Source organism: Meriones unguiculatus, chromosome 4 (assembly GCF_030254825.1).
Source record: "Meriones unguiculatus strain TT.TT164.6M chromosome 4, Bangor_MerUng_6.1, whole genome shotgun sequence".
Classification (NCBI taxonomy): Eukaryota; Metazoa; Chordata; class Mammalia; order Rodentia; family Muridae; genus Meriones; species Meriones unguiculatus.
The window spans coordinates 111,256,966-111,398,222 of NC_083352.1; the positions used below are offsets into that span (position 1 = coordinate 111,256,966).

A 141,257-nucleotide genomic window follows, 5' to 3' on the forward strand; every position below is an offset into this window, starting at 1 on the left:
TGAGAAGCAGATGGGAGCAGGTCCAGGATCCAGTACGTTGCGTTTGTTGGGCCTGTGGAGTCCTGTGGGGATGTCCTGGAGGCCCCAGAGTTAGGGCTGGGATGGACAAGTCTTCCTGGGCTCAGCACATGGCTCAGGTGCCCCCAGCCACGGGAGGCCTCAGTGCCCTGCCTCAGGTGCACACAGCCACGGGAGGCCTCAGCGCTGCCATGAGTCCGTATTCTCTTGTTTAGCACTGCACACGTCTGTCAGACATCACCACGTGCTGGCTGAAGCTTGTGCTGTGAACCCCAAACCATCCCCAGAAAAGTACAAGAACAGACCCCACTTTTGCCACAGTCTCTGGTTCCAGTCTCCATAGTCTGTTGCACTCTCTCTAGTGCTGGGGCCTGAACTCTCCTCAGAGCCCCACCATGCTGCTGTCTGTCTGTCTGATCATGGCATTAACAAAATCTTTTAATAAACTTCTTACCCCCAACAAATAGACAGGGAAGGAAGGCAGAAACCATCCAAAGAAACAGTTTCATCGACTCCCGCTCGGAAAACCAGTGAGTTGAGTTTGCTGGGCTCATTTGCCAGGAGCATGGGTGACTTGAAAGCTGAAGAGCCCGTCCCAGCCTGCATGGGGACTCAGGAAATCTGCCTTTCTTGGGCTCCTGACACAGCTTGGAATCAACTTCCCCACAGACAGTTTCCTTTCCCAGCTTGGGTATCTTCAGGGAGGGGCCTCCGTTCCTGTGAGTTTCTCATGAGACTCATGAGCTTTGTGGACCTTCTCGCTGGCAGAAGAGAAGGTCTGGATGCAGGAAATAGCCGTATGGTTCCTGGCCACCCTGAGAGGCATCAGACTGACTTCCTGCCTCCTGCAGCCACTCTTCCCACAGCCAACCCGGAAGCCCAGGACATCGAAACTGGATTTCTTCCATCTCCTTTGTTGCTGTGTCCCCATGCCTAGGGCACACTCTGCAGGGCCTCAGTACGTCCTTAAAGAAAGATGAAAACACTTATGAAAACTTTTCCTCCCGGGGAGAATTTTGATCTCAAAGGGACCTGTGCTCTAAATGGATCAGGAACCACGAGCCTGCCGACACCAGCACTCCAATGGCAAGGATCATGTCCTCTCTCGTCATGGAGAGGGAGCACCCGGTCCCAGGAGACAAGTGCCCCAACTGGAATGGGGGATCAAGAGCATATGACCCCAGCATAGCCACTGTGGGTTTCAATGCTGGGCAGCTCCTTGGAAGAAACCAGTAAGTAGCATGGAATGAACGGACAGTGCTCACAGGGACCAGCCGTAAGCTTCTGAACAAAGTCGTTGTCTCAAAAATGGCTGAGCAAAGGTAGATTTGCAGCTGACGAAGGGCTCAGTCAGCAAAGCGCTTGCCTTGCACGGGAGCCTGAGTTCGATTCCCGGAACGCATGTACAAAAGGCAGGTGTGTGAAAGCACCCGTAATCCCAGAGCTGGGGAGTCAGGGAAGAGACCGGAGGGTGCTGGCTGACAGCTAGCTCCAGGGTTGGTGAGCCACCGGATCTCAGGAGATAAGGCAGGAAGTGATAGAGCAGGACACACAACCTCCTCTGACTTCCACACATAAACGAATGGGTGCGCACCACCTCCCACATGCATGGCAAGCCACACACACACACACACACACACACACATGCAGTTTGGGGTAGATTCACCAGACCCGTGTGCCTATAGCTTGGTAGAAGCCAAGACCTAATGAGTGGATTGGCAGATGTGACTGACAGCCGTGGAACCTGGGTAGGAACGGGCCTTCACTCCTCGAGTGATCTATTGAGCTGGCTGGCTCAAAGCCCGAGTTAAATAAACACAGCCACGAGTGTTTTGAGACGTGACTTGTCTTGATGGATGGGGCTACGGAGAGGGCTCGGCCCTGCCTGGGTGGCATCCTAGCCAGACCTTGGTAACCAGCTGACATTTCCAAACCAAACAGATTGACCTCTCGCAACTGGATGAACAGACTGAGGACCGCAGAAGTCTGCAAATGGGGAAATCACGGCCAAGTGGAGCTGCCTTCCCTCCCCGACTGCTGAGCCCACTAGCCTCTGGGTTAGTTCTTTAACAAGAGATGACGAGGGGTGTTGGGTGGACCTGGGTGACTGTCCCCTGCTGGTTTCCTGAGACCAAGAATGAAGTCAGCTCAGAAAGCATGCCGAAAAGCCACCTCCCCCATTCCCCATGGTTTTTTTTTTTGTTTTTGTTTTTTGTTTTGTTTTTTTTTTTTTTTTTTTTTTTTTTGGTGGGTACTTTCAGTGCAAGCATCTACCCTGAGGCTCCATTGGTTCCTTGTGGTTGGCTGCTGATGCCTGGAGGGATGGACAGATGAAGGCTCCCAGTGGACTCCCGAGTTGTTTTCATTTTCTCTTTCAGGTGAGACGCTTGAGGGAGAAAAGGCGTGAAAACAGAACGGGATCCGGTCCCGGTTCTGACTCTTGGTTGGCGCCGATTCTCTTACGGCTCTATCTCCCCTGGTCCTGTTAGGGAGTGGGGACTTCTAAAGGCCCTCCGCAGCCCCCTCAGGAGCCATGTGTCATCAGACATGTCCCTCTCCCAGCTGACTTGACCTCCCCCCTCCCCCAGTCTCCCTTTCTGTGTCAGAATCCTGCAGTAGAAAAGACCTCTTCCAGGGTAGGGACCAAAGAAAGCCTAGTTAGTGTCCATGCAGAAGCAATTGGACACACATTCTTACCGTCCGTCAGAATGGTCCTGCCATGGCGGCAAAGGGCACAAGCCAACATCATCACCAGCAGGCTGGGCTTGCTGACCTTTCACCTCTGAGCTTTTTAACAAAGCAAGCAGCCTTGTTAACTGCACCTGCTCAGGAGAAGCCTGATCCTCAAGGACACTATAAAATTTATGAAGGAGAGAAGAGAGATGCATGCTTCAGATTTAAGCATGGCTGTTCAGAGAGAGAGATGCTTACAAAGAGGAAAACTACTCACCCAAAGCAAGGGTGGGGCTTCTCAGGACAAAGTTGCCCTAAGTGTCATTTGTTTGTTGGTTTTTTCGATACGAGGTTACCCTGAATAACCCTGACTGTCCTGGAACTCCCTCTGTACGCCAGGCTGGCCTGGAACTCAGAGATCCACCTTCCTCTGCTTCCCAAGACCTAGGACTAAAGGCAAGTACCATTACGCCCAACACTCTGAGTGTCTTAACAGTAGCTATATATTTAGAATTGTGTGTGAAATTACACTACTCAAAGGACATAATTTATAACAAGGTTTAAAGACTAACCAATGTTTTAAAATTAAGTACAAAAATACTAGCGATCTTCCCCCTTTTAACTTACTTTTTTTTTTTATTTTATGTGTGTCAATGTTTTGCCAGTATGCAACACATATATGCAGAGGCCAGAAGAGGACAACAGATCCCTTGGAACTAGAGTTACAGATGGTGTGAACTGTCATGTGTATGTGTGAGCCAAGGCCCTCTGGAAGAGCAAGCAGCCGGCGCTCTTAACCCCTGAGCCATTTTTCCAGCACCCCACCCACACCCCCACCCACATACATATTTTTGGAGACAAGGGCTTGTGTAATCCAGGCTGGCCTTGAACTCACGATATAGCTGAAGATGAACTAAAGCTGCCTCAGCCTCCTGAGCAACCGCAGGTGTGCGTACCACACCCAGGTTATGGATGCCGGGGATAGAGCCCCAGGTTTTGTGTGATGTGGGCAAGCTACATTCAGCCCGTGTTGTTCTTAAGAGGCTTCTTGTAAGAAGTTTGTTTTTTGGGTTCAGGGAAGGCTGTCAATACTCCGGCCCTGAGCAAGCACAGCTCATGGGTCGCCATGAACAGGCTTATGGAAGCCGGCTTTCGGAAAGCATGCGGTACCTCTCCAGGCAGTTTCTGGCTTTCTTGGTAACATGAAATTTTCTTTGCTCTGGGCCAGTAGAAAATGCAAACTAGATGCCAGGGTGAGGACCTTTCCCTTTCCAGGTCTCCTTGTCTTTCCCCATCTTTTTATCCCTCTGCAATGTCCTCTCCACCCCCAGCCGAGGCAGCCAGCACAGACCCCACACAGAAGCCCAGAGACTCATCACCAGGGTGCTCTGACTCCCACCCCCGGCTGGGCTGCCTCTAAGGACAGCAACCTGAAAGCTTTGCTCTCCAAAAGTCTTCAGGGATTGAAGAACACAGATAAGAATCTTCTATTAAGAGCTTCACACTGCCAGGGGGAACCTAGCTGCAAATGGAAAAGGACCCTGTCAGCACTTTGGTATTTAATTCCACGATGATCAAAAAGTATAATGATTTAACAAAAACTGTTTTCAAGTCACCAACAGTAGCTGTGCAATAAATATTTAAACTACCGTTATTATTTTGTGTGTGGGTATGTGCACACTACAGCGGGTCACAGGGCAACTTGCCAGAGCGTGTTTTCTCCCTCTGTTGTGGGTCCTGAGGATTAAACTCAGGTCCATCATTCATCAGGCTTGGCGGCAAGCACCTTTACCCGCTGAGCCATGCTGGCGACCCCAGCAATACATTTTGAATGCGTACATTTATAAACGTTGTCAGACATCAAGGAGCACAATGAATATAAAAACTGTAAAAACAAAAAAATATGTTTACTATGAATTAAGAGTTATAAAAAAATAAAATATTACATGAAAAATTCAAGCTGGGCAGTGGCGGCACATGCTTTTAATCCCAGGACTCGGGAGGCAGAGGCAAGCAGATCTCTGAGTTCGAGGCCAGCCTGGTCTATAGCGTCTTACACAGAGAAACCCTGTCTCCAAGAGGAAGAAGCAGAAGAAGAGAGAAAAAAACTCAAAACTAAATAAACTCTTTTTGAAGGTTTCTACAGTTTTATTACTGAACAAATCAATTAGCAAATCAGACCCCCAATTTAAACACAACCAACTCTCCAGCAGTTGAAAACATTCAGCTCCAATGGGCGGGACCCGAGAGCACAATTTGGCGTAAACTGTGTGGTAGGAGAGCACTGACTCCCCGTTCAGAGGTTGACGATCCTGCTGGGCTGTGGCAGTGCAGGGCTTCAATCCCAGGACTGTTGGCTCTGCTTTTAAACTACTTTATTTGGGGTTCCGTATACCTCTACCTCCCCTCCAACTCCCCAACCCTAGGTAGGAGAGAAAGAAGGTTAGAGGGAAAAGAGGACATAGACCTCCTTAGACTTAGTTCTGGCTGGTTAGGGTCATCGGGTTCTTTGGGGGCAATACCAGTCTCAGTTGTCAGTATATCTAGCAGTCCAGCAACAGCAAACAGGAAACAACAACAGCAAACAGGAAACAACAACAGCAAACAGGAAACAGCACCAGCAGGACAAACAAGCGGCCTTCTTCCTCCTCCATCTGTGCCTCCGAACGGTCCCTCTCCTCAAAGCCCTCAAGCCCTTCGAGCTTTCATATTTATACTTTACCAGGGTCCTCAGAATTCCATGAACTCCAGCTGGCAAGACCACACCCCGCACGAGGCACTTATCAGCTGTGGACAAACTAAAAGCAACTCTATAGCCCACAGTTGGGACTAAACCCAAAGACATATTTACATAACATAATTGAGTTTTTACAGAAAACAAAACTTCCACTACACGGGACTGAGAAGGCAGAGGCAGATGGATCTCTGAGGCCATTGGGATCAACGTAGGGAGTTTCAGGATACCCTGGGCTACATGGAGAGACACTGTCTCAAAAGAGAAAAACAAATACACAAACACACACACACACGTGTGCGCCTACTCTCTCAAAGAGAATCCCAGTTGGGTTCTCAGCGCCCACATCAGGCAGCCCTCGGTTTTTGTCACTTTGTTCCTGGCTTCTCACCAAGATGCCTCTGTCTCAACCTGCCTTAGTCACAGCCCACTCACAGGGAACTTTTACTAGGCTCATGATTGAAACACAAGCTTTGTTTCGGCACATTAGGGTGATGAAGGTGACAAAGGTGTTTCCCAAATAAGTAATCTTTTGTTCAGTTTGAATTTCTATGCAATATGAAACATTCCTGGGGTACCTCAAGATGGAAATGAATCAGTTCTCAGACTTTGGAAGATGCTAAAATAACAGTACTATATTTTTTTTAAAAGGAAAAAAAAAACAGTATTTTGGTACTTAAAAATAGCATAGTATACCAGAATACCAAAAGGAGGAAATTTTACTGCAATCATTAGCCCAGTTGCTAGGAGACCCGTTCACAAGCCTGAAGCTAGGGTGCAGGTAGGGAAGGGGAATTCACTTCAGCAGCCCCGAGTGACAGAGAATGGCAGGCAGTGTCATGACAGTGTCCTTAAGAGCCTGTCTTAGAGCAAGGTCTGGACTCCATCCTTCGTGGGTGTCTAAGTACTAATCACTAGGGCTAGTTATATCCTGAGGCTATGTTTACTCTGCGGCGGTGCCTGGAGATCCTCCTTGACCGTGGTTACAGAAGGACAGAGCTATCCTCCCAACTACCCGGGAAGCTGAGGCAGGAGGATTGAACAAACGCTGAGAGCCTGCCTGGGCAATTCAATGTGATGTACAGTCCTTGCTAGAATGACGGTTCCATCCCTAACACCTGCCTGCACATGCTCTGTTGCTGGGTTTCATTTCTGCCCACGGGCCGGGAGACAGTGATCTAAATTATAAGTTCCACCTCACACATTCTGACCAATAAATACAAGTGAAACAGGGGCGGGTTTTTGAGGAAGAGGGAAAGATCATCCCATGTTTGGGGTGGGGCGTGTGTGACATGTGTGGCTACACATTTGTGTGTGTTTGTGGAGGTCAAAAGTTAGCCAAATCTGCTTCAATTTCCTTCCACCTTTTCTTCCTTCCTTCCTTTTTTCTTTCTCTTTCTTTCTTTCTTTTTCCTCTCTCTCTCTCTCTCTCTCTCTCTCTCTCTCTCTCTCTCTCTCTCTCTCTCTCAATTTATGTCAGGGTCTCACTCTACAACCCTATCTTGCCTGGAACTCAATCTGCAGACCAGGCTGGCTTCCTGAGTAATGTGAATTGAAGTCAGCCCCGCCTACACAGCCAGGCCAGCCAGGGCTACATAGTGAGACCCTACATCAAAAATTAAGTAAGTAAAATCTTTATTTAAAAAAAAAAAAAAAACTACACCAAGATCCCACACACACAGCCCCATCAGCTCGGCAGCAGCGGGGTCTGCTGCCCACCTCTGTCTGCCCTCCTCTCTCTGCCCACCACCTTGGTGAGGTCACGGAGAAACAGACCCTGCAGACATTGCTAGAGAGAGCTAACGGCACGGCGCGGCCCTGCGGAGGGAGTGGGCACAGCTCCCCAGCCGCCTGCAGTCACTCTGACTCAGCAGTCCTGCCATCAGTAGCACAGGCTGTTCCACAAGCAGCAAAAACAAGTGTGTGTGTGCCGCCGTGAAAGCAAAACCCAGAGGCCCATGAGCACCCGGACCCAAGCACACGGGTTCATGTGCGCGAGTCCGTCCGAGGACTCGAGGTCAAGGGTCAGAGCAAGATGCAAACAACTGTATGTGCCCATTGTGAATGTGTGTCTGAGAATCGCACAGGTGCCCGTGAGTGTGCTTGTGCCGGGTGTGCAAACATATGCACCTGTGTTAGTTTAAGTCTATGTGTTATGTGTATGTATGTGTGTCGCTAAAATTCCTTCCCCGGGGGACATGGAAATCACATCTACCCTGCCTACTTCGGTCCCAACGAAAAGACTAAGGTGTGATTCCGCCACGGTTCCCCCGGGGAGCCAGTGGGTTTACCAGGTTCCCTTACAGAGCAGGGGTGACGTCACCACACTGGAGAGTCCGTACCCAGAAGGGATGATGGCTCATGCAGGATTGTGTTAGATGGAGCTCTGTCCCCTAATCCTTCCCATAGATACACTCTAGCCTTCCCTAGAGCTCCTACCATGGACAATTAGAGCAGAATTGCACACAGCTGCTTCAAAGAGCCACACAGGTAAGGGTATCAAGACCCCCCCCTCACACACACACACACACACATACCCTTTCCTTCCAAAACAGTCAATAGGCCCAGCCAAATTCCTGAAGACAGTGGTGATTTGGCTCAGAGGACAGCCTGCTGGACGATATGGGTGTGTGAGTGTATGTGCAAATGTGCCATGTAAGTTAAATAACAGGAGGGAAAAGCAGCCCCCCAAGACTGGGAGTAGAAATGGGTCTGCGCAGCACAGCTGCAAATATGGACTTTACATTCAACAGAATCACTACATGAAAATTAGTTTTTTGAACATGATAATTGTGTGTCTTATGTAAGAATGTTCTTGCTTTTAGAAGCCCCAAGACTGAGGTATTTATAGGTAAAAGGATACAGTGTCTTCGCACTGCTTTCAAACACTTTGGGAAAATGCAAAATGTCAAATGCCAAATGGTGAGCCCAGATGAAGGCACGGGGAGGTCATTAGACTATCTTCTGACCTTTTCAACACACTTGAAAGGTGTCAGAATAAGCGTTGGGGGATAACGGGTTGAGTGTGCAAAGCCAATTGCAGAAAAGGCCCGGAGCCTCCGGAAGTGAGGGGTGAGCTTCTAGAACCCACCGCGTACCCAGTACCGTTCACAGCTCTGCTGTGGAGGCGTGGCTCCTCGCTGCCTCAGAGGAAGCGCGCCATTGGTCTGTCCCATGAAGCCCCAGCCCACACTGGCTCCGGAGAAGCCACTTGGCAGAACTTTTGAAGGTCTCTCTCCATGACCACCCACCCTCGCCTAGGTGCCCAGCTGACACATAGAGACCATCTGTGCCTTTAAGATGCGCTCAGTAACCAAAGCCCAGCAGGAGAGTGTAGCTGCTCGTACACAGAGTGTTTCTCAGTGCACTTGACCGGAGAGGGTTAGAGAAACTGATGCTTTTCCCAGGGAGGAAAATTCATCTCAACCTTGGACTTAGCTTGCATCCTTTTGTTCTATTTTGATTTCTTCCACAGAAATGTGTTAACTATAAAAATGTGTTGTGTAAATAGTGATATGGTAGGTGATGGATGAATCGGTGAGTGGGTAAATGGGTGGACAGTGGGCCGGTGGGTGGATGGATTGGTAAAGAGATGGACAGATGGAGGGGTGGATAGGTAGATGGATATTAAGACAGGTGGGTGAGTAGATGGATAGGTGAGTGGATGGATGGGTAGATGGGTTGATGGGCAGATGGCTGGATGGACTGATGGACAGGTGAATTGGTAAAAGGATAGATAGATAGATAGATAGATAGATAGATAGATAGATAGATAGATAGATAGATAGATAGATAGATAGATGGTGGCTAGGTGGACAAATGAATGGGTGGAAGGAGGGATAGGTACATGGATGGACAGGTAGAAGGATGGCTATTGAGGTGGTTGAATGAGAATGGTCCCCATAAGTTCATATACTCGATGCTTAGTCAGCAGGAGACTGAACTGTTTGAAAGGATTAGGTGTGGCCTTGTTGGAGGAATTGTGTCACTGGGGGTGGGCTTTGAGGCTTCAAAGCTCATTCCAGGCCCAATCTCTCTCTCTCTCTCTCTCTCTCTCTCTCTCTCTCTCTCTCTCTCTCTCCCTGCTTGCAGATCAGTATGTAGTTTCTCCAGAACTATGCCTGCCTGCCATCATGCCCCCTGCCATAATAATGGACTAAGTTTCTGAAACTGTAAGCAAGCCCCCAACTAAACGCTTTCTTTTACAAGAGTTGCCTTGGCCATAATGTCTTTTCATAGCAATAGAACAGTGGCTAATACAGATGTTCAAGTGAATGGATGGACAGGTAGATGGAGGGTGGGTGGACAGATGGATAGATGAATGGATGGATGGGTAAATGGATGAACTGATGGATGGAGAGAGAGAGAGAGAGGGATGGATGGATGGGAGGATGGGAGGATGCATGTTCACATAGATGGGTGGATAGATGGATGGATGGATGGGTGAATGAGTGGGTAAATAGATAGATGTATAGATGGATAGGTGGGTTGGTGGGTAGGTCAGTGGGTGGATGGATAGATGGATAGTTTATAGAAAAACAACTTTACACCTTATTCCCACCCCAGCCATTTGCTCTACAATGCCCCATCCCCACTTCCATTGCCAAGAACCAGCTTCTCCGAGCTGCTCCTGCTGACTTAAGGCAACAGGCTGGCTCTGTGCCCTGCTCCGGTCTTCAGTGTACAATTGGAAGCTTCTCTCTGTCCTCCCCTCCTTGGATTTCAGAAACTTCCTCCCCTGACCCCTGCCCTAAGACACATGCAGCTCACTGTCATTGTTCCCCAAGCCAAAAGGACTTGTGTGCCAACTCTCCTTATCTGCAAAGACAGAACCAGGCTGCAGCAGATCTTGGGGATGGTTGAGATGGTTCAACCTCCAGTAAGACAGGCTTCCGTTCACACCCCTGGGAAGTTTTCTGAGGAGCTTGCCAAGGCCCCACAATTCCCTGGGGCCTGCCGGCTGACAAACCCTCAGCGTCTCTGTGGCAATGTGTGCTTTGTGTGGCAGTTTCTCTCACGTCACAGCCCCGAGGACCTAGTCTCTCTGGATGTGGCAGAGGCAGTGCTCAGAACTGTAACTGCTGCAGAAGGCAGGGAGCAGGGTGCAGAGGACTCGGGCCCCTCGCTTCTGCTGCTTGACCCCCCCCAGAGCTGGGAAACGCGACCCTGGGAAGGCAAGGCTGTTTCTGCCAGGCCAGCCTCCACCAGAGTGTGGGCCACCTCCCCCGAAAGGATGCGGAGAAGCAATAGCAAGGAGGGCTGGAGAGACGGCTTGGCAGATGAAGTGTTTGGGGTGCAAGTGTTAAGGCTAGGGTTCAGATTCCCTAGAGCCCACATGAATGCCAGTTTGACATGGCGGCCCACCTGTAATTCCAGGGCTTGAAGACAGAGACGAGCAAGCTCTGTGGCCAGACCAGTGACCCTGCCATAGTGAAGGGTCAGTCAGGGAGGACTCTGAAGCTAACCTCTGACCTCCACATGAGCTCTCCCACACGTGCACACACAGCCATACCCATACATGCACCCAGACACCCGCATCCACAATGCACACATAACACACATAAACACACACAAAAGAAAGGAAGGACAAATGAACAAAATGGAGAGGTAGGAGAGAGAGAACGCACAGTAAAGGAAGCCGGCTTACTCTCTTGGGATAGGGGAACAGGCGTGGAGGCTATCAGCGCCTACATTAGCTGGCTTTCTTGTCCCTTCGAGCACAGCACCTGACAAAAATCACTTAAGAGAAGAAGGGTTTGTTCAGTTCATGACTGAAGAGATGTCGGCCCACCGTGGCATGGAAGTGTGGCAGCTCATCTGGTGGCTGGCCAACCAGGGGCAGGGGGAAGAACAGAACAGGGGCAGGGGGGAAGCTTAGTTGGCAGAATCCTTGCCTAGCATGAAGCCCTGGGTTCGATCCTCAGCAGAGAGTAAAACCAGACATTGTGGCACTCACCTGTGATCCCCCAGCACCTGTGAAGAGGAGGCAGAAAGTCCAAGGTCATCCTCACCCATATAATGAGTTAGAGGTCAAACCGAAACTGTACAGAGTCTATTTCAAAAGAGAAAGGTAGATAAAAAGAGAGAGAGAGAGAGAGAGAGAGAGAGAGAGAGAGAGAGAGAGAGAAAGAAAGAAAGAAAGAAAGAAAGAAAGAAAGAAAGAAAGAAAGAAAGAAAGAAAGAGAGAGGGAGAAATAAAGAAAACAAAGCAGAAAAAGAAACCCAGGAAAGGATGAGGGTGAGAGCCCGGAGGACAGAGATCAGTGACCACTCCTCTAAGCAGACCCAGCTTTCCTATGGCGAGCCCACCACCTCACAGTGGCTTATTACTTCAGTGTACTGAGTAGCTCAGGCAGCAGGCGCTCACCAGGTGCTCGAGGCCTGGGCTCCATTCCCAACACCACACAAAGCAGGGGTGGTGGCCCACACCTGCAGTAGTGCCAGCACTCAGAAGAAGGTGGAGGCAGAAGGATAGGAGTTCAAGGTCATTCTCAGCTCCATGGCAAGGTCAGAGCAAGCCTGGGATCCCTGAGACCTTGTGATAATAGTAGCAGCAGTGATAACAAGTACTTTAGCGATGTTCTGTCCTCACCCTTCACATCCCATGCAAGCATTAAACGAACAGCACGCCTAATCCGAACCAGCACCTGGCAGCCACCCATGGTTCCTCACTACCGGGTGACGGTGGACAATATAATTGCGTGGACTGCTGTGGTGTGAGGTCTGTCCTCTCAAAAAACTGAGGAAAGCCAGAATTGGTGGTTCACACCCATAATCCCAGCATTCAGGAGGCAGAGGCAGGAGGATCAGAGGTTCAAGATCTACATAGCAAGTCTGAGGCCAGCCTGGGCTACAAGAGACCCTGTCTCTAAATAAATAAATAAATAAATAAATAAATAAATAAATAAATGGGAATGGGAATGGGAATTAACTTTTGGAGCCATGATTACAAAAAAAACCATTGATTAGGTCAGAGCCCTCCTGATCTCTCTTGAGCATCCTCAAGGAGAGACCCAGGGATGCGCCTTACCACCCTCCTAGACACCTGCCAATCCAATCAAGCGACAGGATTAATCAAGGCACCTCATTACCATTGATTAGTATGATTACCATTGTCCTCCTGGGGAAGGAGCAATGCCGTGGAATTTGACTTTCTGAGGAACTTACAACTGGGAGGAAACCCACCTCCTGGGACAGGCAGAATAAACCGGGGTGACCTTGCTAGCGTTAGCACTTGCTCCCTCTCTCCCCCCTCACCATCTCTGCCGGCATCAATACCTTACTAAGTTTGGAGTGCCTCCGTGTGTTAGGGCAGACCTTCTGTGGGGTAGCAAAACCCTTAGAATGGATATATATTATAGAAAGGAATTCTGAGGATTGGCTTCTGACACACAGCTGGGTGACACAGAAATGGCCACTTGCATGCTGGAGAGCCTGACGGCCCAGCAGCTGCTCATTGGAGCTGCTGGACGCCTCAGTGGTTCCAGTCTGACAGTGGAGGCCTGGAGGATCCCTGGAGAGCCGCTGGTCCTCAGTCCACCTTGGAAGCTGAAGAAGGTGGCAGTGGCAACGGCGGCAACAGAGTAGATGCGCTCTCCAGCAAGGCAGGGAGGCAGGCCTTCTCCTCAGATCTCTGTACCCACCAGAAGGTGTCGCCTACTGTGGGGAAGGTCTTCTCTGCTCAGTAAGTCCTTTCCGGAAATCCCCCCAACTGCCCTGACCAGGAGTTCATATCTTAGTTGATTCTAGACACCATCAGGTTGAAAATCAAGAATAACTGTTAACCCCAGTGCCAGTCTCCACAATGACCCAAACCTCACATTTGTGGGGGAGTCACAGGTGATGGGCTCCATTTCATGTGCCAGGAGACCAAGGCTCAGCAAACTTAGTATTCTGCCCCGGCCAGCAGCTAAAAGGCAGAGAATGGAGCTGGCACCAGCGTAGTCTGCATCAGCACTGCCCAGGGCATCAAACTCTGGGTCCTGCTAGGCTGTGACGTTCATCTCCATTGTCTACTGGAAAAGACTTAGAATCAACCGTGTGGGAACACGCCTCTGGGTGTGTCTGTGAGGGAATTTCCAGAGAGAGTAATTGAAGAGGGAAGGCCAATCCTGCACGTGACCGGCAGAATTGAATCGGAAGGACAAAGCCATGTGAGAACCGTCATTCACCTCTCTCTGTGCTTCCTGGCTGTGGCTGCAGGGAGACCAGCTGTCTCACATTGCTGCCACCATAGTTGCCATAGTTCCCACCGTGATGGACCGCACCCTCTAACTGTCCCTTTCTTCCTTAAGTTACTCTGTTTGTTTTGTTTTTTGAGACAAGGTTTCTCTGGGCAGCCTTGGCTTTGTAGACCAGGCTGGCCTCGAACTCATAGTGTTAGGCTGCCTCTGCCTCCCAGAGAGCTTGGATTAAAGGTGCCACTGCCACCACACCTGGCCTTTTGAAATAGGGTTTTTATTTGTTTGTTTGTCACAATAAAGAGAAAAGAAATAGATCTTCTGGCCTTGTCCAGGTCTGGGAGCAGATGGCTTCAAACTCTTTCCCAAGCAGATGCCCCTGGAGGCTGAGAAGGGGAAATAGAGGACAAGGATTCTGTCCACACGAAAATGCGCACCTCTCAGCTCAAGAAGCAGGTGTCCCCCACCGCGCCTGCAGGAACTTAGCAGAGAGCAGGCTCCTTGCAAAGCCATCAGCGGTTTCCATACAAAGAGGTGGAGGCTGGAGAGAGTGAGACTGTTTTCATTTCCTTTTTCTTTTCTCTTTCCTTTCCTTTCCTTTCCTTTTCTTTTCTTTTCCTTTCTTTTCTTTTCTTATTTCTTTTCCAGAAGAGAATGGTGGGTCTTCCTGCCCCTGCTGGAGATTAGACTCAGCGCCTCAATGATCCATCTCCACAGCCCTCACTTGCTGAGGTTTTTGAATTATTATTTTAACGTATTTTATTTATTTATTTTTTTCTTGTGCGTGTTTGGTGCGTATGTGCCCATGTGAACATGCAAGTGCAGGTGCCGTGGAAGCCGGTACCATCAGATGTCCTGGGATTCTCCGGAGTTAAGAGTTACCGGCAGTGGTGAGCTGACTAACATGGGTGCTGAGACTTGAACTCGGGACCTCTGCAGGAGCAGCGTGTGCTCTCAGCTACCGAGCCAGTGCTCCGGCCCCTCTTTGCTGATTTTTAATCACGTCTTGTTGCAGGGAATGCTGGGAGGTCTTTACGCAGTCAGGCTGTGAACTCCTAACAGATAACGGCTTGTAAGTCTCTTCTCTCTTTTGGGCCTGCCTGACCCTCCACACACAGGAGGATCGCCCTGCCACGTGGCTCACACTGACCCCCGCTCTTCTTTGTCTTCAGCTGCTATTCTCCGGACTGAACAGCCACAGCCTGGACGGAAGTCTGCCTCACTGGCGAACCCTCTTCCCTGGACGCTGGCACTGAGGGTGTGGGCGGGCTCCTTTCAACAGCTCTTCCCTCCTACCACAGCTCCAACTGCCGATCACAAAGCCATGCAAAGCTGATATCCTCCAAAAACCTGTGCAATTTGGGCTCAGGTTTATTCCAGGGCACTTCATTATACATGCATTCCCCGGATCGTATGTGTGTTGGACATGGGTGGGAGGGTGATCTTTTTGTCAACGATTTGAAAAGTGTTGGAGTCTTGCTATGCATTTTGCAGGAAACTTCAGCAAAAAGAATGTCTTGAACGGGGGGAGAAAACAGTTCAGGGTTGAGGGGACGGCGCAGTCAGTGAAACACTTACCGTGCAAGCATGGGGGCCCAAGTTCAATCCCCAGAACCTATCTAAGAAGAAGCCCAGGGAACCTGGTGGGATGGCTTGTGCTAGCCCTGGCCGCTCTTGCAGAGGACCTTAGCTTAGTTCCCAGTACCCCCACTGGGTGGGTCACAGCCACCAATAACCCCCACACCTGTGGCACACATGTGTACCCACACACAGAAATAAAAATAGATGCTATTTTTTCTTTTAAGGAGAAAAAAAACCCAGAGTTGTGCTGGAGGGAAACGGGGGACAGAAACAGGCAGAACCCTGGCTCGCTGACCAGCTAATGAGCTACTCTGATGACGTAGTCTAGGACAGTGAGAGACCCTGCCCCCAGACATGAGGTGCATGACGGCGCCCGAAGAATGACAGCTGAGGTTGCCCTCTGTCCCTCAGACATGGAAACACACACAGGAAAAGTGGTTTGGGTCTGTCTCTCTCTCTCATATATATATATATTTAATTTATTCAAGTTAAGTTAGCAGCATTTCTTTTTCAGGAAGTCCATGGCCTACAAAGGTTCAATAAATAAGACTTCACAGTGCAGAGTGAATCAGCGATGAAAGGCGTGATTGGTTCTGAGAGCCACAACAAAGTACCATGGGGATTATGACAGAGTGGTTAATAAAGAGGGGGAAATTGCAGAGCAGAAGCCCACACCACGTTTCAAATGAATTTTCCAGTAAGTGCAATGAGTTGCTGGGGGCTGACTGGGGATAATAACCACATTATTTGTGTCTAATTCCTCTGTTGAGACTCGGCATTTCACTGATGGCTCTGGAGGGTCTTTTAAACATGAAGGCTTCTCAGAACACCATCATTCCAGTTTGTTCCAGTTTGCTACCTGTTACTGTGAGAAATGCCACAGGGGAAAGAAAGAGTTTATTTCATCTTACAGGCCACCACTGAGGGGAAGCCAAAGCAGAACCTGAAGGCAGGAACTGAGACAGAGATGAGAGAGGGACCCTGCTGGCTGGCTTGCTGTGCCTGGCTAGCTCAGCCACCTTTTGTATTCAGCCCAGGCCCACCTGCCTGGGGATGGCACTGCCCACGGTGGGCTGAGCCCTCCTACACCAATTTGTTTTTAACAAAATCTCAGAAAGACTCCAGAACCAGATGCTGGGGTAAAAGCCTGCTAGGTCAGAGAGGCAGAGAAAGCACCCAGCTGACTTTCCTGTCTCAACATCCCGGAAGGAATGCCTCCTCCCCTACACAGCTGTCTCAAAAAAACTTCTCAAACTGATTCTCCCTCTCTTCAACTCCCTGTGTGTCTTTCTATCCATCCTTCTGATTCCCTCTTACTCTCTATGGTTTTTTCCCTTAATAATCCTATGTTCACTTCCTGTCAACTGGTTGCTTGCTCAGCCTCTTGACCTATTGTTGACTTTATTTAATCCTGTTTACAACATTCAAGCGGAGGGCTCTTGGATTAAAGGTGTGTGCTAGAGCTGAGCCACACCACAACTAGAAACCCATTTTCTAAGTAAAGAACACAGTCTCAGGGTTCACAATGTGGTCAAATATTCTGCAACTAACCAGCAACTGAGAAAACGCCTCGCAGAAACCACCACAGGCCTGTGTGACCACAGCAATTCTTCAGTTAAGGTTTCCTCTTCCCCGGTGAGTCAGCTGACAACAAAACTTACAAGGACAACCATGAGTATCTTCAGGGATTGGCTGCAACTTCGGTATTGTGATTTAAACGCGAATGACCCCCGTAGGCTCTGAATGTTTGAATGTTTTGTCCCCAGTTAGTGGAACTTTTTGGAGAATGTGTGCCAGTGGAGGTGGGCTTTGAGGTTTCAAAAGCCCATGCCAAGCCCAGTCTCTCTCTCTCTTCCTGCTGCTCTCATGTAATGTTCTAGCACCATGCCTGTCTGCTTCCGTCATGATGACCATAAACTGACTCTCTGTAAGTAAATCCCCAAGTAAATGCTTTCTTTATAAGAGTTGCCTTGGCCACAGTAATGGAACAATAACTAAGACAAAAATATACAACGACACCAGCAACAGATCAAAACAAAACAACAACCTGTAATCCCAGCACTCAGGGAGGCAGAGACAGGAGGGTTGCTATGAGTTTGAGGCCAGCCTGGTCCACAAAGCAAGCCCAGGACAGCAAGGCTACACAGAGAAACCCTGTCTTAAACAAACCAACCAACCAAAAACAAACAAAAACACTCCACCCACATCTAGCTTGGTAAGTCGGTATGGAAGCTTCTCTCCCAGACTCTGGAAAGGTGTATATCCATTCAGGGCTAGGGACCCTCTTCCTGCCAGGACTCTGCAGAATCTCAGGTATCACTACTTTGGCCACTCATTTTGGACCACGTGTAATGACTTGATATAAAGTGTCCCCCACGGTTTCTCCTCCAGCCATGCATCTCAAGGCTCTGACCAGATCTCTGGCTTCAGTCTTTGGTACAGTTACATTCTGATGGCATGGCTGGGAGGAGGGGCCTCCTGTCAAGGAATCGGGTCGCTGAGGAGGGTGTTCTTGTGAGCTAGCTCCTTTCCAGCGGCCACGAGGTAGTGATATCTTTGCTCGGTCACACCACACCCTGCAAGCTGTGAGAATTTTCCTTTTAGGCCATGAACCTGAAAGCCATGGAGTCAGCCTGTGTGGACTGAAACCCTGAGTCAAAATAAACCTTTCCCCCTCTGAACAGTTCCTCTCAGGTATTTGCCGAAAGCCACAAAAGACTGGCACGCTCTGACCAATTGTTCATTTACCATAATCATTTTGAACGTTTTATTTTATTTATTTTAACAGCCAGGCTATGGGGGCACATGCCTTTAATCCCAGCACTTGGGAGGCAGAGGTAAGCAGATCTCTACATTCAAGGCTAGCCTGGTCTACAGAGCTAGTTCTGGGACAGCCACACTACACAAAGAAACACTGTCTCAAAAAAAAAAAATATGTATATATATAATCTTTTGTTAGGTATAGTGGCACATACTTTAATCCCAATACTCAGGAAGGCAGATCTCCGTGAGTTCAAAGCCAGCCTTGTCTACCTAGCAAGTAGTGAGGCCTTGTCTCAAAAGAAAACAAAACAAAACAAAAAACAAAAAAGGTTTGCTTTTAACTATATGTGTGGGTTTGATGGTCCATACACATGAATGTGGTTGGCCACAGAGGCCAGCAGAGGGCATCATGTCCACTGGCACTGGAGTCGCAGGCAGTTATGAACTGGCTAATACGGGTGCTGGGAACCAAACCCAGGTCCTCTGAAGTGCCACAAGTGCTCCTAGCTGCTGAGCCATCTCTCCGGCCCTGAGGTTTCTTTCTGAAGTTTTTAAGACAAAACAAGCTGGTTTTAAGGAACCTTCAAGTTGCTGCTCAGGCATGGGGATGGATAAATCAGAACAAAGTCAAAATCCAGAAAGCTGAAGTTTGCAAATTGTCCTGAGAGAATTTTGATGGAGCTTAGTAGAAAGCACCTTGGGTATTATTTCCCTTTAATCAAATTCCTCTGAAACCCATTTACATTTCCAGTATCTCATCACCGCAGGCATTAATACGTATTTGCTGGATGATTGAGGAAATAATCAATCAGTAGAAGGCGCTTACTGTAAGACCTGCCAGCTCCTCTCTAATTAATCCAGTTCATAGCAACCAAAAAAAATCTACACCGCGTAACTGAGTATTTGTCATAAGCCACGCCTGTCATGGCCAAGAACATGTTTGATGGTATTGTTGCCGGGGTGGGGGATATTCCAGTGCAGGGGACCTAATTCAGAGAACTAGGTCCTAGGAACTCAGCTGCCACCCAAGTCACTCTGGGCTAGTGTTGCCCAGGTCCATTGCCTCGGGACCAGGAAAAAACAACAAACGAGGATAAAGACAAGCAAAACTTCACTGAGGTAGAGAAGCAGCTCTCGGAGGAGGGAGTCGGATAAGTCCTGGCCTGGGCCTTGAGGTCACAGCTCCTGTTTGATCGAGATCAAAATCAGCAGCATGAAGTCCCCAAATCAAGATCCCTGAGCCTGGTGCATCAGCAAGGGCCCTCTGGCTGATGAAGGGCATTCTTTGGCCATTCAGGAACCAGGCAAACCCTTCCCCCTGAGCATGAATGAAGTTAAGTCATGTAATCTTGGCCTGATGTCTGGTGAGGCGGGAGGATCAGAACTTCAGGGCCAGCCTGAGCAACCGAGTCAAAGTCTGTCTCAGAGTGTGAGGTAAAAGAGGGCTGGGGACACAGGTCAGTGGCAGAGCACTTGTTTAGCCTGAATAAAGACAGAGGGTCAATTCCCAGTCCCCTACAGACATATCACACACACACACACACACACACACACACACACAAGCCATGTTTGAAAAATGAAAATCAAGTGAGACAATGGACTGGGTCTTGGGTTGTGAGATAGCCCTGCAGACAGGAGGATCCGGGTGACTTTAGACCTGGAGATTCAAGACTGAAGAGATGCTTCAGCAGTTATGAGCACTGCCTGCTCTTGCAGAGGACCCAGCTTTGATTCCCAGCACCCACCTGGTGGCTCACAACCACCTGCAACTCCAATACCAGGGGATCCGATGCCCAATTCTGTCTTCCTTGGGCACCGCACACTAATGATAACAGATATCCAAACAGGTAAAACATTCGCATACATAAAACAATAAAATAAACAGGTATTCACAGGATGATGGGGACCAGCTGCTGTCTGGTCCAAAAGAAACCCCAAACTCTAAAGACAGTTAGATAAAAGCCAGCATTCCTCAGGAACCTGTGGAACTGGTTTCCCATGGCCAGCTGTGACGCCTATCAGTATATCAAAGCTCATGCTGGTCTTTAGACTCCCTGGGGGTCACAAGTACTTGCCATGCTTTCCGTGATATCACCCTAGCCCTTCTCACTTCCTCCCTACCCTAAACTCTCTCCTGCTCTCAGGCTTCCCTCTGAATCACTGCTCACCCTTCTCATTACCCCTGCTGTTGCTCTGCTTCTTCCCCTCCTCCTGCTTCTCTCACTCTTCTCCCTATTCTCTATCCCCTGCTAGTCCCCCTCTCGCACAGACAGCCCTGGCCAGGTCCCGTGTGCTGGCCATGTTCAGTCTACTTCTTTCCCTCTCTGTTCTGGACTCCTCCAGATGCCTCTGGCTGCACTCTCTCTCTCTCTCTCTTTCTCTCTCTCTCTCATATCTACAATAAAAAAAACTTTCCCTTAACCATACCATGGAGAAATCATCTTGTCAGTTTATGCTTGTCACAGCCTGTGTCCACAGTGAAATCTGATTCTAATGTGTGTGTGTGTGTGTGTGTGTGTCTGTGTACACAAAGAAGCTTAGCAATTAAGTGTTTGTTAATGAGACAGAAAAGGGACAGGGTAAAAGAAATGAGGCCAAATGACACCCTGTGGCTCTGAATTTACAGTAGAAAATCATGATTAATAGTATGTATTTATTAAAAATATGTATTTCTGTCGGGTCGGGCCTGGCGGTTCACACCTTTAATCCCAGAACGAGGGAAGGAAAGGCAAGAGGATTTCTGTGAGTTCAAAGCCAGCCTAGTCTACATCATGACATCCAAGACATCCAGAGTTACACAGTGAGACCCTGTCTCATTCATATATAGATTTGCTCAAGTCCTCAGACCTGGAAACAATAGCTGCCGTGTAACCTTGAGCTCCTGGTCCCAAGATCATAGATACTAGATGTCATAGCCACAGAGAAAACCATGATTCCAGATCTGAGCTGGGGAAGGGACTCAGAAGAACTGAGACCAAGAAAGCTCTCACAAAGGACAGCCACCAGGGGCAGCCGCTCAGGGGGACACTCTTGAGGGTGGCAGGGGAAAGATGCAGCTATGAGATAGTAGAGTTGGGGCCAGGAGAGGTAGTGTTACAAGAAGAAAGGGAACGGAGATGACAGTGAGAGACAGGCATGTGGCAGGGACAACTATCCACCCAGAGCAGAATCTGGATTTCTTTCCTAAGAGACAACTGGGGAGCTTTCAAATAACCCCCTCCGGCTGCTGAGAGAACCCTGACTTGTAAGATTCAAGAATGACTGGGCTGGCAACATGGCTCAGCAGGTTGAAGGGCTTGCTGTCAAACCAGCCAGCCTGAGTTCAATCCCCAGGACCCACATGGTGAGAGCCATGTTGGGAGAGAACCAACTCTGGCGGGGCATCCTTTGTCCTCCTCTTGTGTACTGTGGCACACACACACACACACACACACACACACACACACACAACCAATAAAATGTAGTTTTAAAAAAGAAAAAGGCCTTTCTTCCTGGTGCCCCAGTCAGACCCCACTGGGACCACCTCTTTACACTCTTCTGAGGAGCTCACCTCCTTGCCTGCTCCCCGCACCACCCACTCCTCCCTCTCTCAAGAAAAGTTCTCCCCACGGCCCAGTTGAGGGAAGAGGGGAGGGAGGGCATAGCATCAAGTCTATCCTAGCAAGAACTGAGTCCTGTGTGCCCCAGAGTAACAGAATGGCCCATTCAGGCCACATCCCCAAAATCAGGTCAGAGGACAGGCACACAGTAAGTGCTCAATGAACACTTAAAAGGAAATGTGTGGAAAGGTCAACCCATGTGCAAACTACTCTCAGCACTGACAGCTAACATTTTTCTTTCTCTCAAAAAACAAAAACATGCTTTCCAGTCCCCAAGGAGGAAGAGAAAGCCACAAGCTTGACCCCTGATGACAAAGCACGTGACTCAGGCTGTGAGTCAACAAACCACTTGCACATAATGGATGTAATGAGACAAGCACTACGAGTGGCTAGAGGTGTAGCTGGAAGTGGGACAGAGCCAGGGAGGACAGAGCCCAGCGTCCTGGAACCAGGGCGTCTGGTTCCCTGTCTTTCTCACATTAAGACTCTCCGCTCCCCTCCCCACTCAGTCAGCGGGCTCCATACTGTGTGGAGAAAGAACTAAATTCGTCTCTGCAGAAATGAAAGGAGAAACTGATAAGATTACCGCTTTCATGTTTTCCCTTACTTCAAAAGGAAGCGCTTGGCAATGAACGGAGGATCCCGAGGGCAGCAAAAGATGCATCTGACACGCCAAGGATGGGATGAAAAGCGAGGGTAGAAATTGCTAGAGCGTCAACCCCGGGTGAGCGGCAGGTCAGAGGTCAGATACACTGGAGGCGCAAGGGGCCAAGCATGAAAGAACCTGGCCGCCACAAACACCTCTGTAAGGCTCTTTGCAGCCAGGTCTCCGAGGGTCACAGGCAGAGTGGCCATCACTTAACACCTGAACTGCCTGAAGCATGAAATGAACCACTGTGCAACCTCTTGTCAACAACAGGAGAAGCATCCAAGTTCAACCCTCCTGGCTCCAGGGCCAGAAGCCACAGAACAAGGTCCAGCTAGGACTGCTCAGCCAGTCCAGCCCTAGTCACTGTGACCCTCTGCTATGGAAGGGAAATCACTGAGGAAGAGAGGAACCAGAGCTGTCCTCCAAACCACTGTGACTGACCACTGTGACAGCAGGGCAGGCCATCTGCTCCAGAAGGCAAGTTCTTTTTTTTTTTCTTGGTGTTTCAATTCTTTAAAAAAAAAATTTTTTTAATTATTACAATTTATTCACTTTGTATCCCAGCTGTGGCTTCCTCCTTCATCCCCTCCCTCCCCCTTCTCCTCCCATGCCCCTCCCCAAGTCCACTGATAGGGGAGGTCCTCCTCCCCTCCCATCTGACCCTAGCCTATCAGGTCTCATCAGAACCGGCTGCATCATCTTCCTCTGTGGCCTGGTACAGCTGCACTCCTCCCCTGTAGGGGGAGGTGATCAGAGAGCCAGCCACTGAGTTCATGTCAGAGACAGCAGAAGGTAAGTTCTTCAGGAAGAGACTGTGGGATCAGGAGAGAGGGCACTCACTCACTCATTCTCTCTACAGCCGTATTGTTACCCTTGTCTTTGCACTGGTGAAGTTCGAGCCAAGGGCCTCTTGCACCCAAGGGCAAGCACTCTACCACTGCTCAAGTCGAGCAGGTCAGGACCCTGTCATGAGGCAAGTGGAGGGAAAAAAAAGACCCAGTCACATTTTCTGCGGCAACAAATGAGACGTGGCCATCAGGGGACAATGAAGTAGACCAATGGGTGATGTCAGTCAAAAGACAGCATGGCACAGGCCATCAGTGTTTTGACCGGGCCTTGGAGATGTGGCCTATCAGTATGTGAAAAAAAGGGGGCTCAGGGATTTGTAGAAGGGAAAGTGGACTATGGTGGATACGTGGATGAAAATAGTGTGAGGCGGCAAGCAACAACAATCGCAGCTGATAACGTTGTATTTCTGAGTGACCAGACAACAAGGAAAGACAGAATGGATGCTTCTTCTTTGATCACTATTTAGTACAGTCTCCTTTCTAAAGCATGTGTAGTTTAGAGATAAAGTTTAAATTTTTTTTTTAATTAAAAAAAAGGGGCGTGGAGCCTAGCTGGAGGAAGTATCGCCTCACCCACTTCCTGTTCCGATGGCCAAGCCTCTCTCACGCTCCTGCCATGATGGACTGTGTCAGTCTGGAGCTGTAAGCAGGAATAAATCACACTCCAAGTTCCTTTCAGCCATAATATTTTATCACAGCAGAGAAGTATCCAACACCCTGGCCTCTTTTTCTCTGTTTTTTGTTTGTTTGTTTGTTTGTTTGTTTCATTTCATACAGTATCTTCAAGTTGTTGCCCAGGTTGGCCTTGAGCTTGCAACCCTTCCTGCCCCAGCCTCCCAAAAAGGTAGGATTACAGACAGGCCTGTGCCCCCAGGCTTAGCCGTTCTGCCTCCACTGATTGAGCTTTTACATTCCCAGCACTGTACTGGACCCCAGGACGCAGGAGGTCGCCATTGCTGGGAGCTGCGAAGAGGCTGAGATCAACCCTGTGTGCAAACTGGCAAGGTTCATGGATCTTTGAGGAAGACACAATGAGAGGCTGTAAGATCCAGAGGTGCGGATAACACAACGGGACACACACGAACTCACAGCAGTTGTGACAGCATGCGTGGGGCTTGCTCAAGAAAGACAGACAGACAGACAGACAGACAAGACTCCATCATGGAGTGGGGAGGTGGGCACAAGACCTCACCCCTGGCTGAGGAGCTATTGGCATTTAATAGTTGCTTGGAGAGGGAGAGCCACTTTTCTTTAGTCGTAGGAAGCCTGGTAGGTGGACCACACATCAGGGCTAGGGCCCAGTCCCAAGTGCTGGACAACACAAATGACTCAATTTCAGGGAAAGAGGGGAAAAAAAATAAATGAATAAAACTCAAAGGTAGATAGTAAAGAAGGCATGGGGAGAGTGGAGCTGGGAGGAGCTGGGAGCATGAATATGATCAAAATATGCTGTATTAAATTCACACAGAATTAATGAAAACATTTCAATTTGAAAAAAAAAATTCAGGGTCTCCCACTGACCTAGAACTCATCAAGTAGCTTAGACTGGCCAGAGGCCTTGCCTGTCTCAGCCTCCCCAGTGCTGGGATGACAATCAAGGGCCTTTTTTGTTTTTGTCTAATGAGGGTTCGAGGGATCAAACTCAGGTCCTGGTGCTCAAAAGGCAACTTTCCCAACTGAGCCACCCATCCCTAGATTCCCTCAGCAGAGCATCCTCGGTGTTCATCCAGGTCCGTCCATATTGTAGCATAGTGAGAATTTCCTTCCTTCTCAGGACTGACTAATATTGAGGGCCCCAAATCACTCGAAGCAGACAGCAGCCACGGCTGCTCCAGGCTGTGGAAAGAGGCTCGTCTCCAGCTTCCTGGATGGAAGCATCACACCACAGAACACGTTCTCAAACACAGCCTGTTGGGTGGTAGGGCACGCCCCCTGACCCCAGCAGCTGGAGACAGGAGCAAGTGAATCTCAGTGACTTTGAGGCCAAGCTGGTCTACATGGTGAGTTTCAGACTACAACAATGAAACCGTGCCTCAAAAAAATAACAACAATAAAATACAATCTAAAACAAGGAAGCTGCACTGTGGTTCACAAGACACAGAGGGACAAAGGCACCAGGGAGGATCTCTCCCAGTCAACCCGGAGAAGATTCCTTCCTCTGCACTGCCGTGCGTTCAGCATGCATCCTTCCATGTGTGGACCAGCCTCAAACCTATTGCACATGATGGCCTTGGCCCTTGCCTTGTCCTGCCTCCGAGTGGCAAGTGCTCAGCTGTCACGAATACAAACAGGAGCTACCGTGGCATTGCGGCTGAGGACAGCAGGTTCACTCCCAGTTTACCAACAAGATGGATGCCTGTGTTTACACAGAGCACTGTGGCTCTGTGCACAGTGCCCCTGATGGCAAAGATCCCCAATATCCATCCACAGGAGAAGGTCCGAGAAATAGACCCATCCTCTGAATACTGCTTAAGGAAGAAAAAGATGGGCCATTCGCTCACCTGTGTGACAGCTTAAGGCTGAGCCTTTAACTTCACACTGAGCAAAAGAAGTCAGATGCCGAAAAGCCCGTTCCGGGGTTATCACCCTGCAGAGATGCTGATAAGAGGGAAAGCATTGTGCAGAGGAAGTGAGTGAGCGAGCCATGCCTGCTGCAGAGGGAAGGACCTGGCCAGGGAAGGGGGTTCAGAACTCGTGGAGAGGAGCACAAGAAAACTTCTGGAGTGATGGAATACTGTGAGCCTGAATAAGGTATGAGCTAGGCAGGTGCATGAGTTCAATCAGGCTGACAAATAGCAGGAAGATGTGCATTTGTGGGCTCTGGAGTCAGAGGACCCAGGAGCAGGTAGGATGTTCAGCCAGGGGAGGTGGTGTAGCGAGTGGAGAGAAGTAAGGGCCAGCACAGTTTGTCATCTCTGTGTTCGGAGTTATGCTCGAGTCACAGTGAGGCAGAGCTCAGCAAATGCTGCTAAACACAGTGAAAAAGGGGGAGGAGGCTGGGCATTGGGGGATCATTGTAACCAAGACCCCAGAAAGAGAAGGAAGGGAACCCTCTCGCCGTACTGGCGGAACATTCCAGATGTTGACATGGAAAGAGCAGATCCTGGGTGCTTGGCTTCTGGGATTCCGAAGAAGAAAGGCAACCTAGCATCTGGATGCTGTCGGCTCTCCCTCTGCCAGTCACCTGCTGTGCAAACCTTACAAGTGCTTAGCTCACTCTGGGCTTCATTTCATCATTGGAACACTGAGAAATAAGTTTGAAGACACACTCTAGGAGCTGGTCCAGCTATGGGAGAGAGGGGGCTTTGACGGGCCACGCGCTTTCAAGGGTTTGAGACTTAAAGGACAAATCACCAAGGAAGAGCCCCCGGGGTGGGCCCCAGAGGGTGGGGGCGGGGAGCACTGAGTGGAAAAACTCAAACAGAATGCGCACCCAGCCAAGGGGATGAGAGCAGAGGCTCCGGAGCTCTGACGGGCTTGTTGCTGCCAAATGAAGATGTTCCGTGTCTCCCTCCAGTCTGCAGGAACAAACCAAAGGAAACCAAAGGTGGCAGGCACCCAGAGTGCTCGCTTACTCTGCTGTCAGCAGCCCTCTGCCACTGCGGCCCCAGAAATAAATGGTCCCGTCAGCCACTGAGGAGGTGAACTGAGGGCTGTGAGATGGAAATGAAATAAGAGGGAACAGAGCCCAGAAACAACGCAGAGGAACGAGCGGAATCAAAAATCTTCCACTGCAGCAGAGCAGATGCTCAGGATGGTACGAGAGGCACTGACCTTGGATGCAAGGGCCTGGGCCCGGAATGGGATACAGGGGGATACAGGTCTTGGGCTATCTGTCCCACCCCTGCGGGAAGGAGCTCTCTCAGCTTCCCACCAGCCTGCAGCCCTCCTCACCCCAGCCGGTAGTCCCCTGCCCTGTGTGTCTGCCTCCTCTCTACCAGGGGGTTTGAGGAACCAAAGCCTAGAGCCGCTCCTCCACTGAGGAGGAGGGAAGATGACAGCTCTGGAATGGAGCACCGCAGAGAACAGCTCTCCCTTGATTTGGGGCGAGGGGAGAGGAGCAGAAGAGGTACAAGTACGCCCACGTCCTTCCACCCCACTGGCCACTACAGCTGCTTTGTGACCCTGACAATAACCTGAGCACCCTACCCTGTCTAGAAACCAAGGAGAGTAATAAAAACCACCTTGTGGGATGATAGATTGAAAACTCTGAGCAGAGGGCCAGTGAGATGGCTCAGTGGGTAGCCACCCGCTGCCAAGCCTGATGACCTGGATTTGATCCTCAGGACACACCTGTTGGAAGGCGAGAACTGACTCTTGAGGTTGTCCTATGACCTCACGTGCACCAGTGTTTTTAGCCCCTGAGCCATTTCTCTATCCTGTTGGGTTTTGAAACAACGTGTCACTCTGTAGCCCAGGCTGACCTGGAACTCTGGACTCAAATGAACCTCCTTCCTCAGCCTCCAGGGTAAGACGGGCTTTAAGCTTAGGTCATTCTTCAGTAAAGAACCACTTTATATTCTAGTTACCTAGGGTTATCGCTGCGTGTGAAGGCAAGACCGCATATGAAGTATGGAGGCTGTATATACGGAGTAGGTTCAAAGCAAGCGCTCTCATAGCAGGCTTTCCCTTCTCCCATCATCCCAACCATTTTCCAGGTGCCCTCCCTCTGACGCTGCACGGGACATCCTTGTTCAAGAGCGTAGGTATATCCTCTCCCAGTCTTAAAAGTATCTAATTACAGAGCTGGGTGGGGTGCCTCACACCTGTAATCCCAGCACTCAGGGAGGCAGAGGCAGGTGGATCTCTCTGTGAGTTCGAGGCCAGCCTTATCTATAAAGCAAGTCCAGGACAGCCAAGTCTACACAGAGAAACTCTGTCTTGAAAACAAACAAAGGGGGTGCATCTAATTACTACCAGTGACTTTTCCGAGGCAGTCCCCTCCAGAGGAGACGTGTGTAAAGTCCAGGCTTCCCTGCCCCCGTGTGTTGACCAGGCAAGCATCCTTTGGGTACAAGAGTCACACCTCCCAGCTGGGTTAAAGCTCCAAAGCACCCTGGAATACCAGCTGGTGATTATGGGTTTGGGCTGGGTTTGGGAGGGAGAGCTTCAGGCAGGAGGAGGTGGGCTCCAAGATTAGAGAGAAGCCACCATCTCAGAGGGGCTAAGGGAAGCCGAGCGCTCACAGCCGGGTCCTGAGAAGATGCTTCCAAACAGCAACACAGCCAGCAGCACTCTCTGGAGGAGGGTTCTGTTGGGAGGGCTTGCTGCGTGGCTGATGGTATCTGGAGGCAGCACTGGAAAGGCCCGCCTGGCATGGCGTTCTAGGACATCACATCCTACCTGCAGGCCATCCAGTGCACAGACCACACTCAGCGCAGGGTCCCCTTGGAGGCATCTGGACCCCCACAGTCACCTGGCAGAGCTCTCAGGCCACGTGCTGGCCACATGCTGCCTCCGTTCTTGCCCTCACAGAGGTCATGAAGGGCCTCTTAGATCATTCAAGAACCAGAGTCAGAGGTTACTCTGACGATGAGCCGAGAGGTTCAAGGTGCCAATGGGACCCGGGTCTGAGGGCACAGACCCAACCTGAGCTTGCTCTCCCGAATCCAGCCCAGAGCTGTTTGGTCCTTTGTTTGTCTGTTTCACTTTGGGGGATACGGTCTCTCCAGTTAAGCCCCTGCTAGCCTGGACTCCCTATCTAGACCAGAATGGCCTCCAGCTCTCAGAGATCCCCTTGCCACAGCACCTCCGGCACTGGAATTAAAGGTGTGACCTCCACACCTGGCTATAGAGTTCCCTTCAGAGACCCTAGGCGAGGCATCAGGGTCGAGAGCACTGGCTGCTCTTGCCGAGGACCTACCTGAGTCTGTTTTCCAGCACCCACCATCAGGGGACTTACAACAGCCTGTAACTCCAGATCCGAGGCCCACTTCTGGCCATGCGGGCACCTGCACTCACCTGAACATGCACAATTACACATAAATAAAAAGGAAAATAAATATTTTTTAAAAGATTTACTTGTATAGGTGTTTTGCCTGTGTACCGTGTGCATGCAGCCCCTGCAAAGGCCTGAAGAGGGCGTCAGATCTCCTGAAACTGGAGTTACAGAGAGCCTAACTGAACCTAGCCCTCTGCCCGAGTAGCCAGTGCCTTTAACCAATGGGCCATCTCTTCAGCCTAAACTGTGTATTTTTTTAAAAAAAGAAAGGACTGAGCATGGCGGCATACACCTTTATTTCCAGCACTCAGAAGGCTGAGGCAGGCAGATCTCTCTGAGTTCCAGGCCACACTGATCCACACAGGGAGCTCCAGGCCAGCCAGAGCACAAGAAAAAAAGCAAAAAGGCCCCAGGCTGGAGCTCTTCCAAAGAACTCACTAAGGAGAACCAATAACATCTTGACAGAATATTTTAAAATTCAAAATTAATTCGAAATAATCCACAATGTGCTAAGTATCAACTTTTCAAATACTAAATAAAGGCATGTCCTTAAGTGGCCTCTCCTTGCATGCACCCACTCCTGGCCTGGATGAGGGGTCTCAGGGTGCCAATAGTCCATGGGATGATGACTCCAGGTAAGGGAACAGGGCTGGCAAGGATCAGAAGCACAGAAAGGGGCCGGAGGGGCCAGGAGACTGGGCCTCCTGGAGACAGAAAGGCACCTTGCTGTCCTTCTCCTGGACTTGACACAGGGGCCAGTCCTTTCCCTATAGCAAGCTGCACCCCTCATGTCCCTGAATGAGGCCCAGGCCCCAGCCCTCTCCCCCTCCACCCCCACCCTCTTTAGAGTCCACAACTCTCATCTAATCTAAGCCTTTTCGTCACGGGTATGACGGATAAGAACTTCAGAAGCTGTGGATAACCCGTGCTGCCTTGGGAAAACAGCCCCGGACTTGGTGACTCCCTGACGGTGGCTAGTGGATACGAAGGAAAACATTTTTAACCCGCTGACAGCAATTCCTTTTTAAGGCAAGTCCCGAGGCAGCACTAACGCCTCCTCCTGATGAGTGGGGAATGGCGTTTGGTTTTCAGTGTGAGTAGGTTTTGGGGTTAGCCTGGCCTGGCTTCAGATCTGGCTTTGCCAGCCACCATGTGACTCTGGGCGATTTGCCAAGATGACCTGAAGCAGCTCTGGCTCCTGGGGGCCTAGACTTAGATGATGGGATGCGGGCTGTGAAACAAACCATGACCCTTGCCAGCACTGCTAGCCAGGGAGGCAAGAGGGACAAGAGTTCAAGTTCACCCTCAGAGGAATCAAGTTCAAGGTCAGCCTGGACTTTAAGAAACTCTTTTTCAGTAATCTTTGTTTGTTTGTTTGTTTAATTAAATTAAATTTAAAAATTTAAATTAAATCTAAAAAAAAAAAACTACAGTGATGCACACCTGTAATCCCAACACTTGTATGGAGTGACAGAAAAATCTGAAGTTCAAGGTCATCCTTAACTACGTAGCAACATCAAGAATAAAGTGGGTTACAAGAAACCCTTTCTCAAATAAATAAAAATAAAAAAGAATGCTAGCCAGATCGACCAGCTTTTTCAAAAGAAAAAAAAAAAAACATTATATGAAACCTGATTTTTTTTTTAATGTTGGCAATCAATTTCAAAATTCTTACAACTTAACCCAGAGGAGAGAAATAAAACAGGGCTACGCGCCATAGCCCGCCTACTGATCAAGCCTGCGCCTGCTGCCTTCAGGCCACCGCATGTGTCAGCAAGCCTGATGGGCCTCATCTTCTCAGAAGGTCTTCCCTGGCATCATCCGCATCCATCTCCCTCCACAGGGCAGCCTGGGCAGGGATGCTCCTCTGAATGGAAGAACCAGAGATCCTGAAGACTGCACAGGAGGGAGGGGTTGGGGAGGGATTCCTTAAAAGGATTTAAAAGGATTTTATTGGGCATGGTGAAGCCCAGCGGGGAGGATAAGATCATAAATCCACCCCCGAGAACAGCCTTCAGACTATGTGAAGTTGAGGAGGAAGGAGGAAGCCTTTGCCCCCAGCCAGGCTGGCTTTTCTGTCCGCAGGTCGCCTCAGCGCCAGGGTGCCCGGTGTTCTAATAGCCTGGGCCACAGGTGTAATCCCTCTTACTTCACAGATGGCCGTGAAGTCCCCGGTCCTAACCCTAAGGAAGCTAGCTTGGGCCTCACAACCCATCTCAGTATCTCTTGTGAGCTCTGAGGTCAGACGGTGCTGAGATAAGCTGAAATCTTCAAAAGCCCAGACCTGGGTGGGAACTTGCTAGAAGGGCCACAGGCAGGATCCACAGTGTTTGAAGAATTCTCCTGAGGACTCAGACCACAGTAAGGCTTTGAGAGCTTCTGCTCACAGCTTAGTCCTGTGGTCCTCCATGGGGACAGCACTTGACCTGCTGAGGTGATAGGTTCTGTCAGAAGGCAGTGCTGGTAAAGAGGCTACTTCAAAGTCCCGCGGTGTGGAAGCTGCGGGACGGAAGGAAGCCAGCGCAGTCCTCACTCTGGTAGAGCCTGAGACTCAGTAGAAAGCAAGAAAAGATGGAAGCCTGGGTCCTTCTATCCGAGGAAGCAGGGGCTGCTACAAGCCCCAAGGACCAGCCATACTGTCAACATGGGACCAGGGAGAGTTGGCCACCAGAGTCCACACACCCTGGGAACCCTTATGCTGGCCTCCATTATGTCCCTCCATCACACTGGCTTAAGGTCTCTCTGCATCCCAGAAACCTTTGTTTTGTCCCTTAGTGGGGTCTCTTTGCAAATCTTCCAAAGATTTCTCTCAGCATCTGGCCCAGTGTTCTGGTGCCTCCTCAGTCTTTGTTCCATCCAAAGAGCCTGTCCTCCCTGTAGCTCCTGTTCCTGCAGTCCCAACCCTGCCTCTCTTGGCGTGGCCTCTGCAGAAGCAGGAGAGTTCTTGGCCACCCCTCTCCACCTACCTACCCGCTGAGGCTGAGTGAACCCAAAGCTTACACCCCAAGACTAAGCCTAAGGCTCTCTGTAAAGAAGCCCCAGGAATCGGATGGAGATCCGCCTGCTGCCCTGATGGAGCAGGAAGAAGGGACAGTACCAGTCAAGTTCCCCAAAGTTACCCCCTCTCCTTCCAGACAGCCCTCCCCCCTAATCCCAAGGCCTGCTGCAACTTCTTCCGATTCAGAAGTCTCCTGAGTTCACCCTGCCCTCCCCAGGACCCAGAGACTTCAGACAGGGCCGGGTCCCAGCGCCAGAATCCAGTGGGACAGTGGGACTGTGGGGAACTATGACATAGTGAAGGGCACCCATTCTTCTGCTATGGTGACACCCTGGGCCGCAGGGGCAGGAAGGATCCACGGTCAGCAGGGGGAGAAGGCAGGTGATGTGACCGGCGTGGCCCTCTTCGGAGGTGTTTAGGTGAAGCGCGCGTGGGGTTCCTGGGCTGGCACGCATAAAGTGCGAGAAGTGACACTCGCCGTGCCCGTGACAGCTCAGCGAGGGGTCCACGACTTGGCGTGAGAGTGGACTCTTGAGGACACCGCGCTAGGGCGGTAGCGCGTGGCATTCCCAAGGTAGGGACTCACGTGGGGAGTGAGGCTCGGGTCCTGGCACTCTCTGAGCCTAGGGTGGAAGGGCTGCGCCATTGTCCCGGGACCACCAGCAGAACCCGAGACCGGAGAGGTGGCTGCGCTGCGCCGGCCAGGAGCCCGGGGAGGAGGAGGAGGACTTAAAGGCCACCACAGGCAGGCAGGGGCCGGCAGGGCGCGGGAGAGGGGGAATGGGACGGGACGAGGAGAGAGCGGCGCCGCGCTCGGCCAGGACACGGCCTCCGAGAAGGCTGGGTTGGGTCCCCCCGCGGCTCCCGCCGCCGCCGCCCGCCCCTCTCCCCGCCCCGCGCAGTCCCCTCCTTCCGTCCCGCCTCCTGCCCCGCCACCTCCCTCAGCTGCTGCCGCGCCGCGTTGCCGGCGCACTTGCAGCCCGGCGGGCACCAGGAGGCGAAGGCGGGACGGCCAGGGGTCCGAGCGCGCAGGCCAGCGGCCCCGGGGCCAAAGTTTGCCAGCAGCCGGGGGAGGCCAGGCGGGCGCCACGTGCCGCTCGCCGCCGGCTCGCGCATCCTCACCCCCGGCCTCGCTGCGCCGGAGGACCGAGCCGCGGCCCGGCTAGCTGCTAGGCGGGGACGCTGCGACGGGAACTTAAGGTGGGAACTTCGCGGGCTGCAGTCCGGCAGGACCCTGCTCCTGCAAGCGGCGCTCCGGGCTCTGCACGTGGCCGCGGCCCCGGGATCCCCTGCGGATGCCGAGGAGCCCGGGGCCGTGCCGGATGCACCCATGCGACCGCGGTTTGGTCCAGCTCCGGATCCACTCGAGAGGTCCCCGGGACGCGAAGTGCGCTCTGACTTCGCATGCAGGATTCTGGGGGTCCCCCGGGAGGAGTTGGACTGCAGAGGAATCTTTCTCCTGCTGGGTTCACTGTCAGCAGGCAAGGAAGGCAGCACCCCCATCAACGGGCCTCATTGAGTCATTCATTAATTAGGAACTCGGAGGGGGCTTATGGACCACCTACTGTGTGCAAGGCCCTGAAGACAGTTCCGTGGTCCTGGGCCTCAGCATCTAGTGGGGAACTTAGAGGTCTCAGAGTACCCGAGCCTGAGTGGCCTGGCTTTGCTTACAGTTTGCTTACAGTTTTGGGTGTGGATGAAGAAGAGTCAATTTTTTTCATTCTCTGAGTTGTACAAAAATTGGTTGAGCACCTACTGTGTGCCTCTCACTATGTCAAGCACTCGGTGCTCACTCACAATGACCAAAGTGGAGACAGGCTAATAGGGGCGAAGCTCTCCGGGGGGTTAGGTAGCGGCTGAGACTCAGAGTCTGTCTCAGAAGGTCACACAGCCGGCCAAGGATGGTCAGGAGCAGCAGCCATGTGTATTGTAGATATACAGTTGGTGCATAATGCGTTCATTCTTAAGGGGGTTTGGCTCCTGGGAAGGAAGAAGTGGGCTTTTAAAAGCTCTTTGGAGAGGGGGGAAGGATGGAGGGGCTGAAAAGGTTCATCTATTGTTAGGTGAACACAGCCTCCTAGGGATGGGGTTTATAAGCTAGGCTGTCCTTTCAGTGTGACATTTTCTTAACGGCTTGCAATTCGGATGCACTTAAGGGGTGCCAGGCACCAGAGTTCCCCAAGTGGATGATAGGTGGGAGGCACGTTCAACCCCCTTCAGTGACACCTGAGCTAAGTGCAGGGGGAGGGGAGGGGAAGGAGCAGGGACTGGTTCAATTCATTGGAGAGGGCAGGAAGCGCCTGCCTCTAGATCTAGGTAGACACTCTTTGGGGTCTGTTTGACAACCTCACACACACATCACACTCAGAGCCACTTCGGGGTGTCTCACCGATAAATACACCTCCAGGTTGAGTGGTGCCCCTGGAAATTAAGGCAGTGGGGTGAGCACACGGTGGGTTTTTCTTCCTGTAGGTTTTTAGGCTTTTGCAGGTTTGCAGAGGCACCTGCTGGGGTGGGGTGGGGGATCAGGCTAGGCTTGGAGGCATGGCCCCAGGAGATTGCTCCTACCAGCCCAGCTCTGAGCCAACCCATTCCAGTGGAAAAATGTCTGCCGTGGGACATACTCCATACCCACAGGGGACCAGTGCACCAAAAACAAGATACCCAGAGCCTTTCCCCCAGAGCAGGAGGACCCAGGCCGCCCTACAGCCTGATGAGGCAGGCCTGGGAGTTGAGCTCTCTGCTCTGGGTAGGCTGCTGGACTCTGGCAAGAGGGGAGCCATCTGCCCCAGGGACAGAAAGACAGGTGCTGTTTCCTGAGTGCAGATAGCGTCTCACAGGGGCTGCCTTTCTCCGAGAAGCCACTCTGGGTTGGCTGCCTAAACCCAGAAAAGGAACCCTCCTCCCCCAGCCTCTCCCCTATGGAAACAGTGGCTGGTAATACCACCTAAAAAGAATTAATAAAAACAGAAGGTGGAGGAGGCTGCCGAGAGCCTTGGTGTGTCTGTTTACCTGGCAGACTGTCCTTAACAAAGTCAGCATATGAATCTGCCACAGGATCTGAAAGCCTACACCTGCCCCAGCAGGCACGAGGCATATCATCCCCTCCTTCCTGCTGAGCCCTATGGGCAGGCATTCGATCTGGTGCTGTCCCCAGGTCCCAGTCACTCCTCTGTTTTAACCTGTGTTCCCCAATCTCTACCATAAGGAAACAAAAATGAAAGATCGCTAGGTCAGTAAGCAAACCCTAGGACCTGAATTTGATCCCCAGGAACAAAAGAAAAAAAGGGGGAGGGGGAGGTTGGGATCCCAGGGTGGAGGAGGCAGGGACTGACCGCAGGTGATCCCTGAGGCTCAGCTGTCTGCTAGCCCAGAGAGAGGCCCTGCCTCAAAAACAAGTGGGCAGTGACAGAAACAACAGCTAAGGTTGTCCCTGGGTTGCACACACACACACACACACACACACACACACACACGAAGAGACTGATGGAAAAGGTGTCCTGGACACAGTTCTAAAAAGTCCCTGGTAGAAGACAGGTGTGAACCAGCAACCATTTTGCCAGCAGCAGAACCTGGTGGCTAAAGAGGCAGCCTGCCTATTTGATCCTGGGGAGACTTGAACTTTTCCTCATTTGGGTTCAGGTGAGGTGCGGAGAAGGAGCCTGCTTCCCGGCATGGAATCCCCCAGGGACTCTGACCCCTACTCTCGGGAGGCAAAGCTGAGGTCTGTGGGGATGATGGATGGCAGGTGGCAAAGGCAGACGTCCACACACAGCGTTGAGGAGGGGAGGGGGCAGCGTGCAAGGCAGGCTGATAGCTGGATCTGTTATAATTAACGATTTAATTGGGGGTGAATGCAGCATGACCAGCCTCTGAGTCAGCCCAGCCAGGAGCCCTAATCCTGACAGATGAGGCTCACAGGAGAGATGAGAAACACAGGGCGCCTCCGGTCCCCTACTGCAAGTTAGGAACAGTGGACCAGGGGACAAAGCCAAGTCACCAAAAGCTTAAGAAACAAATACTCTAACTTCTAGAAATTTGCCTAGGGGTTTGAGTTAGGGTTGTGCTTTTGTACAATCAGCATCTCAGAGTTTGGAGAGGTAATTAGTCCAAATCGTGTCTCACTGAGTAAAATCAATGCATCTTCTGGGGAGAACCCACCTCCCCTACCTTCTCCAGCTCCCAGAGTCCTCCTGTATTCCTTGGCTCATGGCCAGCCTCGATGTAACCCCTGCAACCACGGTCCTATCCCTGGAGGCCACAGTGATGACCCAGAGCTCAACAAAAACAGCGACACTGTTGGTTTCCTGCCCTGATCTAGTGTAAATACTAAGAGGATGCCATTTCCCAGCCTGCATAGTCAGTCATCTGCTTCTCCCCCTGGGCCTTTCCAAAAGCTTAAGGTCCAGTTCCTCTCAGAAATGGTATCTGTCCTGGTCCCCACAATGACAGTTAGAATTCAGGGATCCCACTGACTATTGCTGCCCCACACTGCCAGGCATGAGTGCTTGTTTCACTGAGCCTCAGTCTCCCCATATTGTCTTTCAGAAAAGAATGTAAGCAATTGGAGTTAGGGCCCCAGCATCACACCTTGGTGCTCAGCGAGTGTGCCGTGGAGGGACATCTGGGGAGTCACTGTTGATGGCCAGGTGGGGTGTAGCACTCTTTCTGCATCCTACCTACCCTGAAAAAAGATGCCAAGAGCATCTCAGAAAGGATGAGCTAAAAAAAAAAAAAAAAAAAAAAAAAAAAAGCAGAAGACAGACCAGCCTGGAAAGGCCCTAGGAGGGCCCTTAGGGGTCAGGACCGACATGCAGAAGAAGTTTGTGGAACCCTTTCATTGAGGACCTTAGGACTCAGGTGTTGTCACTGAAGGCCACAGAAGCCTCCACTCTCCAGCCTCAGAGCAGTGATGCAGGAGATGCTATTGTTCTCATTTTAAGGGGCAGGAGAAAGCTCTGTGAGCCCAGAGGGTGTGGCTGGCTGGCTTGAGGGCAGGGTCCTTTACAGGAGCAGTGTCCATGGTTTGACACATCAGGCATGGATGTTTTGTCCTTTGCCATTACTCCCCCCTCAGAACTAGGCCCCAACCCCTTGAGCTCGTGCCCTGAGCCCATGGTGGGCCCAGTGCTACTTAAATACCTCCCTCTGAATGAACACTTATCGTTAGAAATGGTTGCTGGGCCTCGGTCACAGCTCCCAACCCCTATTTTCCTTCCAGGAGGAAGGGATAAGAAACAGCCTAGGGCTTGCCCGTGGGTCTCTGGGCTCCTGGAAGAGAATGGGCTGGAGACAACCCCAAGGGAGATGACTGACAGACAGAAAGGGAGGGGCTCCGGTTCTGTGGTGAAGCCTTAAGATGCCGAGATGAGCAGTTGGGAGGGAGGCTCCTTGCATCCATCCCCTGGGTTCTCCAGGCATCTATAAAGCCTTCCTCCCACTTCTCTTTGGGATGGTTGCTGCTGAAGGAGCCAGACAGGCTGGTTTCAGGGCCGAGGGACTCCAGGAGGGAGCCAGGCTCTGGTGTCCCTGCTGGGCACCCAGGACAATTCCCCAGCTGGAAGCTTCATGGGGGTTTGTGCTTTTTGTTCATCTGTTATAACCTAGGCAACCCCAAGTTGTGGGACTAGGACCCACCTCCACCCCCTAGCTGGCTTCCTCCTCAACCAGATGATAGCCGAGCTATCTTGTCTCCCCTATTTTTCTCCTTCCTTCCAGTTCCCAGACGTACTCTTCTTCCCACCTGCCTCCAGCACCCTCCATGTGACACAGATCCTTCTGTGTGTTTTAGTCCTGGTCCAGGTAATGTGATCATTTGCATAAACAGCACGGTGCTGTACACTTCTGTCGCTTTTCCCACTTGGCTTGTGTCTCAAAGACCCAGTTGCTTCTCTGATGCTACGTAGACCACAGTCCTTGCCTCTTCTGTCTTGCTCTAGCAAAACTCACCAAACTGGTCCCTGGGGATGGATGCTGGGAACTTCTTCCCATTGCCACAAGTAAAGGGGGTGACATTCTTCTATCTTGTTCATCACTGAGATCAGTTCCCCATGAAGCAGACCCCCAGCCAAAGATTTAAAGCTAGGTAATGTATTGTGTCAGTGCCTGCCATCAACTCTGTGACTGGGAAATAGACTCTGGAGCAGGGTTCTGGAGCCACAGGGAAACAGCATTCCTTAACAGCACAGGATGGCCTCTCCCGAGGGCTGGCCAGACAGCACTCCTTTCAGCCCTGGGTTATGGGAGTCAGGTGGTGCTGAGTTCAACTCCTGGCAGGTCAGTTCAGGGCAGACACCTTGGCTGGTGGTTGAAGATGGGTGATAGACACTTCTCAGAGCTAAGGCTGAAACAGCAGGTGTCTGTTGGCCAGGCACTGGGCCAAGCACATCACTCATGCCATCCCTTCACCATAATTCAAGTGGGAAGGAACTGTTTGCATCTCCATTTTACAAATGCAGAATCCCAAAGTCATAAAGCAACCAGCCTATTTCAAAGCTAATGGGCTCTTCTGCTCCTACCCGCAAGTAAGCAAATCAGCTGATTCACGCCTGGGGAAGGAGGCCCAGCTCAGTCTCTGCCATCCCCTGTATTTAGTACCTCCTCTTCCTCTCCCTCCTCCTCCTCTCTCTCTTCTTCTTTAACAAGGTCTTACTACATAGTCCTGGCTGGTCTGGAACCCATTCTGTAGACCAGGCTAGCCTAAACTTCACAGAGATCTGCCTGCCCCTGCTTCCTGAATGCCGGGACTAAAGGTGTGGAGCCACCACACGTGTATTCTTATTGCCTCAAACTGAATGGTTTAAGATAATCCACGTTGATGGCCTTGTGGTTCTGGAAGCCATAGGTTTAAAGTGGGTTTAGTGGCTAACACTGGGAGCTGGCGAGACCACGCCCCTTTCTGGTTGTTCAGGAAACCCTTGCCTTGCCTGCCTTAACTTCTGGTGGCTGCCAGCACTTGTGGCTCCCAGCTCTTCCTCTGTCTTCAAAGCTGCTGGTAGCCTACAGCCCTTAGCAACCTTCCCCAGTCTGTAGCCTCAGGTCCTCTGTGTGTACGGTGCTCACAGGGTCCAGGTATTGGATGTGTTTGCCTGGGGTTTCTGTCTTCCTGATGCACTGACGGCTGGGGTCTGATGTGAGGGCCACTTCAATAGGGTGCTGGGCTGCTAGCCTGGCCCCTTCCTGCACCACTGCCGGTTCACACCCTCATCAGACCACAGGCTGGTCAGGTGAGCTCTGGCGCTCTGAGCCACCTGGAAGAGCCTCCATCCTGCTATCTCCTACACTGATGCCGCATCCTCGCTGGCCCATCCATCCTCTACACCTCATCGGGGGCTCCTTCTCGCTCACGCCTGTCTTGGCACCAGTCACCCCTGTAAGTGGGAATCACCCTCCTCTCTTGTTTCCTAGCCCGGGTCCTCAGTAGCTTCTGCCTCCACACCCACTGAGGACACGCCAGCCTCCAGTCCCCTCCACCTGTCCTAGCCTTGCTCACCTCTTCCCATTGCAGTCTCTTGCCCCCAAGAACGCTCCTGACGCTGCCCGGAAAGCCCTGCTTCACACAGGTTAAACCTAAGCTGCTCCCTGTGACCCACAGGGCCTCTACCCCTGCACCTCTGGCCTCCAGATACATCTCCTGCCCTTATGCCCCTTTGTCTTGTCTTCCTCTTGGCCCGTCCTTCAAGCTTAACTATCGAAGCGCACTTGCGAGGCTGTTCCCTCCACCCAGAGTAACCAACCTGAAGACCCACAAGGCCCTGCCCCGTGTCCCAGCCTCTGAGAAGTGCCACCCCCGGGCTTCTCCAGATAATGGTGCCACCCCATGGTCACCACCACACGGGCTCTGGCTCCTCACAGCAGTCACTATACCCTGAAGGCACTGGCACACTCAGGTGGAAACCGTGTCCCTCTGTCCACCATCAGCTACGTGAGGACAGAGGCAGGACCTGGCTTGCTCACTGATGTGTCCTCAGACCCAGCATAGCGCCTAATACACAGAAAGAAGAAATGACCCAACCCTTCCACGGCCCCTTCCCCAGCCAGCAGCTACTCATGAGCCTTCACAGCCCCTGCCTCCCGCCCACATAACTAAGTCAGTGAAAGGACAGACATAATCCTTGGAAGGGATCGGGCTGGAGAAAGCAGCGCTCTCGTACAGGAACTGGCTGAAACCTGTTTGATGAAGAAGTCTAAAAATGCCAGCCGTCCTCCTGTGCCCATCAGATTAGCTATCAGCAGAACCACAGCTGGGAGAAGTGTGCCCAATCCCTCCTTCAGCAGTTCAGTCCTTTGACCCTCCCGATGAGCTCCCGCTTGAAGGAAACCTTATCTGCATCATTCACCCGCCACTCTCATGTCCGAATAGCCTGCTGTGTGGGAATCTCACTGTGGGGCAGGGAACCCAAGGAGATGCTGAAGGGCAACCTTTGCCCTGGGGCAAGTGGGTGTGCGAGGGAGACCCCCGGAGAGAAGAGGACTCACGGATGAGCCTCGGCTGGGTAACGAGGCTTCCAGGCTGTTCCAGCCAAGTGAAGCACGGCTTTTCCTCTTGTCTTTGGTAGCACAATAAAGTGGCAGAACTGAAAAGCATTGCACTCTCTCAGAGCACCTAAAAGGGATTGTTCCCACGCCTCTGAGGGATCCCGGAAGGCTTAGCCCGAGGACATGGGTTCCAGTTGTAGGAGAAGTGAAAAGCTCCCAGACGCTCTAAAATGCTGGCATTTGACTTCAAACAGGTGCAGCCTAGTCTCCCAAAACTCCGCCTTCCCCAAAGACAAGACAGAGCAGGGGTACTAAGCCTCGTCAGCGCTCCTGTGGGGAGGAGGCTCCTGGAAGTGAGCACCTCCCCTGCTTGGGCTCCCCTTAAATCAGCTGTGCATCCCCATAAGGAGGAGGCCCCCTAAGCACCCCTACCCCAGACTGGATACCCAGACTGGATATTGGAAATGGCAGCCGCCACCGCTTGCTTGCTTGCTTGCTTCAGAAATTGGAAGGAGCAATGGTTTGGTTTGGTTTTGAAATGGGTCCTTGTGTAACCGAGGCTGGCCTCCACTTTGCTACGTAGCATCAGTGCAAAAACACTGCTTTCTTGCCTCCGAAAGGAAGAAGAGGCAGTTCCCTCTGGAGCCAAGTCTAAGTGGTCATGGCCCCGGAAAACAGACTGAAGTTTCCGCAAATAGCATGTTCTACTATGAAAGCGATTATGTGAGATCTTATTAGTTACAGAACAAAGAAAGACAGAAATGGAAGTACTTACCAAGTACAGAAGTGGGGGTTACAGGTAGGTGAGTCAGCAAATTTAGTAGGAATCTAGTCTAAGGTCTCCATAGTCACAAGGATATTAGGACAGACACGGGTGTGGGCAACGAATGGCTTTCAACGGGACTAAAAATAACCCAGGGTAATTTGGTTCTGGTCCGCAGCATTTTAATCTTCCACGTTCAGTCATTTGGCATCATAGAATATTTAACACAGGCGCAGCCTCGTTCCCCTCCATTTCTGTCTGTCTGTCTCTGTCTCTCTCTGAACTTCAGTTCACATTAGCAAAAAACAATTTTAAACGTACAACTCCCCTGCCTCCACCAACCAAGTGCTGGTGGTACTGGGCCACACCACCATGCTCAGGTTCTGTGGAGCTGGGCACAAGCCGGGGGCTTCCTTTGTGCTGGGCAGGCCCTCTACCGCCAGAGCCGCAGGCCCAGCTGTTTCCGTTTCTTTACTAACACGGCGTCTCTATGGTCTGGGGAGGTCGCTCAGCAGTTAAAAGCATTGGCTGCTCTTTCAGAGGGCCTGGATTCAATCCCCAGCAGCCACACAGCAGCTCACAAGGATCTGTAATTCCAGTTCTAGGGGACTGACACCCCTGCCTGTGCCAGGCACTCATACACATTCGTGCAAGGAAAACACCCACACATGTAAAAGTTTAACATGTTTTAATTATTTTTTTTAAAAGCCACTCATGGTGGCACAGACCTTTATTCCCAACACTCAGGAGGCAGAAACAGGTAGATCTCTGAGTTCGAGGCCAGCCTGGTCTATAAAGCAAGTTTCAGAACATTGAGGGCTACACTGAGAAACCCTTCTTAGAAAAAAAAAATGTAGAAAAAAAAATATATAAATATATATAAAACAGTGTTTCCAGGTCTAGAGAGATGACTCAGCTCTTAAGAGCACTGGCTGTTCTTCCAGAGGACCAGAGTTCAATTCCTAGCATCCATGTGGCAGCTCACAGCCTCTAATTCCAACCCCTCCACGGGCAGTGCACACTTGCAGAGTAGACATACATGCAGACAAAATACCCATTCATGTTAAGTAAGTATTTTTAAAGACCATGTCTCACTGTATACCCATACTGTCAACTTGGTAATCTGCCTGCCTCAGCCCCCCGGGTGCTGGAATTACAGACAAGCCCTACCAAGCCCCAGCTATGAATGAGAATCTTAAAAAGCCAAGTGTTACCTAAGCGTGATGATGCTGTAATCCCAGCACCAACCCCATGGCGCTGAGGCAGGAGGATCACAGTTCTGAGAGCAACCTGGGCTACCCAGTGAGACTGGGAAAAGGGCAAAATACTAAATGTTTGCTACTTGCCTATGCTTCCATTTAGTTCTAGAAGGGTCTTTTGAGTAATACCAGGTCTCAAATGCCTACAGTACTGGAAGGAAACATGTGAGTGGGCGAGAGTGGGTGTGAGGGAGACCGTGGGAAGCAGTTAAAACTACAGTAGACGAGCCAGGCAGCGGTGGCACACACCTCTAATCCCAGCACTCAGGTGGCAGAGGGGGGTGGATTTCTGAGGCCAGCCTGGTCTACATAGTGAGTTCCAGGACAGCCAAGGCTACACAGAGAAACCCTGTCTTGAAACAACAGAAACAAACAAAAAGACTGCAGTTGACTAGAGCCAGCCTGAAATGCACAGCCAATTCTCAACTGGAATTCGGGCCATGAATACATATTTTTACATGAAGTTTCTTAATGATCAGAAGTACTCATGAACCAAGCTGAACCAACGAGCTGGAGACAGCTCAGCTACCTTGTTCCCTGGGTGCAGAGCATTCACTCAGGCTGGAAGGAAGGAGTTTGTAATTGCTGATATTCTGACCTTTGTTTTCTAAAGCTGGCATGTGCTACTGGCTTATCCACAATAAATGCTCTCATCTAGCGAGCAGGTCTTGGAGCCTTTACACTGTTGGGTGCAGGGATCCAGAGATGAGTCAGGCATGGTACCTCCCCCGGGGAGCAGACGGTCCACAGAAGGATCCAAGCTTGCACACAGATAATCGTAAAACTGTGTACACAATGGGGCTAAGAGCATGGCTCCGTGAGTAAAATGCTTGTTGCTCCAGCATGAGGACCCGAGTTTAAATCCCCAACTCCCATGTGAAAAGCCAGGCTTAGATGAATGTGCCTGTAGCCCCAGCACTGGGGGATGGAGAAAAATAGATGCCATGAGTTCACTGACTAGACAGCCAAGCTGAAGCAGCAAGCATCTGGCTCAGTGAGAGATCCTGCCTCAAGGCAACAAGGTGGAGAGTGATTGAGGAAGACTCTTGATGGCTTCCCCTGTCTTTAGTATGCATGCACATGAGAACATGCACACACACACACTGGGGCAGATTTATTTTGAAGCACCTGGAGAAGCCAGGGTTGGCTCTGTCCTCAAGGTGACATTTGCCAACAGGTGAGCAAAACGGGCCTTGTCTTGATAATCAGACATTCCTTTGCCCATTGCCTCTTATGAACCTGCCTCCTGTTTGAGGAAGCCATACAAGGTGTTAAGATAAACGCTACTACAATATGCAGCCAGGATTGAGCGCCTGGCCCGTGTCAGGCGCTGTGTCCTCTCTGATCCTGTGGCATGGTTTACACAGATAAGCCCATTTCACAGGTGAGTGACTTACCTGGACCTCAATACCAGGCTTTTACTCTCAGCATTTGGGATAGTCAGGATGCCACTCTGGCAGAGAGCCTACCCAGCATGCCCCTAGGTTCGGTCTTCGGCACCTCACATAGCCAGGGCTAGCCCAACCCCAGGGCCCTACTCTGGTCCTCATGAACCCACTCCAGTTACCACCGCCACCTCCAAATCCCAACACGAGGAAGTCAGAGCCTCGCCTAGGGCAGGTGAAAGGGCTCAGCGCGCACATACACACACATACACGGTGCTTAAGAACACTGGTTTCTCTTGGTCAATTCTCAGCACTCATGCGACAGCGCGCAACCACCTATAACTTCATTTCCAGGCAAACTAACACCCCCCCGACTGGCCTCCTCAGACACCGGCACACCTGACACACATTCAGACAAATGGGCGTGCAAACAGACACTAGATAAATATTTAAAACCCACAGTAGTTTTCTTTTTTTTTTTAAATAAAATAAAAATACATATTCCACCGTCAGCGAGGGGGGCTCAGCTAAGCCTCAGGGGACACCAAGGCCCTCTCCTCCTTCTCCTTCTCAGGTCCAAGAGGGATGTGAAGCCCCAAAAATGACTCTGTTACCGGGAGACAACTCGGATTACGACTACAGCGCCCTGAGCTGTGCCTCGGAGGCCTCCTTCCACCCGGCCTTCCTCCCACAGCGCCAGGCCATCAAGGGCGTCTTCTACCGCAGGGCCCAGCGGCTGAGGCCGCAGGACGACCTGCACCAGAGCAGCTGCCTCGGGGACCGCAGGCGACAGATCATCATTAACGTGGGCGGCATCAAGTATTCCCTCCCCTGGACCACGCTGGACGAGTTCCCACTGACACGGCTGGGCCAGCTCAAGGCCTGTACCAACTTTGACGACATCCTGAGCGTGTGCGACGACTATGACGTCACCTGCAACGAGTTCTTCTTCGACCGGAACCCGGGGGCCTTCGGCACCATCCTCACCTTCCTGCGGGCCGGCAAGCTGCGCCTGCTGCGGGAGATGTGCGCGCTGTCCTTCCAGGAGGAGCTGCTCTACTGGGGCATCGCCGAGGACCACCTGGACGGCTGCTGCAAGCGCCGGTACCTGCAGAAGATCGAGGAGTTTGCCGAGATGATGGAGCGGGAGGAGGAGGAGGAGGAGCCGCTGGACAGCGAGGACCAAGACAGCGAGGGCCCAGCCTCCAGCGAGGGACGCCTGAGCCGCTGCATGAGGAGGCTGCGCGACATGGTGGAGAGGCCACACTCCGGGCTGCCTGGCAAGGTGTTTGCCTGCCTGTCCGTCCTCTTTGTCACCGTCACTGCCGTCAATCTGTCTGTCAGCACCCTGCCCAGCCTGCGGGAGGAGGAGGAACAGGTAAGACCCTCCCTGATTCTGAAGACTGCCTAGAACTTCCTTGGCCATTACTGCCTTCCCCCGGGAGGCCTTGAAGTCGTGCTGTGTGGATGTGTTTGCAGCCATCTTCTCGGTCCACCTGGCTCCCTGATAAGCTGTGAGTGCCCTGGAGTCAGCTGCCCGACAAAGAGGAGCTGGTCAGCCTCTTCTGCATATTGTGTGAGTGAGTCCTTGGATGATGTGACCCTCGACATGCCTGCCTCTGAGCTGGGCACATGCAGAGGCCATTAAAACTGACCTCACAGACCAGAGAGCTCTCTCCCCCTCCCTATGTCCCTTGTACAGTAACATACCAAACATGTTTTCTTAGTCTGTGTTTGGGCATGTCCCCACAGGACAAGCATGTTTCTGTGCACAGTAAGAAATCGCATGTAACCAGCAGTGGTGGCACACACTTTCGATCCCAGCACTCGGGAGGCAGAGGCGGGTGGATCTCTGTGAATTCGAGGCCAGCCTGGTCTACAGAGCAGGACAGCCAAGGCTACACACAGAAACCCTGTCTCGAAAAAAAAAAAAAAAAAAAAGACAGAAAAGAAAAAAAAGAAAGCAGTTGCATGTAAGACATTTACTCTCAGCCATGGCCGAGTGCGCTCAGAAGCCACTCGAGCCTGGAGGGACAGGACTCGGCTTCCATCTTCCCTTCCCAGCAGGTCCTCCTATAACTCCACCGGGGATGTGTTCTCACACACCCAGTGAGGACACTGAGGCAGACAAGGCAGTTTGCCAAGTCCAGGCTCATGGACTCCATGGCCTCTATGCCCCCCACATAGCAGCTGAGGGCCCAGGATAGCCCCACAGAAGTACATGGCTGGCCTGCTCACAACTCCCCCAAACTGGACTTGGTTGAAGTCTTCAGAAATAAGGTGTTTTGCGTACAGAAACGCACACTTTTCTGACGGAGGACAGAGAAATGCGTTTGCCGAGAGCCGGGTACACAGGGAGGTCCTCTAGGGAGTCTGCCTACCTGTGAGAGCCCTGGGCTTCTGAGTTGTGACTCCTGCCCACACATGAAGGAGCCAGGTACACCCTGTACAGGCATTTGAGACATAAGTTCAATAGCATGAAGTAAGCACAAATGCTTTGCCGGCCAGCATTTACCAAGCACCGGCTGTACAGCCTGCATGGCCTTTTATGTCATTTGACCTAACCTTAGAAGTTCTTACCCAAGAAGGTCCCTTCCGTCTACAGATGTCGTGAAGGATGTGGTCGTCACGCCTGCATTTACAACCCAGAGAGAATTTGCTGGCATGGTTTTATACACAGAGTTTTTTTAAAGGATCTTAAAACATTTTATCAACAAAATTAACTTTTGATAATCATAGGGACTGGGGACAAGGAGGGAGGGCCGGAGCCAGACAGCCTGAGCCTGAGTCCCATCTCACCACTCTGGCTGCACAGATGTGGTAAAGTGGGTAGACCATTCCATGCCTCAATTTCTCCACCTGTTCAGGGGACTATAAATGCTGTTCTGACCAGTCGTTTCAGTGGGTAGGTCTGTGTAAAGAGATTAGAAATGGAACCTGGCATGTTATTTAGTGTAGATTTTGCTTTGGCTCCATCATTTTGTGAGGCTGAACCTCACCATGTATCCCAGGTTGGCTGGAAACTCAGAGCAATCCTCCTGCTTCAGCCTCCTGAATACTAGGATTTTCACCACTAGCTCCAATATTTTTTGTTTTGTTTTTGAGACAGGGTTTTTCTGTGTGAAAGATCCCTGGCTGTCCTGGACTTGACTTTGTAGACCAGGCTAGCCTCGAACTCACAGCTTCCCAGGTGCTGGGATTAAAGACGTATGCCATCACACCGGCTAGCTCCAATATTCTTGATCCTAATGTTTTTCAATATTTATTTTATTATTTCATGTTCATGCGGTGGCAGAATGGGGACACCCTCAGAGTCCAGAAGAGGACACTGGATACCCTGGAGTTAGACTGTCATGAGCCATCTGACGTGGTGCTGGGAACTGAACTCAGGTCCTCCTGAGTGGCTAAGCACACTTAACCACTGAGCCATTTCTCCAACACCGTCCCCCACCTTGATCCTAATTTTATCAGGAAAACATTGTCGAAGCCACACTGATGGAACTTCTGGCCCTGTTTTGTTTTGGGTTTTCCATGTGGTGCTGGAGGTGGAGCCCAGGCCCCCACAACGGCTGGGCAAGTGTTCTGTCATTGTGCTCTATACTCCAAACATGATAGCACTTTTTTTTGTAATGTGTGTACGTGTGTGTGATGTGCGGGCATGGGTAGGAGTACATCTTGAGCAGGAATGTGAGTGAAGGCCGAGAGTTGACATCAAATGTTTTCTTAATTGACCTATGCTTTTATTGTTGTTGTTGTTGTTGAGGCTGGATCTCTTACTGAGAGCTTGCCAATCCTGGCTAATCTGGCTACCCAGCTTGCCCCTGAATCCTGTCTTTGCCTCCAGAGCACAGATTGCAGAGGCTGCCACACCTGCCTGGATTTTACCTGGGTCCTGGGGGTCCTCACAGCAAGTGGACGGCCACACCTTTAATTTCAGCACTCAGGGAGGCAGAGGCAGGTGGATCTGAGGCCAGCCTGGTCTACAAAGGGAGGAGTTTCCGGATAGCCAGGGCTACATAGAGAAACCTTGTCTCAAAAATAGATAGATAAATAATTTGAAAACCAACAAATAAGTAAACATGACAGGCTGCTGTGAGTCTACAAGGATCACAAGTTCTAGGTCATCCTCCACTACCCTCTCCTGAAAGAAAGAACCAAATAGAAAAAGAGAAATAATAATCACTAGCTGTCTTGATTTTATTTATTTGTCATTATTATTATTTGTAGCTTGCCTTTGATATTTTATGGGTTCTTCTCCACCCTTTATCCTTCCCCCATCCCGTTTCACCCCCTACAACTAAAGAGGAGAGAAAGAAGGAAAGAGGAAAGACATAGAGATTCTTGAATCTAATTTCTTTGTTTCTTCTTTGATCAAGACTAACAAACCACAACCAACTCTCCTGAATGACCAACAATCCCCCAACCCCCATCTTGGAGCCCTAGCACTTATATACCCTCTGAAAAGTTCCCAGAATTCCAAACATCACACAATTACAGAAACTATCTGCAGCTGCTAGAGCACGAGGCAAATCACAGTCAGCTGCTGCGGACAGTCTGAAGCAGCCCCTCGGTCCTCCACCTGGGCACCTGGGATGAAAACGAAAACATATTCTTATAATATTTGTGTGTGTGTGTTTGTTTTTTTTTTTTTTTTTAAAAAACCAAAATTCCAGAATCCTCACAATTGTTATTATTTATTTTGGTTTTTTGAGACAGGGTCTCTCTCTGTAGCCCTGGCCTGTCCTGGAACTCGCTCTATAGACCAGGCTGGCCTTGAATTCACAGAGATCCGCCTGCCTCCGCCTCCCAAGTGCTCGAATTAAAGGTGTGTGCCACCATGCCCAGCCCTGGACTTCTCTATGTCAGTGGCAATGATCTTTGGCTTTATTTGGCGGCCAGTCCGATTCACTGTGGCACCTGGCCCACGAGCAGACGTCTGAGGGCCTACTGCATACAGGCACTGCAGGGAAGTCTGTGCCTGGGACAAGCCTTCATGTTTCCAAGTGTATTGGGCTTAGCTGGGTTGGTGGCACCCTGCTTCATAACCAACCACAAGGGGGGCAGGGCTTGTGTGAGAGGCCTGAACACCCAGGGCGACTCAGGTGGGGTGCACCCCAGGAAGGCTTCCTGGAGCAGGAGGGCTTCCCACCCCAGAGGCTGGAGACATCAGAGTCCTCAGGTCAGATCACGCCCCCGGGCTGGAGTGCATTCTCAGAAAGACAAGACGACAGAGGTGCCCTGAGCACCGAGTCATGATCAGAAGCCTTCTCGGTGGCTCTCAACTTCTCTCGTGCTTCCACCCTTCAATAACAATATTCATGTTGCAGTGGCCTCCAACCATAAAATTATTTCATCGCTCCTTCACAGCTGTAATTTCAATACTGTTCTGAACTGTGATGTTCTGATATGCGGGATATTTGATACAAGAGTCGTCCCCCAAAGGGGTCACGACCCACAGGCTGAGAACCGCTGCTTTAAGACGTCTCCAGCTGGGATGCTGCTGCAGCAAGGCTCCTTTGACCTCTTGAGGGCTGTGTGCTAGGAGGATGCTAGCTGGAATGAGGGGAGGGGGCTGGCATACGGGCTGCCTGAGTTTCGTGGGTTGCATTATCCCAGCCCTTGTATCATTATTCTGAAATACAAACGATGAAAAAGGAAACAGAGGGAGGGAGAAGGGAGGAAAACACCCACGAGGCAAGGGAGCACCAGCGGCCGCAAGGGTGGGATTGCCTAAGCTGAGTTAAGGGGGGAAGTCCAGAACCCGGGAGCCTGGGCGGCAGCTGCAGACCAGCCCGTCTGGAGATCAGGATCAACAACAGCCAGAGAGACGCCCCGGAGCCTGGTGGCATGGAGAGGCAGGGGAGCTGGGTGTCCTCCCAGGCTAGAGCTGCCCTGCTGACTTCTGGTGTGACCCCTGCCCTATCCCTCCACAGGGTCAGTGTTCCCGGATGTGTCACAACGTCTTCATCGTGGAGTCGGTGTGCGTGGGCTGGTTTTCCCTCGAGTTCCTGCTGCGGTTCATCCAGGCACCCAGCAAGTTCGCCTTCCTGCGGAATCCGCTGACCCTCATCGACCTGGTGGCCATCCTGCCGTACTACGTCACCCTGCTGGTGGACGGCGCTGCCTCCAGCCGCCGAAAGCCGAGCACCGGAAACAGCTACCTGGACAAGGTTGGGCTGGTGCTGCGCGTGCTTCGGGCGCTTCGCATCCTCTACGTGATGCGCCTGGCCCGACACTCACTGGGGCTACAGACCCTGGGCCTCACAGCCCGTCGCTGCACGCGCGAGTTCGGGCTTCTGCTGCTTTTCCTGTGCGTGGCCATTGCCCTCTTTGCCCCGCTGCTCTACGTCATCGAGAATGAGATGGCGGACAGCCCCGAATTCACCAGCATCCCTGCCTGCTACTGGTGGGCCGTCATCACCATGACAACCGTGGGCTACGGAGACATGGTACCCCGGAGCACGCCGGGCCAGGTGGTGGCTCTGAGCAGCATCCTCAGTGGGATCCTGCTCATGGCCTTCCCTGTCACGTCCATCTTCCACACTTTCTCCCGCTCTTACCTGGAGCTCAAGCAGGAACAGGAAAGGGTGCTGATCCGCAGGGCCCAGTACCTCATGAAAACCAAGTCCCAGCTCAGTGGCATGTCCCAGGACAGTGACATCTTGTTTGGAAGCGCCTCTTCAGACACTAGGGACAACAACTGAGGCAAGAGGACACCCCTGCCCCGCCTGCCAGCTGCGGCTTCATGCAACCACCGTCGCCACCGACGCCTGGAAAAGGACTTAGTGCTTTCAAGTCCAGCCCTGGCTTGGGACTGACTTGAGCGAGCCACACCACAGAGAGCATACGTGCCACCTCACCGGGAGTCCCTGCCCTCCCTCTAAGCCCAGAAGTGAAAGGGAAGCCAGCAGGAGCCAATACCTCACCCAACCCGGCCTCGCTTCTGTTTCCCTCCCTTGGAAGCTGACTGGCTCCCTTTACCATGTAGAGAACACACCCAGCAAAACCCGCAGACTCCGGGACTGCTTGGAGAAAAGCAGACAGCAGGCAGCCATGGAAAGAAGAAAAACGCCTGCCATTGGGACCTTCAAGAAAGGAGCTGTGTCTCTGAGAGACGCCAGCTTTGGGGTACCGGAAGTGAAAGGACCGTGTTGCTAGGGTCTCTGGGCTGGTGGGCCACGGGCAGGATGGGAGAACAGTGAACAGACCTTTAGGGAGCCTGCCACAGATGCTGCGTTCAAGCTGCTGCTGCTCCTGACTCCTGCGCCTGTCCTTCCTCCTTCATCCTGCTCTTTCTCCCTCTTTTGCTCCTTGAGGGCCCTCTTTTCGGACTCCCCTCATCCCGGTAGGGGCAGGCACCAACCAGCCAATAGGCTCCGCTGATTTCAGAGGTGAAATTGCTTCATTTTATGGTTTTTAAAAGTCAGTGAGATCTTAGCCTACTCCGATTTATTTTAATGTTAAGCCCCCCCCCCAAAAAAGCACTTTATACCCCTTTACCTTGGCCTCAGTCTAAACCCACAGTGGGCCGCTGCTTCCATCAGGGGAGGTTCCCTCCATCCCCAGAAGTCTAGGGAATTTGGGGAAAACCTCCTCTATGCCCTCAAAGGGAGCCACTCTCTCTCAAGTGGCCTCAAGAAGCGTAGTTTGTGCACCACAAGAGGGATCCCAAGCCAACCTAGAAGATTCCGTCCCAGCCTGAGTCTTGGGTGCCTGGCACTGAGGGAACACATGGCATACATCCTGGACCCACACATACACGCGCGCACACACACACGCAACCACGAACACACACACTTGTCCGAAGCCTCACGGTACGAGCAGCTTTTTTTACTGCATCATCCCACAGCCCAGCTGCCTTCTCTCTGTCCAGCAGCAGAAAGTGGGCTTGAGATACCCAAACCCTGCCCACTGCCCCAGTCTCCAGCGTCTCCCAAACCTCCACACCTGTTCAGACATTGCACCGGCCCCTCCTGCCTCCCTTCAGACACACCCAGCCCTCCCCACCTCACCGTGGGCCTCTCCACACCTGCAAGATGCCCTCCCTGCCGAACACGGCGTGCCTAACCCGTTCCTTTCTCTGCTGCCCTGTCCTTAGCGCCCACACCTGCAGCTTCACCACTTTCTCCTTTCCCTGCTGAACCCTCACCAAGGGAAAGCCCTTTCCTTATTTCAAGGCTCCTGAGCTCTGCTCTGTCTCCTGCAGGACCAGTTGTGCATATTGGCAGGGACTGGAAAGTGGTCCCCTGCTGCCTCCCAGGACCTCGTTCAGGGGTCAGCACCTAACAGGCGCTCAGAAAACATTGAGGAAAAAAAAAAAAAAAAACACAGAATAAAGGGGAAACGGCAAAAAGGAACAGAGATGGAAAACTGTGGCCATTGCAGCTTAGATCCGAAATGTCCCCAACTGTCTAGAGCCATACCACCCCAAATGTGCCTGATATCATCTAAAATGTCACCCAGAAGCTCACATGTCAAAGACTTGGTTCTGATATAGCAGCATTCAGAGGTGGGATCCCCGGTAATGGAATCACAAGGGCCCTGACCCCATCAGTGGATCAACCCATGATAAATCCACAGCTTCAGTGGCCGCTGGGGACTGGAAGAGGGGGTGGGACCCCGTTGGAGGAAGTCAGTCATCCAGGTATGCCCTTGGATGGTGTGTTGTCCCCAATAACTTCCTCTTGCTCTCTCTGCTTCCTGGCTGCAGTGAGGGGAGCAGCTGAGCTCCACCAAGCTGCCCCTCCCGGGATGCTGCACCTTGTGGGCCAGAAATGATGGAGCCAAGTGACCGTGGTGAAACCAGAAACCAAAATAAAGCTTCCCTCTTCCAAGCCACTGCCCTCTGGTGTTTTGTCATAGCAACGCAAAGCTGCCTGTCACAGTGTTTATTTTTGAACGCTGGGGGCTGGGTCCCTGGAGCACCCCCACCGTCTCCTTATCTCAAGGGGAGACACAGCCATCTCTGAACAGCACACCCACAAGTAGGCAGAGTGGAAATACTGTCCAAGCCCCCAGGGCCTCCTTAAAAGCTCCTGTGGCACCTGCTTTCCAGTGACTCAGACCTGCAAAGTAAATTTTCCTACTAATTAACATCACCTTCCCTGGCCCGGCAGGTGTCAAAGCCCAGGCGCTGCCATCATCCTGGTAGCACCTCAAAGTGGTGGCAAGCCCTTTCGCCCTCAAAGGTGGCTGTGAGAGACAGCCTAAGGATGCACTGAGCAGGGTGTGAAGGGGAGCCTTCTGAAGTCAGAGTGAGAAAATAAATGCTGCCTGTTGGGGAGGGGACTCTCAGACTGAGGATGGGGTCTATGCATCCGGGATCTCTAGCCTTTCCTTGCAGATTTCACTTTGCTCTGGTGAGTAAGGCTAAAGCCTAGATTGCCACCCAGGACCTCAGGTGGGGACAAGGACTCCAGATTCCACCAACAGCAGAGAGGACCCAGAGGTAGGGCACCTAGGACACGAAACAAACTGTTCCAGAAGAGAGGACAACCTCTAGACCAGGCATTTTGTCCTCTTAACCAGGGACTCGCTGTTCCACGGCCTATCTGAGGCTGCAGAGCCACTGTGGTCAGAACCAGGTGAGGGATGCATCGGTCTGGGGTGACCTTGTCTCACCCAGCCAGGCCTCCCTACCGACCCGGATGACCTTGTGTGAAAACCTTGGCATCAGGCTTGCCAAGTCGCTGTCAGTCTCTAAGTTACATGGTCAGCCCCTTCTGGGACCTGTCAGACACTTCTTCACTGTCGCAGGGGACCAGAGCAGAATCCCAAGCCTGCCTCTGGGTGTCCCTAGACCAAAACGGAGTGACTGGGCCTCTGTCTCTGACGCCAATGTGAGCGGAAGGACCAGAAGATTCAGCAATCAAGACTCAGATACTTTAATGCTTTCCAGCTTTAAAATTCAGACCCTGCCAAAAATACACCTTGAGGAACACTTCAAGATTTTTACATGAAAACAAAGCTGACTGCTCACATTTGCTCCCATCCTCGTCCCCAAGTCCTGATGTACCTAGGTGACACATTGTTATGTAGCCAGAGCCTGTCTCTGTGAGGAAGACCTACAGAAGGGAGCTGCCGGTGGCTGGGAACACCTCAGCACTTCTCCTTAGAAGAATGGGGAAGCCATCAGCCACACCTTCCCTGCAGGCAACACCAGGAACCTAGCTGATCTTTGTGAGGGCTACACAGTGACAGGGAGAGAGATGGTGAATATGCGAATTTGGCAGGAAAGAAACCAATGTTGGTGACTTAGCAGAGTGACGGGGTCGGGGGAGGCAGAGCACAGCCTCTTTTGTGTAGGCAGGTGACATCTGTAAGCCCAGATACTCCAGAGGCTGAAGCAGAAGGATTACAAATTCAGTGCCTGCGTGGGCCCCAGAGGAACTTCAGGGCCACCCTGGGCAACTCTGTGAGAGTCTGTCTCCAAGTAAAAAGTGCAGAGAAGGTTGGGGATGATATCTCAGGGACACAGCATTCCTGAGGCCTGGACTTTTAGCCTCAATACCTCAAAAAGTATTTTTATTTTTTGTTTTGTTTTTTGAGACAGGGTTTTTCTGTGTAGCCCTGGCTGTCTGGCTGTTCTGGAGCTAGCTTTGTAGAAATGTATATGTCTGTTCAGAGAAGGACTCACAAAGGAGATGACACTAAGTAGAGAGAGCAGCGATTCAAGCAGAAAGGAGGGATGGTCTAAAGCACCCAGAGGTAGGGGTCATTCCACCGATCTCAGAGAGAGCTGAGGGCAGACACACACTGCTGGGCCACCGTAGAAGCCAGTGTATGCAGGTATTGGGACCTGGCCTCTGCCTTCCTCCTAGCATCCCTTCCTCTCCACGTTGCCCCATCTCTCACTACCTTCCCTCACCTCCCCTTCAGGTGTCCCCTTCTCAGGTCTCACACCTCCTCTTCAGGTGGCCCCTCTCTTCAGGAGCTCTTCCACCTCCCGGCTGGAAGAGCTCTCTGCCTCTCTGCTTTTCCGGTTTCCTCTTTTTCCTGCCCTCAGTCCTGCAGCCCACGGACTCTGTCAGATCTCTCTCATATATGCTCAGAGCCAATTCTGCCTGACACCCCAACCCTTGCCCATTGATACGCCCCCCCCCCAACTCCTACCCTGTTTCCTGAGCATTTTCTCCTTCTCAGCTACACCCACCTCTTCTCTAGTCACCAAAGACCAAGTACAGTCACCACTTCCTGGGTCTCAGTCCCTAGAGATTGTCATATTCAAAACCCACCTCCAGAGCCCTGACCCAACCACTTCCTGGGCAGGATGGGCACCGCAGCACACAATTCCCATGCTGTGTGCATCAGAACCAGGCACCCGGCAGCTAGGGACAGTCCCTCTGCCCCAGAGACCAGGGCCACTTCCCCTTCTTCATCTGATCCTCACACAAAAGCTACAGGAAAAGCCCCACTGTGGGCCTCCCTGCCCCTCACACCTCCTACCTGGCATCTCCCTGTGCCCCTCCCCTGGGGGAACATGCTACTCTCCAGTGACATGCTCTCTACCTATGGCATGGTGACATCCATGACTGGCTGGCCTGGCCCCACACACTCCAGTAAAAGTCAAGCCTCTGTTTATTTATGGTCCTGGCAATAGAAGCCATGGCCTCACCCACGCTAGGCAGGCCCTCTGCTCCGAGCGTCCCTTCCAGTCTCTTTTTTATTTTTCATCTTAAGGCAGGCTCATGAAGTCCAGGCAAGCCTTGAACTTGTGATTTCCCCCTGCCTCAGCCTCCAATATTCCTGGTATGACAGGCTTATATGAGCAAACCCAGCTTAAACCTGTATTTTAAACACCTCCTTAGCCATCTCTAAAACCCTTATTAGCAAATGATACATTACACGTTTGTTTGTTTGTTTGTTTGTTTGTGAGCTTTTCGATGCTCAGCCTCTTGAAGACAGGAAGCTTCTCAGAGAACCCTGTCTGGGACAGAGCCTGGCCCACACTGGCCCACATGTACCTGCTGGATTCCTGTGTTCACAGCCTCCCCAGGTCACCCTGGGATTCCATCCTGTCCATTCCATCACTGTCCAGCAGCTGTCTTTTGTGCCCCGTCAGATGGAAGCAGAGGGGCTGTGGGGATGGTGTCCCAACCATGAAAAGCTCTTTTCAGAAAAGAACGCACTATTCACCCAGACGACCTGTAAATATCCAGGCTTGGCTTTGAAAGAAAGTCACTAAACATCATTTCCTTCAAAAAGGGGGGCAGGGAGGTGGGGTAGAGGTGGAAATGGAGAAATGGAGGGAGGGAGGGGAAGAAGAGGGAAAGAAAGGAACTAGCTCCTGAGGCCATGTGGCTTCTTGGCTCCTACTGTATATATTCTGAATAGAGAAGAGTGTCGGTCCCTAGTAACAAGTCTGGTTAATAGGTGGCTGCAGCTTGTCTGTGAAGGGACCACAATAGGAAGTGCCTCACTTGAGAAGGTTAAGGGCACAACACCAAGGCACCTGGGGACAAGATTCTAGGGGAAAATGTTGCCATTCCATCATCCTCTGGCCTCAGCAGGCGGCCTATCCCCTAGAGAGCTTCCAGGGAGTGCTTTAGTTTCATGGGGAGCTAAGATGGAGAGGGCACCGGAAGCAGACACCCGAACACCTGGAAGCTGGAAGACCTGAGTGGTCCTTCCAGCCCTTCACCGTCTCCACCACGTCACAGTCTTGTTGTGGAAGTGCAGGCTGGGACAGTGACGGAACAGTGACGGAGGTGGCCCTGATGCAGAGCAGTTCATCTCATGGATGATGCTATAGCGTGAACAGGAAAAGGCTGGAGTGGTGATCAGTCATCATCGCTTGTGTTGGCTGAGCAGCGACTCTGACACTGCTGGCCGCTGAGTGCTACTCTCCTCCGTCGCTCTGGCAGACCTCACTTGTTCGTCCCAGGGTTGGTTCTCAGGTAGCGCCAGCTGAGGTAAGTCCATCTCAAGTCGAAGAAGGACATGCGATCCAGTGGCCACTCGGAGACCCTGTGGAAAGCTGAAGCCCTTTGCCTCCTCTCTGCTTGGGTATGTCCCGGGCACAGGAGGGATCGATGCTCCCAGTGGCAGGTTTGGGAGCCAGGCCTCTGTGAGTCAAGGCTAGCCAGGGTTACATAGTGAGACTCTGTTTCAAGAATAAAATAAAAGGGGCTGGAGAGGTGGCTCAGGGATGAAAAGCACTTGTTGTTCTTCCAGTGGACCTGAGTTCAGTTCCCAGCACCCACATGGTGCCTCACAACCATCTGTTCCAGGGGGCACACACACCTTCTGGGGCACATGCAAAACACTCACAAAATATCTTAAATTTTTTCAATTAAAAACAAAGATGGGCTCGTTTCCAGACCCTGGAGCTTACACTGCTGCTTCCGTCTCCAGCGATCCAGAACTGCAAACCTAAGTCTTAATATGTCCAGTGTTAGTGAGTGAGGAAGAACGCGCCGCCAACGCGCTGCCAGGTCGGTTGGGGGGAAGGCCAAGGCACTAGGGCCTGCTAGAGGCTGGAAGGCCTGTCAGCGAGTGCTGTTTGCCAGGGCCAGCTGCAAGCCTCTGTGAGTGCACACAGCTCTTTGCTGCCCTTCGACTCCGGGAGCTGCTCCAAGAACTTGACTTGGTTGGTTGTGTTTGGGCACGTTTCTGTCCTTTCGCTTGCACAGTGGCCCAGCCCTGTCCCTGTGCAAATTCATTTTTAATACCATGTCCTGTGGAGCGCTTGCTTTCACTTAACTGCATACTAGCTGACACACGCTCAGCACTCCTAATATTTGAAGATCCGGAATGCCAACCATGCCTCCATGCTGAGGAATGCTAAGGATACGTAACAAAACCTTTATTCCTGTAGCCCAAGGCTGCATGATCTCGGAATGAACTAGTTTATTTGAAAAAAAAAAAACAAAAAACAAAGATGGTGAAGCTGAGAGGTGGTGGCGCACTCCTTTAATTCCAGCACTCACAAGGCAGAGGCAGGTGGGTCTCTGATTACGAAGCCAGCCTGGTCTACAAAGTGAGTCTCAGGACAGCCGGGGCTACACAGAGAAACCCTGTCTCAAAAACAAACAAAAAACCAAAACAAATAAAAATAAAACGCAACAACAAAGATGAAGAGGAGGAACCAGGGCTTCCTACACTGTGTTCTCAAAAAGCTTGACACCCCATCTCCACAGGAGACCTCTGTACCCAGAGATGCCAGGGGGTGACTGTGCACTCCCCCCCCCCAGGGAAGCCCATGGGATGACTAATGGTCATGGATCCCAGGCTTGGTCCAGTGATGTAGCTTATTTTGGGATGCCAACTCTGTTCTAGGCTCCCAGAAGGAGGCGGCAGATAAATCCCAGCCCCAGCTACCTGCTTCCTGCTTCCTGTCACTCCTCCAGGTCTCCCCACGAGCACAGCCTCAATAATTAACCCCATCTGACCCCATTTGACCCTACTTCCAGAGGTTGGACCAAGACCGCAGAAGGCCATATTGTGACAGGATGCCAAGGGCGGCGAGTCTGAAGGGTGCTGAGAATGCGTAGGGCCAGGAAGACAGCCCAGTGCTGGCCTAGTGCTCACCGGGAACCGCATCAGTACCTTCAGCTTCTGCCAGTGAGAGAGACCCATTGCTCCAGTGTGCCCAGGACCCAGAGGGTCCCCACGGTACATCACCGGGCTTTGCTTTCCCATGCTAACACCAGAAAAGCAGGAAGGAAACCAGAATGAATGGGTTTGGCCTCTCTCCCTGCAAGCAGAGGCACGTGCACTGTTCGGCCAACTTCCTCACAGAGACTAACAGGGAAGAGACACCAGTGGGTGGTCTTTGGGCTTGTCTTGGTCTTTATGCTGAAAAAAACATCAGTTGTTTTCCAGACAGGGTCTCTCACGTGGCCTCAACTTCCTGCGTCGGGTGCGACCAGTCCTTGAACATCTCATCCTCGTACCTCCACCTCACGAGTGCTAGGATGACAGTGGAGAGCCACCGTGCTTGGCTGAAGGTCCAGTTCTGAAAAAGCAGACTCTGGCTGACGGTGGTGACGTGACGATGAAATGAGACAAAGTGTGCGACAGAACCAAGCAAGAGTGACTGTGGCCCTCAGGACATGCCCACGGACTAGCAGGTGCCACCACCGTCGGTAACTGTTCCTCAAGGAGCAGGCAGCCACAGTAGGCGGTCTGGTCACCGACAGCAGACAGGCAGGGGGCGGGGGTCTGCCTCAGCTGAGTTTTCATGGCCCCACGAAGGCTTTCACACATGCTCCATCTGCCGGCACCCCAGCTGCTAATTGCCAATGCATGTTCGCAGCTCAGGAGCAGACTTGGCAAAAGCAACCTGAGAGCTTTTCATTAGCACTTAGAAGACAAGCTGCTTTGCCTCAGTTACTCAGCCTCCCCATGGCGACAGTCAGAGCCCAGGCTTGGGCCACCTTCCACCACGCTCCCTTCTGACCCCTGGCGATTCCTGGTTGTTTCTCCTCTGTGAAGAGAGCATGGTGATACGAAGGGCTGCGTGACCCGACCTCTGCCCTTAACTTTTTTCCTCATATGGAAAACCAGGTAACCAGATAGATCTGTAGCTTGATGGAGTGCTTGCCTACCATCTAGCATGCATAAAGTTCTAGGTTCAAATCCCAGCATTGCATAAACGATGTAGGGATTATTGTGTGCCTGTCATCTTAGCAACTGAGAGGTTGAGGCCAGCCTGGGATACTGAGATCCTATTATAAAAAACAAAAACAAACAAACAAAAAATGAAAGAAAGGGAGGGAGGCGTGGACACTCTTCCCACCAAGGGCCAAGCAGTGGGGACATGAAGGAAAATAAGTGAGATGCACAGTGAAGTGTCTGTCAGAGAAAGTAATGTCTCTTTCCAAAACCACTGGTTTAGGAAGGGCCACCTGTCCCCAACTATCCCAAAACCCAAACAAAACTGCTTTATGCGGAAAAAATTATAAGGAAGGAGGTAACTTGAAAACAAGCCAGTTTTAAGTTCACACAATTGAAAAGGCCAGGGTCATGCCAGCCTCACACACAGCAGGTGGCAACAGGCCATGTGAAATCCCCTCCTACGTCACAATTCCCGTTACAGCTATCCTACTCTTACATTCCCCGTGGTGATTACTGGCAACCCAAGACTCTTTCCTCCCGGTAACAACATGGCTGCAGCGGGTCCAGACTCTTACCTTCTCAAGACCAAGCACAGCCATGAGGTTTTTCCATGCCCACCCTTGCTCAGAATGATGACAGAGAGGCCTTTTACATTTATTGTAAGCTTCAGGCGCTATAGCCGGTCAGATACTCAGCTATTCTAACCCGACAATATGGTCCCACCGCGTGGCTCATTGCCTGCCATCTTAGTCTCATCCTGGCACCTGCTTCTTCATCCGTGTCCCAGTGGCGACTCCTCTCTCTCTCTCCTCTCTCTGTTGCCCCCATCTGATACCCTTTCCCTGGGCTAGGAAGTCCCTCCTTCCTCTCCTGCCCAGCTACTGGCTGGTCATCTTTTTGTTTAACCAATTAAAAGGGGATTGAAAACAACGTTTATGAAATACTGAGACAGGAGCTGCTTCATAATAATGCTTCCAAGGTCCGGCCTGTAATCAGGTCTCTGCCAGCACAGGAATCAGCGTTAGAATAACACAGTGCGTAATGTTTCCAAGGTCCGGCCTGTAATCAGGTCTCTGCCAGCACAGGAATCAGCGTTAGAATAACACAGTGCGCAAAGACATCACTCCAACAACCGAGTCCAGTGGGAAAGACCAAGAACTAAGATGACCCCTACATAAGCCCCGAGATTGCTCTGGCTAGAACAGCTTATCCATGTGCCCAGCCCTGAGCCAACAGATGAGGCCCTGGGGTGGCAGGGGGCCAGACTGTAGGACTGTGACCTGAAAGCAGGTAAGGGATAAAACCCGATAGAGCCCACAATGCTTCTCTATCGCCCCCTGTGGACAGAGGTTGATATTGCACTACGTGTAAAAACCAGACAGATGATTGAAGGAATTCTGTTCTTGACTAGAATGGAGGCATTAACTGAATCATGGGCTTGCCTGGCAGGAGCTGTAGTAAGAGACAAAACTGTAGTTCTCCTAGCTAGGATAAGGCAGGGAACCAGTAAGTCTCTTTAGCCTCATCTTTGGCTGTGCCTGTCCCTTCACAGACCCAACAGAAAGTGCAGCATGGCACCCAAGCTCCCAACACAATCCTCAGAGGTCAGATGCCCTGGGTTAAAGAATGCTGTTTGGATGCGGCTTATCTCTGAAGAGTTGATGGGTGGAAACCTTGGTCTTCAGAGCATCCCTGCTTTGGCAAGCAGTAGGACCTAGATGGAGGGTAGGCCATGGCGTCTGCCCTCAGCAGGGTTTACAGTAGTGCTCATGAAACCCACTTACATCCAGTGACAGTGGACTGTTACACAGAGCAGGCCTGACCCAGCCCTCCTCTCTGACCTCCTCACCGTGTGATCTCCCGTCTTGCACATACAAACAGCATGACACCATTGTAAAAGCATGGGGTGGTGTTTTGTATTTGGTTGTTAATTATTTTGTTCTCCAAGGTCTTCTTGCTGTCTTTTATGACACTCACACACCCCAAAATGACGTTGTAACCTTGCCTAAGAAATCATTTCTGATTGGCTGAATAAAAGGCCTACAAGTGGGAAGAGCAGAAGTGAGGGGCAGAGCTAAGGTTCTCGGGCTTTGGGGGACAGAAGGATAATGGGAAAGAAATAGGTACTGGAGGAGACAGAGGGAGCAGAGGTGCAATGAAATAGGTAAAGCTCCACGTGGCCTGGAGAAATTGGCTCTGAGGATCCGCATGGAGAGAAGGGGCCCAGATGGAGAGCATAAGCAAGTAGCTATGCAATTATGGATGAGAAGTAGCCCAGACAGAAATGATTAAAGCAGATGGCATGGATGTGGGGCTATGAGATAACAAGGTAGCTTAGGTGGAAATAGCTGCCCAGCCCCAAGTAAAATAAGGCTTATTCTAACAGACAGCAAGTGTCTGGGCCTTTTATTGATTAAGATAGCCGGTCAGATAATGCCGACATAATAAGCATCTGATAATAAACATCATCAGCTACTTTTATATTTTCTACAGCACACCACCCATCAAGGTGAGAACTAATGGGGAGGGGTCTTTCCCCTGAGCACAGCCCATTTTGACTCCATGCCCCTGAAACTCCAAAACTGTAAGACAAAGAATTTCTTTTTGAGATAGAAGGCCTAGCCTCAAGGAATTTTCTTATAGCAGCAGAAAGTAGACCAGCTCTGCAGGTACAGCCGTCATCCCTAGTTTACTGAAGAGGCTGGCACAGGTCTGTGGCCAGCTCAGGAGTGCATGGAGTCAGGCAGCTAGAAGCAGGAAGCCATTGCTGAGACTGAGGTGAGTCACATCCAAACCACCATGGGTTCCTTTATGGCCAGACTGGTAGGTACACAGGCCCCAGCTAGAATGTTTTTGCTCACTATATGAGTCAGCTTCCCACACTGTGACCAAGGAGGAAAAGGAAAGGTCTCTCTTGGCTCATGATTTCAGTTTTCATCCATGTTTACTTGCCTCATATCTTTGAGCCTGTTGCAAAGCCACAGCTAGAAAGGCCAGGGATGGGGCAGGGGCAGAACTGGGCGAAAGAATGAGGGAGAACAGGGTTAAAAAACAGAAGAGAGAGGATAAAGACAATCAAAGAAAGAGAAGATTTATGCCCATGGTGGCACATGCCTAGATTCCTCAGCATGAAGCTGAGGCAGGAGAATTGCTGAGAGTTTGAGGCTAGCCTGGGCTATGTAGTGAGTTCCTGGTCAGTCTGAGATCTGTCTAAAACAGTAACAAAATAGAGTATCTGCCAGCAGCAGCTACAGGTCCAACTGAGAGTCCCAGGGTTCGTATCCCTGTCATTGCCTGCTGTCCTGTCTGCTGTGCCTTTTCAGGATGTGGTCTCACCTACAGTAGAAAAACATCCCTCTCCTACCTCTGACTCTTCCCCGGAGTGGGGAAGTGCCCGGTGCCTGGAGAGAGCCCACGGTGCTTAGTGCTGACTGAAGTTTCTTCTCTCCTTCACCATCCTGTGCCTGCCCTGGTTTATAAACCTGGGAAGGAGGAGGGCTTCTGTGCTGGCTAGTTTTATGTCAACGCCACACAAGCTAAAGTCATCGAGAAGAGGGAACTAATTAAGAAAATGCTTCAGTAAGTCTGGACTGTAGGCAAGCCTGTAGGGCATTTTCTTAATGATTGATGGGGGAGGCCTCGGCCCATTGTGGGTGGCATCCTCCTCGGCTGATGGTCCCGGCTTCTGTAGGAAAGCAGGCTGAGGGAGCCAGGTGGAGCAAGCCAGTAAGCAGCATTCCCTCCATGACCTCTGCATCAGACCCTGCCTCCAGGTCCCGGCCGTTTGAGATCCTGCCCTGGCTTCCTTCAATGGACTATGATCTGGAAGTGTAAGCCAAATAAACCCGTGCCTGCCCAACTTGCTTTTTGGCCATGGTTTTGTAGCTGCAACAGGAACCCTGACTGCGGCGGCGTCCTTGATCCATAACTGACCTGCGCGGCATGTTGCTCCTTCTCCCTCTAAGGGACCTAGACAACTAACAATGGAGCCTGAAGCTCACAGGCTTCCCCTGCGGAGCCATTGCAACACCTGAGTTTCTTGTGCTTTACTGCCACCTATCGGTCATTTTTAGAGTTACAACCTGGGTTAGGGCCAGCCTTCCCGGCTCACACTGTAGGTAGCCAGATTCTGTGCGTTGCCTTAAAAGCAGTAGAAGCTGTTTGATTTGTGCTTTCGTTTGTTTCTGTTTTTTGAGAGGCCATTTCATGTAGTCCAGACGGGCCTAAAACTCGCTCATCACTTCCATGGTTCACCTCCAACCTAATGGGCTCCAACCTCCCTTTAGAAGGCAGCCCCAATCTAGGACTGGTGCAAGCTTTACCCAGCCCTGAAAGGCCTTACACCACTCCATGCCAGAACATCTCCTCAAATATCACCTGTGGAGGTTGATTTTCACCTCCTTACAGAAGACACCATCAACCTGCCCCTCCGTGCCCCTCCTTACCCCGTTTCATACCTGTTTCATACCTGTTACTGGAGCAGCAGTCAGCCCCGACTCTGCATCTAGTTTGATCATTTCTCTCACACTTCGGGGCGACGTTTATCAAGAACCCCTCTTTAACCACGTAGGATGACACAGGCCCTGTAACCCCAGCACTGAACAAATAGAAGGTTGTGGGGTTTAAGGTTGTCTTCAGCCAACCTGGGCCACAGAAGACCCTGTCTTAAAAAGGATGGGGTGGAAACCTGGCTCAGGAGTTATGAGCAACGCTTGCTCTTGCAAAGCCCCTGGGTTCAGTTCTCAGCACCCACATAGTAGCTCACAACCATCTTAACTCTGCTCCCAGAGGTTCCGATGCGTTCTTCTGGCCTCTGCTGGCACCAGGTGCCAACACGGTGCACAGACAGACATACAAACAAAACACTCACACCCATAAAGTAAAATAAGTAACTCTTTAAGGGCCAGAGAGACAGCTCAGAAGTTAGGAGCACTGGCTGTTCTTCCAGGGATCCTGAGTTCAATTCCCAGCAACCGGTAGGTGACTCACGACCATTTATAATGAAATCTGGCGCATACATGCCAGCAGAACACTGTATATAATAATAATAATAATAATAATAATAATAATAAATCTTTGGGCTTGAACATAGGGTGTGTAGCTTAGTGATTGAGCACTTGCCTGACATATACAAGACCCTAGCTCAAATTTCTGCCTACAAGTGCTGGGATTAAGGGTGAAAAGTGCTTTGTTTGTTTTAAGGAGATTTAAACAGTGTTTGAAGGGGGGCCTAATGACAAAATGCACAGCCACCCAGCACCCCCTGCTGGCAAAGCACAGCTGAAATACTCCACTGCCCCTGCCATCCAGGCATCAGAGACAGCCTAACCGCAAACACCACCTGCCAGTCAGGTGGCCTAGAACTCCTCCTTCCTCTAAAATCAAGTGCCAGTGACTTCCTCTGGGTGTGGTGATACACTCCTTTTTTTCTTTGAAAAAGGGTGTTTATTAAACAACTTTAATTGTCACAAAATGACTAAAATGGGTTTTAAAAATTAAGGCTCTTCTCTTTCTGTGGATTGCCAGACAATGTAAAAACCTCATCAGTCAACCCTGATGAACGCTTTATTTCTAAGTTAAATTTCATAGGTTCCTAAACGGTGTATGATTTCATATAAAAGGTTGGACTATGAATAATAACTAGCGGCCATCTGCACTGAACACGCACTGACCAGGTGTACAACAATCTAGCTGAGTCATTACGTAAAAATATCCCCTTTGAAGCATAAATTGTGACGTTAGCGTTTTAATGTCATTATTTCTCCACACTGTCATGATTTCCCTAAAACTGAACTAGTCTGATACAGGAATGCGAACTTCGGGACTCTGCATTCCCAGAGGGATGACTGGCTTGGCTGGCGACTAGTCTGATTATAGATATATTTTTAAATGCTCTAAGGTGAATTATCAAATGATTTAGAATTACATGGCATGCAGCACCCAACATTATGGCTCTGATGCATTTAGATTTACATTAAGAAGTGTCATTCACATTCATTGTTCATCCCACCTCCCACAAGAAAAAAAATCACTACCTAGTTAAGGTCTCTAGACCTGGTGCATCATTAAGGATTAAAACTTACCACTTTAGCAGGCCTTGCCCATGTGCGAATAAATCCCTCCTGAGAAGCAGCGACCATACGGTCTTCAAGAAAAACCAATGCAGTCAGTCTTTCATGAGCTATCTTTTTACAGAGCAGCGGCTCTAACAAGGGAACATCTTCCCTCCAAGGACACAGGGATGTTCCCAGAGTTTTAGCAGGGTCCATTTTGGGCTTTAGTAACTAGATTCGGTTTGTCTCTGCTCTTACTGGAAATGTGTCCCATACTGTGATTCCGTTTATGGTCTTTCTCGTGGTGTCTCTCCTTCCGGTCGTGTAGGGACAGAGTTGCAAACTTGCTGACCCCAGAGGCTCTGGCCCCGTCCATGACGCTGCTTTTGCTACCAGCACTGGAAACTGCTGAATGTGGAAGGCTGTTGGACCTTGGCAATGGAGGGGAACAGAGTTTCCAGGGGGAGCGACACTGTTCCCATTGCTTCCAGCAGGCAGACTTGTGGCATTCATAACATCTGTATGTGTCCTTGCTCTTGAGAGGGGTTGGTGGGGGAAAAGGAGGTCTTCTGTAAGATCCCATAAACACAGCTGGGGGTGATCCACTTCTTTAACTACAACACTCCAGAGGAAGAGACAGCAGGATCTGTGAGTTCCTGGCCAGCTAGGGCTTATGTAGTGAGAACCTGTCTCAAAAACAACAACGAAAATGTCACAATGAAACCCATTATTGTGGCACATTATCTAAAAACAATCTTTAATTTAAAGAACCAGCTGGGAGTCAGAGGAACGCGATCAGGCCAAGGTGAGTGGGGTGGACAGAAATTGCCCCTGGACGAGAGCTGCTTGAGAAATGATGGGGTACACCCTAGATATGTTGGCATGTGGTGAAGACACAGTGACCAGCTCCCTGCCAGCCCTCCACCCTGATTCTGGACACCCCTACCCTTCTGGTCACAGCTGCTGCCTGTCTGGCTCCCTTGGAAACCCCCTCAACAAATGAGGAAGGGGACACAAAGGGCAGAGCCCCTTAGAAGACCACCCAAAGCCACCCTGAACCTGCCAGTCTCCCTGGACAGCTGCCGCAGACATGCGTCTCTCACATTTCCCAGTCTTGGGCCATGCCTGGAGGTGGCTTAGTGGTTTTGACACCCAAAGAGAGCGTTTGCCATCGCCCCCAGTCACCCCCTGCTCCCGGTGACAGCAGGCACCATTCCCGCACAGTCTTAAGGTGACGAGAGAGGCCGGTGCCAAGGGATGTGAGAGCTGCTGTCACCCTCGAGTGCCAGCTCTTCTTGACGGAGAATCAGAGAATCGGAGTGAGTGGCAGTGGCGGGTGGGACCCCCTCAGACCTAGCGACCCAGGCAAGAAGCCCAGGGGGAGACCCAGCGCATCAGGTGGTGCTCGCCGGGAGGCTTGGGAGGGGGAGGGGCAGGAACCCCAAGGACAAAGAAAAACTGTGCTCCAAGGAACCAGGGATAAAGTGGGGAAAGCTGAGTCCCAGTCTGGGGTCTGAGGCAGCTGGAGCTCTGCCCCCACACTGTCCTTTGTCTGTGGGCCTAGCATTTGTGGTCTCGTTTTTCCTTTGGAGAACTGCAGGGAGGGGGCAACATTTGTTTGTTTGCTTGTTTGTTTTTCAGTAAGGCCTGCCTAGGCTGGTCTGGAGCCCTCAACCCTCCTGCCTCCCTGTGTCTCCCTGGTGCTGGGAGTCACAAGTGGGCACAACAAAACCGCCTATTGTTCCGGGGCGGGGGGGGTGGTTTGGTTTTTTTGATACAGGGTCTCACCATGCAGCCCTGGATGTCCTGGAACTCGCTATGTAGACCAGGCTGGCCTCTGTAGATCCACCTGCCTCCGCTTCCCCACCACACCTGGTTGCGTGGGCAGGTGTGAGCGTGCATGAACACGTACATACTACACCTGTGTTACAGTCAGGACACAGCTTGCTACGGGCAGTTCTCTCCTTCCATCGTGTGTGTTCTGGAGATTAAACCCAAACGGCCAGGCCTGCCAGCAAGTGCGCTGTCTTAGCTAGGTTTCTGTGGCTGTGGCAAAAACACCAGGATCAAAAAGCAAGTTGGGGAGGAAAGGGTTTATTCAGCTTACACTTCCACACTGCTGTTCATCACCAAAAGAAGTTAGGACAGGAACTCAAGGAGGGCAGGAACCTGGAGGCAGGAGCTGACACAGAGGCCATTCAGCAGTGCTGCTAACTAGCTTGCTTCCCGTGGCTTGCTCAGCCTTGCTCAGCTTTCTTATGGAACCCAGGGCCACCAGCCCAGGGATGGCACTACCAGCAGTGGGCTGGGCCATCTTTCATTGATCACTGATTGAGAAAATCATTACAGCTGGGTCTAGACCAGGGTGGCATTCCCTCAGCTGAGGCTCCTTCCTCTCTGATGACTCCAGCTTCTGTCAAGTTGACCCACAGAACCAGCCAGTGCACACCTTTAACTGCTGAGCCATCTCACCAGCCCCCTTTAGATATTTTTATTTTGAGAGAGGGACTCCCTGCTTGATCATACTGTCCTTGAACCCACTCTGTAGACTAGACAGCCTTTGAGCTTGTGATCCTCCTGCCCTCAACTTTTTCTATGTGTTTTTACCACTTCTCATGTTTGACTCTTGGGACCTTGAAGACTCAGAGGGGTAAGCCAGGCTGTGCTGTGCAGACAGAGATCAACTCTCCGGGAGTTGGCTTTTCCCATGCAAACCCACCTTGAGCCCACACAACAGCCATATCCTTTGTGGGTCCCTGATATCCACCTCCCTGAAGTCACTGTCACTTCAGACTCACCAAGCAGCTATTATAAGCCCCACACCCCAGAGCCACCAGGTAGGTAGGGTCAGCCCCTACACCCAGAACCCACAGAGGTTGTTAAAACTGCCGGTTCTGGACCGCCCCGTGGAGGCCACTGTAAAGGTCTATGTTCCCCTCAGGGCTCCGTCTCCTGGGCCTGGTACTCACCTGCAGGATCTCCCAGGCAAGGCCAGGCTCCTGAGAGCTAGGGTATTAGCAGCCATCTTTCGGTAGTATCCTCATAATGGATTCTTTTCCTGTTGATAAAATAACCCAACAAAAGCAACTTAATGCGGGAAGAGTTTCCTCCCTCCTGTTTCCTCTCACCTTACTGGAGCAATGGCTTCCAGTTGGAGGATACCATCCACCGTAGCAGGGAAGTGGAGGCGGCGGCAGCTTGAAGCAGCTGTCACATGGAATCCGTGATCAGGTCCAGACCGTGATGAAAGCATGATGCACTCGGCTCCCACACGCCACTTACGTGGTGCAGGACCCTGGGCAGGGAGACAAGGCACTCCAGGGATTTCATTGAAAGGCTAGGGCTGGGCTGGGGCTGGGACTGGGCTGATGAGACACTTAGGGGCCATCTTCAAGAAAAGGGTTATAAGCCTTTAATCCCAGCACTCAGGGAGGTAGAGGCAGGTGGATCACTGTGAGTTCGAGGCCAGCCTGGTCTACAAAGGGAGTCCAGGACAGCCTAGGCTATACAGAGAAATCCTGCCTCAAAGGAAAATAATTATAACCCAAATGTGGCACATAACCTTTCATCCCAGCACTTGGGAGGCAGAGGCAGGGGGATCCCTATGAGTTCAGAGCCTGGTCTACAAAGTAAGTTCTAGGACACCCAGGGCAGTTACACAGAAAAAAAAAAATCCTGTCTTGAAAAAGCAAAGAAAGAAAGAAAGGAAGAAAGGAAGGGAGGGAGGGGGAGAGAGAGAAAGAGAGAGAGAAAGAAAAGAAGAAAGAAAGAAGGAAGGAAGGAAAGAAGGAAAGAAATAAAGAATTAAAGAAAGACAAGGAAAAGGAAAAGGATTATGAGAACAAAATTTAAGTCCCACCAAGGGCCTTGGAGAGGACTAGGGCTGCTGAGACTCAGAAGCTCAAGCACATTCACTCCTTAGAGGCTCCACCTCCACCAGGACATGGTTCCCACCGTAATAATGGGGGAGGTGCTGAATGTGGGTCACGCCTGGGTCCTGTCTGCACACATAGCAGTGACTGTCTTTTGGTCCTAGAAAGGTTTCACGTTTAAAAAGCAGGGGATGTGGGGAAGGTCCATAACAAGTTGCTGATGTCACTGGGACTCCCCTGAAGCCTGTTTCAGGAGCATTTCATGAATCTGGTTTTAATTACCACAAAGTCCATGAGTGCTCTACCTAATTGGCTACCCCAAACTGCTTTCCTCTCTTGAAAGGAGATGGTGTTCCATTAATGGCCTCGGGAACCAAGTGAAGACTTTTCTGGAACTCACGGGACTCTTAGGTTCATAAAGGTATTGCCGTCCATGTATCCTCTGGAGATTCATTCATTTGGTTTTATTTATTTATTTATTTTGGAGACAGGGTCTTATATCACCCAAGGTGGCCTTGGAGTTACTGTATAGGCAAGAATGATCCTGAACTTCTGCTCTTCCAGCCTCCATCACCCAATTGCTGGAACTGCAGGCCAGCACCACCATGCCTGCTTACATGGAACTGGTATGAAACACAAGACCGTGTTCATGCTACGCAAGCACTTCACCAACTGAGCTACATCCCCAGCCTCTGTCTTATATACATTAATCACATAAACTGTGCCCGTGACTTTAGATGTCATGCAGTCATTCACAGGCAGGTGGTAGATTCTTCTAATAAGCTAATTAAGAGAGAGAGGGCAGCCTTGTTAGGCAGCAAGTGGACCTCTCTGGCAGAAGTAGATAAATAACACTGTGAAACAGAGACAAATTGAAAGGTCAAGGAAGCAACAAGAACAAACTCAGCCTGCCTGGTCCTTGCTTCCCAAGCTAAACCTTGGGACATGAGGGGTATGGGCAGTCTGAGGCATGAGAACCTCACTCTACATCCTAGCAGGTCTATGGGAGAGTGAGGTACAGCCCAGGCCACCACACTGCAGCCCTTCATGAACCCGTGCATGCATACTTCATAAAAAGAGAAACACTTGGAAAATTGACCACCTGGCATACAGACAGGCTACCTATGCAGAATGTTTGCCCCCAAATCCAGCCTGAAACCAATCCTGTCATGATATTAGTATCGATGTACATGCTGAAGACATCGGTGTAGAGAGAATATCTTGTTATTGTTTGGATCCATCACCTGTCAATTAAAAAAAAAAGCCTATGGTCTATAGGAAAGGGCAGAATAAAAGGTGAGATATCCAGTAGGCAGAAAGCATGCTGGGATAGATTCACCTGGGGAAGATGTCAGGAGGACAGATGCAAGGTACCTGAACGGAGGTAACCAGCCACATGGCAGAATGTAGATTAAGATAAATGAGTTATTTTAAGTTATGAGCTACTCATAGAAGAGCCTAGATATATAGTCTAGGTATTCATAAATATATTTTGAGTCTCATGAGTCATTATTCTGGGATCTTGGGGCTGGGAGAAAAAACATTCACCCTACTACAGATGGCACCCGTTATAGTAGGCATGTAATCCAAACTTACCTAAAAATCCAAGCGTAAAACACAAGATTCAGGCATTAAGCCAAGTGTTCCAGACACAGGAGCTGGACCAGGAAGCCAGGCAAATGGAGGCTGAGCTTTACTTAGACCAGAGCCTGAGGACACAGTCGCTAAGACTTCTCCCAAGGGCATGGCTAGGGCAGACAGAAGGCAGAGCCAGGAGCCCTGTGTTAACTGAACAGCTGGGGCAGGCCTAACAACAGCACAAGATGCAAACTGAGAATCCCCAAGCACCAGAACTGGTAAGGTTTGGAGTTTGGAAAACAATAAAAGAGAAAGGAAACTGGATATTTAAAAAAATCATAGGAAAAAAAAAAAACACTTGGTCTGAAAATAGGAAAGTAAAGGCCTTAGGGAGCGAGTCGGGGGGAAAAGTATTTTCTGATTAAAAATGGAGGAAAACACAATGACATAATGCATCTGGATTCCATACAACTTTGTTTTGTTTGTCTGCATACAGATGGTCATTTTTTTTCAGTAATTATTATGGTCTTGTATCTCTCCTCATTAGGAGAGATCAGAATTAAGGTAGACTTGGAGAAGGAAGAAACTAAAAATTTAGATGCTAGATTAGGGGCCATAGAACAGATGTTGCAAGACCCTTTAAATCAAAATAGGGAACCTTCAGAGGAATCCAAACTGGAACTTACAATAACATCAATAGAGATAATCCCAGATGAGAAAAATCCACAGAGTCTTGAGGAATTAGAATGGCAGCCCATAAAGATGCAATATATTAAATCAAGAATCCAGATTGTACTTACTGGTGATACCCTACAGCAATATCATGCAAGAAACCATGTGTATCATTTTTGTAGACTTTGGGGAATTGAGACATGTACACATGTTGATGCATTCTACCATTGATACATATTCAGAATTCCAATGAGCTTCTGCCTTTCGTTCCGAAAAGGATGGTTCTGAGACTGCACTTTTATTAGAGGCGGTGACTGTCTTGGAGGTTCCTTTGCAGACAGGAGCTGATGGTGCTTCGGCATGTGTATCCATTGGAAGACAACACGGTGTTTTTGGACATTATAGCATAGAAAATGCTACAGATATAACTTACAATCCTACAGGTCAAGCAGTTATGGAGAGATCTAATAAGAATTTAAAACAGGTGCTCACAGAGCAGAAGGGGCATAAGGAAGATCCCAAGGATAGAGCAAATGGGGTTTTCTTGACTTTAAATTTTTTTAGAAGTCAATGATACAGGCAGCACAGCTGTTAAAAAGCACTGGAATTTAGAAAGTACTGATTAATTAGATCAATGTGTGTGCGTGCGTGTGTTGTGTGTGTGTGTGTTCATGTGTGCATGTGTGATGACCTAAGAATGGAAGAAAGGAGGTGTATTGTGTTGGAGATTTTGCATTTGTTCCAACAGGAAAACAAAAGCTGTGTCTTCCATCCAAATGGTTAGAAATCAGATTTTACAGAAGGAGACTCCCCTCCCCCAAAGATCTTAGCTACAGACAGGAAGAAGGAAATTGAAACTACCAAGACAGGTGATGTAGTAATGTATCTACTGACCCCTCTACTTGGGAACAGATTTGAGACTGGCTGAGACTTAAATGTCTATGCCAATAAATCTTGTTGACTGCGGAGTCCTCAAGACTTATGTACCATTCTTTCATATGGCATGAATGGGGATTTATATTGCAATTTGGTTATACAATCCAAACTAGCTTATAAAAAACAAAACAAACAAACAAAAAACCAGATGCCTTTCACCTGCTCAAAGAGCAGAAAATTATCTTTAACTTATCTCTCCACACTGTGCATTCCACACATATGTAAATGCAGAACTATTTATTACTTGTGAGAGTTTATATGCTTACAGAACAAAAGGACCAAACACCAATGGAATGGAGATGGCCTTGAAGGGACTCACCCACAAAGATGCTGAGAAGAATGCTATTTATTCCAGCACCCTTCTTGATCCAGCGTCAGACCGCTTCAATTGCTGTTTCATCAAAACTTGCTTCCAGGTCAACCTCAAAGTGACTAGCTCAAATCATCCAACATCACAGACTGTCAGAAAGGACATCACTCAAGCCTGAGTGTTCACAGCGTTTAGAGACGGGACAACAAATGTTACTTCCAGATTTCTTAACTATTTTCCAATTTTCTTGTGCCCCAAAAAGAAATCCTATACCCCAAATCAGCAGGAAGCAATTTTAGAGAGCCATGTCCCATTTCCTTAAGTTGCCAAGAGCAGATGGACTGGACATTGTGAATGTAAAACTTAACCTAATCGTTTTCATAATTGTTTCATATTGTTTTATTGTATATAGTTTATTATTATATGAAAAAGAGCCTTTTATTAGACTAAAAGGAGAAACTGTAGAGAGAATATATTGTGCATTGTATGGACGCATCACCTGTTAATTAAAAAATACTATGGCCTATAGGAAAAGGTGGAATAGAAGGCGGGATATCCATTAGGTAGAAAGGATTCTGGGATAGACTGAGGCATGGGGGATTCACCACGGAAGATGGGAGGAGAGCAGACACATGGTGCCTGAGCAGAAACCAGCCACGTAGGTTAGTATAAATGGCTTATTTGAAGTTATGAGCTAGTCAGAGAAGAGCCCTGCTATATGGCCTGGGTATTTGTAAATATATTTTGCATCTCACAAGTCATTGGTTCTGGGAGCTTGCAACCAGGAAGGAAAATGTGCACCCTACTACACATTGATGCATGCTATATGGCCCCACGGGGCTACAAGCAACAAGACTACTCTGCACTCTAGAGTGCTCTAGGGGACCAGCAGCCATTCCATTCAACAAGCATATCCAGTACAAGGAAGGATGTAGGGAAAGGATGAGACCAAACAGTACGGACAAGACACACCAGCTGATACACAGACCTCGCCAGAACTTTCACTTAAACAGATGGGCTTTTCGGGTTTTTTTTTATTTTTTAAATATTTATTTTCAGGTGTATGAGTGCTTTATCTTCACGTTCACCAGAAGAGGGCATCAGATCACATTATAGATGTGACCTGTGACCTGGAAGGCCCTGTGTATCTCAAACACAGCAAATCCCTGTGGCCAGAGTTCCTTTAGTCCTGGAGGCCACAGCTGTCCGGAGTATTGTTGCCAGGGCTTGCTAGGGCTAGCTTCTCCGATTCTGGGCAGTTTCTTCAGTGAGGTTTTGTAGTGGAAACCGGAGGCGCTCTTTTTCAGGACTCCATTTTATTTGGGGCGTTTTGGCCTCTCTCTCCCTTCCACCACCCCGGCAACATTAGTGAGGAGAGAGAGAAGGTTATCGGGGAGAGGGGGCCCAGCCCCTTCACTTCTCCCAGCTAGTTAGGGCTCTGTACCAATCTCTGTCAACCACAGACGCAGCCAGCAGGCTCCTCCATGGCGCTACACCCCGAAGCGTTTCTCTCCTTCCATCTGCTCCAAACCACCACACCGTCTCTGATCTCTGGTACACTGATACACGCCACACGTCAACACTCAACTCCATATCACAGGCTACGATTGTCTCTTTCTCGGCCTCATATTTTATACTGAATCCTAGACCACGCCCCTCTTTGTGCGGCACGAGGAAGGCAATTACCAGCTGGCAAAGATCACACCCCCACGTGACAATTAACAGGTGTGGACAAACTATAGCCCAACTAAAACTCACACTTGGCATTAATTAACACAAAAGCATTTTTACCTAACATACAAAGGAACCAAAACTTCCATTGTAAGGTTTTAACCAAGTCCCCACCCTCCAGCTCCAGAAATGATCAAAACATTTTTAAAGCCATTTTGTTTTATTTATTTATTTATTTATTTATTTTATTATTTTATTTTATTAAACATGTCCTCTCTACATAGCCCCTGACTGACTGTCCTGGAACTCACTATGTAGACCAGACTGGCCGCGATTTCAAAGAGCCATCTGCCTCTGCCTTCTGATTGCTGGGATTAAAGGTACCCACCCCCATGCCTGGAAAGACTTTCATGTTTTAAAACTTTGCCCCAAACGTAAACTTTTGAGCCACTGCTTTCTGAGGAAGCATGTGACTGGCTACATTTTTATTTTCTCCTGAAGCAAAATGGATGACCCTGACCAAATGCAGTCTTCTGGTGGGAACTGTGACCACGTTGAAGCCCATCTTTGACTGGTCTCACGGCTATGCCCTGTGGGATTTTCTGTGAGCACAGTTACACTACAAGGCCACAGGTGAGCAGCCGCAGTGGAGACCCTATGTCTTGAAAGCCCGGAAGCTTGGCTCGGTTCCAACTGGACTTCTATTTTTAAGAAACCACGTGTGCATGACTGCTGGACACAGGCTGCCCCGCTTCCTGGGAAAGCTGATGACAGTGTTATCTTTTGGTTGTTGTTGTTATTTTGTTCTCATGTTTGTTGTTGTTGTTTTGTGCATTCTCATGTTCATGAGCACGTGGGCATTGGTGTGTGTGTGTGTGTATGTGTGTGTGTGTGTGAAAGCCAGAGGACAACCTCAAGGGCCATTCTTTGAGAGCATCCATGTTTTATTGTTTTTACTTTTTTTTGAGACAGGTTCTTTGGCCTGGGGTTTTGCCAAGTAGACTAGGTCAGTTGGCCGGTAGCCTAAGGGATTCGTTTCCCTGCACTTGGATTATAAACACACACAGATGACACCTGGTTGTTTTGTTTTGTTTCGTTTTTCTTTACCTTCATTCTGGGAATCAACTCAGGTCAGGTCCAATCAAGCACTTCACTAAATGAGCCATCCCCAGCTCCATGTTTTAGGTTTTTGAGACAGTTTGACTATGTAGCCCAGGCTGGCCTGGGACTTGCAACCATCCCCTTGCCTTGGTGGTTCACAGCTACAGGCCCCATAGCTGGCTTTCTGCTGTTCTCTTTACAGTGCTAACCACGGGTCTAGGTTCTACAAGGAGCAGGTTGTGGGAGCATGTTTTTGTTCGGGCTCCTGCTCAGGGCTGGAGGAGAGTCCCTCGGAGAGTACCATGGGCAGGGAGCTGGCACTGTTCATCCCTGAATGTCCATTAGTCCACCCTTTAGAGGTCCCAGGGGTTGAAGATGCTGATGCTGTTGTTCAAGGGAGCCAGCCTGAGCTACCTTGAGAGTTCCTCCTCTGGGTGCCACCATGACCCCACAGCACTGAAACAGGATAATCAGTCAGGAAAGATGAATCTGGAATCTGGTTGCTTTTATCTTAGAACTCACAAGGGCAAGAGCATCTGAGCTCAGCCTTTTATACTTTCAGCCTTCAACGTTCTTGCACTTTCAATTACAAAGTAACCTTTGGACGTGAACTAGACCCAGGGACTATAATAAAGACTTCCTCTTGGAGCCTGAATCTACTGCTGGCTTTTCCTGCAGGAGTTTATTTAATCGCATTCTCAAACGGCTAATAAGCAACTGAACAACAAAGCTCAATGCAAACTAAAGTAGGAAAAATAATAGGAAACGATTAATTTTCAAAACAGAAAACTGAGTAGCCTTTGTCTTAATTTGATGAGCCCATGCTTCTCCAGCCCAGGGCCCTGAGGGTCACTTCAAAAGGTACAGGAAACACCAGCAAGGTCAACAATGGGGCAACATCTGTTAATCCCAGCACTCCAGAGGCTGAGGCAGCAGGGACTTTCCAAGTTTGAGGTCAGTCTGGGTTACACTGTTACACTGTAGTCCAGACCCGCCCGGGCTACATAGTGGGACATTGTTTCAAAACAGACAAAACAAAGGTCTAGGGAGGTGTCTCAGTGGATAAAGTGCCTGCTGCACCATCAAGAGGACCTGAGTTCAGATCCCCAGGGCCCTTGTCAAAAGCTGGGCGCTGCAGCATGCATCTATAATATAACCCCAGAGCTGAATAGACAGATCCCTCGAGTTCATTGGCCAGTCAGTCCAGACAAATTAGTGAGCTCAAGGTAGAGAGAGAAAATCAGTCTTCAATCAGCTAGAGGGTGCTAGAGGATGCCTGGCATGGGACCCTGGCCTCCATGTAAGCACAGTACCCATATGCCACAGGCAAATAAGCCAGGAGCTGTGGCACAGGCCTTTAATTCCGACACTTGGAAAGCAAAGGCAGACGGGTCTATGTGAGTTCCAGGCCACCCTAGTCTACAGAGTGAGACTCTGTCTCAAAGTAAAGAAATAGTCACAGCAAAATGATGACAGATATTGGGGTTCAAGGAGTCAGGGCCAGGGATAATCTGAGCCATTATTACCCTCAGGGTGTCCACAGGTTTGATGGCTGTACCTAACGGTTGAAAAGAATCAAAAGGCAAGAGAGCACCTTCTTGGACCCCTGCTCTCCACTCGTCCTGTTGCCTTGATGTCCTACTTCGCTTTAATCGAGAACTGGATACAGCCTAGAGTCATCTGGGCGGAAAGCCTCAGCTGGGGAACTGCCATGATCAGATGGACCCGAACACATGTCCACTGGGAGCTGTCCTAACTGTTCATCAATGTCGGTGGGCCAGGACCACTGTGGGTGGCACCATTCCCTGGGCAGGCTGTCCTGAGCTGTGTGAGAAAGCCAGATGAGCTCGCCAAGAAACACATTCTCTGTGTGGGAAGTGAGTTCCTCCGTCATAAGTAACGCAGTGAAATGGCAAGCAGGCAGGCCTTCAGGTTCTTGCCTTGAATTCCTGCTTTGACGTCAGAGAAGGTGCCACACAGCTCTTGGAGAGTCACTTTGCTTAAAGCAGTGGTCACCCATGTGGACCTGCTGTCAGACTCAGGGGAACTTAGCAGAGGCAATCATAAGATATTCAGCTAATTTGTGAGTTTTCATTTTGTTAACATCTATTTGTTTGCTTGTTTGTTTTATGTGTAGAGGTGTTCTGTCTGCACACCAGAAGAAGGCACCGGATCCCATGGGACTATAGTTACAGATAGTTGTGAGCTGCCATATGGGGTGCTGGCAATTGAACTCAGGACAGCCATCTCTCCAGCCTCATTATTTACTTACTGTGCATGTGTAGAGGTCAGAGGAGAGCTTGTGGAGTCAGTTCTCTGCTTGCATCTTGTGAGTGCCAAAAGTTGACTCAGGTTGTCGGGTTTATAGTGACAAGCACCTCCTCCTGTTTACCTGCTGAGCCACCTCACCAGCCCTAAATGCCATCTTTAAGGGGGGGTTATTTATATGTGTCCATGTTGTCTATCTGAAATGTAAATGTACCAGTGGGTTCTATGGTGTCTCTGACAACCCCAAGAGAAGGGAATTTTACAGTAACCTCAGTGCCTACTCTCAAGGCTCTGATGGTCACCGGCTAGAGGCTGCCCAGTGACAGGACTGGGAAAGCCCCAGAACCTGGCCTCTGCAGCCAAGGTGGAGAGTGCTGCTGGAGAAAGGTCCTGGTTTCCCAAGACCTCACCCTACCTCTCAAGACCCTCCAGCAAGGTGGGCTGGTATTGTGGGCTCAATTTGGAGAAAGAAGCACCTCCCCAATTTTTGTTTTGTTTTGTTTGATCTTTACCTGTAAGGAGCTCCCCCAGGAAGCTTCCTCCCTGCATCCCAGAAGGCCTTCATGCTGGGATGAGAGATGCAAGAGGAAGGAGTGCATAGCACTTTAGCAAGGCTGGCCAAGCTTCAGTGAGCACCAACCCGAATCACATTATGATGGGGAAATTTTCACCTTCGTCTACCTGACTCAGTTCTGTGGTTCCCAGCACCCCTTGGAGGTGGCTCAGACCCATCGCTAATCCTAGCTCCAGGGGATCCAATGCCTCTGGCCTCCTTGGGTTCTTACACTCATAAGCAAAACCACATACACATTTAATTTTTTTAAAAAAATCATAATTTTCCATCTCAATATAGTCAGCCTGTGTGGGTCAATCCCAGTAAACAATGGGCAGTGGGGGGTGTCACCAAAAGAACCCTCTCCCCACTCAGTGCCAGTAAGCACCCTCCCTCCAGTGATCATCAGAATGCGCACAGTATGCAGACCACACTGCAGACCAGTGTGACGTCACAGGTGCTGTGCACGCCAGGGCCTTGGCTGGGCTGAAAGCCTGGTCTAGCCACCATCAAACAAGTTCTCACCTTTGGTACACGTTTGAGGTCACTGAACCCCACACTGAACTCAGGTCTTCAGGCTTACTGACGAGGACTTAAATTGCACATCTTTTGTGTGCTTTGTTAGCTGCCAATGAAATTCTTAAGTGTTTGAGCAGGACCCTGCCAGGTGTGCTGCTGGTTTCCATCCTGTCCCTGGGTGCTAAGGACCCAAAATCTTCTGCAGTGCCTGGGCCTCTGGGAGAGCACAGGGTGTGTCCACCTTAATAGCTTCTGTGTCCCGGTTGCTGGGGAACAGAGGGTGTTGGAGCCCTTGAGAGAGAGAGGCTGCATGCAGCAAGGCCCTGAGCTGTGTCTGCTGAGGAAGAATAACTGGAGTCCAGAGGCAAATGCAGTTCTAGTCATTGGCTCAGTGGCCCAAGGCTTCAAGAATATTTTCCCAAGCCCCCTCTTGCCTGTGGAGCAGCAGGTGCAGCTGTGTGGTCGGTCTGTGGGCCTCTCCTGGGGACTGCCATATTCCATGGCAGCTAAATGGAGTGGCAACCCCCAGATGCCCTGGCCGGCAGAGTGAGCTGATTTCTGCCCAATTCACTGCACGTTAGCCCTGAGCCATTCTGCTGTTCGTCCATCTGCAAATCCCAGGGGCAAGGTGGCAATCCCGGGTTCTCGTGAGCTGTGGGTCCCAGGAAAAGGCCATTTACATAGGGCACTTGAAGTGGGAAGCCAACAATGAGTATGTGTTAAGGGTCTGATGCATCTTGATGAGTGGCTTCATCTTGGAAAGTGAGTTACATAAAAAGGGTGTGCACTGGGCATGATGACACAGCCCTGGGAGGTGAAAACAGGCAGATCAAGGTCTACACATAAAGTTCTATACCAGAGGTTCACAGCCTATGCTGCCTCCTTGGGGGAGGAAGAGTTTGGAGAGTGGAAAGGAACTCCTGAATCCCCCTGACAGTATTTTTGTCTATAAGGGAGCTAGTGATAATTGTGCTCAACTTGTGAAAAGCTTGAACAACCTAGTGAAACCCTAGCTCAAAATACTTTTTTTTTTTGGGGGGGGGGGGGGTGAGACATGGTTTCTCTGTGTAGCCTTGACTGTCCTAGAACTCAATCTGTAGACCAGGTTGGGTTGGTCACAGAGATCCACCTACTTTGCCTCCCTGATCCACTACTATCCAGCTCAAAATGGCACAATTTAAAAGGAGCCTCGGTGCTTGCCTTGATGCATAAAGCCCTGGGTTCAATTCCTAGTGTGTGTGTGTGTGTGTGTGTGTGTTCGAACTCACAAAGCACTTGCGACCGGTGTGCTCTTCTGTACATTCTCCAGTGTGATGTTGGCTAGATGCCTCATGGAAGCACATGCTGAAGGAACCACGCGTCTTGTCTATGGCTGTGTCCACACCGGTACTTGCTCATCCTTAACAATAGCTTCTCCATTGCAGACCATCAACATTCGGGTTCCAACTACAGTGGAAAGCCACCTTCCTCCTCTTTTTAAGGTTTCTTAAAGTTAAAATATTATGAGTGGATGCCTGAATATATGTCTGTACGCCACATTTGTTGCAGAGGCCACGGAGCCCAAAAGAAAGTGTTGGATCCCCTGGAGTTGGAGTTACAGACAGTTGTAAGCTGCCATGTGAGTGGTAGGAACTGAACCTTGGCCCTTTGCCTTCTGAGCCATCTCTCCAGACCCACTTTGCAGCAGTTTCTAAACCTAACCCACTTGGTACTTTTCTCCTGCTGCTGCCAGAAATTTGTGGATTTAATTCAACCTTAAATACCACAAGTACAAACTTCCAAAATTATCTTTGTGACTCTTCTGTCCCATCTTTTCATTTTTATTCTGACTGGTTCACCAAGCGGTTACAAACACTTCTTTAAAAAAAAAAAAAAAAAGATAATTACTTGCAATCACTAGTTCATCAAAATACCAGGGAAGCGTAGGCATAAGGTTATTGGGTAATTCTACTGCTGATTTCTCAATTCAGGGTCAGGAGTCTTATCAATTGAGCTATCCAAGCCTTTCAAATGCTGATTTTTATATCTCTCATATCTGGTTGTAATCCTTGTTCAGAGAATCTCCTGCCTCAATGTTTATCCTATTTATCCCCTGATATGCCAATAAAGCAGTTTACAGCAAACTGATGAACAGGGGAAAGAATAGAGCTGGACTTCCTGCCAGACAGAGGAGGAGGAGCTGGAGTAGGAAATGGAGAATTCAGTGGGGAATTGAGAGGTCCAGGTGACATCAGGAGAGAAGCTGGCGCACAGAAAGCTACAAAATGCAAGTATCTCTAGGATGTACATTGGGAGGAAAGGAGAGTAGCTTAGAGGGTTAAGACTAGAGTAATAACTGCTCAGTTATTGTGTTGTGAAGCTTATTATTAAACAAATATAAAGGAGTCTCAATTATTTGTGTGACAGCCAGGTTAAGAGAGAAACCCGAGAAACAAAAACAATTTTATAAAATTAACCAAAGCAGGGAAGCCGGACATGGAGGCACATGCCTGTCACTGAATTCCAAAGACAGCCTGGCTGCAAATAAGACCCTGCCTCAAAAGTATCTAAAGGGCTAGAAAACAAGGACATGCAGGTGCTCTGAGCCAGAGCCCTGCTAGTCCCTCCACCATGCTCTTCAGTGCACCCGGTCAGTGAGTTGCAGTGTGTCCAGCACAGAACATATAGCTCAGTGGTTCTCAGTCTTTCTAATGCTCTGAGCCTTTAATACAGCTGTTGTGGACAGCTTGGTTTATGACATGTAAACATGTTTTTGCTGTAATTCCAAGTAGGGAATTTTGGTTTGTCCACACCTGTGAAGTGTCTGGTGTGGAGCGTGGTCTTGACCAGCTGGAATTAGTGGAATTCTGAGGACTCTGAGGCATAAACATGACAGCCCAGGGGAAGAAGGTGCAGTTGTTTGGAGAACTGCTTGCTGCTGGCTTGTCCTACTACTGTTTGCTGGTGACCTGGGCTTCTGGATTTCCTGACGACTGATCCTGACACTGCCCCCAAAAGAATCCTGTGACTCTACCCAGCAGGAAGTAGCAGAGAGAACTCTGCCCCCTGTTCCCACTAACCTTCTTTCCCTCCTACCCGATGTTGGAGGGTTGGAAGGGACTAAATAACATAGTTTGTTAAAAAGTCTAAGCCTACATACAGTTCTTCACGATATGATGACCCCAACTACGAACATTTTTGTTGCTACTTCATAACTGTATTTTGCTACTGTTATGCATTATCATATAAATGTGTTTTCCAACAGTCTTCAGTTGAGTGCTGTGAAAAGGCTGATTCCCAAGGGGTGCGACCCACAGGTTGAGAACCACTGGTATAGCATAAGGCAGACACTAAAGCTAAGTACAAGGAAAATGCTAGCAACTTCGGAGGGAGCTGACAGGCCACAAAGCAGCTCCTTCTGTCTTGCTACACTGCCAAGTTTGCACTCTGGCAGTAAGTTCCATAATGATGATTCCCGGATAATGAAAACATTCTGCATGGAATGTATTTCTAAGGGGTATAGCCTATCATTTGAAGTAGAACTAAGACTCAAATAATATCTTTTTAAAACTTTATGGGTGCGTGCCTGGATGTCTGTCTGTGCACCAAGACCTTGCCTGGTGCTAGGGAAGGCAAGGAGACACCATCTGACCTGGGGAACCGGACTTATAGAAAGTTGCGAGCCAACACATGAGTACTGGGAGTCAAACCAGGAGCCCCCAGGAGGGCAACAAGTGCTGAGTCATCTCTCCAACCTCCCAAAAAATAGTTTAATTAAAAATGTGGTGGGCGTAACTGTACTGCCTCTGATTGTTAGACTAGGATGTAAAAAAAAAAAAAAAAATTGCATCTTAATTACAAGTATAAAATGGATGGCCCCAGAGAGCATTTTGACTGGACAGGAAACAAAAATCCTGTCACATTCCATGTCACATGTCAAAGTGCCCAAAACATATGGCTGCTCTCAGAAACAATTTTATCCTGAGTTCCTAAGAAGCTCCTTGCAAAGAGGCCATTTATTCAAAGTCTATGAATCCAAGCTCTTCCCTTCATTACCGAAACGTTTGGGTTCCAATAAATAGATCCTCAAGATATCACAACCATAAACGCAGATCACATGCTGTCCCCTCAGTACTGTGGAAATGTCACATCAATTTTGGTGGCCCAGGCCATGAGTCCCCCCACAATATCCTGAACAGTTAAAGAGTCTAGCTCTGGCACTGCCCTTAAGGACTGCAGAACCCTCACGGCTTTCTGAGAGTCATTCCCCAATTTGCAAATCACATACACAGAGGGGGCAGCCCCTTCCTTCGAATCCTGCTTCCCTTCCCGGATGGCATCCCCTAAGAGTTTCAGGCTGTCGGCATCCCTGCGTTCCAACTGACTCAAAGGGATGTGGAGAGCGTGCGGCAGACGACAGATGTCCACTTCCACTTGAGGCCGGACGTCCAGCAACACATGCGGCGCTCCGGAATCCAGAAGCTGCTTGTAGTCGGTCACAGAAATCCGCTCCTCCGGGCTCAGGAGCTTCAAGGCTCGGCACTTGTCGGTGGCCGAGGAGCCGCAGAAGGCCTCGTAGTCCTGCAGGCGGGTCACGGTGGGCTGCTGACCGCACACGGCGCAGTCGGGCCGGCGGCGCCGCAGCCGGATCCTGCGGAAATGGCCGCCAAGGCCGTCGAAGAGCAGCAGGCTGCCGCTGTAGGAGGCCCCGAGGCCGGCGGCGATCTTGAGCACCTCCAGCGCCTGCACGCAGCCGAGCACGCCGGGCACCACTCCGAGCACGCCGCCGTCGGAGCAGTTGGTCACCGTCTCGGCCGGGGGCGGCCGCGGGAACACGCAGCGGTAGCACGGCCCGCCGTCGCAGTGGTAGACGCTCAGCTGGCCCTCGAAGCGCAGCGCGCTGGCCGACACCAGCGGCCGGCCGGCCAGCACGCACGCGTCGTTCACCAGGTAGCGCGTGGGCACGTTGTCGGAGCAGTCGGCCACCACGTCGTAGCAGCGGACCAGGTCGAGCGCCCAGGCCTCGCTGAGCGAGCGCGCGTACGGCACACACTCCACCGCCGAGTTGAGGCGGCGCAGAGCGGCGGCCGCCGAGCGGGCCTTGGCGTGGCCGGCCAGCGCCTCGCCGTGCAGTACCTGGCGGGCCAGGTTGCTCGTCTCCACCACGTCGTGGTCCACCAGACCCAGTCGGCCCACGCCGGCCGCCGCCAGGTACTGAGCGAGCGGGCAGCCCAGCCCGCCCAAGCCCACCACCAGCACCGAGGCGCCCGCCAGGCGCAGCTGACCGCGCACGCCCAGCTCCGGCAGCAGCAGCTGGCGGCTGTAGCGTAGGATCTCGTCCCGCGACAGAGCGGCCTTGGGCAGAAGCGGCGGGACCGGGACCGGACGCTCGGGCTCCGGCTCAGCCGCCAGGGCTGCGCTCAACCTCCGCTTCAGGGAAGCCAGCTCTTCCTCACGCCGTGCAATTTCATCCTGTAAGGCCGCTACGTCCTCCTGGGCAGCCATGACAGCCGCTTCCGGAAGTGCCCCGGAAGTGACTTCCGTTTCCGGTTTCTCATTCCTTAGCGACTGGAAGTCGAAAACGCTACCTAGAGCTTGCAAATGAAACTGGTGGTTGTTTTATAAGGAAACCTTCAGAATCGACTTGAAACCGGCGCAGGACATGACTATTTCCAGGGAAGCACATTGAGGCCTAGGAGAGCTAAGTCTCCCTCATGCTTCGGGGATTTGGTACGATCCGCGTCATGTGACGTAATTCCGCTTCCGGCTCCTTGTGCCGCTCCGTCATGGCCTCCTCGGGGGCGAATCGTAGCAATACTGCGTCTCAGCGGCCGCCGCAGGGGCGCTCCTCGCGACAGGACAAGTATTCGGTGCTTTTGCCCACTTACAACGAACGCGAGAACCTGCCGCTCATCGTGTGGCTGCTGGTGAAGAGCTTCTCCGAGAGGTAGAAGAAGCACCTCGCGCGGGCGCCGCAGAGCCAGCCGCGGGCTGCATGTCGGCGGTTGGCTGCGCGAGGAGATTGACCGAGGCCTCCTGGCCTCCGCTCCCCCGGAGCCTGCTCGAAGCTTTCCCCAGCGAGGAAGGCCAAGGCGGACAGCTCCGCGTCTGTCTCCCGGGCTTTCCTTGCTGAGGTCTCGAGCGAGACCCGCGCTCTTGTCTCCGTCCCCCGCCTGTCTCTGGAAAGGGCCAACTTCACTTTTCCTAGGGGCAAGGCTGAAAAGCTTGACCTCATCCCACTCCGGGCGGTCACGATCTGCCCCCCAGAGCCGGGAGTCCCGAGCCAGCGCGCTCACTACCGCCCCGGGGCCCAGCGCTTATGTAAGCTTGATGTTTGCGCTGTAAGGGAACTGCTGATGAGCAGGCAAAGGAGAGAGCATCTTCGCCTAGTTTGTCACCGGGATTAGAAACTGAGCCTTGTTTGTTTTGAAAAAACGCGGGGCCTGGTGTAATGGAAGCAGAGTTCTACTGAGTTCCATTCCCAGGTCTTAGGAATGGGAATTTTGACATTGGAAGCATTATGCTGTTTGGGGAGGGGGGGAGGGGAGCTTGTTTGTTTTAAGGTCGCTGAAGTAAACAGTAAATTAAATGGCTCCTGTTTGCAGTACGGAGTCAGTTTTACGGCCAGGCTAATGTAATCATGCTGTGATAATCTTGGGCGATCTTTTCCTGTCAACATACAGAAACATGGTTTTGCTATTTAGGTAGGGTGCCATAGCAGTGCCCTGTTTATTTAGACCAGTATGTCAGAGAACACATTGTTTCCGAGCTTTTTGTTTGTTGTTTGCTTTTGCTTTTCAAATGAGGATGAGGACGTTGTGTTCATATTTTCTACCAGCTAGAAAAAGTACTGGATGCCAAGTTTGGTAGTGCGAGGGGTGCAGCTGCAGACGGGCTGTAGCAGGTTTAGGTCAGCCTCTGTCTCGAACAAACAAACAACAACAACAACAAAAAAAAAAACTACAAAACTTGATATATAGTTTCTCCTTATAGAAAACACAACCTCACCATACTGTGATCCGTAAAAGCGGTAGGCTGCTTTGGTTGGTTGAGACAAGATTGTAGCCCTGACTGGCCTGAAACTCAGATACATTTGCCTCTGCCTCCCAAGTGCTGAGAATAAAGGCATGCGCCACCCTCCCCCAGTTTAGGATTGCAGTTTTGATTGTTGTCTCTGAGTAAAACTGAATTTGTTTATAGTGGTCCCACAATGTGTAGTGCATGTCTTTTTATTAGCTTTTGTCTTTCAAGTTGACTTTGCCAGCCTTTTCCAAAGTAGAGAAACTCTGGGTTTGCAGATTTGTGTTTTGCTCTGTTTAGTTTATGGGCCCAAAACCTCCTACCTCACCACTCTACTTCCTCTGTTGTAACCAAGGCTGGCCTGGAACACCGCAGCCTCCAGCCTCTGAAAGTTCTGGGGTATCTTTATTGAGTGGTTTGGGGTACTGGAGGATGAAACTCTGCCAATGAGCTGCATCCTACAGTGGATGTCCTGGAATCAAAATGAAGCTTAATAGAAATAGCTGCTTCTCAGATCTAGTTCTGCTTTGGTCCCTCAGGTGAGGTCTGGCTGATTTGAAACCAGAAAAAAAAGGGGTGGGGGGTCAGATTTTGCTTAAGAATGACTTCACTTCATGAGTTACCTTTTTCAAAATCAACATCTTTTGTGTTTGGACAAATTAAATACTAACCCAAAGTTAAAAAGGAGCAGAGGGAAGCTGGCCAGTACCCTTACTCTTTGTGTGTGTTGTGGGGTCAGGGTGCCTGCACACACAGAGGCTGAGAAAAACCAGGTGCCTGCCTCATTCACTCTCCACTCTGAATTGTTTGAAACAGGGTCTCACTCGGCCTAAAGCTTACCCATTAGGCTGGTGGATTCTTGAGCTGCTGTTACTTTGGGGGTTTCAACCTCCCACCCCTAGTGCTGGAATTACAGGAATGCCTACTCGTACCCATTCTTTTGGCTACTGGGTATCCAAACTCAGGTCCTATTGCTTGCATGGCAAGTGCTGCTGGCACGAAGCCATCTCCCCGTCTCCACTGCGGTTACTCTTGGGCAGGGTTTTGTTTCTTTCCTGCCAAGTGTGCTGGAACTAACTTTTACAGACTTAAACAGTCTAGTGTTTCCTGGTTGATTTCCTAGGTTCCATATTCCTTTCCTTTTTATGTCTTCTAATAAGAGGGTGGGGCATGATGATTATGTGTGTAGCAGGAAGGATTTTTCATGGTTTTTAGAGTAGAGACTATTGTGTGAATATAATGGAAAGTAATTTCTAGTGTCAAATTAAGTCAGATAAATTTCAGGTAATTAAATTTGCTAGTGCCATTTAAAGTGTTACTTTGCTTTGTTTATTTTGAGATGGGGTCTCTGGTATTGTAAGCAGTCTGTGAAGTCACTATAGCTATGTAGAGAGGCCTTGAACATCCTAATCCTCCTGCCTTGTACCTTTTAAGATACTTTAAATTTTGAGATTTTTATCACCCAACATTAATATAAAATTAAATTTTATTTTAGTGCGATCAACTATGAAATTATAATCATAGATGATGGAAGCCCAGATGGGACAAGAGAAGTTGCTGAACAGCTGGAAAAGATCTATGGGCCAGACAAAATTGTAAGTCGCAGACCCTTTCCTGTTCTCTGTGGAGGGAAGTGTGGTAAGGAACAAAGTCTAGAAAGATGAGCAATGGCATTCCCTCTTGGGATTGAAATTATGTATCTTTGGTTTGGGGACCAGTTTTACAGCCAAAGAGCAGGCCTCTGCCTGGCCTCTGGCTTTGTGCTGGGCGCTGCAGAATAAATTCCCTTAAATACTGAAAGGTGACACTGTTGGCAGGAGTGATACTGAGCTGATCAGCAAAGACATTCTCAAGGTTAGGGTTAGGATTAAGGGAGGGGTTAGGGTTAGGCTGCACCATGAAGCCTGTCCTCCTGTAAGAGTGACTTGGACTTGGGCAGGTACAGAGGCAATTTTATAGTGGCTTCATGAATTTGATAATATTTTCGAAGCAGAATTGAAGCTTATGGAGTTTAAGCATGAGGGTGAGAGAGAGGTGTCTGGGCAGGAAAGCGCTCTTCCTGCTCTATAAGTTCTGAGTCCAGATCCTGGTACCCACATCAGACAGCTCGTAAGTGTCTACAACCCCAGCACACATGTACACGTGCAGAGAAGGTGGAGCTGAGAGCATAGCTGTGGGCTCACTAGCACTTATTGTGAGTTGTATTTTTTTATTACTGGTTTGGGTTTACGAATCTTTAAAAATATTTGTGAATTATGCTTTGAATAATTCTTTGGGACCAAAATCACATAGCTAAATACAGATTTAACTAGAAAACATAGAAAACACATTCTAGCTGTGCATATGTCATTTGTGCTCACAGTTGCTTGCAATTCACCGTTTCTTGGTTTGCACACATTGCTGGATGGTTGGCGGTAGAACCCTGTCCTGTGCATTCTGGATGTTTAGTGGCATCCCTAGCCACTAAGCACAAGATGCCAGTAGCAGCTTCCCTCCCTTCTTGGCAACCTGAAATGCACCTGATATTGTTACATGTCCCCTTGGGGATAACATTGCCCCTTCTCCAGACAGAGAACCATTGTCAGAGAAACAGAAGTCTCTGGAGACTCTATGAATACTTTCCTTTCAAGAAATGGTAACTTATCACCATAAGAAAACTAGATCTAGGGCTGGAGAGATGGCTCAGAGGTTAAGAGCACTGGCTGCTTTTCCAGAGGTTCTGAGTTCAATTCCCAGCAACCACATGGTGGCTCAAAACCATCTATAAGGAGCTCTGGTGCCCTCTTCCAGAGCACAGACATATATGCAGGCAGAACACTGTATACATAATAAGTAAATAAATAAATTTTTTTATAAAAAAATAAGAACACTAGATCTAGCTAGGTTTGTAATCCCAATAATGGTGGTAGTCGCTCCCCCCGCCGTGGCACTGGAGAATTGAACCAAGGACCTTACACATGCTATGTGTAAGGTCTACCTCCCAGCTCCCTCTTTCCCTCTCTCTCATTTTTGAGACAGGGTCCTTACCACTGTGTTGTCCACTGGCCTCAACCATCCTTTGTAGTGAAGCCAGGCCTTGACATTTCTGTCTTCACACTGAATCTGCTCTTGAGAAGCTGAGATCATAAACCTGCCCTTGGCAGTCCTGCTTAGGACTGTTTTCCACGGGTGGATGGTGTTCTAAGAGTTTCAAGTGGCAAATGTCATATGGGGAAGGTATAGGGAAGTTGCACATCTCATACACATGCTCAGGACTCAGGCAGCCAAGTCCCATGTCTGTCGTGTCTCAATCAACTAATTTCAGCCTGAGGCAGGTTTTGATGCTGGGTTCATATCTTTGTCCTATAGTTTTTGAAGTTTTCTTAGAAGCACCAGGCCAAGGCAACTGGTTCACATTGATTATACATTGAAACCTGTTCAGTTGTATGTCACAATTGTATGTTTAATCTGAAACATCAATGTGACAACAGTTTGGGTAGTTTTGCCATTAAAAACTATAGCCTAGGAGTTGGCTGATGTTAGGACTAAGTTGACTTGTCAAATTTTAAAACACTGCTGGCCCTTTTTTTTTTCCCCATCACCCCAGTAAAGCAGGAAAATCGAGAAATTAAGGCTAGAGAGATAGTTGGCTAAGATCACTTAATGCTCCTGCAGAAGACCTAAATTCAGTTACCAGCACCTGTAATCAGGTGGATCACAACTGCCTCTAACTCCAACTCCAGGGGATATGATGTCCTCTTCTGGCCTCCACAGGCAGCCGTAGGCACATGCAAGCAAACACACATAATCAAAATTAAAAAAGTAAATCTTTTTAAAATTAACAAGAAAAGGCTGGATGTAGTGGTATACTCTTTTAATCCCAGCACTTAACAGGCAGAGGCAGGTGAATCTCTTTGAGTTGGAGGCCATCCTGATCTATATAGCAAGTTCTAGGCAAGCCAAGGCTACATAGTCAGATCCTGTATCAAAAAAAGAAAGAAAGAAAAAAAAAAAAGCAAGAAGAAAAAACTGCATTTACAATCGTTTCCTGTAAAGCCAGACAATGCTCAATTTTTTTTTTCTTTTTCTATTGATTGATTGGTTGCTAGGGTCCCAAGCTGGCCTGGAAGTCATTATGATTCTTCTGCCTCAGCCTTACAAATGTTGGGATTACAGCTGAGAACCACTTAACTATACCTAGCACTTATTCATTTTATGGCTGTTTGTAGGACAATGGGGGGGGCTGCTAAAAAAGAAAACTTCAGGTGGGCAAGCTGTAAGTCTTGGCAGATGCCTGGAAGAAAAAATTGGAGAAAAGGAAGACAAGACCAAAAAGCAAAAACCTTTTTTTTTTTTTTTTTTTTTTTTAGTAGATGGAATGTGTTATTGGAGCAGTATAGAACAAGGTTAGTCATCCAACGCATGGTCATGGTTAATCTGGCAGAGGAAAAGCAGTAGCAGCCATGTTTAAAGTTTGCGAAGATGAATAACAAAACCCAATACTGTGGAAAGCCACAGAATTGTTAGTTAAATGCTCAGTTTTTCTAAAAAGGAATCAATAAGTGCTCTTTAAGAATGGTAGAACTGGCAAAAATAGTGGCTAAGTGATGTGGTACATGGCTTTAAACCCAGCACTTAGGAGGCAGAAGCCAGCCTCGTCTATACAGTAAGTTTCTGGTCAGCCAGGGATACACAGTAAACCCTGTCTCCAGAAACAGTATACACAACAGAAGTACTAATAGATATCAAGATAATTCTGTTTCATAGAAGAATGGGGGGGGCATGTAAAACTTTTCCTGTAAGGTTAGGATTAAAGAAAATTACTTTTCCTTTTGAAGAGTCCCTGGGTTCAATTCTTAGCTTCCACATAGTGGCTTACAACTATTCCTGTTCCAGGAATCCAATAACCTTTTCTGGTCTCCATGGACACTAGGCATGCAAATGGTACACAGACATACATGCAGGAAAACATACATATAAAATTTAAAAATCTAAAAGAGAAAAGGTTTTGTGTCAGGTAGTGGGGGTATGTGCCTTTGATCTGAGGAGACAGAGGCAGAGGCAGGTAGTCTCTGTGAAGCCAGCCTGGTCTACAAAGAGCATTCCAGCCAGGGCTATTCAGAGAAACCCTGTCTTAAGTTTTGTTGTTGAACTGGTTGGTGTGATGGCTGCTGTCTTCCATTTGTTGTTAGATGTTAGATGTGGGCGTTCTGAAGTCTAGGCTGGCTCATACTAGCTGAACTTGAGTTCCTGGCTCTTGGTCCCTCCTCCCAAACACTGGGATTTCTGCTGTTGCACCCCTGTTCAGATAGTGCTGAGAAGGGAGCCAGGGCTTCGTGCATACTAAGCTCTATCTCCAGCCCCAAACACAGTCTTGGCTTTACAGGAAAATGTTGAACAGACTCTGCTTCAAGGTCTAGTAATTTCAACTAATGTTTTAAAATGAGTATGCTTTTATAGGAGTAAAATAAAACTTAAAATGTTTTTTTTTTTTTTCTTTTTGTGTTGAAATGTTGGTTCTTTTTCTTGCAGCTCCTAAGACCACGGGAGAAAAAGCTGGGCCTCGGTAAGTAAGGTCTCCTGTTATCTGCTCTAATTATGTTTGCCACTTTGTTTTCCAGTTTGGAAAAAGCCCCAAGTACAGTCAGCTGTGTTGCCCTTTAGAGCTCTTTATGACATCCTAGTAGTTTAACTTGGGTTGTCTGTATCAGTTGGGACCCACTCAGAGAAATAGAAAGTACTGTCATTCTGTTGGAGTAAGATCTTAGTAAAGGAAAAGGAATTGTTCAGAAGCATGCTACAAAGCTGAGCCACTGAGAGAGGAACAACCTATCACTGCAGAGCTGGAGTGGCTCAGGAGGCTGGAAGGTTGAGTATGATGGGACCCAGAAACTTGTCTGTCCAGAGGGAACGGAATGGTGGAGAGGGGGAACATGGCTAAAGGTAGAGCTGTGGGAGGCCTGAGCTGATGCTGCTGGATGCCATGCAGAGAGGGTTACTTAGACGATCCCAGCTTCCTGGCTCTCATCACTCGTGCTTCTGGAACACAAGTGATGAGAGAACCCGGGAATTGGGGTTCTTTGTAATCTAGCCTAGATAAAGAAGATTCAGAGCCCGAGTCTGAAGGAGGATATCTTGGACCAGTATATAATAAGTCTAAAAGGTGATTGCTTCTAAGAATGAAAAAGTTTCCACCTTAACTTACTCAGAACATTCTGAGTAGTGGTTCTTAACCTCCCTAATGCTGTGTGCAACCTTTTGACACAGTTCCTTATGTTGTGGTGACCACCAACCGTAAAGTTGTTGGGTTGTTTGTTTGTTTTGGGGTTTTTTTGGCACTACTTCATGACTGTAATTTTGCTACTGTTATGCTCATGATGTAAATACTAATAAGCAGGATATCTATATACGACTCCTGTGAAAGGGTCAATTGACTCCCAAAGAGGTCACGACCCTCATATTGAGAACCACTGTTCTAGAGTATTTCAAGTGAGTTCTCTGATTATGAGACTTGAAATGCCATCGTTTTGCTGAATTAAGGAAGGGGCCTTTTCTAGTACCTCCTTAGCTCCCAGATTGGGGCAGGGAGGGCTTACCTTTAATTCCAGCCCCAAAAGAAGGAGTGAGTCTAGCCATATCAGTGAGCTCTGAGTTTGGTTGAGAAGTTCTGCCTTAATTAATTAGGTGAAAGAAGGATTGAGCATGACTTCCAGCATCAACCTGGGACTTCCACATGCTCACACATTTATGCACAGGCATGAGTTCATACCTCAAACACATGGAAAAAGGAAAAAAGTTAGAATGAACTTGCTAGCAACATCAAACGCTTGAATTTCTGTGTCCACAGGATTCTTTGAGCTTGAAGTGATCTGGAAAATGTCACCCAAAAAAAGCCAAAGAGTTTTTGAGCAGTCATTGAAAATGCTAGAGAGTCACTCAATCAAAGCCTTTAGGAAAGCTCAGGGCTCCAAATGAGGTGTTTGTGATTTTTTTTTTTAAGTTACACTTTATTTACTTTGTATCCCCCCATAAATCCCTCCCTCCTCCCCTCCTAATCCCACCTTTCCTCCCCCTTCTTCACGCATGTCCCTTCCCAAGTCCACTGATAGGGGAGGTCCCCCTCTCCTTCCTTCTGATCTTAGTCTGTCAAATCTCATGAGGAGTGGCTGCATTGTCATCTTCTGTGGCCTGGTAAGGCTGCTCCCTCCTCAGGGGGAGGTGATCAAAGAGCAGGCCAATCAGTTTATGTCAGAGGCAGGCCCTCTTCCCATTACTATGGAACCCACTTGGACACTGAACTGCCATGGGCTACATCTGTGCAGGAGTTCTAGGTTATCTCCATGCATGGTACTTGGTTGGAGTATGAGTCTATGGGAAGACCCCTGTGTTCAAATTTTCTGGTTCAGTTGCTCTTCTTGTGGAGTTCCTGTCCTCTCCGAATCTTACTATTTCCCACTTCTTTCATAAGATTCCATGCACGATGTTTTGTTTTTAAAACTTGGTTCTGCTTTCATTGATCCATAGTAACTGTCCACACTGACACTAGCTTTGGTGTACAATGTGCAAGCATCAGATCAAGGGACTAGGCATTTCTGTTAACCTCAAACACATCATTTCTCAGTGGCTGGAACGTTGGAAAGCTTTCTCTAGCCAGGTCTGGTGGTGCACACCTTTAATATCAGCACTTAGGAGATAGATAGACCTCTTTGAGTTTGAGGCCAGCCTAGTCTACATAACAAATTTCAGGCTAGCCAGAGCTAAATAGTGAAATGCTCAGCTGGTGTCAGGCATAATAGTTGATAGCTGGGCCTCTGGCCACGTATGCTCTATTGGGACCTAGTGTACTTGGCAAATTACCGTTCACCTTCAGACAGCATCTGTAGAACCTGACTTGGAGTGCAAGGAAGAGCAAGAGGAAAACTGGTTGGGAAATGAAACTGGGGTCAGAAGGTAATGCCTGTGGCAACATGAAGGTAGAGGTAGTATTAGGTTGAGAGATGGTTGGGATATAGAGCCTCATAGGCACAGTGGGGAGTTACCTACAGAGGCAGAACTCAGCTTTTCCTGAGCATGATTGGCGTAGTCATACACCTGTGCCATTTCCTGAGCAGTGGCCTAGGAACTGGGAGAGTGATCATTAGGAGATACATTTGCGGTTTCTGAAAAGGATAAGTGAAGATGGCAGTGGCTAGGAAGGTGGCGTGTAAATAGGGAGCTCTGAGAAACCTGGCCTCCTCTGTCTCAGGAAGACGCTAGCACTAGAAGGTTTGGTGTTTTTGCTAAAGGACCAGGGAACGTTAAGCATATAGTGATTTTTATATGATCTGAGACTTTGGAAGCTTGGCATGATGCTCCTTAACTGTTAGAGGCTGTGGGGAAGACTCTTCATGGGTTCAAGGTCAGCCTGAGCTACAGAGTGAAACTTTGTCTTAACCTCTCCTTCCCCCCAGGAAAAGAAAAAGAAACATCTCTTTAGTAATTTTAAATAGAAGGATGGGGCTTTGGTTGTTTGTTTTTATTGGCATCAGAATGGAGGATGAGTGGCCAGCTACCTTCTTGACTGTGTTTATGATACATGTGGACGGTGCTACTGTGTATAGAGAGTTACCAGTTGGTTAGGGTCACTTTTAGAGGGCACATGTGTTTAGGATGCTAAGTGATGTCTTTCCCTATTTTAAATGCACCCAAATACATTTTGGGTAGAGTTTTGTTATTGTTGTTTTTCAAACTTTAAATGTGTAAGTGTTTTGCCTATGTTTGTGTCAGTGCCATGTACATGAAGTGCCTGTAGAAGCCAGAAGGAGGCAGCAGAGAGCATGACGCTGGTGTTGCAGTGGTTCTGAACTGCCATGTCAGTTCTGGAAATAGACCCTGGGGCCTCAGGAAGAGCGCTGAGCCCAGCTCTCCAGCTCCTTCTGGTGATTTTTGCTAATGAGTCTAAATTCTTTAAATTTTAGGAACTGCCTATATTCATGGGATAAAACATGCCACAGGAAACTATGTCATCATTATGGATGCTGATCTCTCTCACCATGTAAGTGCCTCCCCACTCTGTTTCTTTCTGCATTGGGATGGTCTTACTGTGTAGTCTAGACTGCTCTGAAGAATGTGGAGCCCCCACTTTAGCCTTTTGATTGTGAAGATTAACAGGCATGTGCCGCTTCATTCAGTTGATCTTTCCTGATTAGGTGTTCATGATAAACTTGCCGTATGTTGCTGACTTTCTGTTGATTTTTTTTTTTCCAAATTTCAGCCCAAATTTATTCCTGAATTTATCAGGTAGGTACTGTTTCTAATATTTTTCGTATTAGAAATTTAAAATTCAGATTGTTAATTTAAAGTAGATGTGCTACTTTTAACTTTCTGTCAAAATTTAACAGACTCATAAGTATAGGTCTGTAACTAAATGACTTATTTTAGGAGCCCTTAGGAGCCTTCAATAGATGTTTCTATTCTCTTCTTTCAAAACACAAAAAAGATGAAGTCCTTGTTGTCTAGAATTGGGCTTGACATGTTAGACTCAAAGACCATAGACAAAGGGGTTGCCCAGGGGTGCCTGGCTTCTGGGCCCCATGGCTCCACTGTGCATTCCCTCCATCCTTCGCCAGGCATGGGCTCCTGCTTGAATGACAAAATGAGTCAGGTGGGGGTGGCGGGGCACAAGCCTTTAGTCCCAGCTTGTGAAGCAGAGGCAGGTGGATCTATGAATTCAAGGCCAGCCAGGTCTACAGAGTGAGTTCGCAAATAGCCAGGGCTACACAGAGAGCAGTGGCTGCTGCTTGACAAGGCAGTGAGGGATTACGCTGGAGTCCTGATACCTAGAAGCCAGCCGCCCTCCAACCATGCCGTTTGTTTGTGCCTTTAATCCCAGCGCTATGGAGACAGAGGCAAACTTACCTTTGTGAGTTCAGAGCACCCATGTGGCATCTCATTACCAATCTATATCTTCAGTTCCAGGAGGTCCAACACCTCCTGCCCTTTGTTTTGTTTTGTTTTTAATTTTTTATTAATTACACTTTATTCATTTTGTATCCCCCCCACCTCCTACCCTTTGAGGGTACGGCCTATACATGCTATACTGACATGCATGCAGGCAGAACATCCATGCACATAAAATGTTTTAAAAACTTAAATAAAACACAAGGTCAGTGTCAGGTTTGAAAGACTCATTTGAACAGTCTGGTAATCTGTTTGGCTTCATGCTTTGCCTCTGCTTCCCTTAAAACTTGATTCTGTAGTGGTTTATGAAGATGCCTGGTAAGATCCCAAGAGCTTTTTCTAATTAAGTTACTTTTTTTTTCCACAGGAAACAAAAGGAGGGTAATTTTGATATTGTCTCCGGAACTCGCTACAAGGGAAATGGGGGTGTTTATGGCTGGGATTTGAAAAGAAAACTGATCAGGTATGTGTACATGTTTTGTGATTTCTCTACAGGGGAACTACTAGATAAACTTAATGCTAGGATTGCATTACCACAGCCAGGCCTTAAAGTTTGTAGGATCAGGGTATAACTTCCCATAAAGCTTCCTAGAGAGCATCTTACCTACAAGTTGTCGTTTGCCAAGAGTTTTACCTTAGCTGTTTGGAAGAAAACACAAATATTAGAACCCTCGATAACATTGGTCTGCATCAATCAGAGTGACTGTTTTGATTATGGTTTTATATAATTCAGTTTTGGAATAATCATTTTAATAGGGTACTTTATGACTGTAGCTTTGAAGTCAGACAGACTTTGGTTTCTCATTATTGTGTTACCTTATATATTTTCCTTTCCAGAGCTTTTCTTTGATCTTATTAAAACCAGCATTCTAGATTTCTGATATTGTCTGACAAGATAGGTGGGAGTCCATGGACTGACTGGCAGCTGCTCCACTGCCTTCACCTGGAGTTAGTGTTGCTGCTGCAGCTTGCTTCCTTCTGCACAGCATTGGCCATGCTAGCAGGTCACACACTAGGCAGTTAGTGCTGGTAGTTGGCTGGGCATCTCAGTTCTGATGGCTTCTCCTCAGACAGGTAGAGAGAGTAGTTGCCTTTATTTTTTTATTTTATTTTATTTTGATGAGTGTGTTTGTGTGTGTGTGACGCCATCTATCCAATTAAAAATCCATCATCACTGGCAATGTAGCACATACTTAAGAGGCTGAAGCAGGAGGATGACTTACACACAGGCTTTTGGGATCAACTTGGGTAGTATAACAAGATTCTATCTTAAATAAATAAAATAACATGAAACAATATAAATATATTGTTTGGGGCTGAGGATGGTGTAGGAAGCCTTGGGTTCTCTTCCTAGCACATCTACACTGCCCAGATGTCATAACCCACTCTAGAAGCTAGGATGATTAAGACGTTCTCTCAAACAAAGCAAAAATGCCCAAATCAAAGATGATCTTACCCATGACTATGGACACTACTGTCTTTGTTACTATGCTGTTGCTATGAAGAGACACCATGACCATAGCAAATTATAAAAGAAAGCATTTAACTGAGGGCTTGCTCTCCATGATCGTCATGGCCGGAAGTATGGCAACAGGCGGGCAGGCAGAGTGCTGAGCGAGCCACTAGCTACGAACTTCCATCCTGATCAAGTTGGAGTCAGAGAGCAAGGCTTGGCTTGGCATGAGCTTTTGAAACCTCAAAGCCCACCACCCCTAGTGACACTTTTCTCCAACAAGGCCTCACTTCTTAATCCTTCCTAAACAGTTCTATCAACTGGAAACCTAGTTTTGAAATACATATAAGTCTGTGGGGTCATTCTCATTCAGATTACCACAAAGACAGAGTATATGTTTTCTAAAGCAAATGTTTTAGAGGGGGAACTATATCTTGAAATAGTCTCACAGCTTTTAGATATTACTAAAGATTGGGGAAATGTTGTTAGTCATCATCCCAGTTGCAGTCTCTAACCGTGTGGTTTTGGTGTGTTGTTGTTGATGTTGTTTTTTAATGATCTTCATTAAGGAAGCCTTGGTTTGGGGTTTGGTTTGATTTGATTTTTTTGAGAGGCATGTAGCCAAGATTGTTCTGGAACTTGCTCTGAACCAAGCTCTGCTCCCCAAGTGCTGGGATTAAAGGCCTGCGCCGCCGCTGCTCAAGTGGTTTTGGGCTTAGAACCAGAGTTACTAAAATGGCTGCCATGCAAAAGTCATTTTCTTCAGGCCCCTGAAACTCTTTGAAATGTTAATGTAAAGATCTCTAATAGCTGGTGACTGATAATAGTATTGGATTCTGTTAATCTAGAGCCATTGTTATGGACTGAATGTTTGTGCTTCACAAATGCCTATGTTAAATGAGAACCCCTAGTGTTTTGGAGTCTTCTTCTTTGGGAGGTGGTTAGTTTGGAAGATAATGGGGTAAGCTCTCTGATGGGATTAGCATCCTTTTAAGAGATCAGAGGGTCACCACTCCACCCCCATTCTCACTTGTCCCGCACCTTCTTCCCATTCTTTAAAACCAGGAGAATGCATTTCCAGTTTACACCAATGTATGTGGTATTTTGTTACAGTAGCCAAGCAGACTCAGTCCCCAGACACCATCAGAAACACTCCCCTGCTTTCATGCTGCTGTTTTTCTTCAGTTGGCTTCCTGGCTGCCCAAGTGTTTGTGATCCTCCTGCTTCAGCCTCCTGAGTGCTAGCTATCTGCCATTATAGACTTGTACCAACGTGCTAGGTGTAAAGCCAGTCTCGGTTTGCTGAAATCTGAAAAAAAAAAAAAAAACTTATCAAATCCCTGGTCTTTCTGCCAAAGAATTTATAGGTTTAAATGACTGACTTTTCTTCCTAGCTAAAGTAGGTTTGGGGTGTGTGAGTGCATGAGTGTGTGCGTCTCATGTAGCCCAAGCAATCTCGACACACCTAGTCTATGCAGTGCTGGGGATGGAACCCAGGCCTATGTACATGCTAAGGCCTGGCCCTTGTTTATTATCAACATGTGGCAGGATGGATACTTTTTGGTCTCTTCTTTACTTCACTTGCAAAGGGTAAGAATTGCCTATATTCTGAGACGTGTCAGGTCTCATTCACTGTCTGTTTGTTCTAGAGAATTAACATTGTGTGTGTGAAATTGGTATCACATTTATTAATTACAGTATTTTTAACATTGTGTTCTTGGGTGTGTTTCTCTTGCTTTTAAAATATATTTAATTTAATAAGGAAAATCTGATTAATTTGGCAGCCGTGGGGCCAATTTTATAACTCAGATTTTGCTGAGACCAGGAGCATCGGACTTAACAGGAAGCTTCAGGTACCGTGATTCTACATCCTGAACTTTTTCCTGGATTCCTTGTGTTAAGAGGCTGTTGAAGGAGCTGCTTTCCCAGCAGGGCATGCTAATTCGAGCACTCAGGAGGCAGAGACAGGAGGATCTCCGAGCTTGAGGCCAGCGTGGTCTACATAGTAAGTTGCAGGACACCCAGGGTTACAGAGTGACGCTGTCTCAGAATCCCCCAAAAGAGAGCTACTTTTCTTTCATACTGACATAAGTCACACTTCCACAGTGATGATCGGCAGGCTGAAGTTCCCAAGAACCTTGTTAAAGGATGTTAGACTGTTGCTTTCCAAGTGAAATGCAAGGTTTTGGCATGCTTGTTCAGTTCAGTGCTGGGCTTGACTGCCCATTGGGGAACATGGCTGCTGCTGTACTCTGGATAGCACATGCATATCCCAGCTGCAGCATCCTCCTTACTATTTCCGCTTTTCAGTGACCTTCTCACTATAAATGAGTCTGTGCTGTTGGTTTTACCCACATTTAAAAAGCTAAAAGCTACAGGAGGCTCAGTGGAAGACTGGAACAAGAGTTGGGTTCTAGATAACTCCTTTGGCATAATAGGTCCATTGGTCTTGAGACTATAGCTATGCCAAATTCCCACTTCTAGCTTACAGATGTACGTACACATAATAAAAACAGCTAGGTCAGGGGGTAAAGATGCATGCTATAAAAGCCTAACAACCTGAGTTTTATCCCTGGAGCCCACGATAGAAGGAGAGAAAATCATTCCTAACCTCAACACACACACACACGCAAGAAGGGGGAGGCAGGCATAGACATAGGCTAATAAACTTTAAATTAAAAAAAAAAAATTGTTATCTCCCTAGTTTTTTGCATTAAATTTTAATATTTAAAAAATTATATGGAATACTTCCTGAATTTGCCTGTTATCTTTGTGCAGGGGCCATGCTAATCCTGGCTATATTGTTCCAGTTTCAGTATATGAGCTGCCAAAGCGAGCACCCTGCCTACTGAGTTAAATAAGTAAAGCCCCTTCTGAAAACTGACACCTCCTGCTTCTTGGGATTTCTGAACATCTTACCTTATAAACGGAGTGAGCCATGTGCTTGACTGGCGAGGTGTGCTTAATAATGTAGAGCTGTCTACCACAAGTACCTGTCACCATGGTTGTTCATAGAAGTCTAAAGGAGGGCCTCCATCCTGTGATGGCTAGTCTTGGTCTGACCTAGCTTGTCCACAGTCTTAACCGCTTTTCCTGGAATGACCTGATTGTCCTTAGGATCTTGCCCCATGTTGTCAAGCAGCAGGTGACTTACTGACTGCTATGCTGCTCATCACCATGCTGCGTGTCATCATCTGTTAGTTCTGCCATTCCAGCATATCCGGTTCAACGGTGAATTCAAAACCAAAAGTATGGGTGCTTATGTGAACTTCTTATAATATAAATCTCAAGAAGATACTAAGAGCCCATTTTCAAAATTATTCCAAACTCTTAGTGTATACTTCATGGCCTAGACACATGATCAAGCTCTGAGAACTTGTCTGTATACCAGTGGCTATGGGGAGTTTTAGATTATAGACACCGATGAGTTCTCAAAGTTCAGGTTATGTGTAGACAGGCACGTAGCCAGATGCTCATAAATACTCTTGTTTTCCTACAGGTTATACCGAAAAGAAGTTCTACAGAAATTAATAGAAAAATGTGTCTCCAAAGGCTATGTCTTTCAGATGGAAATGATTGTTCGAGCAAGACAGTTGAATTACACCATTGGTGAGGTGAGCAACTGTTGGTTGCTAAGTCCTGTGTTCTACTACCCAGAAAAGGAGGTTTACAAAAGCACAGCTTTCCTAGCTTTCCTAACTGTCTTGGGCTGGCAGTTATTTAAGAGTGTTCACACACTAAAAGATGAACATTCAGATGAGTGTGTTTGGCCTATTGTGATTTATTCTGAGCCGCGTTTCCTTTTAAATAATGACGCTTCTGGCACCTCAGACTTCTTCTAACGAGTACCTGGCTACTTTTCTTCTTCGTAAATGTTCCGAGGTTACAGAACCTCAGGCTGCGTGTGAGTTATTAGAGACCACCCCACATCTAAATACCAAACGCTTTCTCATTGCAAGAAAATACCCACCTCCCAGAATGCCCCTTATGACCATTAGAAGGTTTGTAATTTAACTCCACTGTGAAATTAACTGTAACAAATTCAAGAAAAAAGTGAAAAATCATTTTATTGGAAATACAACCTGAAATTTGAACATACTAACATAATGTTAAGGGTTGGTGCTTTTCATCCTGTAGATTTGATTCAGATGACTTACTTTGAGATAATAAGTAAACAGTTACGGTAAGAACTGTGATTGTCAGCCTGGTGCTGCAGGTTGAGGCTTTGCTCTTGTATTGGAAATGCTGTAGCCTGAGCTTGCCTCCTTTGTTGTCATCGTTTGAAGACTGACTTTCATGTATGTGTATTTTTTTTTTTAACCAGGTTCCAATATCATTTGTGGATCGAGTTTATGGTGAATCCAAGTTGGGAGGAAATGAAATAGTCTCTTTCCTGAAAGGATTATTGACTCTCTTTGCTACTACATAAAAGAAATTAATCATTTATACTTACCCTGTTCATTTCAATTAAAAGTAAGAGAAGCCTGGGTCACTGATTTTTATCAATGTTCTCTTAACACATGAGCCAAAGGTAAGGTGCATTTTATACAGATCTTTTCTCTGGAGAAACTCCATTTTTTATTTCAAATTAAAATTTAAAGTTCTTGGCTTAATGAGCAATGTCCTCAATTTTCATGTACATTGTACTGTATTAATATCTATAAATAAATGTATCTAGGTTTTGCATAAAGTGTTGCTGCTGTTGTTAGATATGTGAGTGTGGAGTTTTTATGAGAAAGAATATGAAATATCCATAAAACTAGCCAGTTAGTTCTTTATACCTACATGTTGAAGGAAACATTGATTCTGTTCACGAAACACAGTTCATGTATGAAAAGAAATAAAATCTCTGACCTTAAAGTTCAGCTCAGGCTTCTGGACCTAGATAAGGCAGTGCTCCCTGCACTCAGACCTAGAGAGCTAGCCTGAGGAGAGTGCTCATCTGGTCACAGCTAGGTATGCTTTGTGGCATGGAAAACAGTGTGGTGCTGGTTGACACATAGCTGTTGTGTTTTGTTTTTTCTTTTTGAGCAATAGCTTCTGTTGGAAAGAAAAGTATTTGTCTTGTTTTATCTCACAAAAACTTTCTACATTATTTCAATACCTCAACAAACTTGTCACCATGACAAAAAATTTTATACTATTTTTCTCCATCTAGAGAAATGTTCTACTTCTTCAAATGAAGGATAAGCTGCTTCATGCAGCCAGGGCAAATACTCCATTTACCGACCTTCTCTCACTCTCAAAAGTCAGTGGTCAGTGAATTTCTATCTGTAGCATAGTTTTCAGACATGTAGTATGTTTTTGAGATCTAGTTGCCTGTCCTTCACAAGAGAAAAGAAGAGGCCTCTGCCTCTAAGTTACTATATCATCACATCTAGTGAACAGAGTCTGGGTATCATATAGCCCAGGCTGACTTGCAGCTTACTCTGTAGTCAAGGCTAGTCTTCTTCCTGGTCCTCTTTCCTTCACCTCTCAAGTGCAAGGACTTCACACACCTACAACCTGTGTACTTGCTTTCCTGTCTTCCTTTGGCTGCTAAAGAAATTGAAAGTCGTAAAGTTTGTTTCCATCTTTCTGGCTGATTGTAACAAGAGTGAACATTAGATAAAATCTTCACCTATTTTTGAGCATTAAAGCCTTGCTGAAGCTGTACAGTACACGTTCCAATAAGGGCACTATTGTGTTCCCCTTTGCCAAAACCTGTAGAGCATCCATAGGGAAGTGAAAATTTATTAGTGTCCAATTAAACTTTGTTCTAATCTAAAATCATAGGATTATAATATTCTCAAATTGTTTTTGAGTGCTGAAAAATCTGTTCTCTTGAAACCCAGCATTAAGTTTTCAATGTCAAGTATGTGGAGCAGCGGTTAAGTAGCCACATTGAGAGAAGTCACTGTAGACAGAGCATTCTGCCTCACATCTCACTGGGGCAAAGATTTGTGGTCTTTTTCATCTTCTTATGCTTTGGTGCTTAGCCAGGGTACAGCCCTTGTCACTTCTAGAGTTTCACTAGGAGTGTTTGAACAGTGAGCACCACCATTCAGAAGTCATTTAGAGAAGAATTGTTGCACAATTTTGAGCGGCATTTTTGTTCTGCATCTGGTGACATAGACATGCATTTCTTTTTTTTTTTTTTTAACTTCATCTGAGTCCAGCACCTTTTGTGCTTCAAAGAGAAGGCAGTGATGACATCCAGATGTTCTCCATGCTTGTGTTAACACTATGAAATCTGAGTGACTAAAGCAAACTAGAGAATGAACTTACTTGGCCTGTTTCATATTCCTCTTGCCTGTCTTCTGCATTCTGTAAATTCCTAATCTCTAGTCCTTTGATAAAAGGCTTTGTCCCAGGCCCTCCCCTCCCTATTCCCTCCTTCTAAACACCATCTATGCCTTGTTTTCCATTGAGGTATTGATGAGATATTGATTAGATGTTTAAGTATACATTGTAATAATTGCAAAAAGAATAGTGTCATAATGAAGGTTTATTTAACTTCCTAACCAAACTGTAGACATTAAGCTCTATATAGTTTGACAAATTCTTTCAAACTTGTAACTTTAAAAAGTGTAGCAGCCACTAATTGGGGGAAAGTGGGTGTGGCCAAGCCTTCACAACTGCACTTGCTGCTTTTCAGAGCATTTAGCCATCCATATACTCTAGGGTAACGACTGTTCGTTTAAAGTGGACCCAAGGGTGTTGATGTTGACATGGTGTGTTGGTTGGGGCTGATCCAAACTTACAAAGTCAACAGAGCATGTGCTGTCACGTGTCCGAATTGTGAGAACACTAGGACTACAGAGGGTGAGTGCCAGAACTTTTCATCCTTAGGCATTGCCAATCCCACTCCTTTTTTTCTAAGTCAAGGAGAAGTGGCCCTCTGATGACTTGTCCATCTATTATTCCACACCAATCCACTGGAAGAGCTGACATGGCGCGAGAGCTATGTCATCTCAAGAGAATGTGTGAAGCACGAGGGCATCACACCTCATTTAAGGCAGGAGGCATCAGGCTCAACCCTTCGCCTTGCCTCCCAGCCTGTGAGAGCACGCTCTATGAGCACGTGGGGCTTCGGGGCAGTCCGCTCACCCTCCTGCCAGATGTAGTCCAGGCCCAGATGGGCCCGCGCAGGGATCCCCAGCACAGCCACCTGACTGATTGTCGAGGCGTGCTGCGGCCCGCTGCTTCTGCCTCCGCCGGCGGCGCTGCGGCCGAAGGAAGGCACCCGGGAGCGCACTGCGGCCATTATCCACGGCGCCTCCTAGTGGGTCAATGGCAAATCCTCCAAGTTCTCGCGAGAGCTCCCCTCAGTGGGGATTATATAATCTTCCCTAGGCGAAGCTGGGGGGGGCTGAGGGCACCCTCTTATAAGAAAAGTAGGAGTCGGAGCAGCTGAGGGGCGGATATCACTCCCTGGGGAGTCGCCGGGCAGGGGGTACTGTCCCCCATGTCCCCCCCCCCGCTTAGCTGGACAATGAGTCCTCTTATGCTAATGAGCCGCTTACGTCACTTCCGCTCTTTCTCGGCCGCCATTTTGGCTAGGGCAGGTTCGGGGACTTGCTCCGAGGCGCTTGTATTGTCTGCCGAGGGGAGACGCGGGACCAACCCCCTCCCCCCGCCCGCCTCAGCCGCTGCTGCCGCCGCCAGCCCGGTCTACCCGCCGCCGCCGGGACCCATGAGCTGAGCGCCCGCCCCCCGCCCGCCGCCATCTTGGCCCCCTCCCCCTCCGCGCCGCGCTCGGGGGGATTTGGCGTCTCCTCAGACACAGCTCCCTCTCTCGGTCCCCGCAGCCGAGGAGCCGCGCGGCTGTCGCCGCCCGCCCGCCCGCAACGGTGAAGCCGCGGCCCCACGCCCTCCGCCGCCCTCCGCCCCTCCTTTGTCTGCACTGCCCGCGCCGCCGCCCGCCGCTCTGCAGCGTCCGCCGCGCCCCCCGGCAGCAGCCGCGATCGCGGCTCGAGCCGGAGCCCGAGCGCGACGAGGCCCCGGGCGCGTCCTCGCCGCCATCGCCGTGCCGCCGTCCGCCCGCCGCCGGGCCCCGCAGCACGCCGGCCCCGCGCACGCCTCGAGGCCGAGCCAAGGTAAGCCCGCGGCTCTGCCCTGCCCGCCGCCGGGCCCGGGCGCGGTCATTGTGCTCCGCGCTCACACACTGCCTGAAGCGGCCGCTGCCCTCCTGCAGCCCGACCCCCTTCTCCGCCCCGCGAGGCCGCCGGCCACCCAGGGCTTTTGCGGCTGGTGGCATCTTCCCGCACCCACCCCGCCCCCAGCAGAGCCCCGCTCTCTCATCCCCAGAACTAATTCCCTCCCGCCCTTTTCCCCCCTCCCCACGCACGCCCCCAGTCCCCGGAACCAGCCTTCTTGCCAGGTCTGCCCACCCTAGACTTGGGGGGAAGGGGAAAGGCCTGGGGGGCGGGGAGCATGCATGGCACGGAGTGAAAGTCTTTGCCTCCCCAACAACATGCCAGCTTCCCTCCCATCCTAACCACCACAGTCCTTCAACCAGCCCTCCTCTCAACCTCGGCTGCCTGGTCAGCACTACCTCTTCAGAGCTTTGTGATCCCCAACTTTGCAGTCAGAAAATGGAAATCCAGAAAACCGCGAAAAGGTGTTTTTTCGAATGCAATGAATGGGGAGTAGTTCTTTGAGCACCCTCTTATTCACCTCTTCTTTCCTCTGAGCCGCCTGTCCTTTTCCTCCCCCACCCCAACCTGGATGCCTGTCTGCTAGAAAAGGCGCGATTGCTTCTCTTCCTCTTCTGTCCAAAATCGGGCTCTGAAGTCTAATACCCATTTTAGCCTCACTCCCTGCCACACACCCCAAGTGTCTTCTCAGTGTTCTTGCAGTCAGCAGTTCCTCTGGACAGTTCTTGTCATAACCCCATTTCACAGACAAAGGCTTAGGAGGGAAAAAGAACCAAACTGTTTCCTGTGTTGGCCATTTTAATGCTGTCCAGCCCCAAACGCCCAGTTCCCATCCCTGATGCTTCTTGTGCCTATGTCTTGAACCTTGACGATGGGGTGAGGGGGGATCGTCTCTTGGATAGCCTTGTGCAGTTTCTTTATAAATCTGCATTGTTGGTTCTGGTTTATGGCCATGAAGAAAATACCAGCCCCCACCCAAAATGCACCGCAGCCAAGTCGGTTAAAGGCAATGAGTGTTGGAGTCAGTAGGGGGCGCATTCTCTGCACTGGGTAAGGCTGCAGAGGGGGGAAGGGCCCCAGAACTAGAACAGGATGTGCTTAACAGCGCCTTCTACAGACCATGTGAAAATGGGCCCAGCAAGACTTGCACTTGGTGAGCTGACAGCAACATGGCGAAGGATTAAGTGAGTCTAGAGAGGTTTTAAGAGAGTCACTTCTGTTTGGAACGTTGTCTGTTTTACTTTTTTCAAAAGTAGTCACCCTCAGACTTTGATTGCTGATCAGTCACCTTGGTGCACATCCTTGGGTCATAGTTCCCTTTCTCAAGAATCCTTTCGCCTTAAGGTTTGATTGTATTGACATCTCTTTCCTAGGCCAGGTGGTAAAGGAGGTTGTTTAAAACCTGAAAGTAATGGGCTTGGGGTATGACTAGTCAGTCCAAATCTCTCTAACTCTTTTGAGAGTGAAAAGTCATTCTTGAGAAGTTTTGTGGGGTGGTGATTTTGATAGCCATGAGAGATGGTGTCATGATTTGCAAGGCTTTGTTGGTAAACATCAGGTCCCTATTGAGTTCTTCATTGTCAAACTTAACAGAGTAGATTGCAAAATGTTACCTTCCAACTTCAGCCTTCCAGCAGTGCATTGTGCCAGTAGCCAACTGCCTTTGCAAGTGTTGACACCAGTCTTGTGTGTGCACCCACATTCTTAGGGTGTGTGGATTTCTGTAGATTTTATTCCTGTTGTTATTTCCATAGGTGTGAGATGCACAGTACGAAACCTAGGCCCCAACTTTTACACCGTGATGCACAGGGTTGCACTTTTTGTACTGAACTGATAGGTGGCCTAGTGGTTATTCCCTGTACTGCCATTTTGAGGATCTGGACTCCGTTCCCTGCCTTGCTCTTTGGACTACATTGTCAATTCATACCGGTGGGTATATCACTTTGGAGGGTGGGGACTGCAGCATCATGGAAGCCAGAAACTTCCTCCTTGGTCACCACCAAAACCTACATTTCCAAAATTTCTGCCTAGCCACATTCCTCAAGGAACTGGTTAGAGCTGGTTGCAAAAGTGGGTTCTGAACATTTAAGAAATGTGTCTCTTTTAAGAGACAAATTTTAAAGCCAATAGTGTTATAATTTTCATTCCGCACTGTTGGGCATAAAGTTTTAAGTAGTCTAACTCAAGACTTGCTAAGCTTCTGGAAGCCTTAATTACTTGATAAAAGGGGCTGGGAGAATGGGGTTTGGTAGAGATGTGACTAGCCTGGTGGGCGTACTGGATTTTAACCGAAGGTGCCTTGCCATACACTCCATCTTGCTTGGGAAGACTGACATGGGTGTTGATGCCTCTGGATACTTTCTCCTTCCATTACAAGCGTCTTAGATTGTAACTTATGGGATGCCAAATGAATATCTATGATGCATAGTTAACCATTTAATGCTTGAAGAGTTGTTGTTTTGTTGCTGCTAGGTAACATTTTGCTGAATAAAAAGGAGGTGCCTTGGTACCAGTATTGCTCAAAGAGACTGCATTGGATTTGTGGTTTTTTAATTCATATATTATTAGTATTTATATAATCCAGTGTTAAATACAAGTAGGGTTTTTTGTAATCTTGAAATATTATACTAGTTATTGGTCAGACATAAGTGAATAATATGAGGATAGTTTCCTGTTTGAATATTGTTTGAGGTAAAGTTTGCAAATGTGCCTTTGTTCATTCTAATCAGTGAAATAACAGTGTTAGCTGATGTCCTTATAGTGGTGGTCATTTTTCCTTCAGGAAACTTTGTGGGCTGTGAGAGTGTGTGTACTTTGTGATTTTAACAGTTAAGTGGGTTTGGTACAGAAAGGAGAGGGCAAACACAGTTGAGTTTGAAAGTGGAGATTTGTGTTTATTGTATGTGTATGAGTGTTTTGTCTACATGTATGGAAGTGCATTATGTACTTGCAGTGCACATGGAGACCAAGAGAGAGCAGTAGATCTCCTAAGATTGGTATTACTGATGGTTATGAGCTGCTGTGTTGGTGCTGGGAACCAAATTTGGTCCTCTGCAAGAGCAACCAATGCATTTAACAGATGAGCCATCTGTAGCCCTGTGAAAGCTGAAATTTATAGTCTATTAACTAGGATTCTTTGAACAGCCTTAGTTAAGCAGAGTGGGGCAGTGGGTGTTCTGATTAACTTTCTTATGATTTGTTGGAAGTTTTTCCTCTGATTACTGTCATCGTCTACTAGACATTGAAAATAAGTGGGATCCTAAATTTTCTCAAGATTTATATAGAAAACACTGAACTGGGTTTGCTTAGGTTTTTGTTTGTTTGTTTTTCTTAAACCAGAGTTCAGAAAAATTCTGAAAGCATCTTTACTTTGAGTGCAGTTTTACTCAATATTTTACAATGTTGAGTAGGTTTTGTTTCCTCAGAAGCTTAAAAGTAATTGATCAATAAGTGTATTTACTGAAAGTGTAGATATATACAATATTCCACATGAAATTGTTAACTTCCCTGTCGCAAATTTTTAAAAATACCTATTAAATAAGAATTCAGTCCTTGGAAAACAGCAATGTTCAGAATTATGCTCTCTGGTTATCTTAATGCTGATGTCTACAGATTCAGGTGTGAGAAACTGCATCTTGAGAAGTAGCTGGTTTATTATAAGGGGAAAAGTAGGAACTGATAATTGGTAGATTAAAAAAATGAAAAACTTGAGAACTTAAGTGACTCTTTTTAAGTTTTTTTTTTCTTAATATAAGAAGCTTGTTATTTTTCCCATAGTGCCTATGACTTTTTTACAGTCAGCTATTTGTTCAACCTCTCTGTAAAGAACTTCAAAATATGAGTGTCATAAGCCTCTAGTACCTTTTAGAAGGTAAAATACTTTTCAGTCAGTTTAGTTTTCATTGGCTTGCCCAGGAGTCATGTAGGGAAAAAGTTGCTCCCTAACGTGGATAATTTTAGTGAGACTGAAAAAAAACTTGACATTTTGTTGCAGTTACATAAACTTGAAAACTTTTCCCTGCCTTTTTGTAAGGATTTGCCATGTTGCTGCCCCTGCAGCTAATGTAATCTTACTGAGGGGCACACCTCATGGTGTCAGTATGGAAATGTGGTTTAGGAAGCTACTGTAAGCTGATGCTACTAAGCCAAATGGGTACTTCAGCAGATTTATTGACTTGTTGGCAAATTGATGTCATGTAAGTAAGCTATCCATGTCTTGCCCAGCCTTTGTGTCCATGGGCTTTTGTTCAGTTGCTCAGATAGGAGTTTGGTTTTTCCTTCTTTGTTTCTGGTGTCTCAGTACTCCTCACACCTGCCCTTTTCATGACCTACCTATCTTCCTTTCTTCCAGTTTAGTGAGACTGTATTGTGTCCCATTGAAATGAAAGACTTCCTACATTAGCCTGCTTCCTAAAAGTAGGGGTGGCTACATCAACTTGATTGCACAAAGAATGTTTGGAGTGGGAGGGGGGTGATTCTAGAATGTGAGGCATATTCTTGCTCTTGCCAGTGAAAAATGCAAAATGAGCACTGTACGGTTCAGGTTCCTTCAGGTTAAGTGTGTGGTCGCAGTCCTTTGCCTTTTGAAAGGCACTCCCAGCTTTCTGTACTGTTGCTCATCTTTCCCTTCCAAGACAGTTGCTCGAACAATCCTGGAACTTAGGAAGAACATCAGCAGTATTCAAAAAAAAAACAACAATGTGTTAGGGAGTTAGCAGGAGTGTGTAAAGGCCTTCTGCGATGGCTTTGGAAGAGGAGACTGAATCTCAAAACATCTCAACACTTTCTCCTTAGGCTAGAGTGTAGATTTGTAATTGATTTCCTGCTGTTGACTAAGATGTCTCTTCTCATGTGACTTGGCTGGGAGCCTTTGGCAGGATAAACTGTTAGGTATAGGGACCCGTTACTCGATTATAGAGTATTAAGATTAGGGCTGGAGAGATTGTTCAGTGGCTAAGAGTATATTACGTCGTCTGTAGAGAACTGGAGTTCCTAGCGCTCAGTCAGAAGGCTGTCAAAACCACCTCTAACTCCAGCTCCATAGAATTCAACAACGTCCTCTTTTATCCTCCACAGGCACTTGCACTCGAGCACGCACCCCCACACAGACACACGCACGCATGATTGGAGATAAGTCTGAAGGACGAGTAAAAGTTTAATGTCTCAGCCTGGCAGTGGTGGAGAACACCTCTGATCCCAACACTTGGGAGGCAGAAGCAAGGCAGGTCTCTGAAATGTGCTTGAGAGATCTCAGGAGTGCATAATGGACTTCGGGAGGGGAGCTACACAGTGAGTGCCGGGACAGCACTTCTCACTGTTTTACAGAGAGAAGCCCTGTCTTCCCGACCTGGTTGGGGTCGGGAAGACTAATGCTTTCAGAAACCATTCTCTCAGCACTGTGTTTGTTTTTTAAGTAGAGAAATCGGGGCACTGCTGCGTACAGCAGTACAGTGAGCCAGTCTCTGTCAGATGTCCAGACCTGTGCTCGGGGTACTTTTAAGAATATTTATTTTTTGTGTTTTTTGTTGTTGTTGTTTAATGTGTCTTGAGTGTTTAGTCTGCACCATGTGTGCCTGAGATGTGTGGAGTTTGGAAGGAGGGTGTTAGAGCTCCTGGAACTGAAGTTACAGGTGCTTGTGGCTGTGGGTGATGGGAACTCTGCCTGGGTCCTCTGGAAGAAACAGTAGTGCTCTTACTGCTGGGCCGTTGTTCCAGCCAGTGCTTGGGACCCTTTGAATGCTTGTGTGAGTTGTTCACTGCTGTCTACTTACACCAGTGGTCCTGCATGTGTTCTGCTTAAACTGACTACGCCCCAGCGAGAGTGTGGGTGTGAGTTGTGCCAGTTAAAGTAGTTAGTGCGTCTAGAGTTGCCGGTCCGGGTCTGAAAAGAAAACTTGCTCGGTTCACTTTGCTTCCCCCAGTGCCTTGGGTTGTCTGCTTCCTATTCTCCCTTGGCTGAGCAGTCACAAAGTCCTCTCTTTCTGAACTCTACCTAGCCTTGCTTCCTGTGGGAGCTGATGCCTGGAGAGCTTTGTGATTGGTCTCTTTTGAAACAAAATGTGGTATGGCAGCTTCTATTTGTATTTTAAATTGCAGTTGTGGCTTCTAAGTTAGTAAAATTCTGACTGCTGGAAAAGGTAAGCTGAGGCTCTTCTGATGTAAGGAGTGCCCCAAATTAAAAAACAGCAAAAGGCAAATGAAATGCCTCTGGTTGATCCAGCAAGTGGTAAAACTGTGCTATGGAATTCCTGTGTGGTGTAATCTCAGCACCCAGGAAGTAGGAGCAGGAGGATTAGAAGTTAATAATCTTACTTAGCTATGTGGGAAGTTGAAGGCCATCCTGTCTGAAAAACATGCCTTTTGTTAAACCTTGACCCTGGGAGGTGGTTTGGAAAAACAGCTTGATAACATGGTTTAGATAAACTATTTTGTTACTTGAGAATGATGCAGAAAATAATTTCTCATTGCTGTGGGAAGTTATTCTTGAATGGTTTTGCAAAATTAAAATAACTTAGTCACACAGCATTGAAATATAAGGATGCTTTACTCTGGTGGTTAATAAATGAACATGTCTGCTGTGCTTAGACCCACTGAGTATTCTAATTGCTTTTATTCCAGGTTCCTCATAAGCCAGGTTGTCCACCATAGTATACTAACAGGAAGTGCCTCTCAGTCTGTGGAGTTCTTCACAAGAAGCTGCTCACTCTTATTGTGTCCCTGCCTCATACGGTCGTGCTTAGAATGAGGTGAACTGAGAAGTGCCTTCTCAATCATGTACTCTAAAACTAGATCCATCTTTTACATGGATCCTCATCTTTTTTAAAGATAGTATCACCAAGACACCATCTTTTCAAATAAAATAGGAGTTTTTAAATTGATGAGGGTTGGACATAGGGCTGGGAATATGAATCTTTAAAGTTCCACACTTAGGTATGCAAAAGTCCTATTGGATAAATATTTGAAGGACCACTAAATATAATTTGTGCTAATTTCAATGGTTCAACCATGTGTACCTAAGTTACTGCCAAAGCCACTACAGAGTGTGTGTGTGAGTGCAGATGCACATTTTACTGTACACAGAAAGATGTTACTGTGACAGCTACAGCTGGTTCTCAGGAATAAGACAACCCAAAGCTTTCTACAAGGTCATTAGACTTTTCAGATCTGATCTGACTTCAGGAAATAATGAGAACTGCATTGGCATTGACTGATTGATTGGCTTAGTCCTGACACTTGGATGGTGGGATCGTGTGTTTTTCCTTTGATATGGGGACTATGTAGTTTTGGCTAGCCTTGAGCTCACAGAAATCCACTTGCTTCTTTCTCCCAGCTGCTAGAATGAAGGTATGCACTACCACACCTGGGCAAAGATTTAGATTTATTTACCCTTAATGTGTTTGTATGTCTGTGTGAGTATATGCTACATGTATGTGAGTGCCTGTGGAGTCTTGAAGAGCACACTGGATTCCATAAAAGCCTCTGGCCCCCTCATTACACAAGGAAATAGATTTCTAAGGGCTAAGTAACATTTTAGGGTCACAAAACTAGCTAGTATAGAGCAAGGGATTCAGCACAGATCTGCTTAGCTCCTGGGTAGATTCTCAGTCACTCACTGCATTTTACCGTCTTTTCTAGCAAATAGCAGCTTTACTGACAACCCTACCTCTCAAGAAGTTTGACATTGAAGTCTATATATCAAACCAGGTATGTTTTGGTCTGTGAACACAACTGTCTTTTAATTCAAGACAAGAATGCCTTTAATCTCAGCAGTATTGGGTGGATTTCTGAGAGTTTGAGGCTGTCTGGTCTACAAAAGAAGTTCTAGGTCAGCCAGGGATATATAATGAAGTTGTCTCAAAAAAGGGGGAAAAATTATTTTGGCTATAATGTTGTACTCCTGAAATGGTTCTGTTCCCTTCCTTTGCTGTGCCCTCACCCTCTTACCTCATATCTAAGGCACTGGTGGCTTTGCAGACCTTTCAGAGAAGAGTGAGTCCTAATGCCTCACACCTTTCTTAATAAACACAACCAGACTAAAACTCTACTAACAACTTTTAAAATGCCACTTCTCAGGTCTGAGGAATGCCACTTAGTGTGGTAGTCCTTGCCTGGCTTGTGTAGGTGCAATCACACATACACACCCATGTTGGTGTGTCATTGCGCACGACTTTCTCTACCGTTGAGTAGGCTTGGTACAGACTGTAGCTTCACATTCAAGGTCCCTCTCTTACCACTGACCTGCTTTTCCAACTTTACCTTTGCAAGGTGACCCTTCGAATTCAGTGCAGGATTTACAGGAACTTGGCTTCCCTGCTTCTGGAACCATGACCATAATCGCTAACTTGGAGTCAGGCCCCGTCACCATCTGCATCTTCTGAAGATCTTTGTGGTGTAGCTGACATAGCACCCCTTTTGCTATTGGTGTCTGTGACCGTCCTGTCTGTGAGCCTTAGTGGATGGGGCTTTGTTCATTTAGTCTTTTTTTTTTTTTTTTTTTTTTTTTTTTTTTGAGCTCCTGCTTTGTGGTAGCCACTGATACAGATGGTGGGAAGGCCAAGAGTTTCCTTTTTAATGGATGTCGTTTGTCTTGAATAAGAAGATGGTACCTAGAGGACATCGCAGCCAGTCCTGAAGAGACCTGATAAGCTAGGGTCAGATGGAAGGGGAGGAGGAGTGGACTTGGAAAGGGGCAGGGAGGAGATGAGGGAGGGAAGGTGGGATTGGGAGGGAATGAGGGAGGGGGCTATTGCTGGATACAAAGTAAATAACCTGTGATTAATTAAAAAAAAAGAAGAAGAAGAAGGTACCTTACACCTTAAGGCACTGGTTTTCAACTGCAGGGTCGACTGTGAGATATCCTACAGATCAGATATTTACATTAAGATTCCTAACAGTAGCAAAATTAGTTATAAGGTAACAATGAAATGCTTTTATGATTGGTCATCACAACATTAGGAACTGTATTAAAGGGTTGCAGTATTGGGAAAGTTGAGAAGCACTGTCATAAGATCTTTGTTGACTCCAACAGAGATCTTTTTGTTGGAATAAAAAAAAGAAATTAATCTGAAGGATGGCAAGTTGTGCCAGCAATGCATAGGCACAGATCTTCTCTTTATCAGCTGCATCAGTATGTTGAGTCTTTTTTCTGATTTTTTTTTTTTTTCCTGAATTGAAATCATTCGTGGTGAGCCTTTAGATAAAGCTGTTAAACCGTGGTGTCTTTGTAATTTTGGTAGTTGTTGGGTAGTTTCTTGGTGAGCTAAAGTGCCATGGGGCAGTTATTGGGTCCTGTTCCCTTTGAGAATGCTCCTGTTTCCCTTTTCCTAAGATGTCCCTTCTATTGCAGTTAAATCTTAAAATAGCTAGAAAGTAATGAAAGGCAAAATGTAAAGTCAAAATTTAAACACATGGGATTTTTCTGACGGTCCTCTGTGCGATGTCACATGTTCAGCTTTCCCAAACGAAAGCACGGTTGAACGTGTAGTCTGTCATCTGAGGGAGAGTGCATTTAGACCTTGGCTGTTACTGACATACTGTACTGCTCTTGGCTTCGAGAAGTGAGATCAGTTTACCAAGAAAACTGTCTAGTAAGTTTATGGGTTGGTTTGGTTTGGTTTTTGGTTCTTTGTTTTAAGTTTTGTTTTTAGTGCTTCAAAGTTTTGGGCCACCCAGACAGGTTCCACTTATTATATTACCACAAAGTAACTAACAGTGGCTAGAATGTTCTGGAAGTATGTCAAGATCTTCATTCTAGATTGCATCCAGAAACTTGCTCTTGAGACTCATTCTAGTCTAGAACGCGCGCCCCCCTCTCTCCCCAGATAGGATTTTTCAGTGTGTAGCCCTGGCTGTGCTGGAACTTGCTTTATAGACTGGGCTAGCCTCAAACTCACATAGATCCGTCTGCCTTTGCCTCTGCCTCCCAAGTGGTGGGATTGAAGGCATGCACCACCACTGCACCTGGTTCCTAGTTTAGAAAATCTTAACAGGTGTACAGTAATCATCGTTTTGATTAAGATCCATCAGTGATAAATTTCTCTGGTTTTGAACACAGACTGGTCTCTTTTAAAATTTGTCTCTCTAGTCTACAGAGCTAGTTCCTGGACTATACAGAGAGACCCTGTCTTGGGCAGCAGGGGCCGGGCTATCTTCTTCAGCCTTCAAATGTTGGCACGTGCTTCTAATTGTAGCTCTCAGACAGGAGGTGGTGATGCTCGACTAGGAGGCCAGCCAGAGCTATGCATACATACATTGTACTTCACTGTTGGCCTTAAATTGTTTTGTTTTTCAATGTTATCTGTATGTGTATCACATGCATGCAGTAATGCCCAAGGAAGCCAGAAGAGGTTGTCAGATTGCCTGTGGAATTACATATGATTGTGAGCCGCTTAGTAGGTGCTGGAAACTGAAGCCTTGTCTTCTGCAAGAGCAGCAAGTACAATTAACTGCAGACCCATCTCTCCAGCCCTAGATTTGGCCAGATCTGCTGTATTCCAGGATGACCTTGATGTTCTCATCTTCACTTTGAGATGCTGGGATTATAAGCATATATCATATATGCATACCCCAAGTTCAGCCTAGGTTGTTTTTTCTTTTTTTTGTTTTTTTTTAAAAAGGGGAAAACACAACCAGGGTGTGCTCTTGTGTAATGATAACTTGGTCTGTAACCTGGATCTGATCTCTAACACCATAAAAAGGAAAATCAAATTAATGTGCATAGAATCCTAGAAGATGCTGTATTGTGTTGTCATGCCTTGAGTGATGCAAGAATTTTACTTTAATTGATGTTGTTGATTTCGGTAACAGCTTTTCCAGTTTTAGTGTAAATTCAGTACTTTAGTTGGAGTTGGTGCCTGTTAGAACAGTGGGCAGAATGGCTTCTTCCTTCAGGAAGAAGCCTGGTGCCCATCAGCAGTACCCCTTCTATTCTCCCATCTCTCTCAGGCTGCCCTGGTCTCCACCTGGACAGTCACCTCTTCTACATACTTCACAGAAACAAGGTCAGGTAGCAGTGGCCTTTTATGGCTGGCTTGAATCACCCACCATATTTCAAAAGTTCATCTGTGCTAGGGCATATACAGTATTTTATTTGGAAAGAGAACAGCCTAACATCCCACTAACAATCCACAGACAAAAACAGTATCAAAGCCTCTGCCTTCCCCAGGTAACTCTCAGAGCACACTTAGTAACAGTGAGTGCAGTAGTGCGCGCCTGTAATCGCAGCACCTGAGAAGTAGAGGCAGGAGGCTCAGAAGTGCAGGGTCTTCTCTGCGAGTTTGAGGTCAGCCTTGGTTGGCTAACAGTAGGACGGATGGGTGGTAGAAATTTGATCTTTAAAAAGCTGGGTGGGGTGCTGCCTGCCTCTAGTCCCAGCTCCAGGAGGCAGAGGCAGGCTGTTCTCTTGAGTTCAAGGCCAACCTGGTGTACAGAGTAAGTTCCAGCACAGCCATATGATAATTTTTAAAAGTTCTCTGACCTAAATACATATTTAACTTAAAAAGAAAGAAAGAATGGGGCTGGAGAGATGGCTCAGAGGTTAAGAGAGCTGACTGCTCTTCCAGAGGTCCCTCAGTTCTGTCTGCATGCCAGAGATCTCATTGTAGATGGTTGTGAGCTACCATGCGGTTGCTGGAAATTGAATTTGGGTCCTCTGGAAGAGCAGCCAGTGCTCTTAACCTCTGAGCCACCTCTCCAGCCCAATAAATAAAAAAGAAAGAAAAGGAAAAAAACTTTCAGTGTGGTTAGTATTCATTCACATGGTGGTTGATGTGAGAGCACAGCTAGTCCTAAACTGTGTCCTTGTTTCTCTTTGAATGTTGCTGGGATCACCTGGCTGACCTTAGCTGTGCACAGATTCTTGATCTCTGTGTGCACTCACAGGCTTAACTGGGCTCTTCAGACCATTTCAGCTGTGGTGGTGGAGCCCTTGGCATAGTCTTGTCTCTCGTAGTTGACTGTATATTTGTGAAGTGCCTTCCATCAAACAAATGCACATTTTAGCATTAATTTAAAAGTAATGTCCAGAATTAGTGTTGCCTCTCTGTCTCCTGCACTTGTCATATCCAGAGTATGACATCAGTTCACCCAGAGCCAACCAGGGAGAGTAACAAACTATAGTTTATCCATTGAAAAATGACTTGAAAATCACTGAGGAGATGGGAAAAATAATTGATCACAGTTACTTGGGGGAGGGAGAAAACTTATTTATTGGTGAAGGGTGTGATGGTATATGTATAGAGGTCAGAAAATTGACTGCAAGAATCCGTTCTATCTTTGTCATCATGTGAGTCCCAAGAATTGAACTCAAGTCGTCAGGTTTGTTTTTTATCCACTGGGCAAACTGGCTGGCCTAGACTTGATTCTTTTTATATGGATGTTTTGGGTGCATGTCTTCACCATGTTGTGCCTAGTACCCCTGGAGACCCAAAGAGATAAGGTATCTGATCCGCTGGAGCTGAGATTGCAGACAGTTGTGGACTGCCATGTGGCTGCTGAAAATCCCATCTCGGTCCTCCAGTGCTCTAGCTGAGCCATCTCTCCAGCCCCTAAACTTCATTTTCTTCTGGCTTGTTGCAGTTTTGGCTAATCCAGAACATCTTGCCGTTGTGTAAGCCAGAATTAGTGCCATGGTGGTTGAGATAGAGAGAGAAGGAGGACAGAGAGTTTAAAGCACTCCTTCTTTGTGGGTCCTAAAGGGCCCTTTCCTACACTGACAGAGTGAGCTACTTCATGGTGACAGCAGTATGTAGATGATCACTTCCAGACCGAAAGGATGGCTTGCTGGATGAAAGGTTCTAGCAAGGCTTTGTAGAGTTTATTTGCAAAAAAACAAAAAAAGCACAAATGCAGAAATAGGATTACCTACGACTTTGGAGAGGGTGGCTTAGGCCTGTGGTCCTAGTACTTAGGACATGGAGGCAAAGGGTATATATAAAGTGCAGCCTCAGGTGTATATATATATATATATATGAGACCCTGTCTTAAGAAAATATTAACTGTTTAAAAACCACTGAGTTAGACCAAATCCCTTCTGTTATAATTGATGTTACATGAAGAAGAAACCATCCTTTTTGGCTCTTCCTGTGGTGCTAGATTGGTCTTGTGAACCCAGAGGATTACTTTGCTCCTGTAAGTAATACATTAACTGTCACTTGGATACACGCTCGGATTTTGGTTTCAAATGGTTTTGGGAAGGGGCATAGTGAAATAGATGCCTGTGGTTGACCAGTGATCATATTTACTGTTGTGCTTGCAATGAGTTCAGTTAGCCAAGATAGTCATGGGGTTCTAGAAATATCAAGGAGTGCATACTAAAGCAAGATGGCTTCCCTTTTAAGGGCACTGAACCCATCAGTCTAACGTGGACAAGATGATTTGAGAATATTTTTTTCCCTGTGCTCAAAGTTTCCAGCTGTAGGAAAAGCTCTCTCCTCCTTTCTGTTTGTTTTCCTTGGTTGAGGTGTTTGTTTTTTTGTTTTTGTTTTTGTTTTTTTGAGATGCAGGGACTCAAACCCATGGCTTCCTTGGACGGTAAACAGCTGCTTTACTATGGAGTTACCAGCCCTTGCCTGGGTTTTATTGTTTGATCTTTTGTAGTTCTAAAATAGGGGTCAGTGGTGCTGTCCTGACCTCATAGCTCTGCAGGGACACCAACATAGACAAGCCTCACTAGTGTTTCTTGCCCTCTCCTTGAGCTGCTGAACTGCCACTGTCATTGTTGGGTCCTCCTCCATCTTCCTAAGAACCTACTCAGGCTCTGGGGGAATCCAGGACTTGAGGTAGAGTGGCTGCAGTTAGTCTCTTGATTCATAGGTTCTGTTCAGTATTGCTAGGTACTAAGAATGCACTGTGTCCTTTTTCCCTTTACACATCTGGCATACAATTAGGCTATTTTCTCTTTACCCTCTTGATGTTTGAAGTAATTGTTTTTGGTATCGGAAGGGCAGAGAGGATCAGGCATACTATATATACATAGTTTTAATTTATTGCCCTAGGGCCTACATAAATCAGATTTGCATTGTAGCCATTGGACTCTTGCTTTCTAAAAAGTAGGAGTTTGGCCTAGGTTAAACTGTGATGCTCCTGCCCTTCCCTTTAGGTGTAAATGAGATTGAGAAAGGGGTGTGACTCATTCAAAATGAATCTAAGTCATTTCTTAAAAGTTGATGGTGAGCCAGGATTGATGGCATGTATGTGCCTTTAGTCTAGAGCCCAGGAGGCAGGGGCAGAAGCAGGTAGGTGGGTCTCTCTGAGCTAAGTCAACCTGGCTTAGCTTTTCCAGTTAGTACATGGTTATAAATAAGACAATTTAGCAGTGACTTCTTTCCATATAGTGTTTTAATTTTGGTTGTCAGGGCCAGGGAATTTCTGTAAAATTATTGAATGTTTTGACAAACTTCTTTCTAATTAATCCTGTTTTTCCTTTTGATTCATTCACTTCTTCTGTGTCCCACTGCCCATTTGATTCTACCTAGACTTTTGGTTGCAACAAAGCTTAAGCACTTTCGCTTATGTGTCTAGAAAAGGATGTGGGCACAGTGAGGAGAACACCGCCTTGTTGGGGTGATCTTTTTGTGCACTGTGTAAACATTGTCTTTGTATTATTCAGTTGCTGATTTCTGTACCAGCAGAGAGCTGAGTACAGGCCTGACTTTGGTATTGTTATTCCTATGGCTGCATCTTACTTTATAAACATACACCTCCCTCGCCTTCTGATTGGTTTAATAAAGAGCTGAACAGCCAATAACAAAGGTAGGAGAGGAAGACCAGGACATCCTGCAGAGATAGGAACTGTGGGGAAGGAATCTCCCTCCAGCAGACATGGAGCAAGAACAGATGCCTGGACTAAGAGGTAATAGGCCAAGAAGCGGGATATAGGCCAGGCCAGTATTGTTGGGTTAGAATAGCTGAGAATTTGCCCTGCTATAGTGCCTAAGCTTGTAATAAATAGAATAAGTCTCTGTTACTTCATCCGCTGGTGGTCTCATAGTCCTGTTTTACTGCCTCAGGCGTCTTTCTGTCTCTCCTCTCCAGTATACCTGACAGCATGTTTTGAGCATATCACCAACTCTGTGGACAGATGAATGTCTGCAGAGGTGAAACACGCTGATCACCTAAGTCCTCGCTGACAGTACATCATTTGTGGCAGGAGTGGTTTTTCCAGCTAAGGCCTACTATGTGCTCCCAGCACCATGACCTACAAAGTTTAGGTGTCCTAGAAGTGATTGAGCAAGAGGACAGTCATTAAGTTGAACAATTTGACCTTTTCGTGCCATGTGCTGAAAGGAAGGTCTCCTCAGCAAGGACCTGTTAGAAACTGCCCGCAAAATGAGCACAGGAGTTTGGTGACCAAAAGACGGAACCCCTATTCCTATACACTGCAGGGTGTTAATTCTTTTCTTTCTTTGTAGAGTTGGGGGAGGTGGGCTGTTCTTACAATTCTTAAACAAAAAATCAAATGGGTGACATTGGTGAACCCTGGAGCCAGTTACTGACTTGAACTTAACATCTCCTTGTTTTGAGTAAAGCTGTCACTATGCAGAGCTTGCTTCATTTAGGGTGTAGGTGGTCACTAGCTCATGATCCTCCTACCTCATCCTCCTGAGTGCTGGGAGAGATGTGTTACCACCTAGCCCAGCCTGACCCTTATGTACTTAACAGGTAGTGGCCTAAGGAAAACCACAGGGGACCTTTGAGTCCTTTTTTCATGTTGTAGTAATTCAAACATGCACTAGTGTCTTATTGAAATCTTATTGCTTGATTTGTTGCAAAGCTCGGGAAAGAAATGGTAATGGTTGCTCCTTCTGGCAATGGTTGCTCCTTCTGGGATAGGACCACTTTAGGCCCTGGCCTTTAGCTCACAGGAGTTCATCTGGCGAATAATAAGACTGGGAAGTACTGAGTTTTCAGCGAATGTTTTGATGTTGGGAGATCCAGCTAAACTGTAGTACTTTGTAAGGTGTTCTGGAACTTGTGACTTACAGGAACATCTGCAGGTTGAGTAAAGGTGACAGTCACAGTTAGAAAACAGATTTGTCAGATCCCAGTTGCTTTGGTATTGGTTTTCTACTGGTTTTGGTCTTAGAGCTACTTTATTCTGCAAAATTATATTGGATTTAGATTATTGTTAAAACAGGGTCACATTCAAAGCCTTAAAAAAAAATCTCACCTCAAATTTCACTAATTCAGTTTTCTTAAAAAACACAAGTACCTTTGTTTTTAAGACGCTTGGAAGAAAAGGATCTACATTTAATGTCTGGGACAGTCAAGCTGCTTTTTGGTTTCCTTCAGCACAAGTGTACACATACTCACAGGCATTATATTTTTTAAAGGGTCCCAGAGGGTCTACAGCATTCACCACGTGCTCTGATGTCACAAGCATGGCGCTTCTCACCTAAGTGTTTATTCTGTGGCCTGTGTGAAGCCTTTGCTCTGGTGTCTTGCCACCCAAGGAGCAAGTCCCACCACCATTTCGGACTTTGGTTTGAGGAGGAGACAGAAACAGTCGCTGAATGTCATGTTGCTTCCATGAGAGTGTCATTGCCTTCATCAGGACATTTCAGATGGCAAAAGCATCCCCTTGGCACTGAAAGCTGTGTGATGCTGTGAAGTTCTGAGTGGTTTTCTAGGTTTATAGGGCCAACATCACAAGGAGGGAAAACACTTCATTTGGTTTGAGATAGCTGATTGGTATTGTTGCCCTCATTCTCCAACTTCAAATTCATCTCTTAATGGGTTTTTGCAGCCTAGTCAGACTCACAGTATAAAATCTCCTCTTATGAAATAGGGAAGGCCAACAAGCACTCACCTTTGCCTGCCTGCTTTAAGTGTCTGCACACTAGATAAGGATGTCCTCTCAACTGATGGAGCCAGGGTTTGGGATCCTGTCATCAGTGGATTTAGTGACTTTTACAAGTTGTGCATGTTTTGACTTTGACTTAAATTTTTTTTTCCAATAGAAACTATGTTCCAACTTCCTGTCAACAATCTTGGCAGTTTAAGAAAAGCCCGGAAAACTGTGAAAAAAATACTTAGTGACATTGGGTTGGAATACTGTAAAGAACATATAGAAGTAAGTAGCATGCCATTTTTAAATTTTAATGTGACTCAGCTTCTGATCCGTTACTGTGTCCGTGGGCAAAGATGGTTCACTGTGAGGTGTGAGTGTGAATTTTAACCACACCTTCAGCTTCACCAAAACCTTCTCACTTAGTCTAGCTTACTCCATTTTCCCAAAAGTGTGTTCATCTTTGCATCCTGAGGCAAAACAGTTATGGCATGGAGAATATACACAGTTCAGACAGTACACGAGGTGCTTTAAAACTGTATGTGAGCTTTGTCCTTTAATGACCTTAAGGGGGCTCTAGGAATTCTTGTCTATGGAAGAGGAATTGGGAACACAGTGATCTCAGGCTCACAGCCAGGGAGAGGATAGTGGAGACTAAAGAGCCTATTTTCCTTCTCATAGGCCTGGGTGTTTCTGTTGAGGCACGGTTGTCTAGGTGTTTGTCGTCTCTTTCCTTAGGATTTGAGCATTTGTCAGCCTTCTGACCCATCAAAGACTTATCTTGCCCTTGTGTTAACAGTTTGGCCTTTCCAGACTGTTCCTAGCCTTTTTATTCTGAGCCTTTCAAGCCCCATAGGATAGATAGAGGCGTCTCCTTCTCCAGATCTGCTTGCTCCTCCCGGACCTTATGGTTAGTTGGCACAACCTCCCACTGAAGTGTTTAAAGCTATTTCCCCCAACAGACTAGGTTCCTCCTGACTAGGCCAAAGTAGGCCTTGTTTAGCCATTTATCCCACTACCTGGCACAGCGCTTGGCATGAAACAGTGCTGAGGGCACAGGTCAGGGGTAGAATTGATGTACATTTCATTCGTGGAGCAAGTTCTCTTCTCCAGAGTCCCTCTCAGTGTAGTCAGGGACGTACTCTGGAAACCGGAGCTTCTCAAAAGTGGGCTTCTAGTGGTTCCCAGGGTGGAGGTAACCCTTCTCCTGCCCCTCAGACTTACAAGGATCTGTACTCGGGTCGGGTCGGGTCGGGTCGGGTCGGGTCGGTGATCCAAATAATCAGGTGTCTTTCCTATCCTGTCCTGGGTTTGCTCCTCCCACTAGACCTATTATGTACTCCAAAGTTTGCACACACTTAACTTCCACCTACAGCTGTGAACCATTCACCCTACTTTCTTCTTAGTCATGAAAGGGGAGCATTACAGTTTTACAGTAGAGTATAAATTGAACGGCATGTTGCTTTTTTTTTTTCTTTCTTTTTTTCTGAGTTTAAAAGTCAGAATTTTCTTCCAGATTCACTTCCCGCCTTTCTTTCGTTCTTTCATTCTTTTATTTATTTATGCCACCAAACTAGGCACTTAACTCCTACAGGGCTATTAGCACACATCCCTCATCCACCCAGTGTTGTGACTGGTGAGTTACTGGTTAATGGCGCTGCTGTGGGAGTGGAGCCTTCCATGTGCACTTGTAGCATTTTCTTTGGCATGTGCCTCTGCTGAGAGCCTTGGCACCACTACATTAGTTCCTAGTGAGGTGATTCTCCTGGGCCCTTCCACACTAGCTAAATGGCAGAATCTAGGTGTCGGGTCAGGCTGGGGGTGATACCACTGTGTTTTTGTAAATTTCTCTCACTGTTTTCTAGGATTTTAAACAGTTTGAACCTAATGACTTTTATTTGAAAAACACTACATGGGAGGATGTAGGACTGTGGGACCCTTCACTTACAAAAAACCAGGTAAGTCTCCTAGGAGAGATCCCAGAGTACCCATTTCTCCCTCGAGCCTTTCATAGTGACAACCATGTCCGGGCAATGGCCTGATGTGGAAAATATATAATTGCACATCTCATTTTCCTGAGTGGTAGGAAGACCTGAGATGTTGGTTGTTACTGGGCTGAAACTTCAAGTTAACAGAATAAGCGGAAATTTTGTTTCTTAAAATTTCTGAAGTTAGAACTAAGACTGTAGTTCAGTAGTCGGGGCACTCCTTGTCCTGCACATACCTGGATTTGATCTCCAGTACCACATAGATCAGATATGGTGGCACACATCTCTACTTCCAGAGCTTGGGAGATAGAGGCAGGGTCAAAAGGTCAGAGACATCCTCCATGACAAGTTTGAGGCCAGCCTGGGTAAATGAGATCCTGTCTCTAGAAGACTGAAATAACAAAGTTGCCTGTAGTATACAAGTATGCCTCTCTGGTGCCTTCCTGATTCCCTTTTAAGGGGTGTGCTCAGGCATTGTGTGTGTAGCCACCTATCAGCTGTCTTGTCTTTATTACTACACGTTTTCTAGAAAAAAAGCCACACTTCTGGTGACATTGTCATCATCGTTATTGCTGTAGACAGGGTTTTTCTTTGTAGCCCTGGCTGTCTTGTAACTTGCTCTGTAGACCAATCTGTTGTCAAACTCAAGAGATCCACCTGACTGCTGTCACCCTTCAGTTTACACTTCTTTATCATCACTGATGGCATCTAATATTTATGGGAGGGTGCGGTAGGTAATCCCTGAAAGGTCAGTGACATCATTTTTTTTGTACCTTTGCATTAGAAGGATAGTCATTGATGCCAGTATAATCAAAATGTGATAATGACATTTTACGCAGTTGTTCCAGTTTGGTTTTTTGTTTTTGCAAGACAGGGCTTCTCTGTGTAGCTTTGGCTGTCCTGGACTTGCTTTGTAGACCAGGCTGGCCTTGAACTCACAAAGATTCACTCAGTTCTGCTTCCCCAAGTGCTGGACTTGCAGGCCACCATGTCCAGCTGATAATGACATTATAAATGGTACTTCTTTCCATAAGGAGAAGTGATTGTCAGCTTTCACTTTTGAACTCGACTTAGTGCCCTAGGAATAGGTGTTGAATGGCATTCTTTCATGAGAAGGCTTTCCTAGGGAAGGTTTAGTTTTGAAGATGGGGTCTGTCTGTAACTTTGGCCATACTGGAACTGAGAGATGTACCTTTCTCTGTTTCAGCAGCACTGGGGTTAAAGTCATGCACCACTATACCATCTGAAGAGCTTGGAGGGAACCTTTTGGTTACAAACATTTCATGAAAAATAGGAGAAATGATAACTGTTTATCAATGTTTATTTATTTACCTGTTTTGGGTCATAATTCTGGAAGCAGATTCTGATGTCAGTTTGCTCTGAGGTGCACAGCAGCTTCTGAACACTTTGCCCTCTGTCTATAAGACAGTCCTAGTTATTAACTTCTTAGCTGGGTTAGAGCTACTGCTACTTCATTGGCTGTTTATTTGTTGGTTTTGTTTGTTTGTTGACAGTTTATGTTTGTGTATGCGTGTGTAGCTATGGCTGTCCTAGAACTCACTTTGTAGACCAGGCTGCTTTGAGCTCAGAGATCCACCTGCCTCTGCCTCTCTGGGATTGAAGGCATGCGCCACAATGCCCACCTTTTCATTGGCAGTTTTGAAGGAGATTTTTAAGTTTTTTGTTATTTGTGTGTATGCGTGTGTTTGTTTTGCTTTTATGTGTATTTGTGTGCCATGTATATGCATGGTGCGCTTAGAGGTCAGAACAGAGCACCTGATACCTGGAAACTGCAGTGTGGTGATCTTGAGCTACCTTGCAGTTGCTGGGAATCAAACGCAGGTCCTCTTTGAAAGCAACCAGTGCTTCACTACTAAGCTGTCTCTCCAGCCTTAGTTGGCCTTTCTGAAAGTGCTCTGCCAGAAGAACTAGAAAGAGGCCAATGTTCGCAGTCTACAGCCTTTTGATGATCCACAGCGGAGTCGAAATACACTTGCTTTAGAATGGAGAAGAAACTTTTTTTTTTTTTGAGATTTTCCTTTTTCTTTGAAAATTGTTGCATGGTGGGAATGAGAAACGTTTAACTGTTTCTTATAAAGGTCAGTGTGCTCTGCAACAGTGTTGCCTGTAAGCTCCTGTGTCTGAAGCCTGGGCAGATCACTGATACATGACTGATTCTTTTTGTTTGTATGGAGAAAATGTTTTTCTTAAAGGGTTTTTTTGGTATTGTTTTTGTTTTGTTTGCCTTTGACTTCTGTCTGAAACAAGCCAGCAAGTATAAGCATCAATTTTTATTAAAGATTTAGCAAGAATTAAGCACTTACAAATAAAGGTATTTGATTCAAGAATGCATCTGAGTTTCTTGAGTTTCTTTTTCTTAATTTTCCTGCAGGAGAAACCTTTAAAGATGATTGCCTTGAAGAGTTTCTGGGAATGCCTGGGACGGGGGAGGGGAGGGCTAGAACCTATAACTACCTGCCTGGAGTGGCCTTCTCATTCCGGTTTCTGTTTTGTTTTGTTTCATTTGTTTTCATTTAGGACTATCGGACAAAACCTTTTTGCTGCAGTGCTTGTCCGTTTTCCTCAAAATTCTTCTCTGCCTACAAAAGTCATTTCCGGAATGTCCATAGTGAAGACTTTGAAAATAGGATTCTCCTTAATTGCCCTTACTGTACCTTTAATGCAGATAAAAAGACTTTGGAAACACACATTAAAATATTTCATGCTCCAAACTCCAGCGCACCGAGTAGCAGCCTCAGCACTTTCAAAGATAAAAACAAAAACGATGGCCTTAAACCTAAGCAGGCTGAGAGCGTAGAGCAAGCCGTGTATTACTGCAAGAAGTGCACTTACCGAGACCCTCTCTATGAGATCGTGAGGAAGCACATCTACAGGGAACACTTTCAGCACGTGGCAGCGCCCTACATAGCAAAGGCCGGAGAAAAATCACTCAATGGTGCAGTACCCCTGGGTGCAAATGCCCGAGAAGAGTGTAACATCCACTGCAAGCGATGCCTTTTCATGCCCAAGTCCTATGAAGCTTTGGTACAGCATGTCATTGAGGACCATGAACGGATAGGATATCAGGTCACTGCCATGATCGGGCACACAAATGTTGTGCTTCCCCGAGCCAAACCCTTGATGCTCATTGCTCCCAAGCCGCAAGAGAAAAAGGGCATGGGACTCCCACCAAGAATCAGTTCTCTTGCTTCTGGGAATGTCCGGTCTTTGCCATCACAGCAGATGGTGAATCGACTGTCAATACCAAAGCCCAACTTAAATTCAACGGGAGTCAACATGATGTCCAGTGTTCACCTGCAGCAAAACAACTATGGAGTCAAATCTGTGGGCCAGAGCTATGGTGTTGGCCAATCAGTGAGGCTGGGTCTAGGTGGTAATGCTCCAGTTTCCATCCCTCAGCAGTCTCAGTCTGTGAAACAGTTACTTCCAAGCGGAAATGGGAGGTCCTATGGCCTAGGTGCTGAGCAGAGGCCCCCAGCAGCAGCCCGGTACTCTCTGCAGACAGCCAACACCTCCTCTCTACCCCCAGGCCAGGTGAAGTCTCCTTCTGTGTCTCAGTCGCAGGCATCTAGAGTATTAGGTCAGTCCAGTTCTAAACCTCCACCAGCTGCCACGGGCCCTCCTCCAAGCAACCATTGTGCCACTCAGAAGTGGAAAATATGTACAATCTGTAATGAGCTTTTTCCTGAGAATGTCTACAGTGTTCACTTTGAAAAGGAACATAAAGCCGAGAAAGTCCCAGCAGTAGCTAACTACATTATGAAAATACACAATTTCACTAGCAAATGCCTCTACTGTAACCGCTATTTGCCCACAGATACCCTCCTCAACCACATGTTAATTCATGGTCTTTCATGTCCATATTGCCGTTCAACCTTCAATGATGTGGAAAAGATGGCAGCACACATGCGAATGGTTCACATTGATGAAGAGATGGGGCCTAAGACAGATTCTACTTTGAGCTTTGATTTGACATTGCAGCAGGGCAGCCACACCAACATTCATCTCCTGGTGACCACATACAACCTGAGGGATGCCCCAGCCGAATCAGTTGCTTACCATGCTCAAAATAATGCCCCGGTTCCTCCAAAGCCACAGCCCAAAGTCCAGGAGAAGGCAGATGTCCCTGTTAAAAGTTCACCTCAAGCTGCAGTGCCCTATAAAAAGGATGTTGGGAAAACCCTTTGCCCTCTTTGCTTTTCAATCCTAAAAGGACCCATATCTGACGCACTTGCACATCATTTACGAGAAAGACACCAAGTTATTCAGACAGTTCATCCAGTTGAGAAAAAGCTAACTTACAAATGTATCCATTGCCTTGGTGTGTATACTAGCAACATGACAGCCTCAACCATCACCCTGCATCTAGTCCACTGCAGGGGTGTTGGAAAGACACAGAATGGCCAGGACAAGACAAACGCACCTTCTCGGCTCAATCAGTCTCCAGGCCTGGCCCCTGTGAAGCGCACCTATGAGCAAATGGAGTTTCCATTGATAAAAAAGCGAAAGCTGGAGGATGATAGTGATTCCCCCAGCTGCTTTGAAGAGAAGCCTGAAGAGCCTGTTGTTTTAGCTTTAGATCCCAAGGGTCATGAAGATGATTCTTACGAAGCTAGGAAAAACTTTCTTACAAAATACTTCAACAAACAGCCCTATCCCACTAGGAGAGAAATTGAGAAGTTGGCTGCCAGCCTGTGGCTGTGGAAGAGTGACATTGCTTCCCATTTCAGTAACAAGAGGAAGAAGTGTGTCCGTGACTGTGAGAAGTACAAACCTGGTGTGCTGCTAGGTTTTAACATGAAAGAATTAAATAAAGTCAAACATGAGATGGATTTCGATGCCGAGTGGCTTTTTGAAAATCACGATGAGAAGGACTCAAGAGTCAATGCTAGCAAGACTGTTGACAAAAAGCTTAGCCTTGGGAAAGAAGATGACAACTTCTCAGATAGCTTTGAACATTTGGAAGAAGAGTCCAATGGAAGTGGCAGCCCTTTTGACCCTGTCTTTGAAGTTGAGCCTAAAATTCCTAGTGATAATCCAGAGGAGCATGTACCGAAGGTAATTCCTGAGGATGCTTTGGAATCTGAGAAGCTAGACCAAAAAGAGGAGGAAGATGGTTCAAAATATGAAACCATCCATTTGACTGAGGAACCAACCAAACTAATGCATGACGCCTCTGATAGTGAGGTAGACCAAGATGATGTGGTTGAGTGGAAAGATGGTGCTTCACCATCTGAGAGTGGACCTGGTTCCCAGCAGATCTCAGACTTTGAGGATAATGCATGTGAAATGAAACCAGGAACCTGGTCTGATGAGTCTTCCCAGAGTGAAGATGCAAGGAGCAGTAAGCCAGCTGCCAAAAAAAAGGCTACAGTGCAAGATGACACAGAGCAGTTGAAATGGAAGAATAGTTCCTATGGAAAAGTTGAAGGGTTTTGGTCCAAGGACCAGTCACAGTGGGAAAATGCATCTGAGAATGCAGAGCGCTTACCAAACCCACAGATTGAGTGGCAGAATAGCACAATTGACAGTGAGGATGGGGAGCAGTTTGACAGCATGACCGACGGAGTTGCTGATCCTATGCATGGCAGCTTGACTGGAGTGAAACTGAGCAGCCAACAAGCCTGAGGGCCTGGCATGCTATGGCACATGGGCCATGTTGCATCCTGAACCTCTCCTCTCCTTCCGGTCTGACTGCAAAGCTGTCTTCTAACTGGCACTACCTTGCAAGGACTGGTCAGTCAGCAGGCTCGTGGGGACATGTGACCACTACAGTCCCAGTGGTTATTTCTAAGTCTATGACATGATTGGTTGATCTTGTTTCAGACCCTTCTCTGGTAGACTGAGTAATGAAGTGTGAAAACCAATAAGCCGGTGGCTCATGAATGCACACAGGGAGAAGCCGTTCATTACCTACCTGCCTTCCCAGCATTTCTTTCCCTTGGTAAGATGTTTGGTTGTCCTGGGAAAGCCTTACCCTGGTTCACAAAGCAGTGCAGGGCGGGCATACACTCTGCCAGTCAGGTGTGTCTAGGAGATTTGGGAACATGGACCTTTTTTCATGTATTCATTCTGAATAGTTGAAATGTATATTTGTACAGTCTTTTAGACCTCAAGTGATGCTTATGACACTGTTACTGTGTGCCCGTCATAGATTGGTTTTTAGTGTTGCCCTTGCTGTGTGATAAATGCTATATCTAGTTTATCTAGCAGAAGCTTGACCCTGCGATAGTACGGACCTTTGAACAGACTTAGTTTTTGCACATAACCTTGTACAATCTTGCAACAGAGTTCAGCAACATAAGATATATATCTGGACTCTCCTGTATTATAGAATTTTTTTCCTTGTTCTGAGTATCCTTGACATTACAGTTGTCAAAAACGGTATTTCAGATCTCTTTCTGAGACCTTTTAAGCTAAAGTAACATGCAAGAATTGATTTTACAGCTACTAATTTTTGACACCTTTTAGATCTGTAAGAGTGTTGTGTCAGAGCAACAAGCACAGTTGAGTGCTGCATTTGGGATATTTAGTTTCCTCTTTAGTTGAGCACCACCGGGTGTATTCATTTATACCATCTAATATATGACACACTGTTGTAGTATGTATGATTTTGTGGTCTTTATTTCCCTTTGTATTCATTTTAAGCATCTAAATAAATTGCTGTATTGTGCTTAATGTAAATATTTGCTTTTATTATACATGACAGTCCTGTGTGTCCATTACATCTTTTGCTGTTTGATGCCACAGCAAGCTGAGCGGAGTTGGAAGCCACACTTGTGGGAATTCACAATCTGTCATTTGCCTAAAGCATGCTTTCTCTCCAGGCACCTGCTACAAATTGTGTTCATGCGTGTGTATGTTTCCTTTTTGCTGAAAAAGTAAACATCCTTGAGGTTTTCAGTTCCCCTTTTGATAAGAAACAGAGCCTGGGTCTGTATGTAAATGTCATGGTGAAGGATATAAATATGTTGGCCCCTGGTGGTCTGTCTTCCCTGTGTACTGTTCATTCCTGCCTTATAACCCTGGTTTTACCAAACAGGCAGCTGCTCTGCCTCTGGAGTTCTTTGACCATTTTGCGCTGAAGAGAAGGACCAGAGAGCACACATTTGGGGCACTTGGCACTGAAAGAGCTGGTAGATGTACTGGACAAGATTTCCAGGAACAGGCTAAATGCAGAAAGGGGTAAGGAGTATTTAGGGTGGAACTTCCCCGTGCTGGGTTAGGTCAGCTGCCTCTCAGCAGTAGTGCCTCAGAGAGTTCAGAAGTGGCTGCCTTCCAAGACTCTTAAGCATCTTTGGAGGAAAGACCTGTTTCCTGATATGAAAACAATAAAGGAAAATATACAGTTCTAGCATGAGCTGCTGTGGCTGGCTTAAAAGTCAGTTTCTGGGATGCTTTGAATGTGTGCAGCAGCTGTAGTCTAGGGGAGGATTGTCTCCGTGTCCACATGCTGCAGACACACCCAGTCAGAAACACCCAGCTGGTACTTAAGCCACCTCCCACTCATGGGAATTTACCCAGAGATTTGCTGGGACCGCTAATGAAACTGGTGCAGGTAGCATGGAAGTGAAGTAGGGCTCCTGTGGCCTGGACATCTGAGCAGAGTCTGGGGAGCTCCCTTGCCAGGTGGGTGGCTGTGAAACCTCAGCACCAGAAGGGGTTTAGCCACCATGGAAATGGGCTCCCAACTGGAAATCACGCTGAAGCCCTAAAAGTGTCTCAATAAAAGCCATTTTTGAAAGAACCCCATTGCTCCTGTTTGCTTTTGGCTGGCTCTAACAGTCATTCACCTTAACTATAGGCTGCCACTTTGCACTTTAGGAACTGCCCAGAACTCTAAGCCTAAAAGTTCTGTAGACTTCTCAAAGAAAATCTTAATCCCTGGAGATCCTTGCCTTTTTGTACTTGAAATTTTGTGTGGCTCTAAGTTCTAGTTGATTGTTTCTGTCCTCTGCACATCTCCCATCATTGTCATTAGGAGACTAAAGGACTAGTCCAACGGTTTCTTAACTCCAGGGAGGAAGGGTCAAGGTTCCTTTCTTGCCCAAGTGTCCATTTGATCTCAGTACTGGAGAGCTTGCTGTTGTCAGAGTGAATGTCTCCCAAGAATTGAGTATTGTGAGTACTTGTCATGTGATCCCTCCCGTGCACAGGAGAGCTCTTCCTCACTGCCAGATGCTGACCTCTAAGAATGGGACCAAGAAATCTCCAGGTGGCTCTGTGCCCTCAGTCTGAGGTAGATTAAACTTTACATAGGGTTATGGTGAGCAATGGTTGGTTCTACCCACAGACTTTCTAACCCCGCTGTTCAAAGCTGATAGGAACTGGAAGCCTGGTTCAATACAGCATTGGTGTGAAAGGTCTGGAAAATCCCAAAGACTAGAAATGAAGAAAGAAGACTGCCTGTGACACCATTCCAACGTGGCAGCTAGCAATAGCCCTCAGTCTAAAATGACATCTCCCCTCAGCTGCAGAGAGGCCTCAGATGGCACTCAGTTCTATCCTGAAGGCCTGGCAAGTAAGCATCTGGCTGTTTTTCATCTGCTAGAACTTGCACTTACACTAGAGGTTACTGTGTTTGCAGGGTGAGTAGGGAATTGAGAATGACTAGAGGTAAAAGGTCATCAAAATACTCTCCCGGGCATCTTAAGTTGCTCGCACTTTGAAAGTTCAAGAGGAGGCACAGAAAAGGAAGACGCCATAGCTACAGTTTCTTGCATTGGGAAATGATGCTCATATGACCCCTCTTCAGTGTACCGTGTGACCATCAGGTGTGAGACCATTTACATGGATTTGCAGTTTGCCATCTTGTGTACCCTTGGGTTTTAGGAGCAAAGGTGTATACCCCCAATAGACTGGTTGCCTTTGGGGGGCTAATAACGTGACTGGAAATAAAAGGGCCTTTCCAGTGTAGTGGCTACTGCCCAGTGTGACAGCTGTGTCCTTTGGGCAGCCATCTGGAAGTCAGAGAAAGTTCTCCTGCCTTGGAACCAGAGCAGAGCAGGAAGAGGGCAGCTTCCAAGACACACCCGCTGCTCTGGGTTGCACATGGCAGCAGAAGGCTGGCCTCCCTAGTTAGTTCCTGGAGAGGGTCCACCTTGGCCTCCAGGAAAGCGGGGGAGGCCTAGAAAAAACTGGGATTTGGGGGGAGCATCCCCTCTGAGAGGCATTCTTAGCGCTATGGGACACTGAGTTCCACTTGAGTTCTCAAAACATTCTCACCCTGCTCCCTGTAGCCTCACAGAAAGGGAAAAGCACCTCAAAGGGAGAGAGAGTGCCTGGTCCCAGGGCCTGAGTGCAAGGTTCAGAGAAGTGTGGTCCCTCAAAGTAAAAAGGCCATCTCAAGGGTCCCCAAGCCTCCTATTCTCACTCTGCAGCCTTGGTCCTTCCAGAAGATCTGTTGCATGAGAAAGGCTTCCCTGGCTGGGACTGTAAAGGTGTGGGTCAAACCCCCACACTGAGCTTCCTGCCTCCTGCTTGAGACCATGCTGCTTTTTTCCCCCAGTGTGCATGAATTAAATCTGGAGTCCTGTATATGGGAGACAAGCTCAGAAGGCCTTAGCACTTTGCCCTGGCCTCTGGCTTGCTTTGTAGCTTCACCTGATGCTCTGGCCTCCACCTCGCAAGTGCTAGGATGACAGTAGGGCACCCATCACCATGCTGATTTGTATGGTCCTGGGAATGGAACCCAGGATTTCTTGCTAAGCAAGTACTATCTTTGCTGCACCACTTCCCCAGCCTGTAGCGTCGCCAGCTTTTACTGTGTGCTGAGGCCTGAACATCTGAGGCCTGCTCTGTGTAAAGGTTTCCCTTTACATCATCGCAGTATGGAGGAAGCACATCTTTAGTCTGAGCACTTAGGAGGCAGAGGCAGGTCTCCGTGAGTTTGAAGCCCAGAGATACAAAGACCTCATTCATTTGAGGAAAAAAAAAATATAGAGGAAAATCAGAGTAGCCTAGGCTTCTATGCAACTTTTCTGCTTGATTCTGGAAGGTTGAAAGGCGCCAAGGTGACTTAGCTGAACTTCCTGGTGCTGTAATAGGTAGCCCTGGAGACGGATTGCAAGCCCAGCTGGGGCTCTAGCCCCAAGCCTTTTCCAGTTTAGCCAAGTTGGCTTCCTTTAGCAGTGTTGACCCAAATGTCTCAACCTGAACACCATGGTCCTTGAGGTCACAGAATGGTTGGCATCCTTTCCCTGGGTGCCAAAGATCAAACTCAGGTACTAGGCTTACTCAGCAAGTGCCTTTACTCAGTAAGGTGCCTTTACTGAGTCATCTCTCTGACCCATGGATCTCAGAGATACCCAGGACCTTCCCTGTAGGTAACCAGCTCAACTCAAAAAAACTCCTGGAGACAGCACTTGGCTGTGCCTTGGGGACTGCTCCGTGATGCAACTGCTCAGGGCCTTCAGTCCCCCAACCTAAGGATCACCTTCACTCCAGACAGACATCTGTGAGGTGCCTCCCACTCTATCCTAAGAAGGGGCTCCCGTCCAGTATCGAGAAAAATACCTGCAGTGACTTACTGTCTGGGCTGGTGGGACGGGTTTAGCCTAGAGCCAGGAGCCGCAGTGGGCAGAACATCCCTCATGTCTGCCCTCAGTGAGGTCCTGTCTCTGAAGCTGAGGTAGACTCTGTTCACGCAGACCAGCTACACATGAGCCCCAAGAAAATACAAGAAATGACAGTGACATTTCTCAGTCTTACATACACTCAGTCTTTATCATCCCTTACCTGCTGGAAGGAGGTCTCCTGGGCACCATACATTGGGCAATCTTATAACTGCCGTGGGTTCCTTCCAGAGAGCCTGTGGTATTGGGGTGTAACAAGGACCAGGACAGACAGGTGCCAGCAGGTGGAATTCCAGAGACTGCCCAGGTGTAGTCACTAGGGCTCTTTAGAATAAGTCGTCAGGTGCTAAGAATGCTAAATCCAGCACCCACAGGGCCAGGCAAATGGAGGAAGCCTGAAGAGATCTGGACAATTGTCCTTCTAAATGCATGTGGCTGGGGTTATAGAGGTGGCTCGGCAGTTAAGAGTGCCTCCTGCTCTTCCAGAGGACCAGGGTTCGATTCCCAGTACCCACATATACATACATTTACACGGAAATAAAAGCTTTAAGAGGGAAAGAAGTAGTGCCATATGCCTAGGGTGTATATCCTTTTTTGCTATGTGTGCACAGGTGCCCATGGAAAGCAGGAAGGCATAAGAGAGCCTCAGATCTCTGGAGCTGAAGTTACAGGCAGGTACGAACTGTTCAGTGTGGGAGCTGGGAAGGGTCTCTGGTCTTCTGCAAGAGTAACAAGCAACTTTTTTTTTATATTTTCATTTTTGTTTTTGAGACAGCATCTCTGTGTAGCCCTGGCTGTCCTGGAACTCTCTCTCTAGACCAGGTTGGCCTTGAACTCAGGGATCCTCCACCTCTGCCTCCCAAGTGCTGTGATTAAAGGCACACAACACCACTGTCCTGTGAGCAAGAAATATTCTTAACCTCTGAGCCGTCCAGCCCCATAGATAACCATTATTATGTGGTGTGGGGATGGGGTGGTGTTGGCGACTGGTTTTGAGATTTTTGAATAGGAAAACACCAGAATACCAAAAAGCAAGGAAAGAAAAGAGAGCAGTGAAAAGGACCCTTCATGCAACAGAACTGCTGTGTGCAGTTTTCACCCCGATAATATCTCATTCTCGCACATGCTCTGTTTCCCTATGCTTCCTCTTTAGATCTTGGGACTTCTGATCCATCTTCTTCCCTTCACAGCACCCCATCCTGTGGACTAGCTAGGACAGGAGCATTCCCCCTCAAGGAACACTTGGGCCTGGGGATGTGTCCAGCTGCTAGAGTGCTTGCCGAGCGTGCAGGTGCTCTGGATCCCAGCCTAGCACCTAGTGAACTGAGTTTGCTGCCGTCCTAGCACAGGGATCAAGATGTCAGGGCCATCGTTTGCTAGTCAGTGAGTCTGAGGCTAGCCTGGGCTACATGAGGCTGTCTTAAAAAAAAAAAAGAAAAGACTTAGGTGCTTTCTTGTCTTTTGCTATTCAATGCACAGTGGGTAACCTTTTTATTATGTTATTTAAGTTCCAAAGATTAATCCTGCACCTTGAACAGACTGGGCAAGTACTCTTCCACTGCCTTTGGTTTTTCCGACACAGTTGCACTGTGTAGTCCAGGCTAACCTTTGATGTTCCAGTTTTACTTAGGGTCTTAATGTTTAGCAAAATCTGGCCTGAAATTCACTAGATGGCGGCTGGCTTTGAACTCACAATACTCCTGCCTCGGCCTCTCAAGTAGCTGGGATCAAGTGTGAGCTCAACTGTTGTTTATCACTTCTTTGTCTGTGAGCTGGATTCCTAGAGGTGAAATTCCACACAGTCCTCATTCTGGCAGACACTGCCAGCTGTCCACAAAAATGGTAGCCATCATCAGGGAGCAGGAATGTTACTGACCAAAATTTCATCAGCGGTGTCCGGCAAGCTATTTAATCTTCTCAGCCTGAAATGTCAAACATCTAAGCTATTTACAGAAATTATAGGAAAGCATCCAACCACTGAGCCGCATTCCTGGCCCATCCCAGTGATTTCAGTATTGTCTCAAACTAGCCAGGTACAAGCTATAATCCCAGCAGTAAGTGACCAAGACCAGCCTGGGCTACATAGGAGACTGTATTTCAAAGGCAGGGGAGGGGGGCAGTGGTGGTACACACCTTTGATCCCAGCACTTGGGAGGCAGAAAAAGGGAGATCTCTAAGAATTCAAGGCCAGCCTGGTCTACAGAGCAAGTTCCAGGACAGCCGGGGCTACAAAGAGAAGCCCTGTGGTTGAGAAAGAAAAAGAAAAAAAAAAATGGAGGCTCAATGGGTAGAGAGTTTGCCAGTCAACTGTGAAGACTTCCCCACCCATAGGCACGTAGATCCAGGAGTCATAGCTCACATCCGTAGGGCTTCTGTGGTGAGATGGGAAATGGAGGCAGGAGAATCTGGCTCATGGCTAGCGTACACAGTGGCAGTGACAGCAGCACAAAGAGCCCCTACCTCAGACAAGGTAGAAGTGAGGGCTGATGCCGAGGTCATCCCCGGACCGCCGTGGCACGTGCACACTCACACCAAGGAACAAACAGGATCCAAATGAAGAGGCCTCTATGGTTAAGTACCTTAATTAGCGTCTTTGTGGTTTGTGGAATGCCTGCTTATATATCCTTTGCCCATTTTCCTGATTTTTTTATTCGTAGATGCTTTTTACATATTAGATTATCCCTTTGTAACATGATTAGGGAGCGCATTTTTCTATTTTGATATCTGTCTTGAATTTGCCTGACATGTTGTTGGGGTCAGGGAGATGGCTCAGAAACAAAGGTGTTTGCCAGCAAATCTGACCATGTCAGTCCCCAAAAGTATGGTAGCAGGAGAGCATTGACTCCTCCCACAAGTTGTCCCCCAAACCCAGGCTACGGCACTCATGCACACAATATATTAGTAAGTAAGTGACTGTAAAATACAGATTTATTTTTTTTAAAACTATGTCATGTATGACGTGTAGCAGTTTCTTCGAAACACTCCATCTGGCAGACAACACAGACTGCTGAGAGTCAGACCAGCCAGGCTACAAAGGAGACTCTCAGAGACCAGCCAAGCTGCGGAGAAGAGCAACAGACCTGACTGAGGCTCCTGGAAAGGGCGCTGACTGGCTGAGCTGCCTGCGGGCTGGGTGGTGCGCGCCAGGCTCCCCTCTTACGGACTGTCACCTGTGCTAGGGTGGGTACTTGCTGGTGCATCTCTGTGTCGCTTCTGCTCCTGTAAGTAACCCCTGTCCCATATTCTTGTAAATAACCCCAATAAAACTCACTGCTTCACCAAGTTGGGCATCGGTGCGATTGTTACTGCGGTCTGTCGAAGGCTCCCTTCCTGGGATGAGCAGGCGAGTGTTTGGTCTCCCGAGGGAAGGTCTGCGACAGCAGGGGGCTGGAGACCTGGGAGCTGCGAACAGTGCTGAGTTGTGAGCCTCCTGTCTGTGGGTGTGTGTGGGTGTGTGTGGGTGTGTGTAAATCAAACTAAGGTCCCCTCCAAGAGCAGTGGGAGCTCGGAGCTGCTGAGCCGTCTCTCTGGCCAGTGTGTGTGTGTATATGTATGTGTGTACTATATATGCATATGTGTGTGTCTGTATACAGACTCTAACCCTAACCAGAGAGAGAGAGACTCACTGCGTAGCCCTGGGTAGCCTAGAATTCAGTTTGTAGACCGAACTGGTCTCAAACTCAGAGCCCCATCTGCCAGGCGCCTAATATCCAAAATCAGCCCGTTTTCAACAAGTTCATTTGCTACTTAAAAAAAAAAAAAAGCCAACAACAAAATCCTATTTAGATTATTTAATGGATATGAGTGTTTTCGCCTGCATGTATGTCTGGGCACCATGTGTGTATCTGGTGCCCACAGAGGTCAGAAGAGGGTGTTGGTCTCCTGAAACTGGAGTTACAGACAGTTGTGAGCAACCATATGGATGCTGGGAATCAGGTCCTCTGGGAACCCAGGTCCTCTGCAAGAACGACAGCTGGGCCTCCAGCATTTACTACTGTAAAGAGTCTCAATTGAGGCTAGCATGGTGGCACATGTCTTTAATCCCAGCTCTCATGAGGAAGAGGCAGGTGGATCTCTGTGAGTTCCAGGCCAGCCAGAGCTGCATAGTAAGAACCTGTCCCCAAAACAATAGTAACAGCAACAAAAATGGTACAATTTAAAACCAAATGATAGCCGCATGTAGGGATTTGCTGAAGGGGGCAGAAGCAGGAGGATAATGAGGCCAGCCTGGGTTATACATTTAAAAAAAATACTTACAGCCCCAGGGCTCCTGGAACATGTTGGAAGCTGGGGCAGAGAGCTCTGAACTGCTGTTCTCTGGACACAGCAGCCCCTCTGCACACAGGACATCCCTGCACTGACCTTAGGATGCTAGTGAACAAGGTCCTTCAAGAAGTACTTGCCCTTAGAGCATTTTCTCAATTAGCGATTGATGGGGGAGGGCCCAGCCCACTGTGGGTGGAGCCATCTCTAGGCTGGTGGCCTGGGTCCTAAAGAAAGCCGCTGAGCAAGCCCTGGGGAGCAAGCCAGTGAGCAGCACCCCTACATGGCCTCCGCATCAGCTCCTGCCCTGTTTGAGTTCCTGTCCCGACTTCCTCCAGTAATGAAGAGTGATCTAGAAGTGTAAGCCAAATAAACCCTTTCCTCCCAGTTTGTTTTTGGTCATGGAGTTTCATGTCAATTATAACCCTAACGAAGACACTTTTCTACTGGTATCTCGACAGGTTTATTATTTTTGGATTGAAAGTCCATCCTTCAGCTTCGGTTAGTGTGTGTGTGTATCTGTGATGTGTAGTGTTTGGGTAACGTATGGGGGGTGATGTGATGTGTATGGTGTGTACAATGTATGGTGTGTTGGGTTGTGTGTGTGGTGAGTATGTATGTGTCGTGTGTGTGTATATAATGTGTGTGTAATGTGGGTGTGTAGTATGTGTATGATGTGTGTGTATAATGTGGGGTGTGTGTGTGTAACGTGTGATGTGATGTGTGTGTGTGTATGAGTGTAGAATGCACATATAGGAGGCTGGAGAGAGCTCAGCAGTTGGGAGCACTGGCTGCTCTTTAGAGGAACTGGTCTCAGTCTTGATTTCCAGCACCCACAGAGCAGCTCACAACTGTCTAGAACTCCAGTTCCGGAGGCTCCGGGGCCCTCTCCTGATTTCCTCTGGTACCAGGCACACAGTGCATAGACACAGGTGCATACATAAGAGAAAAAGAGAGTGCACATGCAGGCTGGTGAGGTGGCTGAGCAGATAAGAGCACTGGCTGCCCCTCCAGAGGACCCAGGTTCAATCCCCTGCACCCACGTGGAGGCTCACAACTGTCTGTAACTCTAGTCCCAGGGGAGCTGTCGGCACCTTTTGCCTCCATGCACACCAAACGCATGCAGGATGCACAGAACTGCAATGCAAGCAAAACACTTGTGTACATAGAATGAACAGAATCTTCAAAGAGAAGCCGACTGTGGAGGTGCACACCTTTCGTTCCAGCACTAAGGAGGTAGAGACAGGCAGAGCTCTGTGAGTTTGAGGCCAGCCTGGTCTACATAGTGAGCTCCGAGCGAGGGCTACACAGAGAAACCCTGTCTCAAAATAGTACCACACATGTACCTCTAAGAGGAATTCCAGCTATCTGGCCCCGGCGGGAGCTTTGCAAGGGCGGGTGGGGGCAGGGCTGAGAGCAAGAAGGCCATCGGCAGGAGGGAGGCAGGCCAGCACCTTAGGCTGGGACTGGTGAAGACCTGGCCTGCCTCGGCTGGGAAGAGTGGCCTCCAAGAAACACTAAGGCAGGAGAGCTTGCAGAACATGCTTCCCATCTGGACCACAGGGGAGCTCTTGATACCTTTATGGGGTGATTCACAGGACAGGGCCAGGCAGAGGTCCACCTGCAACACCCCTCCCCACAGGCCCTGGCGACCAGCAGAAAATGCCTTCACAGGCTGATTCGGTCCCTGCTGCTTGGTCGGGTCTCATGGCTGCTTCACAGGAGAGAAAACCCAGAGCGATCACAGCTCCTGCACAGTCACTCCTCACCCTGGCACGCTAACAGTCCAGGGACTTGAGGCTTTGCCTCCTGGGTGTGCATAGGAAGATGACCCTTTGTCTCAGACAGCCTGGACTGCTCCCAGGTCAGGGGTGCTGGCACTACTGGATTCTGGGATCACCAAAGCCAAGATGTCATGTCACAGTGGGGATCCACTCACTCTGGTGCCAGGAGCCACCCGCCACCACAACCACCATTGCAGAGTGTCTACAGGACCAAGGATCCTATGTGACACTGCCTATGGCAGCAAGAGCCAATCACAAACGTGCAGAACTGAGGTCCCCCAACACGGGGACCACACCACGACAGAAGGCTCTGAGGGTGTTGGCCAGAACTTCCGAAGTCTGTTGGAGAAGGACCTGGAGAGTCAACACAAGAC

The 141,257-nt window shown here is 48.3% G+C and overlaps 4 protein-coding genes, 1 non-coding gene and 1 pseudogene across 14 annotated transcripts; 3 read left to right on the forward strand and 3 right to left on the reverse strand.

The window, feature by feature from the left end:
* The first annotated feature begins 32,436 nt into the window (after window positions 1-32,436).
* Kcng1 (potassium voltage-gated channel modifier subfamily G member 1) lies at window positions 32,437-52,258 on the forward strand. Of its 2 annotated transcripts, none has more exons than XM_060382788.1 (3): window positions 32,437-32,558; window positions 44,444-45,247; window positions 49,803-52,258. In XM_060382788.1, exons 2-3 carry the CDS (start codon window positions 44,471-44,473, stop codon window positions 50,571-50,573), a joined length of 1,548 nt encoding a protein of 515 aa, XP_060238771.1. In that variant the 5' UTR covers window positions 32,437-32,558; window positions 44,444-44,470; the 3' UTR covers window positions 50,574-52,258. The 2 variants fall into 2 exon arrangements, with proteins under 2 accessions (XP_060238771.1, XP_021490508.1); XM_021634833.2 differs by lacking the exon at window positions 32,437-32,558 and adding an exon at window positions 32,961-33,184.
* A 6,444-nt stretch (window positions 52,259-58,702) lies between these two features.
* On the reverse strand, window positions 58,703-68,221 carry LOC132653799 (WD repeat-containing protein 20-like; annotated as a pseudogene).
* An 11,366-nt stretch (window positions 68,222-79,587) lies between these two features.
* Mocs3 (molybdenum cofactor synthesis 3) lies at window positions 79,588-84,444 on the reverse strand. Its single transcript, XM_021634832.2, has one exon. It carries the CDS (start codon window positions 84,442-84,444, stop codon window positions 83,068-83,070), a length of 1,377 nt encoding a protein of 458 aa, XP_021490507.1. The 3' UTR covers window positions 79,588-83,067.
* Window positions 84,445-84,725: 281 nt separating this feature from the next.
* Dpm1 (dolichyl-phosphate mannosyltransferase subunit 1, catalytic) lies at window positions 84,726-102,019 on the forward strand. Its single transcript, XM_060382792.1, has 9 exons — window positions 84,726-84,886; window positions 87,455-87,554; window positions 91,471-91,504; window positions 94,896-94,972; window positions 95,192-95,217; window positions 96,245-96,340; window positions 99,114-99,182; window positions 100,829-100,943; window positions 101,654-102,019. The coding sequence occupies exons 1-9, from the start codon at window positions 84,726-84,728 to the stop codon at window positions 101,756-101,758; spliced, it is 783 nt and encodes a 260-aa protein (XP_060238775.1). The 3' UTR covers window positions 101,759-102,019.
* Window positions 100,063-100,169, reverse strand: LOC132653914 (U6 spliceosomal RNA). The gene has a single exon (XR_009591738.1). It is a non-coding gene; the product is annotated as a U6 spliceosomal RNA (small nuclear RNA).
* A 3,005-nt stretch (window positions 102,020-105,024) lies between the features above and the next one.
* On the forward strand, window positions 105,025-130,946 carry Adnp (activity dependent neuroprotector homeobox). 9 transcript variants are annotated; one of them, XM_060382790.1, is made up of 7 exons: window positions 105,841-107,396; window positions 112,086-112,213; window positions 113,103-113,171; window positions 113,980-114,118; window positions 122,426-122,538; window positions 124,119-124,211; window positions 126,780-130,946. In XM_060382790.1, the coding sequence occupies exons 5-7, from the start codon at window positions 122,431-122,433 to the stop codon at window positions 129,888-129,890; spliced, it is 3,312 nt and encodes a 1,103-aa protein (XP_060238773.1). In that variant the 5' UTR covers window positions 105,841-107,396; window positions 112,086-112,213; window positions 113,103-113,171; window positions 113,980-114,118; window positions 122,426-122,430; the 3' UTR covers window positions 129,891-130,946. The 9 variants fall into 9 exon arrangements, with proteins under 9 accessions (XP_021493254.1, XP_021493188.1, XP_021493234.1 ...); XM_021637513.2 differs by lacking the exons at window positions 112,086-112,213; window positions 113,980-114,118 and adding an exon at window positions 105,277-105,407 and having other exon boundaries at window positions 107,222-107,396; XM_060382791.1 differs by lacking the exons at window positions 105,841-107,396; window positions 112,086-112,213 and adding an exon at window positions 105,307-105,407.
* The last annotated feature ends 10,311 nt before the right edge of the window (window positions 130,947-141,257 follow it).

Coding starts and splice junctions, on each gene's coding strand:
- Dpm1 (XM_060382792.1), top strand. CDS start 84,726: ATGGCCTCCTCGGGGGCGAATCGTAGCAATACTGCGTCTCAGCGGCCG. Junction 91,505..94,895: donor GGAGAAAAAGCTGGGCCTCG/GTAAGTAAGGTC, acceptor TTTAAATTTTAG/GAACTGCCTATATTCATGGG. Junction 99,183..100,828: donor GACTTAACAGGAAGCTTCAG/GTACCGTGATTC, acceptor GTTTTCCTACAG/GTTATACCGAAAAGAAGTTC.
- Adnp (XM_021637513.2), top strand. CDS start 122,431: ATGTTCCAACTTCCTGTCAACAATCTTGGCAGTTTAAGAAAAGCCCGG. Junction 122,539..124,118: donor ACTGTAAAGAACATATAGAA/GTAAGTAGCATG, acceptor ACTGTTTTCTAG/GATTTTAAACAGTTTGAACC. Junction 124,212..126,779: donor CTTCACTTACAAAAAACCAG/GTAAGTCTCCTA, acceptor GTTTTCATTTAG/GACTATCGGACAAAACCTTT.
- Mocs3 (XM_021634832.2), bottom strand. CDS start 84,444: ATGGCTGCCCAGGAGGACGTAGCGGCCTTACAGGATGAAATTGCACGG.
- Kcng1 (XM_060382788.1), top strand. CDS start 44,471: ATGACTCTGTTACCGGGAGACAACTCGGATTACGACTACAGCGCCCTG. Junction 45,248..49,802: donor TGCGGGAGGAGGAGGAACAG/GTAAGACCCTCC, acceptor ATCCCTCCACAG/GGTCAGTGTTCCCGGATGTG.